The sequence below is a fragment of the Tetrao urogallus genome, assembly GCF_951394365.1.
Source record: "Tetrao urogallus genome assembly, chromosome: 9".
NCBI classification, from domain to species: domain Eukaryota; kingdom Metazoa; phylum Chordata; class Aves; order Galliformes; family Phasianidae; genus Tetrao; species Tetrao urogallus.
This window is the reverse complement of record NC_136822.1, coordinates 8,983,487-9,127,665: the sequence shown is the minus strand read 5'-3', so window position 1 is coordinate 9,127,665 and position 144,179 is coordinate 8,983,487. Positions and strand designations below refer to the sequence as shown.

The following is a 144,179-nucleotide window of genomic DNA, read 5'->3' as shown; positions in this document are numbered from 1 at the left end:
CCATACAGCCGCACAGCCCCTCCCACTGTAACTCACCAGACACACACTAGTTCAAGATAAAAAGTAAACAGCCCAGATTCCTCTTGTGAACAGAAATGTCACTTCAGAAGAAGCATCAGAAGAAATAAAGGGATTGGAGCAGTCCAAACATCCAGCCATGTCTTTCTGAGAGTTACATATACTTCAGAGAGGGGTATGACCTAACAGTTCAGAGGGCCAGTTGGGAGGGCAACAGAAGGCAGCACAAGGTAGGAGAGGACACAGGGCTGGCTTTTCAGCATATGGCCTCAAGTCTTCCATGAGCAACTGAGCCCAGGTACATCTCTGGCAGCCTCTAGAAAAAAATCTGTTCCTACTGACCCTGTCAGAATAAACAAAATAGAACTAAATTAACTAAACCTGTTAAGAGACATTTAAGACATTAATGAAGGATACTTCCTGATGTTGTGTGAGGTTTACACCAGGAGCTACAGCTTCCACCTCACACGCTGCTCTCTCTCCCCTTCCCACAGCCCAGCCCCACACCACTGCTTAAAGCACAGATGCTCTCCCAGCAGCGTGTTGCTCTGCTGCCAGGTCCTCTGCCTTTCTTGCTCTGCCACCAACTGCACCCTTCTGGGGGACCTTCTCCTGCTTCTAATATGATGCATCTCTAGTCAGGGATAAAAGCACTTCAGCAGGTCAGCCTGCATGCATGGGAAAAATTGTGTTTGCTAGAACATGAGCAGAAAAGAGGAGGACTGACTGCACACACTAGCCTCACTCTGGAACCATTGTATTCCAATTTCAAGAAGAAACAGCCATTTGCAAGATTTATTTCACAGGAAACACTAAAAGCATCTTGAAAGCAATTTTGTCTTGTTTCCTTTTCTGGATTTGGCTAGTGAAATGAAATATTTTGAAAATATCTCCCTCGTGACACTCATTTAAGAATATCCTCAGCCATTAAAGAAATGTGAGAAAAGGTTGATACATTCTTGTCTCTATTTTGAGCCTTTCTGCACTCCTCTTTCTTTGTTGGTGGCAATGGGCAGTCAAGGCCAGGCTAGGGTGGTGTTCAGCTTTCAATGTGCTCAGGGTATAGACACTACATTTTGTCTCTGTGCAAAGCAGATGAGTCTTCAAACTGGGTATGACCAGCATTATCGTAATGATTTGGAACGCTCAGAAGCTACATACGAAGCCCTTACTCAGTGTAGAAAATAAATGACTATGTAAAAGGTTTATAATTTTCGGATAATTTTATCTCTTAGAAGGTCTAATGTCTGCTCTTACTGGTAGAGATATTCTCGTTTAACTTAAAGTATTTTGCCCTCTTCCAGAAATAAATGAAAATATTTCAAACACTCAATTCCCGTTAAGTGGGAATTATTTCTCGAGGTGCTCAAGTTACTCTTGAAAATGGGAAACTTGACATATTCCCACCTAAGATGTTAACAGCAATTTAACTTCCAGCTAGAATATTTTTAAAGTACTCCATTTATTGAATGTAAATATAAATGAACCACTGTGTTCACATCAATTCAAACCAAATACTTTGGAATTAGCTCTTTGTATTGCAGTAAGTTATCCTGCATTCCTTATTAGCAAATTTAAGTGAAGCATTATTACTTTCTCTCTGAAGATCCTTTTCCATCTGTATGTTCTATGGCATTCTCTCCTACACGATACATTTGCCTTTCATAAATATTCATACACCTAGAAAAACACTTGAAGACCAAAGTCAAAAGAAAACGAACCCAAGAAAACAAAATTCATTAAAATTCATCTTAGCAAAAGAATGAGAGGATAAACACAACATTATTAGTTTAAGAACGTGGTAATAACACAGTGTTTGTGATTTCTAGCTCTTAAAGAAGTATTTGAAGAAGCTTTTTAATATAATTGCACAGAGAAATGCAGTGCTATGGATGAACATTTATTTATTGCCTGAAAGTCAACCTAAGTGAGCACATAGGGTTGCTGAGAGCTGTTTGCTGCCCAGTCATGAACAAAACAAACATTCACGTATACAAGCAACTATTTCTCTAGCCCTCCCACTATTACCAGATCCATTCATTGGCTCAGTTACTCTTGGCAGCGCTGAAACTCCTCCAATATAACTTTGTGCAAATTACAACTGTTCCTTTCACATTCACTAGTACAGTTGTTTCTCTCTCAATATTTGGACACATTTCTATGCTATGAATATCATCAGTAGTGATAGAGTACCCAGAAATACTTTTGGATGGTTATTTCATCTAAAACTTTGGCTGCAGCCATTCTTGCCACCAGGACTCTTGAAACCTCTCAACTATCTCCCTAGTCTTCTGGAAACACCAACTTTAACAGCAAATTCTGACAGCCCAATACTGACAGTTCCCATTTCAGCCTGGGCAGAAGCAGAGTTCTTGCTCCCAGTCTATGAGTTGGATGCTTCTAGTAAATTGCTGATTTTCTCTTGGCAGTTGAGACAAGATAAGACAATTCACCTCATTTTGAATCCTCAGCTTGTTGTATGCAACACACTGGCACTGCTGTTTTAAGACAGGCAGGACGGCTTTTACAGGTGAGGTTCCATGAATTACATCATTCAGGTAACCTCATCTTTATTGTAACTACTAATAAAGTTAATTAGTCACAAATCTGAACGAGACTGTGTTTTAAAATTGCTTTTCCAAGTCTTTTTACTTCCTTTCTACATGCGTATATGACACTACATTTTAATTATTTCACAATATAAATATCAAGAGGGAGGGAGTCTCTTACATATTTCAGTTAAATGAGATCCATTTCTTCATAGACTTGAATACTATTTAAGACAAATCCATTGACAGCACATTTAATCAAGCAGTTTCCTCATAAGGCTTTAATTTCTCAGTTTCATTCATTTTTGAAAATTTCACTTGCTTTCTCCATATCTGATGTGCACATTTTCTCCAGCTATATTTTGAGTTTTCCTGATGACAGTGCAACAGACACCAGTGGTACTACATGGATTTATTTAAAGCCTAACTCAATGAGAGAAGCAAAGAGTATTCCCTAAAATTAGAGTGCCTGTTTCCATAGTGACAAGAGCATGCAAAAAGAATTGTTGCATTTTGACTTTTTTACAAAGTCAGAAGAAAGGACATTTTTATATATTTTGTTCATCAAAGGACAGACTCCAGCAGTTTTCTATTTATGGGATGTCACCTTTAGGCTCACCTCTAAGCCTTATTTTGTTCAGAACACAAATCGCTGGTTAGGGAGCAGGGGGAAGGTTCACATTTATATGGAATGTGGAGGGTTTGCACTGGTAATGCATAGTTTCCTTTTTCAAATAAAACAAAGCAGAGTTTGTGTATAGAAATATGATTTGAAGATAGCTAGTCTAACGTTCAAGCAGAATTTTATGTTCAGTTTCAGGAAACACACATTGGTCCTGATTTCAAGATTGGTAGCTGCAGAAGATCAACCCCAACCCAGACATTATCCAGTTATATATTATCTTTACTATTGTCTCTAGAAGACAAAAATAAATAAATTTGAGCGTTAGAAAAAAGTTTAAAAAGTTGTAGAATGATTTACTAAACTACATACTTGATTTCCTGAAACCACCTATTAAGATCTATTTTCTAATCCTCTCCCCATTAAGATTTGCTTTGCATTATTGTCCCAGGATTTGATGCAGTGCTCTGTGAACAAAAAGAGCTCTGCTAATTATAAAGGATAACGTCATGTCCCTGCTGGAAGTGCCCTCAGTTTCTACAGCTAATGATCATACTGGTCATTCTCATCACTGCAACCTACTAAGAAGTCTGTCTTTGAGTTATAGCTTCATGTTGTCGTTATATTGTCTGATTGCTGATTTTTGTGCCAAATACAGGTGATTTTTTTCTAACTATTTTGTTGTTAATAGTTGTTTCTAACTATTAACTATTTTGAAAAAGCACTAAATAACAAATGTCACTGACTTTAGGAACCAACAAAGTACTTTCTTGACAATTACCCCATTTAAAATCCCTAGTATCAGGTTTTCTATGAAAATGATGATATCAACAGTTTTGTCTTCATCAGTCAAACTTGTAGCATAATCAGAAAAGATGGATCCTTTCAATTAACTATTTTATGGTCGTTTAGCAATTTTGTTTTTTTATTATTGTGATCTTCTTTAAATACTTTATTATTGAAAACTGCATCAGCTATTCAAACACTGTTCCAGAAATCAATGACCAACTGGTCATTTCTCTCTACCTTCAACCACCAAACAAATGGCATTGCTTTAGCTTTCTTCCCTTCCAGGCATTCTTCCAGTGTTCTGCACAGCTCCTCAGGCAGACTGAAAAACTTTGTGATGTGAGTTTGCTATTGAACTCTAACTCATTCTACCATGTCAATTCTTGTACATTAAGTAGTTATATTGAAGAAATACATTCCTTTCCCCTTCAAATTTATATTCATATAAGGGAAAAAATAGTAATCAATGCACTCCTATTTAGAAGAGGCAGAAAGCAGAGCTAGAAATATTTTTGTCATTCATATACTTATAATTCCCTATTATCCTTTAGTCTTCATCCACATATTTAATCCCAGGACTTTTGACATAACTATTCATTGTCTATCTTTCTGGGACTCTAATCCTAGTTTTGATTGCCTGCCTTCCTCTTTTCATTTATTGTATATTCTTATCTATTTTTGTATCTGCCTTTATTCTTTCTTTCTTTCTTTCTTTCTTTCTTTCTTTCTTTCTTTCTTTCTTTCTTTCTTTCTTTCTTTCTTTCTTTCTTTCTTTCTTTCTTTCTTTCTTTCTTTCTTTCTTTCTCTAAGAGACACTGCACAGTTACAAGCTTATTCAATTAGATGCTGATGGAGCATTTAATAAAATATTCCTATTTCTCAATTATCTTTCATAACTGATTAATTTCTTTTCTAGACAATTCCCCTTTATCGCTATTAAAGTATTATCATTTGTTGTCCTTCTGTGATGTGTATTCATGCACTATATGCACCATAATGCAAGTGAATTGCTGATTTGGATTCCTGTGCATGAAAAGAATAATTTCATAATTATGTCCTTTTCAATGATGAAGTACAAATATAACTTTCCTGCGTTTGAGGCACTCTCTGACATACATTTCAAGGATAATAAAATTTCAGCAGCATAAGAATTATATCATCCATCTCTCATTTGACTTATGCCAAGTGACAGCTTTTTATTCTTCAGTATATGATAGAAAGGCACTTGATAAGCCTGCTATTCAAACTTCACGTGTGATTTGATAGTAACAATTTTGAAGTATACTTTGATCAATCTGGATATCAAGTCACAGGCATTCAAGATTCAATACCTTGGATAACATAGATGTAACGCCCCCCCTACTCATCCCAAGCCTCTTTTAAGGTTATAATCTCTTAACATTTCAGTCACATAATCTTCATCAGGCATCAGAGGTATCAGTAATACTAGAAGTAAAATTATGCTGATAAATAACATTAATTGTTCTTGGAATTGATATAGGAAAAAACTCTTTAAGTTTCTCAAATTTAATTTTGGAAAAAACACTTTGTATTCTTAGAAATGAGATGCAGGTCTTAGAAGTAAAGTTTTGTTAGTTTTAGAAGTCCAACTTATTACAACAGAGTATATCTGGTGAAAAAGTACAGAAATTTCAGCATCAGATTAATTCTTATAGAATCTCAAACGTACTTCAGCTCGATTTGTTTAAGAATAATGGTTTGTCGTGCTTTAAAAAATTTCTACAATGACAAAGCACTTGACTAATGAAGAACAAGAGTTTAGGTTAAAAAAAAAAAAAAAAAAGCAGAAAGAGGGGTAACATACCATAGAGCTGTAACAATCAATAGTACGTTGAGCTTGACATTTTTGAACTTTACCAGTATTAATTTTCACTGCATTCCTACCTGACAGAACACCTTTATTCATGTATTTTATAGAAAGAACTACAAAGCAGAGGAATCGTGATTTTTGAAGATCATACGAAAACAGAGCAAGAGAGCCAGTATTAGGACAGGAATAGACTTTCTACACCAGTTTAATTGCAGTGATTTTCAATTCTCATACATAGAAAGGGATGGAAGAAAAGCAGCTGTTAGCCAGTACATGCTAGGTAACTACAGAGGACAGTGAGGGTGGAAATCAGCACGTCAGCATCTTGAGTATACAGGCACATTAGAAATAAGTTGCTCTGAAATTCCCCTGTCTTCTTTCTTGTCATGGAGCAGTGCAACAAATATGAGACAGTGCTTTCAGTGGACATGAACACTTTCAGTGATTCCCACGTAATTTCAGTCTTCCTCTCACAGAACAGTTCTAAAAGCTACTATATGAATTTTGAGAGAAGACATCTAATTGAAGAGAAACAGAAATATTCAGGAATAGAACACGTTATTGCAATAATTGTTCTGGATATTGAGTTACTAACAAGTTGTCAGTTATGTTATTTTGGATACGCATACATGTCCACGCATGCATGTCAACATTCACAAATGCTACTCCCATCTTTCTCTTATGCAACTTACAAATTCTCCCTCTAGAGAGGTAAGCACATCATCTTTTTGCTGTCGTCCCACTGCATTTCACTGTTCTTGTCTCTTCCATCTCAACTAAAATCTTCTCCTAACAACACATTCCTATGATACATGGAACATGTCTCTTCCAGGGTGCATTTGCAAACAAGATTATTTTATAACAAAAAGTTTATGTTGAAAGATAAAAAGGAATTAAGTTTTGTAAGATCCCCTACATTACATTAACTATGTTTCGTACTTTTCCAACAGTAAATATTTGATGATTCATTACACTAAGAAAGGCCCGATTGATCCAAAGGCCTGATTCTCACAAAAGTATTCTTGAAATATATAATGCTTGAATTCTGTGTGCTGACAGTAAGCACAGCATGGGGAAAAACTATGTCAGAGAAACTGAACGAAGGGTCACCAGTTACATCCGTACTGGTGAACAGATGTAACAATTCAAAATGAAATATTTTAGTCATAGAAAAACTAACTCAAGGTTGCCAGGAGACTAATGGGATTTCTGTATGTATGTGCTTGTGGTGCTTTATATATTTTCCAAATTAATCAGCTTGTTTCTACAGATGTCTGTGTAGTTCATGTAGAAAGGTCAACTGCAGTGAATCCCAGGCTGATAGACTGGCATAAAATTATTGAAATAATCTGAAACACTGCAGCTATTTAAGTTTGTTATAGAGTTGTTTCAATCTGTTAGATTGTTAGATAATGTCAGTTTTAATTACTCTGAAAAGCAGAATTCTTCATCTGCTTTATGATTTGTTTGTTCATAACTGAGGAGATAAATTATAAATTAATCCATAAATACATTGGCAGTTGGTGGTACTGATGTAAGTATTTATACAGTAGCTTCTTCTATAAGGTTCCATCTGCTGTGACATCTCCACTTTAAGTTTGTCACCAAACTTCAGAGCTTTATAAACAACACCTGCACATTTAACTCCTTCAAATATTTCCCAGTGGAGTATTCAAACGTGCCAATAAATTAACATCTTTTGAATGAGCACATTAAGGCACACTTTCTGATTCATTTTTTCTCCTTCGCACCATAACTGGCACAGTACTTCGTGGGTTTTCACTGGCAAAGATTCTGTGACAGGGATCAGGAAAGGAACCAAAACAAAAGAAAAAAAACCTGTGAAATTGAACCTGTGAAAAGGAAGAATTTAACACTGAGCTGCTAACATCAGAATGAGAATACTGAAATGCAAAGCAGATGCCCACTTTTCTTTCACTGCTCTATGTTACATCATAGAATAGCACTGTAGTTGTTTAACTGAGGTGGACTTCAGATAATGCTACAGTTCAGTATGCAGACTGATTTTGTAGCCTTGAGCACAAGGATGTAGCCTTGAGCATAATTGACTCATGTGTATGTTCAGAAAGAATCTAATGTCTTAGTAAAACTGCAGTACTATCCATAATGGGGCTTTATGTCCCTTCCTCTCTTAACTGGTATCTGCAGTTTTTCTTAGCAGTACATAGCATTACCATTCTCCATGCTCTTAGAAGATTAACACTGTTACATTTTTCAGTTTCACATAACTCAAGTAATATGAGAAATATGTCTTCAGATAGTATCTTAATTTAAAAAAAAAAAAAGGCTTCCAAATTCTAATGTTTCTGTAAGGGTTTGCACTTTCAGTACATAAATACAACTAAAAGATTAGGATTACTTTTGTCTGTAACAAATGATTAATAAACTATTAATAAACTCTGAATTTAGGATTTAGGCCATGAAACCTTGCAGTTCCCTAGCTCTTGTCACTGTGTCCTAGGATGTGTGCTGGCACAGGCTGTTCTGTCAAGAAGCGTAGGATAGAGCCCCCAAACATCCCTCCTACTTCAGGGCACCCAGATCATGGGAAGAGGCAGTGCTGGAATTGGAAATGACAGTGGGATGCTCTTTTACAAATGCAGATGCGAATTTGCCATTCTGGTTTCTGTTCTGTAGGGAATCAGGGAAACCAAATGTGACAGAGCACTGCAGAAGAGTAATTCTACTTCACAGCATTTTAAAGGAAGAGAAGTGGGTAATGCTGAGGCTTTACAACTGTGGACACATTTTTCCACAAATAAACTCTGTATGGTAAGTAGTCAAACACACTCAGGCTTCATTTCAGGGTGGGAGAAGCAGAACAAAGCATGTAGTTACAGGAATACAGTCCTACCCGTTGCTATTCAAAAGAAATATCTATGCACATGTCTTAGCTACCATCATTGACCTTGCCATTAACAAACCTATCCAGAGCAGATTTCTCCTGACAGTTCAGGTTCACCACATCTTGCAGAACATCAGCCCTTCCGCCTACACATTCTGACATTTTAAGAATATGAAATGATTGGTGAGTGTCTTATATGAGCAGGAAGGTTGCTCCTGCAGCTGTCCTCATTAGAATTTGCTGCAAAACCAAACCTCCACATGGTAAAGTTTTGATGTTTGTTTCCCATTTGCACCAAAACAAAACACATATCTCAGCATAATAACTTGCTCAAATGATTTCAGCACTCAAGGAGATGGAAAAGACTCTTGAATTCCAAACACCAGGAGAAAATTGTAAATATTACAGCAATATAAAGACTATGCAGGAATAGGGAAGATGGAGGAATGGACAGGAATTCCACAGTAGAATATAAGAGATACTTTTGATTAAAGTTTTGCAAAAAGAGACCCATTGTCACAGAAAGATTTGTTTCTATAACTTTGTGTTTGCTTGGGGAAAATCGTGCTGAAAAGCTTACGGTAATTACAATAGAAATCCAGAAAGACCGGGGCTTGCAGATTCGGTCTTAGTGGCATTGCATAATAGAGGAAAAAGATTTAAAAGTCAAAGCCTAAACTCAGACACCAGTACTTTTGTACTTATTACAGCTTCAGTATCAAAGACAAGAACCTACTGCTCTTTGGGGTTTGATTTAGTTTTGTTATTTTGTTTGCTTAACAAAAGTAATAACGACTGGCAAGCTAATAATTCCTGTGTATTAAAACCAGAGATTTTAAGACAGGTTATTATCAGGAAGTGATACGATCAGACAGAGTTATTATCAGTATAACTTGAAAGAGAAAGTTACAGTGATAAAAGTGAGTAAATTAGAAAACTAACATTTTTCTCTCAAGATTTTTTTCAGCATAAATAGCTGTCACCTGCATTAATTTCAGAGGCAAATTTAGTATAGCCTCATTAGCAACAATATTTCAGTTTGCTGTCTTATGTTTGGGGTTTCCAGGAGGCAAATTATGAGAAAAACAAATTTCAGGAAGGTGGAAAGGAGAAGCTGCTGTATTCCATAACTTAAATACTCACAAATAGCTAGGAATATGCCATCCAGTGTTAGGATAATTATGCTTCAATATTTCTGACCTGCAGAAACACGTAACAGCAGTAAAGAAGCAGCAATGACTAAATCAACCAAGGAAAATGACTCTCTCTACTCTCTGTACATGCTAGAGAACACCTGAATAATTTACCAGCCAGTTGTTCTGCTGTTTACAATTCAAGCATATTGCATACTACAATGCAATATGACAAGCTAATTAATTTTGCTAGCACTATATCCTCATTTCCTGTGTTCATTTGCTGTACTCACTTCCCTTTACACTTCGTGAGATGCATGTCAGCTTTGCCCAAGACAAAGTGAAAAACTGATCAGCAGGAGAAAGCCATCCCATAGCCTTGCTGCAGGCAAAAAAGCAGATCAGTCACCCCAAACCCATTTTCTTCCCTCCACCTCCTTGCTTGCTTTTCTCCCATCTGGAAGCATGAGCCATCATTCCCTGGAAAAGTGTCCAAGTGCCCTCAAATCTGACTAAATTCAGTAACACGAAGCAGCCATAATCTCACTGCCAGGCGCCCTCAGGCCCTCTTCTACCCCAAAACATGTTTTGTGTCTGGGCCAGCTTGCAGCACTGTTGTGACTTGCCATGCATTGCACTTAAATAGGTCTCCAGCGTGACTTGTGACTAAAGGCCTTGACCAAAGTCTGTGCAATTCAATAATCACATCCCCTGGCCCTAAGAGCCAGTGAGCTTGGAAATGCACAAAGAGTAAAGAGCAGCACAGTCCTTCCACTCAGTTTTTAAAGCCACGCTACAGACCTCAGCAAAACCATTCCTGTGGTGGAAGTGAACAGATGTAAATGCTTTCTTCAGCTGGAGCAGTAGCCTCAGTGCTTTACAAACAGCACAAAGGAACAAGCGGATTAGCACAGTCCAAATCCTCTAGAGGTGCAAGCTGCTGAAAGCATTTTGCTTTATCATTCTAAAAGCAAGGACAGAAGCTCTTAAGTGCCAATGTGCTCATCCCAGAGCTTGAATTGCTTTCTTTCCTCTTTTACTGAATTATTTTGGAGCAGCCTGTGATACTGATACGGTGATACACAATCTCACGTCTCTGAGCCTCTGTATCACTGCTAATCAGCAGAACTCAAATACTTCAGAGCATTTATAACAATATCAACATGAGGATCAAGCCAGTGTTCCTCCCTGAATTTGCCAGAACTCAGCCCAGAAGAGGCTGGGGTAACTCGTGGGGCAGGGCCCCCTGACACAGATTTGTCTACATGAGATTTATGCAAACAATATTCATTTCAGAACTTGTTGGAGATACAAGCCAAAATTAAATCCTTAAATTAATGTTATAAATTAACACCAGCCTAGCTGCATCTCTCATTTTGGACAAGACTGATACACATTTTAGTCGATGGCCAACTAGATACTACATCCACAAGACAGCTAAGCAAACTGTGGGAGATGCTGGGGAGAGGAGCACTGCACGTTGGCAGAGGCTCCTTTCTTTCTCCTCCTTTCTGCCATTGTAGACTTGTCTTTAATGCTGGAGGACTCTGTAGAAGAATTACAAAGGCGAAAAGATAAATGATGGAAAAGACCATTTATATTTTGCCAACCATTTATGCAATTTTTTCTTCATACATTTCCATTCCTTATACACTTGCTAACAAATCTGTTTCAGCAGTACAAGAGTCTTCACTCCTGTAGGTGTCATACAGCATCGTGCCTCATGGAGATCCCTGTGGAATTAATTACTGCTTAAAAAAAGTAAGAGGCACTTACGGAGTTCTTTTAGTACATGCATTTATAAATACTTCCAAGTTTCAATCAGTTATTACTATATGGCCCTCAAATGTTAGAAACAGTTCAAATTTGTATCTTTGTAAAGTTAAAACTTTATGAAGTTTTGACCTTTACATTTAAACTATTATAAGAAATGTTTTGTCTAGAAGGCTTTTTATTTTACTACAGTTATTTTATGTAAGGTTAGCTGTCAATTGCCAGTGCTATTTTCATAAGCCAGTTCTTACGCTCTTAACTCTCTATAACAAACATTTTTAACACAGTAATTTGCACTCTAATGCTTTCACATCTACCGCCTTACCAACAGGGTGAAGAAAGCAGCAATTAAGCAATACTCTATGCACACAAAAGCCCTACAGTATTTTATTTCCTGATATATTGCAATCAGCCACAGATAAAGCATAAGGCCAGCTTGTTCACAGCTTTTTCACCAACGTAAAAAACATCTTGCAATTTCAGCTTCCATTGGAAGCCTGAAAAAGAAAAGAGTCAAGAGTGGTTCCAAATGGAACACCACCAGATTACTGGACGGTCAGAACGTTATAATTTCAAGCTTCTAAAAGGATACAGCAGAGAATCAATTTTCTAGAATTCACAGCTTACAAAAGCTTCAATTACTTGTTGAGTCAGCGGCATTTGTTTTAATTTTCCCCCTTCAAGAACATGTTCCCGGTTCTACTGCAGTTAGTAACAGTGCTGCTAATGACCTCAGTGAGTACGGGTTCAGAGACACGCTGCAGTTAGTCACAAAATAGTGATTAATGCAGAAGAATATTAAATGACATTATCAAGTTTATGTTTATTGCCTCTTTTGCCTCTTGATGAATTTCATATCACATTTGTTCTGTTTACAACTCAAGTATTATTCTTACATCTAGCTGCAGGAAAAATAACAGGCAAGAGTTCAAGAACAATGCCACTTCTGAAAATACAATCATCCATATTTTAAAAAGAGATTGCCATCAGCCCTTGCAGATGATCACAGGTGTCAAAGCACCACATTAGTACACTTCCTAACATTTTCAGTGAGAAAAAGCTCACCTGAGCATTTATTTCTCAGGTAAAAGCAATCATTTTAGAAATGTTGCATCTGGCTTATGGTTAAAAAGTAAAATTAAAGTAAAATACAACAGTATTATATTGCTGCTGTGCTCTCTTTTCTCAGTCTTTGCCATTAGTGCTGAGCCCAAATTCTCCAGAATGTTCTTATATCTTGTATATAAGCTGTTTTAGTGATTACTTGAGTTTGTATTTGAAGCATTCATATTTACTTCAATATTCACCTCATATGATTGTTTCTTTGAAAGATTTTTTTCCCTCTTGCCAAAAAATACATACATTTCTGTGAAGTATTATATATATATATATATTGATCAAGTATGCCACACCTTCAGTTTCATGGGCATTGTAGCAAATTTTGGCTTTAAACAAAATTTAAGAGATAAAAGGAAATACAAAATGCAGAGAGAGATATCCAGTTAGCAGGAGAGTATTGACTACGGTCCCATGTTCAAATCTGTTTAATTGGGAGCTCTGAATGACATAAAAGTGTACAGATTTACATAAAATACTATTCTTTTTTCTTCTTTTCAGCCTTAATTTACTAGGTACACACAAATGATGCTCAGAAGTATAATTCTTGATCAGCTACTAGTGTACTGTGTCCAAGTGATAGACTAAGACAACAGAAATCATGACTTTTAATTCTATTATCAGGAAAAAAGAAAATCAACTTTGTTTAATGTACAAATGCATGGTATTTCCCATTTTTAAGATACGCAAGGTTACCAGAAAAATATGTTAGTTCTTGGTATTGACAACCCATAAACCCAACATAAAACATCGTTGTTATTAACAAAAAGAAAAGAAAAATGCAAACTTCAAAAAGGTACCATAGGAGCTTAAATATAAACACCTTTTGCATCGTGTTCTTCAGCATTTCATTTCACAGCACTTCAGTCTGTAGAAAGGAGCATTCCTAATATTTCATCTCTTTCCTCATTTTGCAGTGAAACAACTCCCCGTCTAATGTTCGTGTGTGATAGCCGCAAGCACAGTAAATTAGAATTCACTCAAAGTAACAAGCAAAGTATTATAAGTATTATAAGTAATAAGCAAAGAATCCTATTATGCTCATAAAGACAGCTTACATTTCTGTGTAGGCCTTCCTCTTGCTTGTTCTGGAAAGCCAAGCAGTAAACTTGTCTTTAACATATGAAAGTAATCTACAGAAGGATCCAGGCACAAGCGTGGGGTAAAAATGGTCTCCTTGCACTATGCTCCTGTCTGTTTCACATGGACTGTGGAGTTCTGAGAGGGAGATGGAAGGAATAACATCCTTTTCGTCACAGCTATTCTGGTACAATGTAGGGAGCCAAACTTCAACAGGAGAATAACAAAAGCTTTGTTTTCTTCACCCCACATTCGATCTGTTCTGTCCCTGTTAAGTCCTTACTGAACACAAACCACTGAACCTGGAGCACTGTGCTCAGATGTGGAGTCACAGGACAAACACTGACCTCTTAGAGCATGTCCAGGGAAGCGACCTTTTGGTACCTAAAGGGGAGCCATAAGAAGGAAGGAGACAGACTCTTTAGCAGGGTCTGTGGTGATAGGATAAGATACTAAAAGAGGGAAGGTTTAGACTGAATATAAGGAGAAAGTTTTTGACAATAAGGGTTAGGCACTGGCACAGGTTGCTCACGGAGGTGGTGGAAGCCCCGTTCCTGGTGACATTCGAGGTGAGGCTGCAGCAGCCTTAGCCCATCTACAGGCTGCAAAGTAAAATCAAACCTGCGCATGCCAGACAAAAAAAGATAAAATTTCCCATAACAAATTTTCTGGGGCATAAATTAAACAGGTACATTTTTGACACCATGTTTAGAACTACCTTGCAGATGTTATCTTTTATTTCTTTCAGACTTCTGATGTGAATTAACCTGTTTCATGAACTCCTCTTCATTAGCACAGTTAATTAACAACAGAAAATATTAAGAAAATGTGAGAGATAGAGAAAAAGTGAAGACATTTTTAGTGTTGATGAACATACACATCGGTCTGCTGTGATTTCAGGCATTTTATATCTAGCCATTGTGACAAAAAAAGAAAATGTAACAGTGCATTTTTCTGGTTCCACCAGACAGTCTGAAATGGACTTTCATTCTGAACACTTCAAGGGCCCACAAGCTCTTTATCCGCTTTGTAGCCAAACCCAAACAACCAGACATGATTTCACTAGTGATCAGGTATTTGCAGGCAGTCTCTAGGTAGCACAGATGTGCACACACACACACACACAGAAGCACATCAGAAGTGCTCATGCTGATAATCACATGCTGTTGTTACACAATAAGTTTGACTAATAGGAGTGGGGGGATTTGGTTTTGCTGCTTCTGCTAGCCAAATCTTATCAGCAAAGGGAATCTAAAGACTGCTTGCCTTCCATTTCGGTAACTTGTGGTAATGATGGCATTAGGATCCCTGTTCATGTTATTTCTGAAGCTACATGTACATATTCTTTCATGAGAACAATCAGGCTCCTCTAATAACAATTCTAAGCATCCCTCTCTTCTTTTTCTGCTGAATTATTTATGCAGCCAATATTAAGTCAAATATGCGTTCCTTATAAATATTTCACATCAACTTAATAAGAAGTTCCCAGTTCCCAGTCACTTACTACTGGCCTAGGTAGATTACCCCATTTTTGCCTTCCCAGGATGCTGTTATGAGCAGTCCAACTGCACTGAACATATTTGAAGGAACACTTTATGGAAGTGATGCATGATAAAATAGTCATTTAGAAAGGTCCCTCAATGGCATTTAAGGAAAACAAGATATCATTGGATAACAAAGAATATCCTCTAGCAGATTAATAATTTGTTAAAGGATAAAAGGCAAATGAGAAGAGTAAACAATTCTCTTGTTAATGCTAAATTATTTGAGGTAGTAAAAACAGAAGACAACCTCAGAAGTACCCCAGAAAGATCTGACAGTGCTGAATGAGTGAGTAATTAAAGGGAAGATCAAATTTATCATCAATAAATGAAGATAAATGCTTGCAGGGGAAATATAAGCACAAAATGATATGCTCTAACTTATCTGTTCCCCTCAAAAAGTAACCTAGTATCTCTGATATTGCTCAAAATAATGGTTATTTTGATAAAAATATTGTTTCAATACTCAAAGATAAAAATGTAAATAAGACGCCGGAAATGTTTAGGAAAAGAATAGAGAATAAAACACAAAACATCATTGTGCTTTTATATAAATCCTTTGAGTGCCCATACTTTGAATAATGCATGTAATTTTTTTAACCTCACCTCCTGACATGCACAGCAAAAGAGGACAAAGGCTATTAGAATGACAAAATGATTCTTTGGATAAAACAAAGAGTAGAGTTTCCAAATGCTAAGGGAATTGCTCACTTTATACATGTCCTGCTTTTACGTCTGTAACCACAGTTAACCATGTTAACCACAGTAACCACGTTAACCATAACACCATAGTATAAGACAAAAACTGACTACACGGAGTTTTGTCCCAACATTGTAAAATTGCTCCTGAAACTTTATTTTATTTCCTTGAAGTACTATTACATCTTTGAGAAAGGAAGGGGAAAGAAAGCAAGCTTTTCCTGGGGGCAGATAGGAGGATAATGGTATTGATGTTTTCCTTTTTTGGGGGGGAAGCTTTTTGCTTGAGTTGGAGTCTCACAAGCAGCAGCTTATAAATAGGCAACACTACAATGTTTTAGATCACGTGGTTCATTTTTACAATAAAATTAGCCTGTTGCATACCCCAACACACTGAGGATAATTGGCAAAGTTGTAATGAGGTGGGACTCACAGTCTGGATTATAGAAAGACTAAGCTGATGCTACCCTTTAGTACAGTAACCCACTACTCTGGAGAACAGCTGAGACCTGCAGTGATATCACTATTGCTTCCAAGCATACGGCTGGGACAGAACATTCACATGCTAGGCAGCCTTTCCAGCCAAATGTTTGCCCTGCCGAGCCCTTACCAGAGCTCTTTTCTACCGACTGCTACTTATCAAATAGAAAATAAATGCTGATTCCTAATTGGCATTTCCTCTCTACCTGAATGCACACCAATTTTCAACTAATTTCTCTTTCACAAAAGCCAGTGCAAAATCTTTCTAGCAGAACACTCTCAAAACTCTCTACAGTCCAAAGGACTCATTCATGTTGCCCGGACATGTACCAGGGCAGAGGCAGGCAGCCCACAGCCTCCCCTCTCTCAGGCCTCCACTGGCTCACCCTACAGATGGGCTCACCCTATGTGAATAGGGAACTGGAAACAAACTGAACAATGTGCATTTAGTTCTCCTTCACATAACATCTTTGTGTCTCAGGACATTTTTTCCCCTGATCTCCCTTTCCTGAGATACACAGCAACAGTTCTCCTGAAGTGTAATAGCAAGTTTCTGTTTTCCTTCCTAACTTTTTCATGGGTATTTTGGACTTTATTTGGGAGAAATGCAAGTGCACAGTTTTCAGAAATCCAATCACTTGCTTCAATTGCACTGATACATTTTACTGAATCTAAGGACAGCTCTTAAGATTCTGGCTCAAATCCTTCCTTTTGATATGCATACTGCTTCCAACTTCTGCTCTAGTGGGAGAGCTCTAAGGAAGGATATGGTCCCACATCATCGTCTTACTACATTCATAGCCCTTCAGAGTGCAGTAGAAAAAAAATTATTAAAAAAAAAGTCATACCTAGAAAATGAGTAGCTTGATTTATTCACAGTTCTGTTTTCTCAGAATTTGGGGATTTATGTCATCATCATCTTACATTTCTTCCTACTAATGATGTGCTCTCAAGCTATTTCCCAATACATACTTATTCCCCTTATTGCTTTCAATATTGAACTGTAGTGACTTAATTCCACCTACGCTACACAATACCCCCAAGGTTTCATCTTTGTTATGACAAAACCTACTGGCATACACTCATTCTTAGCTCTAGAAAGTTACTATTTTGTAAACTTAAGAACAAATTAAAGAGTAAAGAAGATTTTAGGACATTGTAAGAGTTCTTTGGAGGAAATAAAAATGCCTTAAGTATACCAATTACCACTGTGGTTTATACCCTTGAAAGGAAAGAAGCAGAAGTTTTGAGTTGCTTCCTTATACAGGAAATGAGCAGCAGTGCGCTCACCACCAGCGTGCTTCTCAACCTACACCAGAGACTCTCTTGTTTGTAAACATCTTAAAAAGTTGCTGCCAGCCAGTGATGACTCTGTCCTCAGTATGATGGGGTAGAGACATGTAGGACACACTGGCTCTGCCCCACCCCAGTCTCCCATGGGTTTCACCACCAGCATGCCAGGACAGCACAAAACATCAGCACCCAGAAGGGTCTCTGCTAACTTTTTCACTCACCTTCAAGAAAACAATCCAAACAGGCAAAGAAGAAGCTGCATGCAGCCAGGTAATTCAGTCTATTCCAATACTGGCCAAACCTTTCCTTTTCCCAACCATATCTTCCAGTTACTCAGAAGGATTTGCAACCCACTTAATATTCTGAGGTATATCTCTGAAGATGCAGAGTTCTTGGACACTTGCCTTTCGAATCAAAACATCTTTAACATCTGGCAAAGTCCTGGGTCTGAATCATGAAGGCACTTTGTAACAGGTATTGCCAGGGTCACAAACACATGATTAAAATGGCACGTCTTTTCCTAGGAATCGTACTGAACAAACCAGTTTTCCGAGGCACAACCATAACCATTCCCACCACGTCAGGCAGAAGGGCTCTGCCCTGCTATGAAGAAAGCTTCCTGGTGGCAGAGCTGTGCAGGACACATGGCTCCTTCTGCCCCACACCCAGCTGAGCAGCAGCAATGCCATAGGTACCCCAGTGAATCAGAGAGCTCAGAGGGGAAGTAAAACAAGGCAGAGATCAAATGAGTTCTCTTCAGGTGGCTTGGACTGCTCATGATCCAAGTACCAAGGGGTGAATCCTCAGCTCTGTGTTATCAGCCTACCTCCTGCACTATCCTATTTCTATTTCCTTGCCCACAACTGTTAGTCAGATTCTTCACGAATTCTTTTAACAGTTGTCTCCATTGACATATTGTGGATGTACTCCAATGTAAATGAGAAGCAAATTTTTCACATTACTCCTGTATTTAATATATATACTGAAAATGTAGGGCACTGTGCAAGTCACCTTATAGCAATTGCAAAAACACATAGAGAGAATAAACATGATATAAAACCTATTACACCTGAAACAGCAACACACTGTTTTAAATGTCATGTGGCTGCTGTACAGAACATAAAATAGAGCTTTAAAAGACCAGAATCTGGGGAATTGACACTGTGTATCTGACATACAGATTGCAGTGGCTGCTCCATTTGAGTGCCTTTTAAAAAGAGGAATGAACCAAGATTGATACCACAGTTATACAGTTTTATAACTAACGTTGGTGAGCCATTTACAAGGAGTGCAGACACATACTGCATTTTAACCACAGAAAAAGACGTGTTTATAAATCCAGAAACATCTCCGTTGGGTCAAGCCACTACAGTTTACAGAAAGTGCAGAACTGCATGAAGTGAATAGCAGAAGTCTTAAGAGCAGTTTTCTTTCTGGATTTCATCCAAACTAATAACTTCATTGTGGCTCTGCTTTTCCCATGCACTTTGGCTCTTATCTAAATGACATGTCTTGTCTGCGTGCCACAGTTAAGTACAGCATAGAGTCAAGGAAATGACAGAAGCATTCTGTGTTCTGCCAGACAAATCTCAGTAGGTAGGACATTATTTTTTCTTTTCGTTATTTGATAGTGCCATCTGTAACTCCTGCCAATTTCCATGTGTTTCTAAGGGCAACTGCTTTCCGTTTGTTGAAAAGAAAACAAGGGTGTGAAAGAGCTAACCATCAGGAAGTTAACAGTTAGGGGCATCCATTTTTATGCAACTCTTAGAACACTCCTACCTGCAACAGGGAGCAGAAAAAAATGCCAAATATAATATATGTGAGGGAGTCAACAGACTGAGAAACAAATGCAAATTCAGAAAAAGATTTGTTCTCAATTTATACTTTTTTTTTTTTTTTTTTTTTTTTACATTCCACATGACCTACTTTGTTCTTAAGGACTAGAATGGGTACCTGCTGGAACATCAGTTCAGGAAAACACAGGTTCATGTGGCTGGAGGCACAGTATGAACTAGAAAAGAAACAGCTTTTTTTGTTACCTATGATTGAAGCCAATTCTTTTTAGAAAAATAGCAGCAAGTTCCTCCATGTTACCTGCTCCATGTTGAGACACTAAGACTACTGCAGTCCAGTGAAGTGGAGAAATTTTTAATGCATAACAAATACATGTGTGCACCTTCATATGGATCACTGCAATGGTTAGAGACTACTTGAGGAGTCAAGGTCCTCAGATTTTTCATGAAAAGGGGAGAGAGAAGAAAGACAATCTTCTACAACAACAGTGTTGCTGTATATAGAAGACAGTCTTTTCTGGTAGTCTTACAAGCAGAAAAAAAGTGGTCTTGCTCTCAGAATTGCTTAACAGGTTAACAAGGTTTATGCTGTACATTCAAGATCGTTGTAGAGGTTTTGAAGCACCAAAATGTTTCAGACGAATGTAGTTACATGCAAATTTCTACCTGACTTTTCCTCCCAGTTAAATCAGAGCAGTCTTTGTTAGCAGGCCTCTCCATTAAGTATGGCTTAGATGCCTGCATGCCAACTTTTCTCCCCCCAACGTTCCTCCTTCCACCCCAGGCACCGCTTGAAAAGGGTATCTGACATCGATATAAGTTTGCAAAATAGATCAGAACACAAGTACTCTTTGATTGTCTCACTGGTGACAGGACACAGCCTGCAGAATCCTGAAGTTTCTCTCTAAGACCAGCTCTATAACAACCTTCTGGCATCACATTTTTTTTCAAACTGGATGCTTAAAATCACTTAGGTACTTATCCAGAGTTAGTATTAGTTACAAATGCTTCGTAATTCTAAGAGAAACAAAGGAATTCTGTACCTAAAAACTGTTCAGTACCAAATTCCAAGAACATCCACAGGAGACAGTATATTTTCTAAAAATAAAATTAGGAACCAGAGGCTAAATTTCAGGTTGTGATCAGGCTTAAGCAAGCACACTGGAACCACTAAGCCTTAATTCTTTCTTTATATGAGAGCTTGTTTTTTTTTTTGTTTTTTTGTTTTTTGGTTTTTTTTTTGGGGGGGGGGGGGGGGGGGGGCTGGGGTTTTTTTTCCCCTCTTTTTTTACTAATCCAATACAAGAAGAAAAAAAAAAAGCATAAATCTTTGTCATGTAAGGTTTGGTAGAAGGTGGTAGAAGGTATCAGTTTGGATTATCTCTTCCTCCACTGCAGAAAGATTCAGAACTTAGATTTACATGGCAAGGTTTTGGTAGGGGGGAGAAGCTGCATGGGTATCACTCTGTTGCAGAAATTCATCACAGAAAGTGGGATACTCTGTGGAATATACACAGGAGATTTGGAGTTTATTAAGATTCTTATGTATTAAAAATTGCATTCAAAGGAAGAGAGATTTTTAAAAATTTCACTCAAAAGACCTAAATATGTTTCTATATAATCCTACAGAGCACCTCAAAGCCTTCCTTGCACTGAAAATAACAGATAAAATACTGCAGAAATCTAACCTGTTGCTTTCTATCCTAACGCCAAATATGTAATCACTCTTTTCAGGAAATGTAATTGAGTTAATACAACAAAATTTAATAATATTAAAATGCCAGAGCAGCAATTTGATATTAAATTCATTCTTCATGAAATTACTTGCTGCACATTGACAAAATCCAGATGTCCTGTGGGCTTATTCCTTTAAAATGATACATACAGTTCTGACACAAAGAAATTTAAAGAAATTACATGCAGACTAATTTTCAGCTAATAGCAGAAACAGAAATCATGCTCAAAAACAAAAAAAACACACAAGTACGATTGTGAGGATTATATTGAACATGCTGATAAATGAAGTGCGAATAGATGAAAAAATAAATATAGGGGTTACAGAAGTCATAGTAAATTCTGCCCAAGAAACTCGCTGGTGCATTATATTTTCATTTAACTCAGCTGGTAGCATCTTGTTTCTTTGAAGCTGTAACTAGAACAGTATAAATTCTCCTGAAGCCTCTAGGCACAGAGAGATACTAAGATGCACCTGTATGTGCAGTTGAACCATAAGCCAACATGTAAATTAAATCAACCAAGTTAGGGGAAAAAAAAAAAAAACAAAACTTTTTAACGTGAAAAAGCAAGTGATTCTTCATGATGACTCAACAGCAGCTATGGACTAAATATATCATTTACTTTCTGATGCATTTCTTAAAAAAACTGGGATAGTATAGCAAGCTGGGAGCAGTTAACAGGTCACATGCCCCTGCACTGCATGCTGACAGTCACAAATTGGAATAGAAATAGAAAGATTGAGAGAAGCAGCAAAAAACATAGGCCATCTGCCTCCCTGAGTCACAAAGCCAGCTTCCACATCAGGACCTGTATCTGCTGCAAGAGAAGAAGCGCTAAGCATTTGCTCTTGGCCACTTCTCACCACACTCACTCTGAAGAAGAGCTGCATTTTGAACTAATTCTCTCTAAGCCTGCTTGACAGATTGTTTAAACCACTGTCTTTGTTAGATGTTAGAGATCTTTTTGCTCTTAGCAGCTTTTCAGACACAGGACCAAATTGACAACATCTGATCAAAGAAGGAAAAATACAGAATGCCTGACTGCCATGAAGAGTTCTCCACTCAGATCCCTTCCTATCCTGCCAGGATGGCCCGTGATCATGACTTCAGCCTTCTGGAAAGAGATCGTTCCCCAGTCCTTCTTTTCTTAGTATTTCACTGTGAATATATGAAAACCTTTTCAGATCACTGATCATGAAAGTTGGGCTATTTTTTTTTTTTTACCTGAATTTCTTCTTGGTGTAGCTAATCCCATTTCCCCAGTGCATTCTGCAGTCTGACTCCCATACGATAAAGCAACAAGATCTGTATTAATCATATCGTGCATTCCACATACCTAGTGAGCATTGTATTGAGTTTATTCCTTCCATTATGTTACAAATCACTCATCCTCATCACTGTCCTTAGCTCCCCAATCAATAGCTGTCCAAACTTTGATAAAAAATGTTGGGTTTGTTTCTGCTAAAACCTAGTATTAGTGAAATATTGGCATATTTTGATGCATTGCTATGGGCTCTGACAAAGCACTGCCTTGCTAAAGAACACAAGTAATCTTCAGTCAATCCGTCCTCCATTTCTTTATTGAAGATCATCCTACACACCTAGCAGAACTGTGATCAGAACTGAATATACAAGTGTGATAAAAACATTGTCATACACTTTCCCAAATTAAGCACCAAATCTGGAAAAAAATATTTTTAGGTTAATTGTGGAATATAATTAGCTTGCTTCATAAAAGCGTGGGCTGCATCAAATTAAAGAAGCAATGTTTTTATCCAGACAGTGTTTAAAGGGCAGATATTCTTAGAGTAGCTGACTGGGAACTTTTCAGCTGGGATGCATGAACACAGGGACAGGTCTATCATTTACAGTAATGAAAAGTCATAAATGTCTTTATTAAGAGTTATCTCCTGCATAAAGAGGAATAGGCTACAGAGAGGTTTCATAGATGAATGCAAAAGTAATAAGTAAGCTGTTTTTTTCATAAAATAACTCCAGACCAAATTGAGTAAGATGTCAGATCTAAATCCATCGCCATTGTTCGTGCTTCCTATCCCTCCCCAATCACTAGTAAAAGGATCTCAGTGGAATAATACAGTACCTAAGAAAAAAAAAATGGCAAATTAATTCTTCACTGTTATTTCAGAATAAGCCCTGTTGTGTTGTTGTTTTTTTTTTCCCCTTCCTTTTTTCCCCTTCATTAATATGAGAACATTGGTCCAGATGCCAGCTTGTGACCATGCTTTAAATGTGCACTATCGCACAGTGTATGGAACACAACGGTTGCAACTACCACAGCAACAGCAACACAATTTAATTAAAAATTTAAAGGCTACCTATTTAGCTGTTCCAAGGCTGTAAAATCATGCAATTTTGTGCCAATATCTCCCATTAAAAAAAAAAAAAAAAAAAAAAAAAAAAAAAAGAAAGAAAAGAATAACTTTGTCTTTAAGACTATCTCCTGTGATAAGTTTCCAAAGCATTTAACAGTGGAATCCTAAAAGAGGGCAGTATTTTATAGGTAAAAGATCACCACTCCAGAGCAGCACTGAGGCCAGTGGCTGATGGGCCTGGGGACATTTTAGAGTATGACACACACCTGATAATTTCTGCCTCTACATGTAAAATTTCCAGCAAACATATTCACTGATGAGGAAGCTTATAAGAAATATAAAAGTCACATAAGCATAAAATCTCCTTTACACTTTACACAAGGGAGAGGAGTGCACCATGTTTTTTTGGCTCATGTTCACTTCTCAGAGATACTATTAAGTCACAAGCCCATATTGCCACCTGCCAGGAGGTATTTCTGGATCTCTCGGATCTTCTGCAGTAGAAAGGAAGAATTTGTAGCTCACAGGAAAACTAGAAATCTGCCTTCCATGCCTTAAAAATTTTCTAAGAGAATTTTTGCACAAGTCTGTGGTGGCTGTTCTTTATTCTGGGCCATAGTTTATGGCTAGAAGTAATTTAGTCACACGTCATGATAGAATCATAGAATCACAGAATCATTTAGGTTGGAAAAAGACACCTAAAATAATCCAGCCCAAATGTGAATCCATCCCCACCACGCACACTAAACCACATACATCCCTCAGTGCTGCATACCCACATTTCTTCAACACCTCCTGGGACGGTGACTCCACCACCACCCCTGGCAGCCTGTGCCAGTGCCCCACCACTCCTCCTGAGACAAAACTTTTCTTAATATCCATTCTGAACCTCTCCAGGAACAACTTAAGGCCATTTCCTCTATTCCTATCACTGTTACTTGAGAGCAGAGGCTGACCCCCACCTTGCCATGATTGCCCTAGGTGATTGTAGAGAGCAATAAGCTCACCCCTCAGCTTCTTCTTCTACAGACTGAACAATCCCAGTACCCTCAGCTGTTCTCCACAAGACTTGTGCTTCAGATCCTTCTCAGCTCCATTGCCCTTCTTTGGGCACATTCCAGGGCCTCAGTGTCTTTCTTGTAGCGAGGGGCCCAAACACAGTACCCAAAGTACAGGGACAATCACCTCCCACTTCACTGGCTGCATGATTTCTGATATAAGCCAAGATGCCACTGGCCTTCATGACCACCTGGGCATGCTTCTGGCTCATGTTCAGCTGGCTCTCAGCTAGCACCCCCAGGTGCTTTTCCTCCACAGATGATGTTATCCAGTCATTGACTCTGCAGTATTACTGACTGCCGAGTGATTTGTCATGACTGCTGCCTTGTCAGTACACAACTGCCCACTATTTGAGTTTTATACAACAAAGGAGAACAGTAACAAATTAGTATTTCCTTAATGTAATGCCTTAATGGCATTTTAAAGCCCCTTCTGTCATTATGTTTAGCTAAGTTCTTTTAAATAATAAGTTGCATTAAGGTTTCACAAATTTTAAGCCTTTTCCAATAATGCTATGTTACATACTTGTACTTTTGGTTGTTTACAAAGGAAACACACATTTTTTGCCTTGCAACTAGAAGAGGGAATAATTTATTTACTTAAATAATTCCTTTCACCACGCTCCAAATGTGATTGCGACTCAGGGAAAACACATCCCCTTCCAAGTTTCCAGTGGAACCAGAAAGGCAGCCTGATGTGTTAGTTTTTAAAAGATTTTTGAAAGAATAATAAAAAGCAAGGACTCACATCTAGGTAAGAGAAATGGTTTCTAATTAAGAGTTTATGAGGCACAAATGGCTCCACCTGCCTTCCAGAAAGCTCTGAAGCACAAGAGGGAGTTATTTCCCACATTGCTGCTATCTCAAGGTGACAGCACAACCAGGCAAATCAGAGGCTCTGCTGATGGGCTCCTGAACTCCACAGCATTCAAATCAACACAGAGGAGGCTGTTGGCACCATGAAGCACTGGCCTGGAGCAAGACAGCCACTCAGCAGACAAGGATGGGCAGGGGTCGGTGCTGAGGGGAGGTGGGACTGGAGTGGACCTGGGCAGTCACTGAGGAAGCCAAAGACAGGCAGGGGCCAGCAGTGCAGTGTAGCCCCTGGGCCACAATGGTCACTGCTATTGCATCTTTCACAGCTATTTGCCCAATAACGTCTCCAAGAGACAGGTCAAGGACACTGAATGGGAAGTAGCAGACACATTTTTGCCCATCACATTTTGTTTATTGGGCAAGTGTGAATTTCAGAATTTGAGAATATGGGACTCCATCTTAGATCCGTGAATCAAAGCTATGGGACAAAGCAGGGAACAGGCAAGTCACAGCCCCATGACGGGCAAGGAGATTGAAGGCTTTGTAAATTAGCAAACTGACACCTGCTAAGGATATATACTCACAAGCACATACTATTACATGTCTGAATCCTTACTAGTAAGAGTAGGACCTTTGGGAAGAAGGTTTGTGGGCATGGAGGGAAAGCATGCAGATATTTTCAAGCTCTGTTTTACAATCTTGCTTTCATGAAAATAAGTAATTAAAATATGTTCAGAAAATACTTAGAAACTGAGATATGTGTAGTTCGCATAAAGTGCTGAACAGGACAGTTTAGATTTCTCCTGTTAGATAGCACATCATATTTTACACTCTTTTATTTTACAACATATTTAGCATCACACAGGTTAGACCTAATACTGACTGTGGGCCATGGGTTTTTTACACTTGTTCTGAACTCTCTCAGTAATTAGTCCATCTTTAGCACTACCGAGTTCCAGCCTGCAGGAGACTCTGAAATAAATCATTTTAATTAAATCTCTTTCTAAAACTCCCCTTGTGATTCATCCATGCCAGCAAAACACTTCACCGTAGGGTGGCCAACGTAATACAAGTAAGGTGAACACACAAAGCGTGTTTCAGACACCTTAATTCTAGGAAGAGAATAAAACGAGAAAAGTATCTTGGTTTGCTGAAAAAAAAAAAAAAGGCTTGATTCCTTCAATAACATTAGCATTGAGCATCTGACACATCCCAATTCCAACACAGATTGAGAAATAATAGGGGGAGTTTAGCACTGGGTTAACAGTTCTAGAGATTTTGGCTCAATAGGTGACATTCCCCCCACACGGCGCTTTGCACAGGTGACTCAGTTGTCCACATGCTCTTGCATCATTCTGAAAAAGACCAGACTACAGTTAAGGGCTGAGCACTGCTGGACTAATTTTAAATTTTTTGTTAATTCAGTTGCCTTGGTCACAGAAAAACCATACAGCACATTTGTACATGCTAGCACTGCCAGAAACAAGCAGCTTCAAATGTTCTCAGCAAACCTATCTGCAACTTGCATCCTACTTCCTTAGTTGCCTCCCAGACTGGATAGTCCAGCTTGCTACAGCCAACATGCTCTCAGGCTTTCACTACCTTAGCTAAAGCAGTCTTATACACACTATACTATCTGTTTTGAAGTGATATGCAGCTTATCTTGGCTCCAGCACATTTCATTCTAATTCATAAAGTTCACTCACCCAAAAGCAAGAATTCAGAACAAGACCACAGAAAAAATATTAATTTCTGACCAGGCACTGAGACCAGACAATGGTTATTGGGGTTCAAGTAACTGAGATGAAATCTGTTTCAAAATTTCCTTTGGAAACGTTCCATAAAGCTGGAGGAGATTGGAGGTATGCCTGACATAATTTGGATCTCTGTAAAATCAACCTAAATAGCAAAATGAACATGGACTCTGAGGGTCATCTGAGGAATTCTTTAAAGGTAAAGCTTTGCATTCTGTGCTTATACAAGCGAGCTTTGGAGAGAACACACACAAAAAAGAGACTTTTATTTGCTGAAGAGTTGTTTCCTTCACATCTTATCTTGTAATCATGAATTCATCATTTAGTGATTTAATACAAGCAAGGTGGTTTTATTTCAATAAAAAGTAAACAACATGTACAGCTGAACTGCTAAGAAATCAAGATCTTAAACATTAAAATTCAGGAGAGTGGAGCTAGGCTGGAGCATGATATTGATGGAGTTGTTTAATAAACACTCCTGTGCAATATTAAGAGAGTGTTGCTTGTTCTCTATTCTGCTTCAAGTTTTGTGCTATTTGGTTTGTTTACGAAAGGCTCAGTTGCTGACAAAAGGCATTAATTGAGAATCCTAGCTTTCATCAGAAGCAAAGAACACAATAATTTTCATCACAAAGTAAATTTCATAGACTAAAAAACTCATCTGAAAATAGGAAGAAAAATACAGTCCCTGTCCCGCATTCATCTCCTCCCAGCCGACCTTCCAAACTTCTGGTTTCTGAAACAGCCTGGTGGATTTGGTGATTTTTTTTGCTTGTTTTTCTAAATCCTTGGAGTAACTAATATTGAAATTTATGCTTGACATTTTATTGCATTGTTTCCAGCAGAACTGGTATGAATAAATTCAATTCATTTCCTAGTGTGGATAGCTGTATCTCAAAAGTTAAGAGATCTCTTCAAGAGTTTTATTATTTTGCACTGCTTTTCATATTGCAAACACAGCAGACTCCAACAGTTACCCAAAGGAAGGTTCATAGTGGTGTTTAACTCGCCAAAAACAACAGCTTGCCACTATAAAGCAAACAAAACAAGGCTCTACATGCAGTCACATATGGGTTATTTTTATCTTTCTGGTCATGAGAATGTTGGCAAACAAACCTTGCTTTCCTTCAGTGAATACTTTGATACAAAGTTGTATTTACAGAGAAATCTCTGTCCTTAAGCCCCCCAAAAAGATGGAATACGACTCTAATCACTTTCTAATGCCAAAATTCTTGATTGTAAGTAAATCAGTAAGTAGCAGTAAGCAGCTTCTAGTAAGAATATATTCAAATATATAAGAATAATAAGAATATATTATCCAGCAAACTGCGAAGTCATAGAGATTCTCATCAATAAGGCAATTTCACCAGGAAATTTCACAACCTCAGACTATGTGAAACCAGGAGTATTCATGCAGCCTACAGGTAACACTGCAATATCTCTGAAGTATCTAACATTGTAATATACAACTGTTATAATGGAAGAATCAGACAATTTTATAACTGTGTTATATTTCAGAAAACTGAGCTGAAGATTTCCCACATTGTGTTTCAAACTCAGCCTTTCAGTGATGCATCCCACACTGGCAATGAAAACAAACAGATTACAACAATAAAAATCATGCTAAATCAGAGGTATTTAAGTCATTTGCGAAGATTAAAATTAATTAATTTCTATTAATTAATAATAAATCTACTTTTTTGCCCCTTTAACAAAAATCACTATGCAAGTATTCAGTAGTTTGCTTTGTATAGGTGTTCTTTGTCATCAGTAACTTATTTTTCACTCTTAGCAGTTTCCTTTCAGTTCATGACCGTGCACTGGCCCTGGGCAGTTCCATCCTAGGCAGCTGAGGCAGTGGGCACAGTTCTGCAAGCAGGAACCTGCTCTGGCTACTGGGTTTCAGTGCTTCTGTTCCTATCATGTATACAATATGGCAAGGAAAGCAAACTGGCAGGTGGGACACAAGCCAGGATTAGGCACTGAAAAAAGCACAGAATGAAACAGGTGGAAGTCTAAAAGCAGAAAACTGTTTTTCTTTGTTTTTATCCTCTTTGCTGAAATTTATTGCCTTAATATCCTCCTATATAGCTTTTGTGTTATGAAGTGGAATGTTTTCCCAGGTTTCTTTCCTTGACCTATATTTACCTATGTATTGCCTAACTTCAAAGGCCAAGACAGTCACATAAATAATCATGCCTTCATCTGACAATGTGAACATATGAAAAATTCCACAAAACTAGGAATCCACTTCTGCAGTGTTCTCAGTAAAGGATCAGGTCCAAGTCCAAAACAGTTTTTCAATACAGCCATTCTATCAAACACATACAAGACATTCCAGTTCAAAAGGAAAACTAGATATCTCTATTAGTGCTTTCTTTTAGTTGTAAACATCTCCTTTGTGGTAGCTGTGATGTGGATAGGTATGGAATAGCTTCCTATTGTTTGGGACAAAAGGTAGGACGTATCAACAGATGAGAAATGAAGAACAAAACAGTACTTCCACACTGAAATCCTTTTTAGACTTTGGCATCACTAACTTGGAAATACACATTGGAGATAGCATTTTTTATAAACGTGACTGACATTCATGATGCTGAAGCAGCAGGTCATTAACCTCCCAGCAGTAAGTAGATTTAGCCTATAATATAAAATCATTTTTCCATAAGACTAGATTTAAAGAGGCCTGCACCAACATGAGTAACTATGAGCACATCATGTAAAATTAGTTTTAGTACAACTTAATTCATTTGTCCTGAGACTAGTGGATGCTGCAGAGGCACTTTTCTGTACCCTTCACTAGCTGTAACTTTGAGTCTCACAGGATCCCAGCACTGGGGCTCAGCTTCATCTTCGTGCCTTTTGAAGAAATACTCAGTACATCAAAACCGGAGAGCCAATGCAATTATATAAGCGACTGAGAGCACTATCTCATTGTCCCAGCTCTGCATGGACACATGCAGTCCAAGCAGAGGTTGGACTGAATTCGGTTAGGTTGGCTTTGACTCAGTTACGTAGCACCAAAATGTGCCCAGTGAGGACCTCTCACTGAAAGCTTTCTTGAATGGGCAATTAAAATTTTTGTAGTCGTGTTATGAAAAAAAAAACCAGTCAGGTGAATACAATAGCTGCTGCATGCTTTGTGTGCAGTTATGTTACAGTTACGTCAGCAACTATGCATCTGTCAAGGAAAAGTCATTTTTTTCACAGATCCTCTGATGGAAAATCTACAGATAAAATCCTTTGGAAGATGCCTGTTCAGTCTAATCACAGGATCAAATGCAATGTGTGAGCAACTGCACTGCTCATTTCATGCCGTCACAGAGAGATGTGAGCAGTCATTTACCTGCCCAAAGCAATGCTGCTGCTGCAAGAGCAGTCTCTGCAGCCTTGGCCCTAACAGTCCTATGGCCACTTCAGGCAGCTGACCACTCTACATCATCTCTCCTGAATGAAACATTACTGTATTTAAAAAGCTGAATAGCTGAACACAAACATCTTTTTGTCAACTCTTCAATATGGCTTCAGAAATCCCATAATAGAATTTACTTTTCTGCAAAAGTTTGCATAGAAGCACTGTAAATTCAGACCAGAGGGCTTTTACTACAGGAAAACAAGCGCGTATATCATTTCACTGCATAACTTTTCAAACACAGCAAAAGGATGAAGAGTATCCAAGTTCAGTACTGATTTTCATGAGCTCATAGAAACATTATTCCTAAAAAAAGCACATGTGTAGCAAATTTATACTGCATTGCAGGAGCATGATGGAAGAGGGAGAGCACAGGAACTCTAACTAGCTTCCCAACCCACTGAACAAGACAGCAGTCAAACAGTTAAATAAAGAAAGCAGGAGGCCTGTATTTGGCAGCTCATCTCTATATACAGCTCCTTTTCAGAACAACAAATAAAAATGCCTCTTGTGCATTTCAGTCCACAATCTTCATTCAGCTACACACACACTTGACAGACTCAGTACATGGCTGAAATTTTCCATTTCTTATTTCAACCATGCTTGGCAATTTTCCTAAGAGAAAATACTTGCAGTAACTATCTAAAACAAACAATCAAAAAACAACACACATGCACACACACCTTTCATTTGTCAATCTTCAGTGCTTCCATGCTCTAGACCAGGAACCTTGGATTTGGGAGAATAATGTGTTTGTGCATATGCTTCAGGCTGTGCCATGTTTGCATAAATATTAAATCTAAGAAGAAATGTCATGTAAATAAACTCTGAAGCCTGCTGGACAAGAGAGAGAGAGAGGAAGAAAATAAACTATTGTGTGTAGTTCTGGTCCCTCTCTCTCACGATTTAGAGCTAGACAAAATTTAGAAGAAAATAAGATTGCTTAAAAGATTGAGAATGCCATTTATAAGTGACTAAGGCACTGAAACTAGGAAAAGCAAACAACAGACATATGAGGTAGGTCTGCAAAAGTATGAATAAGAAAGATAGAGTGAGATGACCTATTCACTTTCTCTTTCAGTGCAAGAAGTATGTGGCTTCAGAATGAAGCTAGAAAGGGCTAGCCTCTAAACAAACAAAAGGTTGGGTTTTTTTCCCATACAAAAGTAGTATAGCTATGGACCTCCTTGCCGTATTTTGATGATATTATGCAAGTTTATAAAGATTAAGTAGAAATTGGATAAAATTATAAGAGAGATACCCATTGGCATTTCCTGATCACACGGACAACACAAGACCTCAAGATGTCTCTGTATTAAACATACTCAAAGTTGGGGAAAAGAGGAGAGGAAGCAGATCACATATGTTTATTTTGTTCTAGATGTTTGCTTTTAAATTCTGTTGGAGGCAGAACCTTGGGCTATAATTTCTTATTATATATTAAAAAAAAAAAAAAAAAAAAAAAAGAGAGAGAGAGACAACTGAGAAAACAACCAACAAAAACCTCTGTATCCAAATATTTCTATAATGCTACCTGAAGGGGTTGTAAGCCACAACGAACAGGCAATGGGTCTATTGCTGGATTTCTTCAGATTGAAAAACGGCCTGAAGTAGACATGTCTCAGAGGACTTTGAATGGAGTGCAAGTTTGTATTATTTTATATTTTTACTATTTTCAAAGGCTGATCTGTCCTGACTTTGCTACTCGCATACATACTCTAGTCCTGAGAACAATAAGGAAAAAAGGAGGAAAGTGATTTGGAGTTTGTCAGTTTACATCCAGAGAAGCCCCAAATACCAAAGGGGAAAGTCAAGCTACCTAGTTTTCAACTATTACATAAAGCAGGCAACTTGTCAAGCATAACAAGGAAAAAGAGGCTTCATTAGGCTGTCACAGACAGTGATTCAGAGCACTGAAGTTCACCACCTACTCAAAAGCCCTTCAGAGGTGCTTCCAGCTCTCCTAGGTGGATTTAGAGATAAATTGGCAAACACAGAAATCCAAGTAAAAGGGTTAAATTTCAGCACATAAATATTCCTTCTTGTGAAGACTGGAAATAAAAACTGAGCCTAAAAAATTCCTATCAAATAAATTGCTCATGATAGCTCTAAGATGGCCCAGGAATGGTGGTATTTTATCATGTCATCAGATCTAATAAACAGAAAATGTAATTGAGTTACTCAGTGGGCAGTTTGACTTGATTTTTCATTTATCTTTGATGCATATAATTCCATCTGATATTAACAGCAGAGAAGGTTGTGCTGTGGCAGTGCAATAGATGATCTCATAGTGTGTATTTTCGCCCACGGTGTAATGAAAGTAGCAAGTCATGATACATGAGCAAGAGCAAAGGATGAGACTTTCACTTGGAGGTTTTTGCAGCATTACTGACATCATTAGGCTTCTGCTCTGTAGAAATCAGTTGGCATTTCTCAGAATAATGGAGCAACCTTCCTTCAGCTAAATGCTGGTGCTAATTCAATCTACCCTGAAGATCTAGACAGTCTATAGGGGTTCATTTACACATGGGTAAAAGGGCTGAAATCTGCAATTTTTTTCCCCAAATCCAAGCCCTCTGTACACGTTCTTTCAGTTTTACCATCATTAAGCAACCTTTGCCATTAGATCTTCTCAACAAATGCAAATAAATTGCATGAATGCATGGATTACATGTTTTCACAGGTGCGTGAGCTACATCAGCTAACAGTAGCTTAGCTTTCAGAAGCACAGGCACACAATCTAGGTAAATGCCTTGCACAGCTCCACTCAATTCCTCTTCCAGAAGACCTTGGACTAACGTATGTTTGTAAACTTTTAATTGTTCACTAATCAGTCTTTTTGTTATGTTGTTGTGTTTTTTTTTCCAATTATTTTACTTTATTTTTTTCCAGGCTCAGTTGAAAAGTTTGCAGCTGAAAAACTCTAAAAGCTGAATACTCTTCTATGACAACAGACAGCTCAAAGCACACTATAAACGTAGCAGAATTTACCTGTTTAGGAACACAGAAGAGAATACTTTGAACTTGATAAATAAATGAAGCTATGCTTATTTTCCCCTTACTGTTTCAATTCCATGAGTACTCTTATGTTTCTGTTTTTGTTTTTTGTGGATATTAGAGCGCTGTAATGATGAAGTATTGCGACCCAATGCTCTAAAGCACAGGAACAGAATACCTGCAGCAGTTATAGAAATGTCTAGCACTGAAAGTTTTTAAGAATATGTTGGAGAAACTGCTTCTGAGAGGTGCTTAAGTATAGCTAACACTACCTTCAGACAAATGGATCATCTGTCATAGTTTTTTCCACAGACCCATTGTGTAGAATTTCATGGCATAGCAACATTTAAGAGACATAATAAATTTATAAAACACCAGTTGTTTGGATACTTCAGGATTCTGTGCAACTATGAGACCTTCTGAAGTCCTTCCAGTCTGAGTTATCCTGCAGTTCTCTATATAGCTGTACGGGTTGCTGCAAATCAAACTGCTCCCATTTGTACTTTGCTGCGATTTTAAACAGCAGAAAACATCAAACATGGAGAACTATAGAGGAAATTGGTAACATGCATGCCTACATACAGACACAGCTCTTCTCACACACCTTCATACCCATAATCTTGCTGTGCACAGACATCCCCCATCTGTTTCTCTCTCCATGTGGTTCTGCTTAAACTACCCCTCTGTTTCTCTCAACCGTTCTCTTTTCCTCTGGAAACAACAACCGAATTTCAATAGCTTCCTCTAAGTGTTAAGAATTTGTACACATCCTCAAAGATTTTCACATCTAACTCAACTATATTTACAAATGAACATTCAGAACAATTTAAAAAAAAATTGAGTTTTAATTTGCAGTAACAGTAGCAACTCTTGGCTGCTACAACAGAACTTCTAATTAACAAGTAGCTTTTTGAGGCAGTAAATATTTTCCCTATTTGTGATAGATTATGATGATGGGATACATTGAATGGGCTTTTAAGATTTCAACCCTGTAAAGAAAGTAAAGTCAAAGAAATTATCCCCTTATAAAAAGTGACACATTCTTGAGTTCAGCTCTCGGAATAACTAGCTTTATAATCTGACTAGTATAAATGAGCTTTTGATAAATGGTGTAATTTACATGTACTTATGGCATTTTATAAACCCACACAATTTTTTCCTTTCTCTAGAATGTACTTCTTAGCAAGGATTTTCTGACAAGAAAAACAAGCTCCATGACTCCACCAAAAACAGAATATTTGCCTGTAGTAATAAGACATCATTTAGCTGTACCCAAAATACCACTAAAACCATAGTCTATTTTTCCCCTAAAACTTAAGGACTACATAGATGTCCCAAAGACAAAAAGTTGTCTTTTCTTAGGAGGTAGGAGAACTGAATTAAGATGAGAACACCATGTAAAACATGTGCTTCATACAAAATAAACTCAGCTGAGCACAGCAAGAGGTTTGTGTGAGCCTGTCCTGACTGATGCAGGACAGGGAGCAGAGCAGAGCTCCGTTTTTGTATTCCACTCACAAGTCAACCACTACTCAATTGTTTAAACCTTAGTACAGACTTTCCTGCTGTTTTCCTTTAAATAAACCAGAAATTAGGAATGAAATCACATCTTGCCTCTGGGTTTGTAAAAATTTACAAGCCAAAGCTCCAGTATTGCATGCAGAGATGAGCCCTCAGGAGAGCCCTCTCCTGATCCCACTGCCACAAATGATGTGAGCACTAAGAGCACTTGGCTGTTCAGGGAAGCAGGCTCTAGGCACCTGAACAGTCGTGCAAAATTACACATAACTAAGTTATTCAGAATTGAAAACAGAGTTATTGAATGAAAGAGTTTTAATGCAAGTGCTCTGCAATTGACATTTTTCTGTATAATTGTGGTTTTTAAGAAATATGCCAAAACAATTATTTTGTGAGTCCACCTACAAGAATGAATAAAAACCAACTGATTAAGACTTAAAATACCATCGCCCTGAGTATCTTGACAATAAATAATAAATTACATATCTCTGATGTGACAAGCTTTAAGTTACTTTAGTAAGGCAGAAATAGCAAAGCTTTTCAGTGTTCATAGCAAGAAATGATTTTTCAGTTTAGGTGCATGGCCACATTTGAAGGGGAAAAAAAATCAACTTTTAGATGAAAGAAGCACAATGAATTAAGAAGCAACTGAATTAGAAGCACAAGCCACAAAACAACTGTTTCTACTACTTCAATAACTGTTGGCATCCACTCCTGGAAAATTCCACACAGTGAAATACTCTAAGCCTTTCTGATACCACATAAGCATACTAGCCAGGCTTGCAGGACACCATTCCCAACTGTTAGTCATTGGGAAAGCCAACCCAGCCCAACAGGACTGATGATTATGATCATATCACATTTGCATGCTGAAGGAACAAAAATTATAGGTGCGTCTAGAGAAACCATCATTAAGTACATAGTGCATCATAAGTAACGTGGTTTAAAAACTATAATTTAATAGGAATATTCCAGATGAAATCCAATTAAAGCCAGACTTATCTCTAGAACAAGAGAATATATGATTTTTTCAGACCATAGCATCACAATTTAAAACTCATACAAATTACACATAATTGCTGTCAGGAGCTACACATGTGACTGACTGTTTGCCAAAAAATACCAAGCAGGTGTCATGGTCACTAAGAGCAAGATGTCCAAAATTAGTATAAATCTTAGTATGCATGTGCACACACTGAAACTCAGAACACAGCAGCCATATGGATGGGTTTAATGTGCACTGAGAAATCAACAGAGAGTCTGCTTGCTCTTCATTCTCTTTTCTGAGGGCATCTCAAGAGTACTTAGTGAAAGAGATGTGGACTTAATGAATTACTTTGGTGACATCTGTCTGTTCCCTGAAAGCCTGGTTCTTTGGGCAAATCCAGAGCAGTGGAGGTGTTACTGGCATGAAAGTGTAGCAGAATATATAGCAAACAAGTTCAGAAGTTGGAAAAAATCACACTTCTCATGTACCATACAGATACAGAGCATGCACACACACAGATGTGGTACATTATTGTGCGGTGCAATAAGTGTGCTCCAGAGAGAGAAGAACAAGAAAATTGATTTTAAAATGTTTACTTTTTCTGCAGGATTATCAATCTGATGTGCCTTTAAAGTGGCTTACATAGAACAAAGCATTGTCCCAATTCCAGATCAGTTGGTAAATCCAATTCCAAAGGTTATAACTGAAGTCCAACTTCAGTCTGCAAAAGCAAGTGGAACTGGCATGCTACTTTTGATGCTTTAGTTAATGAGTGCAGATACAACAGAATGACAAAAAAATCCATGAAGAAAGTGAAAGATGAGACAGTTCAAGATTACTGAGTTATCAATTACTGACTGACAGCTGAACTCCTAAAAGTCCCACTGGTGCACTTCTCCTTGTATGACAGTCACTATGGAGTGCTTGGATAATGTTGGCTGCTTTTGAACATTTGTGCAGTTAAAATCCAATGTAGGACTTTTAGGGAAAGCCATCAATGCACATCTGTAAAAGCTGAAGTTACTTGTGATACTCAGTGCAAAATGTGACTGTGGTAGAATTCTATGGCTTCGTATGGCAACTTCACACAACTTTTCTGAGCTCTAAAATTAAAATACCATTGATGGCTTTTTAAATTGCAATTTTCAAATGAATTATGTAATAACTTGCAAACTTCAGTAAGCATCAAGCTGCAACTTTACACCAGATCTTAACCTCTCTTTCTGACTATAACTGACTTAAAATCAGAAGTGCATCGAAGATATTTTGACAAATTTATATCAACATTTGTAGCCTTGATTTCTATTAATTCTGCAAAATGCTATTCCCTTCCCACTCCAGTGTAACACATGTAACATGTCATACTTGAAAATTAATATGGTTCAGCCTTGGAAAACGGAAATGTTAGCAGCAAGTGCCATAAAATGCAATTCTCAGAAGTTTGCATGATGAAACATACCATTTTGTCAGACGTTTTGCCATGTTGTTATTTTCACCATCTGAATTTCAATATGCAATAATAAACTTTTAATAATAACCTTCTCATTGTGTGTGCTTTTCAAACTGAGCCAGCCTCCATTTTTCCAGGTTGAAAGCTTATTCTTACCTTCCCACACATCTGTATTGTCACCAAATTACTGTGGCCTGTTAATGTTTAATGAAAAGGCCATCCTGGTGACAGGTCTCAAGACCACCTGTAGCTGCCAGACCCAGCTACATTTCAAAGACTGCAGAAGCATTATGAATGCAAGACGAGTAACTGTGTGGTTGGAAACATCACCTGCTCAGCAGGCATGCAGTGTGGCAAGGGTAGTCCAAGCGTGTGGCATTATTCACACACTGCTCGGGAGCCTGATGGCCCCAGACAGCTCTGAAAATACTCACTACCCAATGATAATAGATTAAAAATAATACAGAGCTCCATTTCATCTGTTTGAAACAGCTTCTCACATAGCCGTCGCAAATGGATTTTTTTTTTCACTTTAGTTTTTTCATTATGCCTGAAGTTGGTTTTCTCCAGCTATTGGTGTAGTTTGAGCAAACATAATAAGACCAAACAAGTGACAAATTAGCCTCCCCTAAGCTGTGATAGATCCCCTTCTGCAGCAACTGCAGGATCTGCTAATGGAGATGAAAACCCACTGAGCTTTTTACATTTGTGTCAGAGAGGATAATGCTTTCCTTAGCATTACTGTGGTCTTAAACACTAGACAGAAAATTGGATTCCTGAATATGCATGAAAATTAAAGTCATCAAAACAAATCGCTGATAAACGCAAGATAAGCTTGAGAAATTCAATTTCTATTGGGGGTCTTTGATATAAAAAATATGTTAATTTACAACTTATTTTTTTGTATGTGGTAAGGATGAAAACACATTTTGAACAGTGCCCAAAAAGCATTAGCTCTTGAAAAACTAAGTTCCATACAAAGCATATTTTCTCACAGCTAAACAACAGTCCTTTTGCCAACACTGTAATAGTTTCTTGATGGTTAGGGCTGAAGATAATATTTCTTTAGAACTGCATTGGTCCAACAGTGAGCAGAATCCAATCAAATGTATAAAGACAGATTTAAAGACACTTTCAAGGTACATTTGTAGTTTTGCACAGACAGCTAATAAGCAGCTAATACTAGTCAGTGAATAATTGCTAGCAATATCTTCAGCAATTAGAAAGACTGCCTATAATCCAAATGATATATTCTGATATTTTTCACATTATCTTTTCACTTCAAAAACTAAAACATTAAGATCTGTCAATTGCCACACCTGCAAGGTAGGAAGGCCTTAGAGGAAGTACATGCACAAGCACATGTTTCTCTCTCAGAAAGCTGCCGGGACCAAGAGTGCTTGCATGCGGCTCCCGGGATTCCAACTGGAATTTCGTAGGGCAGGCAGGGTAAATGTAAGGCTTCCAGAGGGAGCCAGCCACACTGCATGTGCCAGGCAGAGTCTGGGCACACACAGCAAGCCTGACATTTTCACACATCAGACATGCTCTGCATGTAGTGATCATCTGGGTAACACATTTTCAATAAGCTTTTTCTACACACCGAGCAATTTCTCAGCATGAGCACTGCAGGAATATCTGGGATTTCCAGCAGACAGTAGCCTGGAGAAAACTCAGCACAGCAGCTCCCCTTGGACTGCCAGGCTTCCAGAAATACCAGACAAACAGTGAATCAGCCCAGACAAAAAACAGCAGCCTGAGGAGAGTACAAGGCAAGATCAAAGTGCATGCATATAGAAATGAGATAGAAAGTGCTGACAGTTCTCCAAAGGAACTGCCCATTAGGCTACTTTTGGGTTCATCTCCTGCCATGATCCATGCATGTACTTTTTATGCTTCTCTTACAGAGGACTTGGAAGCATATGATTACTCAGTTACACGTCCCATGGATGAAGCTCCTCAAAAGACAATGTGACCCTTAAGTATATTATAGCCTACTAATTAGAATTGCAATACAAAAATAAAAGCTGCGGACCTAATTTCTGGAGCATTAGAATGCTCATGGCCATATAAGCAGATCATCAGGGTATGTTCCAATCATCCCAGATATCCTAAGACAGCATAAACCAACTTTTCAGAAACGATGCTATTGTATGGAGAAGATTCTGAGATTCGATGAGGTACAAAAGCACCAGGAGAGCAAGGGAGCAGAATTCACCTGGGAAGGTGGATTCCTTCGCATGCTCCCAAGCTAACTGAGCATTTTATTCAAAGAACACCCTTCTTAACATGTTGTCTCTTTAAGCATATAGTCATGAGCCAGAGGTCAAGTAACGAAGAAATAGATTCCAATTATGAAGATACGGATAACTGAGTGCTGCAAAAACATACACACCAAAACACGTGAAAACCAGAACAACTTGTAAATGCTTTAGAGCTTTGCAGAATAGTTTCCTCTGATGTCATCCAACTTCTAGGTAACATTTTACTATACCAAAAAAGTGAGATGTAGTTTAAAGAACAAAATGTAACACTTATTTCCATCTCTTACTTTTTCACATCAGAATATCATAAATTTAATTCATGATTCCATCTCTTAATATGCTTTTTGAAATAAACTTTTAAAAAATACCCTTTTCCAATTTTCCTTCTTCCCATATAGAAAGTAAATTGTACTGTAACATCAGTGTAACATCAATCCTATTCCTTATGCATGGCCTCCCATCCACTCCCAAGAACATCCCGTAATGGATGATTCAAAGATCCCACAACAATTTACTCCACCGACAGACAATCTTTAGGCTTCCAGTCCTTCATTTAATCAAGTTTCTTAAGAGCCTGGGAATATCCAAATATTGCCACCTGCCAGACAGCAGACATTTAGAACAACTCAGTGCAACCAAGAATAAAGAAAATTCAGTGAGAAACAAAAGAAAACATTCTGGAAATATTTAGATAATCCAAGAATCTTGGTTTTTCTTTTTCTTGCTGTACCTCTAATTCTAATTGCCCTCCACAAATTCATAACTTACACAGGATGTGATCATGACTCTTGTCAGACAATTACTACAGCAATCTAAAAGCACTCTGAATTATTGCAGTTCAAAATTTTACAGAGACATTACAAAGTAGCTTTTCACCATTTCCCTTTATATCCCCATCTTATCCTCCCCACCAACACAGTTGGGGGGAAATAAAGTGTTTCAAAATTGCATATAGAAGTTCATGAAACGAAATAAATTGTTGGGCTTTAAAAAAGTAATAATAAATTCCACTTCTCTCTCTACCATTCATTAGCAGTTCATCTAATTCCAATGAAGTTGCACTGAGCTTCCGCACGAGTCACTATTCCTCAAGCATACAGTTCCCTAGATAGGTCTTCAATTGTTTTTTCTTTAAATGAGGCATCCTTCTGACTTGAGCTAATTCCATATTTAGCAATTAAATACAGAAGTCCATGTGTCTTGCTTTGTTTTTACAGCCCCCGTACAATTCAGGTTGGACACCTCAAAAACGTATCGTGTAACTGGCAGTTCTTCAGGCTTCCTGAGAAGACGCACAAGGCACTGCATTATTTATTTCCTGTAAATTTCATTAGAAAACAGAGCTGGACTGAACTACGTTAGAGGGGCTGAGCAGAGGGGCTTTTATACCAGTGGCTGAGCTGTACTTGTTACAGTGGAAATGCACATTTCAGTTTAACAACTGGTATTTATGATTCTGAAAATACCATCAGCTACTATGGCGATGCAAATTGATTTCATAGCCGTCCTGAAACAAATGTTTAACTCCATAGGATTTTGTACATGACTGTAGGCATTTATTTACAATCTCTGCTCCAACAGCTATTTAAACAACTGTGCATGTTAATTTAGTAGCAAAAAGTAACAAAACCAACAAAGCTCAGTGGTTTTAAGTCCTTCTGGAATGCAATTAAGGTTGCTTGCTTTTTATCTTGAGAATTCAGCCAGAGATGTCCACTATGACACTGAACAACAAGTCAAAGATCTTTTTATTACATCTACATGTGGAGGGGGTTTTTGGCTTTTTTTTTTTTTAATGAAGAGTAGCTCCTCTGGTCTTTCATACACCTGCGTTTTATTGTCAGCATATAAAGGCATTTATTCAAATGGATCACATGAGCAATTTCTTATTCCCATTGCATTTCATGAATAGCTAATGCATGCAGAAAATAAACACACAGCAGTTGGTGTACGCTTACATGAAAGATCTATGAAAAAAGCAAACTATTTCCCATCACATTTTAATTGTATGTTCCTGCAATTTACGCAGTTTTAATGCCTCAATGGCCATTTGTGGGAGCACAGAACAAGATAGCTATTGAGAAATCTTTCAAGCCAGATTTTCTGCATCATTCACACCAGTCCTTGAATTTCCCTTTTCAGCCTCTTTATCTGAGGTCTTTCATTTTTTTGTTTTTGTTTTCTGCTCACCCATCCACATGAGGAAAAGCGGATAGCTCTTGTTTGCACTGCTATAAGGCTTTTTTTAGTATGTCTTTGTCTTAAGTCTTTCCTTCTGAGGAAATACAAAATATAATTCCTATTTAAAAAGTAACTGCTTCCAGCCCTTAAAAATTTTGCTCAAGTTAATAGTACTTTATAATAATAATAACAGCTTTTTATGAAGCCAGAGGGAATCAGTACTTTGGAGAACTGTGGCCAGAAGTAAGATAAAACTTTGAAAAATAGCTTAGTAATGAAAAATTCAGAGACTTCCAAAGAGACTCAGAATTCCAGAGTATTTGCAATACTTATTCAGAAGAACTTAAAAATTCTATGTGTTTTCAAAAAATAATCTGCACCAAATAGTCACAGTCTTTTGCGTAAGCACACTACCTCTGGAGTCAGACGAAAGTGCACTGGGAAGCACACAGCACTCATGTGGTACATCCTCACAGCACGGGCAACAAGGTTTGGAGGCTGAGAGAACAAGGTGAAAGCAAAAATGGTTTTTGAAAACCAAGGACAGCACAAATGAACACAAAAAGTCTTCATGAATCTCTCTCCTGTCTACTCTGTATGCATCACCACCTCCAGTGGCTCAAAAGACTTCTGTTAATGCTGCAGATGATGGTTTATTGTCTACAAGCTGATTACAGTTATCAGATTCCAGCCCAATTTAGTGTATCACTTTTAACCTAAGAGGAACTAAACAGCCAGGTTTGTGTTTATTGCAAACATTGGTTTCTTTCCTTATGGAATAGTATATTACAGATCAGCTGAAATACTCAATACAGGAGCGCTCTGGCTTACTGAAATAAGCCTGACAACCAGACCATTTTCATAGTATCTTCAAACACCTGGGAACAACGTAATGTGCTTGATTTATCTTACAGAATTTAATCTTATCTCTCCTTCTTTTCCAGGAATGCATGTACGCTGAAAATGCCACCTACATTTGCAAGTTTTTGTAAAGAAGAGACAGAGGGATGAATTAGTAGGTTTAACATTTAGATTTGTAGATCAACTCAAAGATTTTGAAGTTAATTTAGGCAAAAAAAAAGTACATCTTTCTATCACAGATATGTATATAGGTGAAAAATAAATACATCTACTACTCATGTGCTATGATAATTATCTGCATTTATTAAATAAGGAGGCACGCCATCCTGTCTGGGGCAAAGTGACCAATCACACTGATGATTTTTTGTTCATTACATCAAACAGCAATTTTTGCTAGCCAGCCTTGCTGCAAAGCTTCTGGCCATTGCAAGTGATAAGCTTGCAAGCTAGATCTAATGCAGATTAAAATCACTCATGATATTTATTTATACCTGTCTTGACAAGGGTGAAAAAATACTTTGATCTAAGAAGATTTTGGAATTTGATCATCAAGATTTAAAAGAATAAAACTATCAGACAAAAAGATCTTCATCCAAAACCTTAACACATACAAGCCAACTATCTAATCTTCAATGCAAACCTTTTAACTAATAGAGGAATAACTACACATCCTCCAACATGTGTGTGCATCCATTGATGTGCATGTTCCAACTGTACAGCAAACATGGGAAAGACTCTAGAGAGGTGCATCAAAAATACTATTTGATCAACACTAGAGCCAAAAGGCCAGTACACACTCTCTACAATTACCCAAAGGGGGTTGTGGTCGATCTCTTCTCCCATGTAAGTAGTGATAAGACCAGAGGGAACAGCCTCCAGCTGCACCAGGGGGGATTCAGGTCAGACATTAGGAAACAACTCTTCTCCGAGAGCGTGGAGTCACCAACCCTGGAGGTGTTCAAGAACTGTTTTGATGTTGTTCGATGGACATGGTTTAGTGGGAAACATCGGTGAAAGATAAGCAACTGGACTGGCTGTTCTTAGGGGTCTTTTCCAACCTTGGTAATTCTGTGATTCTAACATTAAGATTAGGACTTACTGTCTTACTGGATTAATTTCATTTCTTTATTTTCTCTATTATGCAAGAGAGATGGTGCCTGTACTGTGGACTAGATAGCGTTAAATTTATTCAAGAATAATTATGTCTCTGTACAGAAAATGCTAAGATATTGAGAGCTCCTGTTTTTCTAAACAAACATGGCATCCAAAATTTCCCACATCCCTACTTATAATCAGGACAATTCAAGAAAAAGTAGCTCCTAGGATGAGCAAAGTGAAGTGGAAAACAGAACTCTGTTTTCTCTAGTCTCCAACAAAATTGATGTATTCCTGGAAATGTCATCCAGTTACAGCTTCAGTATAGACCTGATACATTTCCTGGGGAAAAAAAGAAAGAAAAAAAAAGAAAAAAAAACCCCGCAAGTTATGCAAAAGCATAGTTTTCAAGGACATTTTTACAGCAAGTGAACAAAACTTCAAAGTCAACTCAGAGTCTCAGTATAAGATTGGCTCCCTCTGCCTTTTCAGCAATGACTGACATATTTTCTCATGTGACAGTCAGCTCTGTTTGGAACTATTGTTTCAGTTTCTGTCAGCTCAAACTGACAACCCCACAGCAGTTTATTCTATCAGAAAAGCCGATTAATTATTTTCAAGTAGCTGCTTGGAAATTTTATAAAAGTCTACACCTGCAGAATCTGAAAGCAAACAACAGGAATAGCCTGTATTCTGCAAAGGCACTCTGTGACCACAACTTTCTGTTACTCCATATGAGAACACTGTCCTACGCTGACATAGAGAAGACAGAGTAAAGTAACTAAACTGCCACATAGACTCTTCCTGATGCCAACTCATATCTAAAAGCTGAGAAAAAAATGCACTCCCAGTGACAGCTCTGAAATAAGTCAATGTGTGACAGTAATCAGTTCTGTTCTACCAAGTCAAGTTCCAGAAAAGGGAAGAGGTTTTTCAGGCTATGTACCCATACCGTCAAGCAGTGAGAACAACGGCACAAAGTCACACACAGCCAGTTGCTCAGAAATCAAGAGTAGGGACATTCACAGGAGAGGAGAGCCGATGACCTAAATGAGGGCATTTCCAGTAATTGTGAGGAAACTCAAAAGATAAGGGCTGGCTATAAAAGGGTGAGAAGAATCAATAAAGCCTATGCCTGTACAAGATAGGTTAGCAGAGTTTTTGCAGGATCGTAGAGTCAGATAATAAATAGCAACTAACACACAAAAAAAAGAGAAAAGGAATCAAATCACAGGATGACAATGAGACTGTTTCAAACTGACTGCTAGTACATGATAAAAATCAAAGCAAGAACCAGCACACGTGTAATCTCAGTGCTATCTGCTGGAGTAAGAGACAAATGAGTGGCAGGGTCTATGATGGGAAAAATGTGTTTCAGAGCCATATCACATCCAGAACAAAGACTAAATGCGCAGAAGAGAGTGAGCAACAAATATCCCTACCACTGATCAGGGAAAAACTTCTCTTTGTGACACAGAGCTTTTCCTCAGACAATTCACAAGAACAGGCAATCAGAAATGAGACTGGAAAAGGCTTTAAGAACTTCTGGATTGCAAATATCACTAACAGAAAATGGGCATTTCCTTTCTCCAGACTATCCTTAGCTGGAAATCTGTGACATCCAGCAGTACTGAAGAAGCTGTTCTGCAACCCAGAAACAGGAATGTGAAAACTGTTGCCTATCAACTCAGAGAAGAATAGTAAAGAATGAAAAAGGTTGGAAGAAATAAGCAAACAAAAAAAAAGGGGAGGGGGAGTAAAAGTAGAAGTGAGAGAACAGGAAAGATACGGAGAGGAAAGAATTGTGTGTTGTGAGGGAACGAATGAATAAAAGAAAGCTAAGAGATGGGAGACAAACAGAGTCAAAAATTACATACCTGTAGGTATGTAATATTTGAGCCTCTTCTCCATAATTCAGGAAGAATTCAGTAAAGTATAAGATCAGTGGCTTAAATGCAGCCTGAAGAGACACCTCAGTAGAGTCGGAGTGGACAGTAACAGAGGTAACAGTAAACATCTGGGACAGAAAAAAATACTTAAACAGAGGCAAATAAAGGATAAGATCATGACAGTGAAGAAGTAGCAGATGAGCTACCAAATGAGGAAGTGTGTGAGATTAGAAGGCAGGTGGCAATAGGATTGAATTTATCAGAACGGCAATGCTGTGACAAGGAAAATAGGACACTTAAAATACAAAAACAGAGATCTGATGCATAGTCATGTACAAGCGATTTAGAGAAGATGGATGAAATTAAAGTAACTGATCAAGTGGAAGCTGATAGAAAATTTTAGGCACTACATGGGTAGGAAAATCACGCCTATTAGAAGAGAACTGAAGGGAGACAAAGTCAACAGCATCAAGAGATGCAACAGACCAGGGAGTTTAAATTACACCAAATCATGGGGCATGTGTGGTGACAGCCAAGGAGGAGAAAAGAAAGGTAGCACAGAGCTGCAAGGGCTGTTTCTGAGGAGCTGATGTTTAAACATTGAGCACAGTGAGCATATTGGTATGCTCACAGGTAACATGTCATCCAGTTTCAAGAGTGAGCAGAACTCATGTTTCAGCAGGTAACACCTCTGATTTGCCTGCTTCTGAATTTCAGGACTTCCAACTCACTCACTTGGAGCCTAGCCTCTGGGCTGCCAGATGGGCTTGCATCAGGCCACCATGCTTCTTTCAAGTACTCCCCTAAGAGGCTCCACTGGCTCAGTTTTCTCAGCTTCTCCACTCTCCACTTACAAGCCAGCACCTATCCAAAGCTTTGATTCCCATTTGCCCTTGGCTACCACAGTGTAGCTATCATTTCTGTTACCTTCATTTGTCACCTAATGAGGTGACAAATCGACTGCTACAACAGCAGGGATAATCCACACCCTCAGCACAGTCTTAAGAAGCGTTTAAAAATTAACAGGAACTTTCTCTTCTGGGTTAAACAAAAGGCAATGACAACAAACTCTTCTAGTAGCCTTTCTGAAGGATGAAAAACAGCTGCTCCAGAGGAGTTAGATGCAAAGTTTGTTAGATTCATGCACTGTAAACGTGAACAGAGAACAAAACCTGATGTAATATATAAAATAATTCCCTCTACGTGCCCCTTCTAGATCTCAATAAGCTTCGTGACTTCCAGCAACTAAAGGGAATAGTGAGGTGTAGACAGGATACGGGAACAAAGCATTTAAAGGACAGAAACACTGAGTCTCCTGAGTACAGGGGAAAAAAATCACTGCCAAAGTATGGCTTTGGCTGCCATCATCTCCTGCCCTGCCTCTTAGTCTCTGAATTTATTCAGCACATCTCTGAGGCCAGTGATTACTGAGGAGCTGGGCTCACTGGACATCAGGTGAGCTTCTGGCAGAGTCTGGATATTTACAAGCCCTGAGTGAAGGTCTCCTGCGAACCCAGCACACGCTGTGTCTGCACCTCACCTCGCTGGGGCTCCGATGCTCTTAATCTTCACCCCTTCAGAATTTTATGACTAGCAGCCAGTTCTAATAGCTGTAAAGGTTCCCAGACGTGGGCGCACAGACACGACAAAGCTGAGGCGCAAAACATTCAGCACCGACTCAGAGGGAAGAAAAAAAACCAGTTTTGACAGCAGAACTAAATGAACCAGCCTGAAAGAGCGCAAAGCCGGGCTGCGACGTAGTGCCCCGAGCAGGCTCCCTCTCTAAATTCTCGAGCGTCACATCTCAGACGCAGACGGGCAGCACCCGCCACGTGAATCACATGGGCACGGGGCCGGGGCAAGCAGGACGCACGGCGGAGCGCAGGGAGCCAGCAGCTGGCGGCCGGTCCCGGCTGCGCGGCACCAGCGGAGCGCGGAACCGCGAGCCCCGCACGACACGGGACAGAGCCAGCGGGACCGGCCGCCCGCAGCCCCGGCCATGTTCCGCCCGGCCGCCCGCCGCCTCCCGGCGCTTCGCAGGTGGGGAAAGCCCCGGCGACGGCGCTCGGCTCCCGAGGCGCAGCCCGGGGGAGCGCAGCCACCGCGCCCCGAGGGAGGTGTGAGGGCGGGAGGGGAGCGGCGGGGCGGGCAGGGGAGGAGTGAGGCGGAGGGCCGGGCTGCCGGGCGCCGCAGAGCGCCGGGGCCGCGCTCCCGCCGCCCCGACTCCGCCGGAGCCGAGGGTCCCGCCGCCGCCGCCGCCGCCGGGGTCTCGCTATGGCCGGCCGCCCACCGCCCAGGTAGGGCTCCGCTCTCCGCCCCTCCCCGCGCACCGCCGCCGCCTGAGGGGAGTAACGGCCCCGCGCGCGCCGCGCCCTGCTGCGTAACGGCTGCGGGCGGCGCGGCGAGGAGCGGAGCGGAGCTGTGCGCCCGCCGATCCCCATCGCCTGCCCGGTGAGTATCGGCCGCGGGTGCCGCCCGCTGAGGCGTTCCCGGAGTCCCTTACCCCGCACGGGAGGTGGCGAAGGAGCGGCAGCGCTGTTCCACCGCCGTACCGGGCGGGGGGCGGAAGAGACGCTCGGTGCCGAGCCGGGCGGCGCCTCTCCCGCGGGCGCGGGCGGCACTGGGCTGCGAGGGGCCGTGGCCGCGCCGGGACCTGCCCGGAGGCGCGCAGCCGCCATGCCTCCCTGCCGCGCGGATAGCAGAAATTAAAGTGAGAAAACGAGGATTTGGTCCTTTCTTTTCCTATAACAGCCGATTTTCCTGCTCTAGCGGTGAGTTGATCTGCGCTTAATAAAATACTTTCGGGATATTGTGCTCCTATGGGCGTACGTCCCCTGGTAAATCTGATGCTCTCGGTGACAGAGGACCCTGCGGCCGCTGTGCTGCCGCTACCCGAGATCCGCCGAACCGCGTCTATAGCACTTAGGTAAAACCCATCCGCGGAAAACTTCCTGCAAGAAAGAAATCGATGCTCAAAGAGGAGCAGCCTGCTGGAGATACACGGTGCAGTTAGGTGTTATCTTCGACATTCACGTCTACATTGCGTTGTGATGATAGCTGGCAGGTAAAAGTAGTATAGAAATCGTATCATCTTATACTATAGGCTGTGCTGGAGATAAAAAGTATATGCTGCAAATGAAGTACTTGGGTTTGTACTTGGGGTTTGTTTGGGTTGTGCGGTGCCCGAAGAGAGAGAGCAAACAATATTAGGAAAAAGTTTGGAGAAAACACCATCTTAAAGAGGAAGGTGGTGAAACAATACAGAGCTGCCTGAATATTCAGCAGGGATTGGTTGCACGCATTTATATGAGTGATAATTGCTTGTATGAGAAATTGCTTTTGCAAGAAGAATAAAAACCTTTAAAGCAACATCTGGAGGAGAGCTAACTTAATTGGTTTTCAGATCAATAGTTATTTACAGACCAAAGCTTAATAATGCTGTTATACTTGAGTCTGAATTGCCTGGCCTAGGAATAGCCCTCACCCTGAACATTTCAGGATGAAGTTAAGAGAACATAAATATTTTTAACTCATGGCTAATAGTTCTTCTGTGCAACTTCCATACACTGAATACCATGATGATTTTACAAACAATAGTGTTTTTTTGAAAGCCGAAATCAGGGAGACTCAGATTGAAGATCTCTTTGTCCTTAAATGCAATCTGATCTGTCATCTTTTATCCAATACAAAAGAAAAATTGCAAAACAAAACATTGACGCTAGTAATCTGGGTAAGAATAAGACATATTGCAAAGAGAAAGATATTGAGTCAGATAGCATGCTGCTTTCTATGCTTGTGGTCTTGCTTTCATTGTTCAACACTTATCTCCTCAGAGCAATACAACCATCTATCTTCTGACCCCATACAACTGTTGCTAAGCTTTTTACCACTGTACAGAGCACCTGGAGAAACCAGACCTACTCTAGATCTCTGCCATCAGCTCTTCACCTTTGCTAGGCCTTTTACCTGGAAAACACACTGTATTTCTGTAGCAAGTCCCAGAGTTAGCTTGCATACCTCTTCCTTACCAAGCCATAATTTTTCCTCCTGCTTCTTAAGTCTGCCTTCTTTACAACTGCAGGCCTCTTCTTCATCCCTTTTATCTCCTGCAGCTGGCACGTTGACAGCTGCTTGTTATTTGTTAATCAAGGTAACCCTCTATTTGCTGAAGTATGTAAGCTTTATACTTTCTGTCTATGAAAGTTGATGATTGGAGCAGTGATCATTCATTCAGTCTAGGAAGACTTTGGTGGGAAAAAAAGCTTGCTGGGAAGCTTTAGGACAGATCATTTCTCTTCATACACCTTTAGCTCATCATATTCCACCTACCTCTTCTGAAATGTTTGAGTTACTTTAATGGAAAACTATAGCAGCTGTCAAGAAGCACAAACAGCAAACATTGGTGTTTGGGAGGTAGCTGTATAGACCTTACCAAAGGAAAAAAGTCTTCACTACCAAACTGTTATGGAATAAGTATTTTTTCACTTCTTCCCTGCAGAATCCCTTTGGACATTGGTTTGTTTCTGTGACTACTCTGCTGCTGATCTTAATCATGTACACTCAGCTTCCTAATGAAGGGCCTAAGCTCTGCCTTTCTTGCTGAATCACACACTGTGTTCAGTCCTTGAGTCCAGTGTAAAGTTGGAGTGTGTATTAATTCCTGCTCTATACCTTCTCTTGCTTTGGCATTCATAGCTGAAGGCAAAAACATACAACTGTATCTGGATGCCTGCAGCTGCTGTGGAGCACAGCAGAGCAAGGTGGATGCCTTTGGGCATTCACAGCTAAATTACTTTCCAGCAGTAGCTCTTGGGGTGAATGCTTACCCTGGGGATCAGATGAACAGCTGCATGGGACTGCACAGAACTGGTAGCTGTCAGTTTTCCTTCAAGCAGCTCAAAGACATTTTTGACATCGCAGTTAAGCACCTGGAACCACAGATTATAACGATTTTTGTTGTTGTTGTTGTGATGAAGCAACAAAACTGCATTAAGCCCTTAAATCTTCCAGCTTGTGCTTTGCTTCTTTAGAACAGCAGGAATTAAAATACTTGGATTATTTACATATAAGCCAGGAACTGCTCTGCTTCCGTGCCCTGTATAAACCACTGACTATCTGGAATGCTGTTGCACAGTGGCCTAAGAAGGTGCTATCACTCCAGTTTGGTAAAACTGCAGTTTCTCTGCTCAAGCTTCTGAAACTAATCCTATAGACATACACAATTTTTGGGCAAGCCTATATATCTGAAAACCGTATTAGCTGACAAAGAAATACGAGTCTTCAGGCACATGTCTTTTGGACTGGCACAGACCTCCAACTCTTTTTTGTTTTTTTTTTTTTGTGGAAACTGGAAAAAGAAGGAAGAATAGGAAGTGTTCTTCATCTGAGAATCAGAAACAACAATGCAGCTTAGGAGCAATACTGGACTGAGCAGTAATTCAAAAGATTTAAAATGAATTCCCACACACCACAGATGAGAAATAGCAGATTTCATACTTTAAACGGTGAAAAGACAAGTCAAAGTATGGCTGCTATTTCTTATACACTCTCCATGTAGTACAGAAAGTTTTGTATCACCAACATAGAACGAAGTATCTTCGGTACTTTGCTAGTAATGCCTGGTGTTGCAGACTTAAGCACATAGAGCGCCGAGAATGGCTAAGAAAAGCCTTTCTGATTTTATTGGTCCCTGTTGGAAGCCAAGCACTTTTCACATTTGATCAGTATGCTAGACCTGATCGCAGGTGCAAAGAGAGAAGTTAAAATATTCAAAGCTAAGATAAGATCCAAGAGCTGCTGTTGTATCAGAGGTTTCTTACAGTCAGTAGGCGTGTGGCCCTCACTCATTTGCTTGGCAACTTGCGCGGTAGCACTGATGTCCCAGACTTCAGCTGACATCTGTTCTGTAGTTCAGCAAAGCAGCCCAGGTTTTGTATAGGAGAGAGAACAGATTTGTCGGCTTTGTACTAAAAGGGGAAAGGATGCATTTAGGAATAACTGTTAAAAAAAAAACTTCGATCTTAAAAGGAGACAAAATTGCAGGCAAAATTATGAAGTTCAACAGCAAAGGAATTAAGCTAGATCTAACAGTTTCTTTGAAAGAATCATTAAGGAGTTTAAAGACAAATAAACAGCAACAAAACCAGAACAGGATATAAACCAACAGGGATCAGTACTGGGAATTAATTTTGAACCACTGTCAGTGATGAGTGAAAAGAAGTAAGGAAGGACCAAGGCACTTGGGGTGGTGGGTGGTGGTTGCTGAGACTGCATAGCTTGCGGAGCCATTCTCCATGTTTCCACCTCTGTGAATAGTGGAAGAAGAAATATATTAAAAATCTTTAAATAAAAGAGGGCAAAAGTAAAAATCCTCTAAACAAGAGTGTAATGACAGAAGTGTTGTTATTATCACAGTAACTGCATGCATTAGAGTGGTAGTTAGTGTCACAAGTTTAATATTTGCTTTTGTATTTATTTTATATTTATTTTATATATGCTTAATATTTGCTTTTCATTTGCAACTTAACATACGAATTTTCCATATGTTTAGATTTGAGTGGCCAGAAGATGTATCTAAAGTGCTTATCTGGGAGATGTGCCACCTTCCTACAGCGTCACCTTGTATTCGCAGTTTCCGATCAGTGGTGCAATTTTTGAAGTGACCTGCTGCATTCTGTTTTCATGTTTTCATTACTTTAATCAGTTCATTAACGTGGCTAACCTACACTGTCAGAGAGACAACAATTCTCAGAGAGACATTTTCTTCAGTGAGACCAAAAAGTTTGGGTAAAAGCAGAAGGAGCTGGAAGTGTCCACATTTTTAAGTCTGTGCATGAGAAATCTGATCTCTTGAGGTGTGGGGCTGTGAGGGAAAGGAGAAAAAAAACGTGCAGAACGTTTATTAGTGTCAGTTTTATAGCTGTCTGTATTTTGTTCTTGTGCTGTTCATTTTGTGTGTGTTTAGGTTGTGAGTCTTTCCTGTAATGATGACGGCTTACCAGGTTAGCGAGCTTTTGCCATCTTTTTCCTCAGCCCCAGGTTAATTACTTTATTCTTTCTGATTAAATGTCATTTATTAAGCTAAGCCCATAGTAGGAGTGAGTCAGAATTAGGCCAGTGGGAACCTTTATCTGCACTGTGGATAATAAACCCCAGCGCTAAAACCCACTTCAAATCACTACCTGATGCAGCTGTCATTCCTCATCTACTTGAGCTTATGAACATCAGAAATTAGAGCACTCACTAAAGAGCTGTATTTTAAACCATTAATGGCACCTAAGCAGGCAGAAGTGAGGACAGTAAGTCACATATTGAGAGAACAGAGTGCCTTGTGAGCCAGAGGTGCTGCAGAGCCAGAGCAGGCTGAGAGGAGAGGCTGAGAGCTCAGTCAGGTGAGGATAGTGGTCTGAGATCACAAGGGTGCTGGCAACGGTCCCTCCAGTTGACAGTATTCTGTGCTAAACATTTATCGAAGCTCGTTCTGGAGTGCTGCAACTGTCTCTCAGAGCCAGTATTTTATTATCTGATAGTGGGGATACAGCTTCAGAATGAAGAATCTGGAACACAAGCAATAAATTTGAACTGAGTGTTCAAACTGCATGTTCTGAACACACACCCAGAGGTGGCAAAGTAGTTTTAGCTTTCGCACAGAAGGGAATTGAGTTAAAATGTTTTATACAGCAGAATAATAGCATTAGTTACCAGCTTACTGAAGTGGCAGCTCCCTTTCTTTCCATGATCAGGACTGGGGCTGCACTCCCCAGGAGCTGGTCCATTCCCCACCTATGTGCCTGCCCAACACCTGCAGGAGCAATGGCATCAAAACTCCCCACACGTGTGGGGACCTTAGTATCAGGAACTTAGGGGTGGAATTTTTTAACCTCGTCTTTATCAGTGCATTAAGTAATCCTTCAAATTACATATACAGTACGCCTGCCCTTCTCCCAGCTTCAGATAGGAAAAATGCAGTGGATGTTGTTTTTCTCTTTACAAATAGTGCAAATTCGGTACACACAGATTAATATTATGATTGCTGGTATTTCTTTGGTGCCGTGTATAAATTTTAAACCATCTTTTTTAGGATTTTGCATAGTCCTGTCAACCTTGGAGTATTTTCATTAATCTCTTTAGTTTCCCTCATTAATTTCTTCACTTCAAGACTTGACTGATTATTAATATCTGGCTGCTGCCAATGCCGATGACACGTAATGAATAGTCAGCACTTTTTATCAAAGCTATGTTTTCTCTTGCTTTCGGCATTGAAATTTATTGTATTCCTAATAAATTCTGATTGACTTCTACCAAAGAAAAATGCCTTTCTAGATCTCAATTAAATTTAATCTATTGCTAACAGAAAATATAAAAAAAAAATAAATCGAACACAGAACCTGATGCTGCAGTGAGTATTTCCCAGCTAGTGAAACTCAGAACTGGTCATCAAGTCCTGTATAACTCTAACCAATTCATCTTAAAGCAGGGTTCTGTGCTCTGTGCTCTGTCTCTGAGCTGTCTGCTTGCACCAGCAATTACCACCTTGCAAGTATTACAGGGGTCATTCATTAGTGCGAGAGGTTCTGGTTTAGTATGTGAATTGCTGACAAACTGGAATTCACTAAAAAAGCATCTTTGTGTTACACTTAAAACCTCTTAAAAATAAAGCTGCACAGAATTTAGGATTCCTAGAATTGGAAAACTGTTTACTGCTTTCCCAAAAACTCCTTAGCCAACCATGTGGTGGATATTGTATAGAATTTGTTGCTTTATAACAACTGAGTAGCCAGTTAAATTTTTAGGTTTTTGTTTTTTCTTCTTTCTTCAGTGAGGTTAATTTTGTTAATGAAGTAGCAGTGCAGTATGTATGGCTTATCCAGAAAGCTTGAGCGTAACAATTCAGTCAAATGACAGAACAGTTGTAGAAGGAAATGCATTCAGCAGCCCAAGGAGGTTGCTCGATATTGCTTTGAGCAGTAATCCTAAGTCACTTGCTCTCATACACAGCTTGCTCCAAAAGTAATGCCTCCTATTTATTTCCATGGAAACTGCAACAGATACAAGGAGCACAATAGCACTATTTGACAGAGCAAATTCTCAGCTACAAAACACTATTTTTGAACATAGTCACCATCATTAACTAAGCATTTTCACCAGCAATGAATGTGAGCCTGCATACTGCACTCATAAAAATCTGCACCAATGGAGGTTACCCACTGCTGCTGCTGTAACCACTGATGAAATGTACCACCTGCCGCCTCACTGCACTCACATCCACTGTTTGGTCTCCAAAAATATTCAGCAGAATGTCAATGGGTGAAACTTTTTCTGCATGGAGGAATTCAGTTCCACACCTTTGCTTCATACTCACTTCCATGTCAGACGCCATTCTGTCAGGCTGCCCCTCTGCTGCCATCTGTCACACAGCAACAAAATACAACAATAATGGCAGGAAGGTTCAACCTCTGCTGCCATCATGGGCCAACATAATAAAACAGCAGGAATTACTTTCGGAGCAGCCCTTGTAGTTTTTCTACAGTGAGCGTACAGGACTTGCACTTGCTTTCAGCGAGGAAAAACTTAAGGGGTCCTCATGTAATCTCTGTGAGATTGCACACTTACAAATGTGCCTCAGCAGTGGAGCTGTGACTTCCCACAGTTTCAAAGGAAAAAATAAATAAGTGCTGTCTTAGTTTATGGAACTGTGTTTAAATGAGATCCGTATCCTGTTTCCCTAGATTCATTTAAAGTTATCTATGCAATTTCAGTTTGAAAAGGGAAGATATCAAATCAGCAGCATAACAGTTGGACAAAACACTGATTGTTATTCTATATTGCAGAGCAATTTCTTCTCTCTCAGAGAAGGACATGTGTTATCACTGCAGACATCCAGTAAAAATGGACAGCTCATTTATTTATAAAAGGAAAATACTTGCATGCTGTGATGTTGAAATGAAAAACCCATTGTCCTCACATTAATTCTGGAATGAGACCCTCCCCTCAACTAGAGGGGAACAAAATAGAAGTAATAGCATGGCTACTGAATGGTTTAGTTAAATGCTCGCATGATCTTGGCTGCACATTGTACCTGCCAATAAATTTAATCCTGTGTCTAATGTATGCCATACATTCAGTGAAATCCAACGGCCACATCATCTGAACTGTCTCAGTGATTTTCAGGATATAATTTAAAAGTTGGTGTAGTTACCAAGTGCAAAGTCTTGATGCTTTTTAAAGTGCAGCCATATTTCTAAGATGGTGGAAATCAATACTTTATGTTACAGAACAGACATCTGAGTATTACAGAGATACGTCTTCGGGGACTGCAATCAGTAGCAGATTTTTATTTCATACAGGTAAAATTAATTCATAAGCAAATGTGTGTTCGCTGAGTGCAACAGATGATTTTCTTAGTCAGAAGGTGTGTCTTTGAGCATGTCATACGTAGAAAAATAACTGAATAACTACTGGAAAAAAAGAAAACAACAAAAAAAACAGAGGCAGAGCATAAGCAAATAATACATTTAGCAATCCAAGTCCAATTTACAGGGAAAAAAAAGAAAAGACCAGGTTTACTTTGGATACATGGCCTGTATATTATACTATATCCTTTTCCAGCTGAACTGATTACAGTGACACCCCCCCCCACACACAAATGAAACAGTAGTTATTTTTAAAAGCTGGATTTATTTGCATACCTCCTTTTTTGTTCCTTTTAATAAAAAGGAAAAAGGGTGCGGTGGTGAAAGCAGTTAAATCTAAACCCACCCAAAGACATCTGTCAAGAGTCCTCATCTGCTCTTGGTGAAGCTCATAGGAAGAGTGTGGCTGGTGCTGGGCTCTGCTGAAATAGCAGCGCACTTCTGCCCAGAAACACCTTCAGTTTAATTTGTATTGTGAGTTGCAATCATCCAGCACTTTGGAGTGCATTACATATTGCAAGAATTTTCCCATTATCATATATATATATATATATATATATATTTATTATTATTATTTTTTTTTTTTTTTTAAGAAGCCTGGACGAAATAACAATCGTGATGCAGACACACTCATCATGTGTGACTCAACTATCTGGTCAGCTTCACTAAAGATCATTCCTTAGACTGTGGTGCAAGTGAACTTGTCTGTATCTAAATTACCATCACTGCAATAGGACAGAAACTGCTCTCCTATCTTCAAGTACTAACATAAAAAAGAGCAAGTAGTATCAAAGAGAAATGTCTTCTCTCAAATTCTCTGCAACCAAATCTCTTGATTTCTTAGCGGATAACTGAAAACTCATGCCTACCCATAATCTGGTCTATATTCATGCCTTACGTGTAAATACAAGAATACTCACTTAGCAGATTCTCACTTAATGACACTGCAGGTAATGATAAGTTTGTCTGAGAGCCCATCCTGATCTCAGTCAGCAGGGTAGATAGCCCTGCCGAGCCCTGGGCATCCCAAGAACAAGCCAAAGGTTTCAGGCCCAGTTATCACAACAATTTCATAGTTATTCTGAAATTCACTGTAAAGTAATGACTAAAGGAGCTTTGAATTTTATACACATTGCACCACAGTGAAAAAGAAATAGATAAATTAAAATTCATATCTCAGTGATCTGATTCATTGTTAGACTCTCAGAGATAATATCCTGTGTTCCCTATATAGTTAGAAAGGCATAGGGCGTAGAAAGAAGGAGGATTTATCTGGTAAGAAAAACCCACAACACTAAACAATCATGGTTTCTTGGACAGAGATGTTACACTTTCTTTATGCTAGTGTAAGCTACAAAAAAATCGAGAACGCTGCCTTTATGTCTGCCATTCAATCCCACTAAACACAGTATTGTCCTTGGGAAAAAAAAAAAAAGCAAAGGCAATGTTTGTAAGATCTTGGTAGAGTTATATAAAAGCATGTTTTGTATTATTAGAAGCCAAGATAATTAGGATGGCAGCTCCATTTTATTTAATACACTGATAATGTTAGTGTGATTAAAAAAGAATCACACTTTTCAAGCATTTATTTTGAGACCTCATTTTCTGTAATTTTTCAGAAATTGCTGGTGGTTGACATATTAACCTGGCATCAAAACTGAGAAGATTTGTGTTCCGTTGGATATTGGTAGGAAATCAGAATTGTTCAGGAATGTTTCAGACATGTAAATTATGTAAAAATATGTTGTTTTGAATAAGCAACAACAGAATGCATTCTTCTGTGTTAAAATAACTTCAGAATGTACCCTGACGTTTTAAGTAGGTAGCTTATGAATACAGCTGCAGGTGGTCATAGAAACAATACCGGATTGAAGAGAATAAGAATTTTCTGAAACCACTTGAGATAAAGGCACTTATTTTTAGACAGCTGTTTTACTGCTTGGGAGCCATTAGTTAAAGTAAAAACATATTGCTTTTATGAACACCATTATAGCCTTAGACAATGTTTTGAAAGATTTAGCTGAAATCAAGCTGCCTTTTTCTGTTGTTTCTGCAATAGCTGTATCTGGATATATTGGGTTCAGTCTTTATGTTTCTGAAATCATCTTCTTGATCAGCACTGCCCACTTCAGTTAGGTGCATACAAACAAAACAGGTTGAAGCATCTTTTCTTTAATGAGATTTCTTATCTCTCCTGCAGTCAAACTCTCAGCTGTGCCTCAGTTTCCCACCTAATGGCACTCCAGTGCTGCGTATGGTTTCCTCGATTCTAGGTTAGAAAAGCAGTCGCTGGTGATATTTCAGCCTTTGTGAATTTAAGGATTTGCTCCCTAATCTTCCCTGTTTCAGACAGTCTTTTTCCTCATCAGATCTTTGTTAATTGTTGATCTCTTCTAAAAGTCCTCCAAATTAGGAACTCTCCAAAAAAGATGGCTACCAAAACTGCATCCTATATATCATTCTAAGTGTTTTTCTTCATTTAACTCATGCACTCTCACAGGAAGAGATCTCACTGTTCCTCTTGTACTTTTTATGAAGCTTCTTCTAACCATGAACCAAGCCTCTCTTCTAGAAAGTTACCCTAGCAAGTAGTCATTCTTCTGCAAGCATAACAAAGGTCCACCAGGAATTGCCCTTTTTTTTTTTCCCCTAAAGTCAGGTGAGGGAGAAAGGCAGGATGCTTACCAGCTTTCTGTAAAGTTCCTATGGATTGGCTCTCTGTCAGAAAACTACTGAAAGAGTAGCGAGACTATCACAAAAATTGAAAATAAAAAAGCACTTACCTGCCATTCAGCTCCTGATTGTCAGCTCTTTAATCTGCACCTTGCTTGAACTTTAGTGTGATGAAGAATGTGAAGTAGTGGATAAAATGTTGCTATTTTTCCTAAATAATTCGATCAGTAAATAAAGAAAGGGAAGAATATTTCTCACTAAATTGTGCAACTTTTTCACGTTTATTTTTCCATAAAACTTTTGTAATATTTTTTAAAACATGTTTTATAAGAAGTCCAGGCATTGCTAATGCTTACAGAGGCTCCAAGATTTGTTTGTTTTTTTATTACTATTAGGAACAGAAAAAAGGGGCAATCAGGGCTGTGTAAACATGGAAGATAAAGACTTTTTTATTGTGTGGTGTACAGTAACATGGGCAGTTTTTTCTCTGTACTTTTCATTAACACATAGCAAAAGACCTCGTTTGTTTTTTTTTTCAGTGATAAAAATGCACTGATAAAAATGGAATGTAAATCAAGAGCACCCAATGGACATGACCAAATGAGCAATCTGAATATAAAGGCTCAATGTTCTACTCTTTTTTTAGTGCACCAGTTTTACTAGCAGCCTGGTTACATATCGGACACTCATGTCTGATACTGAAGTGTCACTTTTTTAAGTTCCCAGTGGAGTCAGTAGCAGCCAGTGGAGACCAAAACAAGTCTATGAATGCATAGCAAGATCAGGCCCTGGTATTGCCAGTGATTATATTCTGCACATGGGTTCCAAATCCATAAAAAAAATCAGAAAGACATTTGTTTGAGGTATTTATAGAGCATCTGTTTGACTAACCATCTGTGCTCTGATTGAAGTATACACATGGTCCAGACTGAATCAAAACCAATTCTGTGGATTAAAATAGTAACTTTGACAGTGCTACATCTAAAGACTTTACTGCTAGTGACTCTTGACCTATTTACATGTAAAGGTAATTTTTAAAACTGTAAAATCTGGAAGGTAGCATAAGGAAGAGCGTGACTAGTGTGCCTACTTCAAAAGGCTTTGGGCTTTGAAGTGAAGAGATGCTGCTTGAATGCTGCAAGCCTTTCCAAAAAGCTATTTGCTTAGGGCCTGGATTAAGCTAGCTGCTTCCCTGTTTTTTAGTTGCTTTTGGGTGTCTTTGTGAATGCAAGATCAAGAATATGCTGAAGAATTTAGCCCAGCTCTCGCTTGTGTCATAGTTTATTGAATTTGCTCCTTAGAAATAATTATTGAGCAGCAGAGTTTTTTTAAGCAGGTTATGCTTGTTCAAGATAGTACAAAATTGAAGTTTCTGATATTATTTCACAAGATTATTTTTCTTCAGTGATAACCTGGGGAATTCTTTAATTTACCTTTTCTTTGTGATGTAGCACCATCTGCCACATCTGCAGAAAAGGTAATTATTTTTAGAAGCATCTGTGGGTTTTTTTTTATTAAGTATTGAGTCATCGAGGTCAGTATTCTTGAATTATTCAATGTAGGAAAATAGAAGCATTTGTTTTGCATTTTGGTCAATAACAAAGGATGATTTTTTATTACTGTTGGTGCCATGAATCTCATAGCAATTTGCTGCGGGCTTCCGATTTCCAAGAAATTTGTTTGCATCCTTAGTGAGAGCATTTAGCTTTGTGGGAAAAAGAATCAATCACAATTCTGATATCGATAAAACAGCGTCTGGTGGCAAATAAGGGACTCTGGAAACTCTTCTATTAATGGAAATATTATACTGAAAATTGCACACTTCTCAACACTGAGCCGTTGGTCCAGGTTCCCAGTTTCAGATTGGAAATTGTAAATTAGGATCTCTGCCACCAAAGGAGAAATCATTCTCTCACAGGATACAGAACATTTTAGTAGATATTACAGGTTGCACCCTCTACTAAACACTGTACTGACTGAAGTCCCTTTGACAGATTCCTTATTAAGTCTGTGGCCTTCCACAATAGCTCTACATCTGATGAGGACATCTAAGTCAGATGAGCATTCTCAGTCAAGTCTAGCAGAGGTGAGAATTAAGACCTGAAGCTTTCAATAGCTTGCTTTATCTTGTAGTGAAAAGGTGCTTACCTGTGCCAGATGCCTTGGAAGACTTGTGCTTCCGAACTCCTGGTGTGCTGAAGTAATGAGTATAGTGTGTGAATGCAGAGTTATCGTTTGATGATGATCTGACAACATCTCTGCAGCAGTTTCTTTCAGCTTTCTGCTGTTGAGAAACTAATGAGAGCAGGCAACTTCTCAAAGAGAGAATAGTTTTCCTCTGGGGAGCTGATGAAAATTAGGTTTATTTTACTTTACTACAGACTGAGTGGTCTGAAGAGAATCTCTTAAGAATTAAATCACGTGCATATTGAAAACTAAAGCTTAGAAAGGAGCCTATTGGATAAGAAAAAGAAACTTTGATCAAATTGATTGACTGTTGAAATAATTAAAAAAGAGATGTTGAAAAGCCAAACCTGAGTTCTGTGTTGAATGAAAGACCCATGACTCAATCCAGTATGCTGGAATTGCTTGGGTTATGCAAGATGTAAGTGTATGACACTGGATGGCCAAACTGAAGGAACTCAGCTATATGCTCTTTTACATCAATTAGTTTGTACTGCTGCATATTTGCTTCACACGATACCTAGAAGGTGTTCATTTAACTTTCAACAGTGGCCGATGAGTGTGTGTAGTCTAAGACTACTCCCAAATATAACTCATAACTTCGCATTGCTCTGTTAAAATTATTTCAGTCTGTGAACCCTGACTGTGTGAACAGCTTTGGAAACAGAGCCTGGAATTCACAGCACCAGCACAACCTTAGATTTGAACTGCAATGCAGCACAAGAATAAAGATTTATCTCTGCAGTTACAGCGCAGGAAAGTTGAACCTTTAGACAAAAAAAAAAAAAAAAAGCATCTATGGAAGTGCTACAGTTACTCCTGACTGTGATGTCCCTTGTCCTGGGATACAGAGTTGCTGGTTCTACCTGCTCACTGATCAGTCGGTTGGGCATGAGGACTAGGATAGCTGACGAGAATTTGGGTTTACCAGATTTCAGTAATTTCAAAGGCTGTCACTCTTTCCTGTCAGATCTTAAGTTTGAGATGAAGCCTCATCTAGAACAGGTAATGGCATTCTACATTTATTTTACTCATCACATACCTTTAATAAACATTGTCATATTTGCAAATGAAAAGTGGTATTTTGGAAAGGACACAGATTTTAAGATGCTAGAGATATGTTTGCTTTCCACATGATTGGGAAGCCTGCTTTACTGCTGTATGGAAGATGTAATGCATTAGAGCATGATCCGGAGACAGCACAATTTGTCAGTACTCCAGAACATGACTCCTTAACTATTTTCCAGCTGTGCTTTAATGCACTATTCTATCTGTACTATTTAACTGAGGTCCAAAAGGGCTCTCAGTTAGTGGCTACACTGCCATCTTTTTTGCTTTTAGACTCAGTGACACTTTTGGCACTGTGAGTTCAGATACCTGTACACAGCATGGTAGAAAGCCAGCACTCATTGTCAGCATGCCAAGTCCCTGCAGGGCAAAGTAGTAGCAGAACCACTCAGTCTTTCTCTCATTGAAGAGCATGAGAAAACAATGAGCCTTGTTCTCCAACCTGCAGGTCAGACTTGATTTGTAATTTACTATTAGATTGCATGGGGGATGCATCTTATAAAAAGAGGCAGTGACAGCTTCTGCTGGGAGTACTGGGCAGAGTACAAAGACTGCAGCTAGTCTGACTGCGGAGTTGTGAAGGAGGGTACTTCACGTATGCAGTATTTGACCCTTGAATATCAAGTTCTTAGTTTTGATTAAGATATAAAACCATAATGACTTTGTATGTTTAATGTCCCTCATTCTTCTAATGGACAGAAAGGCTTATGAAATGCTAGTTTGGTTTTTCAAATGCTAGATAAATTATCTACATAATCTGAGCAATGGAGAAATATCTTGTAAACAGCCAGGACTCCCACTTCTAGATGTTAGGACACTGGTGTCTCAGAGTGTGTTATGGGATAATGCACTTTTCAAATAAAGTCAGTTAACATTCTGATCTCATTTATACACGTGTATTCCATCCTTCCATGCAATTCATGAATCTTCCTATTAGCAATTTGTAAGTACTAATTTGTGTATTTTTCATTCACAGTCCTAATTCCAGAACACTTTTTATTTTTGCTTGTCGATGTTTTTAATAACCTGGAATAACTATGGAATAGCGCTTCATATATTGCCCATATATATATATATTCCCTTGTTGACAAGGGAAATTACTTAGGGAGTACGAAGATCCATATCTGGTCCTATGTTTGTGAATCTTTGAGAGAAAGGTAGCCTTGTTGATGTTTGCCTGCGGACTTGGGTAAAAAGCTGCATGTAGCCTCCTAACTCACTGCCTTAAGCTTCAGCAAAGATGACTTAGGAAAATTTGTTTTAGATTTTATTTGAGCAAACTAGGTAATTGCACATGGTCTGTTATCCTGTCAGTACTGATGAGAGATTATTAGGTAAGCCTTGGTAACCTGGTTGCCTGTTAGGGTCTGTCTGCAAGTGTTCTGTATCCTCTCATAGATAGTCAGCAGTAAATTGAAAGCACTCTAGAGGCTCTGTTTGGAAAGCAGAACTTGATGGTGTTGAATACCCTTTCCTAGTAAATTCTGGGAGGAAGAGACTTTTAGCACTGTGAGATCTTCAATGGCTATCACGTTACGTCTGGAGAGAGAAATTCTACTGAGGTTGTGGCAATTCCGTTATTGTATAGAGGGAGATCTTGCAAGATTGGCCAGATCTATTCCAAAAGTAAAGTGTGAGGGGTGGTACCAGTTGTGAATGCAAATAATTTGGCTGCGAGAGCTTATTGTTATGGTTATGTCTATCACATCAAGACAATCCCAAGGTAAACAGGGGTGTGCTGTGTACGGCTGACTCACAAAACATGACAAGTCAATACAAGTCAAGTATATGCATGACTTACCTTTGCTCTGTACCTACCATATAGCAAACGATTCACCCTGGATTACATAATTCAACAACTTCCATTGTGTTTTCTTACATTTTAATCCCTACCCGTTACTTCTTCGATCCAGACAGGTAAAACTGAGGATAAACTGCAGCCAATGCTTCTTTTTATGATGTCTACCAAGTTGAATGAATGTAGCCAGTGTTCTATATGCTCTTTCAAGCTGCTTGTTTATGAAAATAAGTTAGTGCCGTGTTTCACAGTACCATTCAAGACAGACAAATGTAATTAAAGGCAGCTATGTGTTGTCCTCTAGTCTTCAAAAGGCATTGGTCATATTCATATAATGTACTTCCAAAAGTAAAAATTAAGGTCATAAATGGAATTTTAATGTCACTAATGAGGCTATAGAAAACTTCTTGTAAACTAGATACTTCTCTTTAATTAATTGTATTTTTTGTATAATTTGAGTTATATATGTAACTGAGTCACTGAAAAGATTTTTGGAGGTTTCTTTTGTATGTTTTTTGTTCTTCAGCAACTTTGAATCTCCACTGATGCAAGAAGTCCCAGAGCACCAAGGCAACAGCACAGATAGTTCAGGAAGCAGTTTGGGAAGCACTGTCACAGCATGTAAAAAGGTAACTTCCAAGTTTATTTTATTTTCAAAAGCATATATATCCTGGGTTACAGCTTTGCTTTCTAGCATTTACTTTTATTGAGGAACACAACATTTAACTGATGCCTAAAGAGGAAGAGGATTGATACAGAAAAATGAATTCTGGACACTGTAATGGTATATTGCAGTTTTGTGTGCATGGTCTATACTTGTCTGGCTACAAAATATATGTGTGTGAGAGGTACATTTCCCTTAAGTATTTCTCATTTTTCTCGTTTTCTGGCAAAGTATAAAAATCATAAAGAGCACAAATAAATTCAGGACTGCTCTGTGATAGCTTGCAAGTTTCAGGGACCCAGCCTGAGGGTCCAGAGCTTAGCTTCCCTGAGGTCAGTATGATACAGGGTCCTTCACGTAATAGAGCTTTTCTGCCTTCCCTAATATCTTAGTAGAGGATTTCAGCAACCAAGGAAGTAGTACAGATTTGACTGCTGCTGCTTTTATTGCCTCAAAATGGTTTTATATGAGTTATTTGCTTTAGAACATGGGGGAGGAAAGGAAGCAGTGCCTGTATGTATTTAGGATTAGTCAGGTATGACTGACAGTAGTTTATTAACGTAGGTAGTACAACTGACAATACGCGAGGGAAGTCTCTGGATGCCTTCATCCACTCTCAGGGTCAGATTGTGGCAGAGCAGTCCAAGGGAAGGCCATTACCTGATTGCAGAGAACAGGCCATCTTTCATCTCTCAGTTAGCAGTAACCATCTGAGCTCACTATTTCCCATAGGCATTATTCTAGAGCTGGTAAGAAAGCATCTGTTTACCTCAAAATATTATAAAACTTCTCAGTTCATTTAGTTTTCCCATAATTCTATTTTTTTTCTTCCTTCACTACTAACTGTAATGCTTTTGTGTTTTTTGTTTTCCAAAATAAATAGATAAACCTGATGAAGATAAAGATTTATTTTCCTTATCCTTTCCTTTCCTTCTGAAAACCACACTGTGACTCTGGGGGTTGAGTGTTGGCTGTCTACTGAAATTTCAATAAATGTAAAATCATTGAAATAAAAAAACCTCAATAGACTAATTCGTATGCTGGAATTGTGCATCTCTTACTCATGCCAGCAAGGCAAAAGACAAAACAGTAGTACTTCATTTGTTCAAAGAGTTTGCTTATTTTCAAAAAAATACATGATTTTTTACAAATGCTGCTGACTGTAATTGGAATCTGTAGAAATGGGCGTAAAATTCATAATGTTGCTGAACATCCTTCATTTCTTCAATCTGAGTTGGCTATTTTATGTAAGACTGAAGGACAGTGGCACAGCACTAAAAAGTGTCACCACTATGTCTATGAATGTTCCCAGCATGGTCACCTTCAGAAGCATTGCTTCTACAGACCTACCTTTAGCTTTTGATTTAGAGCTGCTTCATCTGTCTGATCCCTTACATTTGAACTTTTCACTGCAATACGAGTCAATTTTATGATGTTAGACACACTAGAAGAAGTGATTCACCTCTGCCAGCCCTTCTGGCAAACAGCAGGGTAGTTTGGGCTTCTTTGCAGCTTTGTCACAGTTTGTGTTGCTGTTCTTTTTGTGTGTGCGTGTGTGTGAGAGAGAGAGGAAAAGGATGCAGAATAATTGAAGTAAGCCATTATCTTTTCTTTTATCCTACATTAGTTACAGTAGTTTTTAAAGTCAGTTAGTAATTGGTGTTGGAGTGAAACTGTGAGTTCCTGCTGCAAGGGAACAGTTTAAATGGTTCACTTGCAGGTTTGAGTATTTTCACTTGGTATGAATGAGAATAGCTTCTGTCAGGAACCAAGATGTGGTCTTTTACCACAAAGACCCATCTGAACAAATGCAGAAGATGTGCCTTGTGATAGTTCATCTTATTCTGTATGTCCCACTTCCACATCTTTTTTGATGAGTAGTAATTAACCAAAGCAATTAAGATGATCAGCCATGAAGACGCAGATGTTTCATTTGTGGAGCAGAGCCTATTTAATGTTATCACAGTTAGAGATATTTAGTGTATTTTAATGTCTTATGATCTAAATTAGGGAGCAGGAAGCTGTTACGCTAAACTTGTATCCAGTATTTTCCTCTGGGAAAGAGTGACTTTTCTAATCTACACACTGCTAGAGGCTGATTTTAGTTCATTGATTCACAACACAGTGAGTAATGCTGACGGCTTAGTCTCTAGATGAGAGTGGAGAACTTTTTTTTAGAACCATGAATTACTGCTGATTCCACATTTCGTGCATGATGCAAATTCATCCTGAATTATTTTCTGAGTACAGTGATCCTGCTCTGAACCAGACATACAGCAGCGTAGTGCGTGCAGCTGTTAAGCACAAGTGTGGTCAGTGAATAAAGTTCTGCTTTCACTTGTACCACTGGAAATCAGAAGCAACCTCACTGAATTCAGCAAATCCCATGTATGCCAGTTTGAATTAGCCTGGAACTTGTCTCAGCGAGGTGACAGTGAGGAAAACTGCAGGATGCGAGGAGAAAATTTTCTTCAGTGATGCTGTTTGTATTAGAAGTGCAGGCTGTATAAAAGAAAGATGGTGAACGACCGCTGGAGTAGTACAAGTTCAGGTTTCTTATCTTTGTTACAGAGCTGCTCAGTATAGTTTGAAAAGGATCTAATTGCCAAAATGGCCATCAGAAAGTATGGGAACAGTTATATCTCTGAGGGATAACTGCTCACACTGAATTTCATTAGTTACCCAATAGATTAGGCAAGCTCACTCAAGCTTATACACAGTTGACCATTGCACTCATACATTATTGTAGTATGAGGACTTCAGTGTATTTCTTAAAAGTGTGAATATTCATGCAAGTTTGAGCACATCTGCATACTCCCATTTTACATAAACAGTTAATAAGTAGAATTATCATGCAGTAGTCAGATTTTAGAAATATTAAATTCATTTTGCCTATACTTGTTTGTCTTTGACCATGATAATATTGCTGTCTACTGCCAAAGAAGCATGCCCAGAAGTTCACAAGGATTCAGTTTATGGACTTATTGCATTACAGGAATGCATAAACTTACAGTGATCTGCATTGTGGAATGGCCCAAATTATCCTTCCTCAAAAGAAATGTTAGTGGGAAAGTTCTGAGAAATAACATATCTGTAATGATCGTAGTGCAGAAACTTGTATTTCATAAGATAGAACTTAAACTCATCCAAAATCTCATCCCAGCACTGCTTAGTCAAATGTCACCTTCTGTCCTCAGAACACCATTCAGATATGTGTAAAATCGGAGCAAGAAGCCCCCATCCATATGCTTCTGCATGCCTCCCTTTCTCACAGTGCTGTCTTTTCTGAGAAACTTCCAGAGGCATTCCAGATGACTTTGGGCCTACTTGTATTTGTTAGATTGCTGACCTCCTCCACATCCTGTTGCATGGTCTGGAGTTTATCCTATTTTGCTTTTCTCACCTATCTCCTTCAAATTCTAATTGCTGAAAATGGTCTTCTCAGACCTCCAGTAGTAAAAATGCCATTGTGGCCTTCTTCACATTTCTGACTGCATTTTCAAGTCGGTGTCCAGCACTGCTTGTGCACACATGAAAGCAGAATATAGGCTAGGGAGAACACCATTCTGCTAATGCTGCTCATCATTCAAGGTTACTAAAAATCACATAATGCCATAGCTTCCGTGTAATAATCTCTACCCTTGCCTTAAAGTATATTATGAAAAGTTGCATACAAAAATTGAATGCATTGAAAAGCCTTGAAATTAATAAATAACCCTGCAGTGACCCTCAAGCTTGACAGCAGTGACCTGACCTGAAACATTTGTTCCTGAGAGTTATTGCTTCTGATAGTGCATTACCAGTATTTGCTTCCTGAATGGAAGATAGATGTGCCAATGGTGATTTAACATCCACAGGAAGAAAAGCAGGTGAAATTTGGAATGCCCATCTCATTTCATGAATTAATCACCTACAGTATGCATCTGCTATAATCTAGCAGTTCTGAAGAGAAATATTGGTTGAGCACACCAAGTACTTTGAGAAAAAGGAGTAGCAAGTTTTTCGGAAGCTTGTTTCTGTGTGATAATTTCTGCCTATTGCAATTTCTCAGAAACTGTTTGAGATTTGGGAAAGAAAGATCAGAAGCTGTTAAGACAAACGACAAATTCACTAAGATTTTTTAAGGAAATAAGACAAAATTTGTTACTGAGAAAGCTATTTCAGTTAAAGAGGACTATTTCTTATGTACTCAAGTCATGTCTAAGAGGATATTCGAACTTCAGTCCTTGAGCTTGAGAAGATCTACGATCAGATGAAATCTGAGATCAGATATATATGTGTATGTAGGTACATGTATATGAAGATCAGATATATATGTGTATGTAGGTACATGTATATGATGGAATTCTTTTTCTTCATAAGGTTTCTGAAGATGGCACTTTTTGGAAAAAATACTTGATGCAATATTTTACCAACCAGTTTGTAATGTTTCAGTAGCGTTTCTTTATTAAAAAAAAAAAAGCTTACAGTTTATAAAGCTAGAAGGAAATTGTTTCTCTGCTATATGATATATGCTGTTTTTCCCATCTAGACTCAGAATTAGTTATGGTGGCATGAATCTATTCATACTAAGACAGTATGCTATAAAATGTATTGAGTTCAGAGTCACTGAACTATTAAACAAGATCAGCCAGCAGTCCCCAGGAAGAAACTGGTGTAGATGGGAAGCAGTCACAAGTGTTTCTCAGAACAAAGTCTGTGGACACAGTAGTTTTTCCATATTTTGTCAACCCTACATTTGTTTTCAGAAGAAATCCTATAGCAGGGCTAGATTTTGCATCCTACCCTTTTGCAAAAAAAAAAAAAAAAAAAAAAAAAAAAAAAAAAAAAAAAAAAAAGGTGCAAAATCTTTGTAGAGGGCACTGAAGGAAGGTGCTGAAGCAAGGCCAGGTGTATGGGCTCCAGTGTTCCCTGTCATCCATCCCACAGGGAGTGCAGTATTAACTATATGACTTTCTGACAAGAAGTTAAAAATTAGAGTGGGTGTTGGTCTCTGTGTGGTAATAAGCTTACTTCTGGATTGCTCCTGAGTATTAGAAAATTGTATTAGCTGGCCAGATCAGCTTTCCACACTCATTCATCTTCCCTGAGAAATGAAGAGGCCTGACAAGTTCTTCTCACTTCATAAGGAATTGATCTAGGCTTAGAAAGTAAGTGTTCCTGAAGTAGGACAGAAATGTCAATGCAAATTATGCAGTAAGATAGTGAAAAATACTGTAGATAGATTTTTTTTTTCCAGGTAGGACAACAAAGGTATATTTTGAAATATTATTAAAGCCTAAACGCTATAGTACAGCCTTTTTCCACAGTTGCCAGAAGTACGAAGAAAGTATACATCCATTTCACAGACATGCTTCTTAACATTTTTGCCAGGTATTACAAGCCATATAAATTGTTCTATGAGTATCATTGCTGTTGCTGCTATTATTTCCTGATAATAAGAATTTCAAAATAATATGAGTTCCTCTTTTTCATGGAAGAATTGTGAAGGATGAGAAAAAACATACCAAATAGTCAGCCTGTGGATTAATTTATCCAGACAGACCCATTCTCCTTTGCTTCAGAACATCCCATTACTTGAAATATATGCCTAAACTGAATTTAGAAAAGAGATGCATCAGCTGGGCTGATAGGCTTTTTGTACAGTCAGAAAGCACAGCCCCTCCAGGAGGTCAGCATACATTTCTGTTGGCTAAGAAGATTTCTCAAGTTGTCCATGTGAATAACTCCCCTTCCCACGCTTCACCATCCTCAACTATTTGTCCTCTGTACTCTATTAAACAAAACTGAATGCATGGAAAGAAACAACTTTTCAGTTTTAACACAGTCTTGTCAGCCTAGAAATTCAACCCCTGACCATCTGTGCCTCTCAGTCCCACTTTCATCCCTGATGGAAATTAGGATAAACTGGTCTAGCCTTCACTCTCTCAAAGAAAGGGCAAACAGGAACAAGTGATTCTCGGTGTTGTCATCGGTCTCTTTTGCTTGTCATGGATCTTTCTATAGTGACTCTATAAATGTAATAAAGTACAAGCCTGACTGTTTAATGATATGTCTCTTTAGTCCCAACAGATTGTACAGTCAGACTCTGGCTGTGTTGTTGCTGCACAGTTCCTGGATAGTCTGGGCACAACCAGCCCCGATCCATGAGTCACTTCCAGACTTACTGGTATTTCAAAGAAATGTGATGCCGTGCTCAAAATGACAGTCCTTTCTGAGCACAACTTTCTGCAGATATATTTCAGTAACATTAGAGGTCTGTTTATTAACAAGGCAATTTGACCCACCTGGAAACTGTGCATAGTTAATACAGAGGCAGCAAGGAATTTACTTTGATCTGAATTATCAGCCTTGCAAAACTGACTTAGCCTCTTTATGATCTGCAGATATCTAGACTTTATTTTTCTTCAAGGAAAGCTTGTGGCATGTGCTGTAAGGCTAAGTCAATACAGAGAGACTGAGCTCTCTCTATGAAAAAGCCTTGATCTAAGGGTACTGACCTAGCTCAGTATTCTTCACAGAAAGTTTCAAGTGCTTTAGCTTCTCATAGAGCAGAAAAATATTAAGAAAAAAGAGATGGTAGCCTAGGCAGTCTCAGAAATGAGGCTGCTAGCAGAATGAATTGTACAGATCTATTTTAGACAAATAGACACAGTAAATCATAAAGGCTGCAAGTTTGTATACCGTAATATAGATAAATGATCAGTTTTCCCAAAGTCTATGTTTATCACTTTAACATAGAACAAAACTCCTAGCACTGTTTTCCAATAACAGTGTTTTATTTGTTGGGGTTATCTAAGGCACCTCCTTCAAGGACTTTTAGTTCTTAGAGAAAACTGTCCAATACTTTAGGGGATATATGTCACTCGAATCCCAGGTACATTAACTGTATAAGTCTAAAGCGAATGGGAATCCCAAGTCTTGCCTCCCAAAAATATGTTTAGGCAAGATTTTTGTTGAGAGCCAACAACAGAGTTCAGGCACGGTAGGACTGAGTAAATTTTAAATTATTTTAACAATTTTTAACTATTTTAACAGATCCTCTGCAGTAATAGCCTGCTAGAATCAACAGACTACTGGCTACAGAATCAGAGGACACCATGCCAAATTGGCTTTCTGGAAGACAAGTCAGAAAGCAACTGTGCCTCAGTAAGTACACAGTGTAATCTCCTGTGGAGAAATGTCCATTGAGAGCTCTTTGAGCAGGCTGTGGGGGCGTCTAGCGTACGTGTGAAAAGAAGTCAGTGACAAACCGACTCCAAAATTATGTCAGTGCATTGATAGTTTCTGTGATTTCCAGATTTCTGCTAAAAGCAAATATCCAAAGCAAAAAATGCATACAGATTTCTATGCAGAATACATCAATAAAGATTGCTTCAGAGGTTTCCCCATATTTTCATTATGCATTGTGGTCAGCAACTAAATACAGAGAAAAATAAGCTAAAGAGTAAATCATTGCAAACTGTAACTTGTTAATGGAAAGGTTGGGAAGAACAGATGCTTAAAAGGCTGCTGAGTGTTCTTGAAGACATAGAGATACAATTAAGGAGAAAAGTCTTTCCATATTTGATGAGGAGAAGCTGCTAAAGAACTCAAATAATTTGCATTTGAAATGAAATTTAAATCTCCATGTATTGTGGTTTATAATGCAATTAAATTAAGAGCAGCTTTTGGTTAAGCTTGTATTTGGAAGAATAAGAGTTGCATTTCTTTACACACCATCTTTATGAAGATGAATGACATTACACTGCTGTGACTTTGTGTTTTATTCAAGAAAGGACTCAGGAGAGCAGAACGTTACCAGAAAGAATTACTTAGAACATGTGTTTTTAGAGATCTCAGGAATAGTATTAAAGGCGAGAGGGCTAAATGTCATGCTGTTCATTTTGGGAACTACGAGTTCCCAAAAGATACAGGGATCAAAATGTACAACTTAAGTAGTGTGTGATGGTAAGCAGCCACATAACATACAAGGTGAGAAACTGAGCAAATTCTGTGTCTCTGCTTTGGATGATGATGGGTGAAACAAGGAGGGAGATATTTGTCTTAGTTTCAGCTGAGGTGGAATTGTTTTCTTCGGAGTGTCTGATGTGATGTTATGTTTTGGTTCTAGGAGAAAAATGAAGTTGATACCACACCGATGTTTATAGTTGCCTGCTAAGCCAATGCCATTTGTAGTGAAGGGCCCAAGGAGATGGAAAGGAATGGAATTAGGACAGCTGACTTAAGCTGGCCAAAGTGATATTCCATACTGTATGACATCAAGTGGAAGGAGCTTTGAAGGAGAGAGAGTTCATCTCTCACTCTCTTCAGGTGCTCAGGGAGCTAGCTGGGCATTGGTCAGGGGATGGTGAGCAACTACTTGTGCATCATTTGTTGCAAATGTTTATATACATATATAAAGCTATAACTATTTTTATTTTCCTTTTCTCTGTCTCAGTAAACAGTTTTATCTCAACCCATAAGTTCTATTTTGCTTTTTTTAATTCTCTCCCTCGCTACACTGGGAAGGAGTGGAGTGATCTAACACCGGTGTGGTGCTGAGCCACCCTTGGGTTAAAACACTACAGTATTAATGAGCAATGTTTAGTGGTACTGATTTCTAAAACTCCCAGAATCAGACAGAGTGCAGTTTTCTGTTCTTCTGCATGTAATCTCCCAAAGAGAGATGTCACAATATTAGGAAGTATACAACATGGTTCAGTCACAGCTGGAAAGCTATGATTTGAGCAGTACCCTGAATATATTCATGACCAGAACAAGATAATCAGGCAGGTAATCAGGATTGCTTTTAATGCAAAAGGAATTTACCACAGTCGCTAGGTTTTACTATTCTGTATTTCATTCTGACAGACCCTTTTCTTATTTGAGAGGATATGCTATGAGACAAGATCTGCCATGTTACCTTCTTCTATTGCCTGCTCACTCCTTGTACAGTGTACTCAGAAAACAGCCAGATTTCCCTGTGCAGCTTTGTGAACACAGTGGCTCCACATGCGCGTTCACACACACAGTGTTCTGTAATTTTCAGAGCAAGATTTTAGTACCTAGTTCATTCTGTAATTATTGCTAATATTACTACAGTAGAAAAAAAGATTGTGCTGAAATAGAGATTGTGCTGAACTATATGACTTTTGTATTCACAAGGCAGAAGTGGAATTTACAGTTTTAAAATCAAACTGAAACATCATGCATAGAGAGCATTCATTTAGAAGCTAAGTAGTTAAATGTGATTTTGGAGCATCCCTGTTCACACCAAAAGAGGTGTTACTGTTAAATAGTTACTCTAAGTGTTATCAGCAGAACTGAAGTTTTGTTCATATTCCTGTTTGATTTACTCTAAGTGGCAATAAGGGCAGAATTTTAATTTAAGTCCTAAAATGTTACACACCTAGTGCAGTACACTAGGAAACTTTCACATGTATCATCAAACTTAATATGTAGACTGGTGCATAAGCACACTGTTTTTGTTTTTCTCCAGAATTGCTCTTTCCATCTCAGGTATGCCAGTGGTGTAGTTGGGTGGGCACAGTGCTCGAGCAAACTAGGGAGCAGGGGACACTTCACCACTGCGTGAGGATTAAGCATTAGTTCAGCATTCTGAAGTTAAGCATTAGAATGAAATGCTTTCTGAAGTAAGTCCTTTCCTGTATCTGTTATTAAATGAGTGGAGACTGCAGAAACAAAGAAGGACATGAACATGGAGCAGTTTCCCTAGTTTCTCCAATAGCCAGCAAACCAGATTGCCATTAACAGAAAATACATTCTTCTCTTTCATGGAGATTTTATAAATTGCCATTGCCAGCAGTGCCAGAGATGTTTTAAAGTTGCCATTAGTTTTGCACAATGAAAAAAGAAATCTACTACATCACTTTTCTTAAAGATAACTAGTAATACATTTAGCTATAATGTTCAGCTGTCCTTTGGAAGAGTTTATGTGTAGTTATGTCTAATCTCACTATAACTACAAATGCAACAGGAGTATATGAACACTGATTTCATAAATGTTGTGTTCATCGTCTCCTATTACAGATTAGCACATTTAGTACAAGTAAAAACAGACTCGTGCCTGTCTTACACATGCTCACCAATTGTACTAATGTTGATTCATTAAAACATTAAACACTTAGCTTTAACAGACTGCTTTTCCATAGAGAGATTTTTAAAGAAGGATGGGCATTTGAGTACATGTAATAGTCCATTAAGTTCCAAGCTATATATTATGATATGAAGATAATAAATTGTGTGAGAGGAAAAGTATTTCATATTTGTTGGACATCTTTTTCCTGGGCTCTGAAAGTAGAAAAGTATATGTGGTTCATTTTTTCATTACATCAAACTCTGGTAGTTTGTCATACTAGAAGAAATACTATCGCATCCATATTTAATCCAGTGGTTGTGGATGTCTGCAAAGATGAACAATAGAAGTCATAGGAAGAAATAACAACTAAATGTGATGTCTGTTCTCTGTCTTTATGCCAGCTCTGTGGTATGTTACCTATTAAAAGTGTTATGTGTATTTTGAGTATGACATGATCAGAGTTTGAAAGACTATCTTGCCCTAATTTTCTTTTTCTACTTTCAGTAGATGTGCAGGAACAAACTTTTGTCCAAATGTGTATTTGTGTTTACACTTAGGAAATCGAATGAGGTGCACTGGAATTTAGTGCAAGTGGACAGGGCTAATTGTGTTAGTCATTAGGACTTTGTAGGAAGAACTCTCACAGAGGCTAATCAGGAAGGGTCAGCTGAAAGAGGGATCTGTGAGCTTGAAATGGAGGCCTGGTGAGAGAGAATGAAGGTGAATGCTAGACTGTAGTGCGATGTTCTGATAAAAGGTCATAACAGATTATTTTAAATGTCCTGGAGTTGAAGTGTGCTATCCCCCATACTTCAGGTGATCCTATTAGATTTTGCTATGCTGCCTACTTGAAAAGTTTAGACTCCTTTGAAGAATTTCTACACTGGTGCTATGACGGTATGTAGTAGAACATGAGTAATTAGCAAACAATGAATTAAATTATGATTAACAATGATACTGCTTTGCAACAATTTACTGCTGCAAATTAAGTACATAGTTTTGCACTATTTTCATAATTAGATAAGTTTTCAATGTAGTTTAATTACATAAGTCTTGTTGCATTTGCTTAAACTGAGAACTTAGTCAAAATCTGTCAAATAGAATAAAGCTCATGGATTTATAAGACACAGTCAGTCATTCATAAGCTGACAAATGTGATTAAAATATTTGCAATGAGACTTTTTTGTTATCTCACAGAGAGACCCTATCAAATAAACTTTCATGCCTTTGCCCATTAGTTCCAAACTATCCTTCTCACTGGACCTATATCAAATATTCTCTGCTTTGGACCTGCTGGTAAGTAAACCTTATATAAAAAGAAAAACCTGATAGGTAGTTTGTCCCTAATTTCCTTCCACTGAGCTAAAATATGTATTTACCAATACTCAAAGTGTTTGGTTGGTTTAGGCTAGTACATGTTAGCAAACTGAAATTTCTCCTTAGATGATTTATTGTTTCGTCTTCCAGCATCATAGAATCACTGAGGTTGGAAAAGGCCTCCAAGATCATCTAGTCCAACCATCCACTTACCACCAATATTTCCCCACTAAACATTTCCTGAACACCTCCTTGGACAGTCCATTATAGCACCTAACCTCTTCAGGAGAAGAAATTTTTCCTAATATCCAATATCAGACACTACTAAAGCACAAAGTCTTAGTATTGCTCACAGAAAATTCATTTATCATTCTTCTTCAGAGATTTTAAGCTTTGTCATTTCTCTTTTTAATGCCTTTGCAGTAAGTAGGCCTTTCTGCTCCCTGGCAACCTACAAGAAACTACACTTGAGAACTGCTGCTCCAAGAAAATACAGCAACTTTTCCTTTTACAAGCAGTCCTACTCTGTTGCACTAGATGTTCACACCAGAATACTCCATTCAAGTATGTATATAACGTATATACATACACACAGAGAGTTGTATATTGGTTAGATCCACCCCAAGGTAGCATCAGGAACACATGGCCAGACTAGCAGGAGAGCAGAGGACAACCGAATGAATTTAGGTCAAATTCAGTGCTGCCAAAAGACACTCTTATTTAGTTATTGGGTCTTCTGCCACATGCACTGGTTATACAAGCCATCTCACAATTGCTGGTGGTAGACAACAGAGAGGGGAGGATGACGTGAGTAGGAAAGCAGTGATGGTGGGGACAGTAATAGGCAACTGATGCTGCCTAGAAGAACCTTAATCCATCAGTAGGTGGAGGAAGAACTGCAGCACGAAGTTGTTAGTGGGTTAGTTGAGTACGGGAGAACACACTTGGTCTAAAAGACAGGCACTAGCATCTCAAGGAAAGGAAGCAATGACTATTTTAGTCAAGAGTGGCAAGACTGTTGCCTTGGTGAGAAAGGAAGCAGACTGTTAAGAAAATAAAGATGCAGTGTAATTATGGATCATATTTTCTGTGATCTCTCTGTTTAATGAGATAATGAAGCATGTCACCTTAAAAGCTGGGTTTGCAGAACTGACTGCTCACCTTGATACTGCATAGCTTGGCCATCCTAAGCAGATGCTTAGCATCGTCAATTTTACAGCAGCTCACTATCAAGCTTTTAAACAGATTCAGGGGGAGGTTAAAGTTGTCATTATACACTAATTTGAGCTGGCTAAATCAAGGGTTTTATGGTCTCACCTCTTTTCCCAACCCCTTCATCTTTTTTACTGCCTTCACATTTGTGTAAATATGCAGCAAGTCAAGTGATATAGAAAAGGAATTGCAAAATTAAGAAATTAGATTTTCTAGCCAGTTATTCCTTGAATCATCTCACTGTGTTGTCAGGCAAATGCCAGTACTCACTGAAGTGATAGAACAAAAACATCCAGGAAACAGCTCTTATAAATGAATCCGGACTAAATGGTAGCTTATGCAGAACAGGAAAATCCTTGGCAAGGTGTACTTTAAGAAAAAAAGAGTGCATTTTTCAGTGATTAGTATTTTCTATCCTTTTATTTCACACAAGTCTTTTTGAAGATTTGACATTACGCATCTTCAGAAGTTTAGGTAGAAATATATCTATTTATATTTTACATCTGCTTTTTTGATACTGGAATAACTTCAAGGTAACTTCTTTGCAAGAATGCTGTTACTAGGCCAGAGCGTGAAAATCTGCACGCTTGCGGCACAGATCTCTTTTAGTCATGGCCTCTATCTCCAGATACTTTCCAGAGTTTCCAGAGGAGAGTTAAACGCCTTACTGAAGGATGGCGATCTAGGCTTACAGGTGATCTATGCTTTCAGAGAAAAGATTGTCTCTTCCCATGTTTGGTATTCATCAGCAAGCCAAGTATGGAAATGCATTTTTGAAACCCAAAGGAGACTTTTTGTTTGTTTTAAATCAAAACCATATGTATGCTTTCAGGCATAATTCAGGAAAATCTTTGAATATGATTTTGTGAATACTGACCACACATAGTTGAAAACATTTTCGTTTTTAATCTTGTTTGAATGAAAAAGAACATTTCCTACTAAAATTAGCAAAGACCTACTTCTCTACATAGACAAATCTACATACCAAGATGCTTACTTTCACTTGCATATACACCCTCAGCAATTTGTCTTATGGACAGGGAATTACAACAGCATTTATTATACCTTTCACTTGGTAGTTACTCAACCGTCTTCTGTAACAACATTGTCTCTTTCGGAAATCAAAATCCAGCCATTGCGTTTCAGATCTAAGCTATAATTACTAGAGATATTTTTAGTTTTAAGTTCCATCTTCCTATTCAGCCTGACAATACCTTAATTATATCCTGACAAGGAATAGGAATCAACAGCTGCAGGCTAAATTGTGTTGTTGAGTCTTGGCCCTTTCTTAGACACATGTGGGTGTTCATGCCTCTGTGGTAAGGACTAGCGCCTTCCAGAGAGCCCCTTTCTAACTCACAGAGAAACAAGGACGCCTCTTTACAATTATTCTCCACCTTACAGAACCCTGGCAGGCAGAGTGACCTCTCCGTGGAAGGGGCCAGTTGTATGCTCTGCAAAATATGTTTCTCCTTTTGGTCTTATGCCTATTAGTCTTAGAAGTGCTTATCTTTACGTATGAGCTAATATTCAGGCAGAAATGAAATATGCCTATAAAGAGTTGCACTTCCACATTTTCAACATCACATATACACATTTCTATGGAAGCTTTTGGTTTCTGTATAAGAATTTGAATGGGGGAAGATTCACAATAGCCTTTCTTCTCTTTTCTCTGTAGCTTTAGACTTTGGTGCTCCTTTATCACATTCCTGAATCTCCCGTCCTCTCTCCTGTCCCTCTGCGACACTCTCATACAGCAGTAGTGACCTATCTGTATTTAAGAGAATCAGATACTTAGCCTCACTCTGAGATGCCTACCCTAACTCTGACAAAGCTATAAGTAGGGTTGCCAAATACTGGAAGAATCATATGCAGTATTGCTGCTATATCCCCTTCAGCATTTCATACTATCATTTCATCTCTGCCTCCATGATCTGATTTCTCAAGAGCTAGGATTGTTGTGCTGCCTTCAGAGTGAACATCTATTACTGCTTGCTGCTGTTGTAAACATAGGCTCCCTGTAACATGAACTGCAGCGTGAGGCATATAGAAATTTGCTAAACATTGAGCATACAGAGCACAAGAGAAAGCAGATGGGGCATGAGGCATAAATATTTACTGGCATATTTTCTTTAAGTCATAAGTGACAATTAATTACATCCAACCCAAAGGAATAAGTCTTAATGGGAAGAAAATATTCACAGCTGGTTTTGAAGCAATAAATTATGATGAGATGATTCCAGATGATTCATTGCTTGCAGTCCAGCCATTAAAATAGAGATAGTCTCTAAAATACCAAGACCCATAAATCTACAGAGTCATTCGAGATACGCACTTTCTGAAGAGTAATTGGGACTAAGTTTAATGTATATCTCTTGCTGAGAATGCTTGAGAGGTTATAAAACATCTTTCTGACAGCATACAGTGCTTACCTTAAAGAACTGTGGCTGGGCTGGGGAAACACAAGCAGGTCACATTAGAACCTAATTTGAATGAAATTTGAAACTTGAGTGACTCACCAAGAGCAGTATAGTCTGGGAATGCTTTTGGAAATAATCCATTAGGGCTTGCAGGAGGAGCAGTTGGAAATCCCAGCTGCACATTATATAGCAATTGTACAGTTTATGGGACAAACTTTAACATAAGCAAGCCTCCTGAACCATATGCACAAGATAGTGTAGCACGTGGGGGATTAAAGCAAAGCAAACAGAGATGTGCTCAGGCACTTTAATTTGCAGTGCTTGTTCACAATAACTTTTCCTTCTCTTACAGCAAAGGCAGAGGAAGATTTTTAAAAGGCTTTCTTTTTTTTTTTTTTTTTTTTTTTTTTTTTTTACATTGTTGCCATGTTCCCAAATCCTTCTGCTACTTTCTCCCAGCCCCTTTGAGCTGTGCTAGGCACAATGCATGGTTAGCTCCATTTAGCTGCTACTGAACTGCTTAAGCCTTTCGAGTCAGCACAGCCTTATTTACAAGGCAAGTTTGCTCTGCACATACAGCCCGTTTCAGGTGTGGGTGGTCTGTCCACTAAACTCCACAGAAGTGCCTCTGGAGAGATGCCATCACTGGGGATGCTTGAGGGTGTTTAATTTTCCAAAGGAGAAATGAATGTTTACAAGTATGCTGCCTCTCTCTTGTAGGGAGGTACAAGAGCACGGTACAAAGCTGAGATAGGCACAGGATGAAAGAGTCCCACGAGCTCTCATTTCAGCTTCACTAACACAATGTGTCCTCAACAAAAGTACTTACGCTACATCCTGCATCTGTGTGAGAGCTACACAACCTCTGAGAGAAGGGCAAAATAAACTAAATGGTTAATACTGTTTGACAGTAAAACCTGTAGAGTTCTATCTATTGTCTATTTAGATGCTTGGATTCTAGAATATGAAGAGAGTAATACGATTTTTTTGGCCATCTGAGTGAAAATACAAAAGAAGAAGGGGGAAGATAAATAGACTTTTTCCACTTACATCTAGAGTGGAAAATAGTCATCTATTTATCCAAAGGACTGTACAGTAAAAGAAACTGCTGGGCAAACAAACTACAAGCAGGGAGTGCCACGGTCCTGTTTTGGTGAGAATGGACTGTTTGCTGGTTTGCAGTAGTCTGGTCTCGCTTTAGTGAGATCAGGAAGGCACCACTGTATAAAGTGGGGCATCCCTATCACAGAGACTTTTGTGTTATTTAGTTTACAGTGCAGAAAGTGTGCACAAGCTTCTTTGTACTCTGGAGTTACCACCTCTGTATCTGTACGTCCTTATGCCAGCATCTGCATTGCACGTCTAGTACTTCCAAACAGATATTTTTTAATTCCTACATTTTATAGCTGGTTCCTCTGACAGAATCATTTTGGCAAGCGTGGAAATTATCATTAGACAAGCATTACATCCAAATGCTAATGGATAATTAGCTCTGTCTTCTACAGAATGCTTTTTTTTTTTTTTTTCCTGAATTGCTATCAGGCTATTCCAAACATCTCCTATAAGACACTGATCTAAAAATCCTCTTTAACTATTTAACGGACTGAATTATACTGCGTACAAAGAAGAGCTACATTCTTTATGCCATTCCTAATCTTGTATTAATCAAACAAAAAGTTGAGCATACTAGTTATAACTGTTAGCACCTCTAAAAAGAAATAATAAAAGCCAGTGGCAATATTTAGTGAGAGAGGAGGAAAAAAAAGAAATGAAAGGAAAAGTAAATTGAAATAATTGAAATGAAAAGCAACAACTGGTGATTTTTTGTTTCCTTATTTCTTGCAAAATACATCAGAGCTCTACAAAAATTAGATGCCAATCTTTACAACACATCATTTTTCAGATGGCATTTATCTCTGTGCTCAGGAAAGGAAAACACTTGGAAATTATCTAATTGCTTTCTTCCTTCCCATGACAGCACACCAATTCAGTAGCAAGGTAGGCAATAAAACCGAGCCTGCATTCCAGTGCCACTCAGAGGTGGGTCAAAAGGAGGCTAGATAACAGTGACAACAAAAAAAGGAAATTTTAAAGTGGAGGAATGCTACAGAATATTAGCTGACATTCAGCAAATTTCAGTTGGCAGTTGTGATCAGTTGGGATCTCTCTCTCCCAGAAATTATAGGACAGTAATTTTTCCTTTATGTGCTTTATAATGTAGGAGTCACAAATCCTACTGTTCTGCTTGAAGAGGTTTGAAAGGAGCGCAAGATAGAAGCTAAAGGAGGATCAAACATTAGGCAATATGAAATTGCATGCACAAGAAAGCTACACACCCTCTTACTTAAAAGAATTCTCATTTCCTTCTCACTAGGATGTGTGTGACTGCACAGTTACATCTTTAAACAGCTGAGAAATTTGTGAGCAAGCCTGGGTGAGTGCAAAGCCCATCTGCCCTCAGACAGCTATTCTGAATGCCTCCTTGCTGCTCAGTTGGCTGCTGGCTGCAGAAGAAAAGCTCCTTTAAAGTACCTAAAATGAGCAGTTCATAACACAGATAAACACACATATCCAATGACAGAGTGAGAACACAAGGAACATACTAGGGTTGAAGTTTCTTCTATCTTCATGCCTCTTTTTCTATCAGTCCCCAGCTCAGCATCCCTAAGCTTAACTTTTGCTGGAAAAAACACCTAAATTACACATGGGTGCTTTGCCATGTGTTTTATTCTTTGAAATTCAGGAGCTTATATATACAAAATACACGTGCCCTGTGAAACAAGTGATCCACTAGAGCTGTTCACACACTGTCCATTTTATCATCACGTTATTAGTGTAGGACTTTTTTTTTTCCCTAGCATAATAAAGAAAAGCTCACCACCATCTGCGAGAAGCAGGGACAGGGGCTTCTGTGTTGCTGTGAGGTTTACTTTCTCAAAGTATCAGTGTAAGTCGGAGAATAATCAGGAACTACATGACATAGTATTTCTAAAATTACGTTAAGTGTTGCAGGAAACTGGCTCAGGCTGAGGTTTCCAGCTCCTTTTTCAGAAAGATCCAGTCAAATCCTCAACTAAATGCCAAGGTTTCTCATCTCTTTGTTCCTTTATAAATAACTGGGAGCTACAAAAGCCGTGACTTCAGTCATCACTGTAGGATCTTGTGAACTTCCTTCTGTCCACAGTAATAAGAGCCCAAATTAGGGGATGACCCTTTTAGCCACAGGGAGCACAGCAGGGAGCCTCACATCTTGTTCATAGAGTTATTCTGTAACTGCAGGCTTAAGAAACCCTTAAGGAGAGCAGATATCTTCCAAATAGAGGCTTGTCTAGGACTAGAAGACAGGTTAGACCAGAAGCATTTTCAGCTTTGTCATTTCTGACATGATAAATTTGAAGCTAGGAAATTCTTGGTTTGTTTTAGAACAAACTCCTTAGACAACCAAAGGGCATTTTTTTCTCCAGCCACACATACAAGTTGCATTTATATAGCTATGCAGAAAAAACTCAGAGCCTAGAATATAGATAATGATAAAGCTGAGGATCCAAATGACTCATGGGCAGAAAGATCTTTATTTCTGTCTGCTACTGTTTAACTAAGCAGAACAACAATTCTGCAGATGTGTGGACTGGACTGTGAGCTTGTGCAGGTGGGTGAGTGCAGAAGTACAGCTACTTTGCCTGACGTGCGTGGACGTCAGTGACATTATTGACAGTTCTGATGCTATGGTCTTCTCCAGATACCAACAGAAGATGTTTAACTGAGACCTTTCATGTTCTCTTCAGCTGATGCTGTGCAAATGTGGGTAATCTAATTTTCTAAGACTTTAGGAAGAATCAGTGTCAAATTTGGCAAAAATGACATTTCCCACTTAAAATCAAGTAAAGTAGTAAAGCATAAAGTATCTGCATTAGACAGTTTAGAAGATTTCCTGTCCTGTTTACTAAACAGTGTATCTGGGGAAGATAAATCCTAAATGGTTCTTTTTTTTTTTTTTTTTTTTTTTTCTTCATTTTAACTCCCCTAAAAGTTGTTTAAAGGATCTCTGTGAGAAAAGACACTTTATCTTTGCTATTTCATATTGGATTATGGAAGTCAGTCAGACTTCAACTAGGGCAAAAGATACATGTAATTAGGCAAAACATGGTCTCAAAGTAGAGGAAATGTGTGCATAAAGATAGCTTGACAAAGTAGTTAATTTTGTTTAATTATTATTTTTTTTTTTTAAATAAAGAGAATACCCAGTATTACAGCCACAGTAAAGAAACATAATTGCAGTTTCTGCTTGCCTGTTTACCAACAGTAATAATTTCAGGCATAAATGAGAGCAGTGAAAGAGTAAATTCCAAGTTGAGGGAGGAGCAAATAAAGGAGAAAGGGAAAGAAGGAAATTTCAAAGTTCAGTCAAGCCTTTCTTTCTAATTATGCATTGGCATTTTAGGTTTTGAGAGCATATATTTAAGATGTCAAATCAACTGACTTGATGAATCTTTTTAATGTGAGTGAACAACATATTCTCTGAGAATGGTAGGCATGGTGATTCATGATTTCATTTTCAAAGAAATTTGAGGGATCTGAGATGGTGGTATCTTAGACATTTATTTTATGGATGCTTACACAAAATAATCCTCTAAAAATAGTCAGAGAGCAAGAGAGGGCATCACCAAAGTAAACCCTTACTTATGCCAAAGCAGACAGAACTGCAGGCCCACTCCTCTCAGGAACATATTTGGCAACAAAACCTCCTCTGATGGCTCTAATAGGTTTAAATAGAGACAGAAGAGTCCAGTGTCTTCATGCAGCCTTCTCAGCCTTCCACGGCAAGACTCCATCAGCAGAAAATAAGCATTGGGCTTCAGCTTTTCACAAGCTGAGTGCCAAGCCTTGATGGTACGTGGGATGCAGGTGAGAAGATGATAGAAGGATGAAGGGTGGGCTGCCTTGATCAGGAGACAGACTGTGTGACCACCAGTGCTGAGAGGGAAAAGGAGGAACTATTGCTTCTACCCCACCAGCATTCCTGCTACTCCCGTGCAGCACACAGAGTAGTATCTGATGCACTCGACACGCCACGCAAAGCTACCATTCTGCATGCTAGAGATTAGGCTGTAATTTCCAATCATAGCACAGCTTGCAAGGAAACACAGACAGTGTGAGCCCATTTGATAATTTCTGGATGGCATCTAATTTTATAATAGTTCAGGTGTCCAAAGATAAAAGTACCTACATGTCTCATGAATATAGGTGGTACTGGGAGACTGTAAGTGCACTGTATAGATGTGATTTCAAACTCGCCTGCACAACAGAGAAACGAGACATTGCCACAGCTACACCAACATTTTACTGAAGGAAAAACATCCATCAGAGCCTCTCAAGATGCTAAAAAACTAAATTTGAAATATTAGCACAAGCAAGCAGGCTTTTTTACTTTTTTAAATCCCAGTGCTCACGTAGCCAATCAGAAATTCAGCTGTTTACACACCACTTCATAAGCACGAGAATGCATAATGCTTCTTGTTTTAATCATCTTGTTGCTTCAGAACTCTACCTATTTATAACCTGTGTAACAGCTGGGGCCGAGCTGTCCTGGAATTCATAAAAGTGTGTCTGAGCAGACAGATGCTATGCAAGTCTCCTTCAGCAGAAACAGAGGTCAGTCCTTACAGATTTAGTTTGACATGACTGAAGATGTTGGCAAACCATGTGTTATCTTGATTATAAAACTTCAGACAGAAATTAAGAAAACAGATTCATGAACCACAATGGGAACAAAGCCCGCAGCAAAAGATTGAGCAAGGGAAGCTGGAGAATTGTCCCTTGGTTTGAAACATGTTTGCTGATTCTGGACTAATTTTTGGCAACTGAAAGTTTCAGTGATTTCTATGAAATCCTTTCTCTAGAAGCTTCTAAAATTTGGAAGTGCTCTTCTATGAAGTTTTATTTTTGGCTTCCTAGAAGCAGCCCTGTAACTGGCTGATTGTTCTGGTCTGTACTGAGATTTCAGTAAGAAGCACTAGCCTGCCTGGCTGAGCAGGAGGTCAAAGGAAGCAGTCAAAGAAGGAGCAGGACTGGCTTCTGTGCCACCCACAAACTGGTCTCACATCCATACTTACTATTTTGCTCAGGAACAGATCCTCATGGAAAATAATATCCCCTGCAATGGTCTGATTGAACCATAATTTTTCCATGCCAACATCTTTATGCACAGGAAATTGAAAAAGACAAAGTTAATTTAAATATAACTAAATTATTGCATCGATTATGGCTTATTGTTTTAGATTTATCACTACTTTATTCAGACTGGCCTTAAAATGAGATTTCTCAGCTTTGTTAGCTGCCACATTCGTATTATCTAGTCCTCTGAGATTATGCTTGACATTTAAATGGGCAGAGAAGCAAAGGCAGTAAGCAAGCATAAGGCCTAGCAAGAACTTAATTTAAGAGGAATAATGTTCACATAAGTCTTTATGGGAATGTACAGAACACAAGCAGCCTCTTTTCAAGAAAGATCTACCAAGCCTAAATATTAAAAAAAACTTCCTAGGATCCCCAAAATTATGAAAAGATTTAATTAATCATTATTGAAAGGGTAACCTCATAACCCTTCAGAACACTTATTAAGAAATCATCTTTTCTTTTTCGTATTTTCTTTGACTTCCTAAAAAAAAAAATTAATCATAGTTGAAATTCCATAGAAATTACAGGATTCAAGAAGTGCCATTTTTAAGGAACAGTCAGCTTAATACTTAAGGGGCCCATGCAGCAAGCTACAGAACAAAGCGCTCCAAGTGCTTTCATTTAGCTTTACATTGGAATAATTCATTCAAGCAAAAACGAACGCAAGGAGGCCTTGCAGATCAGTGCTTTGATAAGTATCAAAACAAATGATCTTCAAAGAAAACCTAAAAATTGATGTCTGCATTGCTAGAATTGCTAGCAAAAGGCTTTTTGTTGTTGTTTTTGCCATTGCAGTAATTGTAAAAAAAAAAAAAGTAAATGTCATCAGTCATTTTCAAAGAGGAAAAAATTACTGAAAATTTCTTGTCAAAATACATTGCCACTCCTTCTCTGTTTCCTGTGAGTTACAGTTTGCTTCAACTCAGATAGATGAAGTAAAGCAATATTTTTATCTTGAGCTTTTGTTGACTTCAGCTCCAAAGGGAGCCCAACGTGCAGCTGTACTTCCTACAGAACAGATACTTTCCATTCCGGTGAGCAATGACTTGGATGAAGTGTATTTGGTTGCTGTGCTGTGCGGAAATTATGGGGATTTAAACTATCTTTCTGAAGTCAGACTAACCTAGCTCTAATAAATGTTCAGAGCAACTGTATTGTTTTGTTTTTGTTTCTTTGTGGGGGGTTTTTGTTTGATTTTTTTTTCACTTTTACATAGAAGAAATTAAGATGAGAAGAGCTAGCATTCCAAAACTGCCCTCACATCACAGTCATTGCTAAGAGCAGAAATGGGATCAGAAACTCCATTAAATTCTTTAAAAAAAAAAAAACTGTCAAAGCAGTCATAGTTACTGTAAAATTTCACAACCCTCCGCACAAACTGTACCCTTCCATTTGTACTCCAAAAAAAGTGATGAAGTGCTCAGTAAGATACTAGCATATCAGAAACAATAAACATCTTGAGAACAGAGGTATGAGATACAAGGTGGAAATAAACTCCAAGCCTTTAATTTCTCCTTTTCTGGACAGGCCACTGTCTGTAATAGATGCTTACTTTTAAAGTGAATGAAATCACTACTGAGTGTCACCAGGGCATGCATAAGGTGCAGAGTATAGCACAGTTTGAACCTGCCTTCTGTGCTACAGAAATACAGTCACTGTTTCAGTTTTTTGCCCTTGAGGACTGCATTCTCATCAGTTCTCAGAATGAGTTTGTATACAAAACTGCTACCAGCCTTCGGCTCACATTTGTTCAGCTTTCCTATGACACATTTGTGTCCCACATATCCTCAAGGCTTTGGCATTTAAACCATGTTTTTCCTCTGCACCCAGAGACTGCCTGCTCAGAATTTTTTCTTCTGTGGTCTCCCCTGAGGCTAATTATTTTTTTTCCCCCCATTTCTGTTAGTAGGAAACTAAACATGAGGTTTGTGGGCACATTACAGTGCAGTCTCAAAGTATTTCCTCTAACTCCTGCTGGGCTGTCTGAATTGGCACCCTGCCTATCCAACTAGGCTTTTACTATGAAAGAAGACAGGAGAGAGGACAAAGGAAGAAGAGCAGCACAAACCAGGGATGTAAAGCCCCGTCAGCTTAGTTTCTGAACAGTATTTACATGGTTATACCAAGCAGCACAGCACAGAGCATAGCAAGTTCTGCACAGTTCCCTGCAAAACCACATGCATGCACAGAAGGCCTGTGCATAAGCATATGGCACCAAATCCAGGCTGCTTGTGACCCTGGGGCAGCTAGACCAGAGCTGCTGCTGACCAGCTGTACGTACATGGGAGCAGGCATTGTTTGGGCCACCTGAATTTTCTCTTCACAACATTACACGTTTTTGTACTTTGTGCAGTTGTACTCCACTGATTGAAAATTTCAAGGCAGGTTAGAAATTAAGAAATTGTGCTGAAGTGCCCTTTAAATTGCAAAGTCACCAGCTCGGATATTAGAAAACAGTAGATGTGAAGTTCTCTGCCTTTGTAGTTGTGGGCCTTTTTGAAGTCTTCCTGCTCAATGATTCAGGTGTAGATCCTGTGCTGTGCAAAGGTGGGCATATAAGGAGATAGAAGTAAGGTTGCATAAAGCCATCTGTATACAGTCCTAATTTTCAAATCTCATTTCTTCAGTTTAAATTCATTTATTTTTAAAATAGATATTGACATTTTATTAAGATATACATATATGGATTTTATGAAAAGAAAAAACACCTCCTGCAGCACTTTAAGCAAGTTTTGCTCACATCCCTTTATGGTGAAGGACAGAGTACAAGACTGTGGCTCTGACTTCTGTGTACCAGTGAGGAACTTGGGACAGAACTTATCCCAGTGAGAGGAGCAAAGTAGTGGGTTTTCAGTTCAACAAGAAGCTAGAAGAACTTCATAGGAGAAAAGGGACCACGTATTTCAAAGTTGCTTGTCTTCAAAAGCTACCAGCAGCTTTTAGCCATTACAACACTGTGCCACCAGCTATTGCTGTTATGGTAGGATAAGCCCCAAGTTAGTATTTCGGCATAGAGGTGGATTGAAGACGACTAGACTTTCATCTTAAAAATACTAGGTTAGTAATAACATTAAAACAAAAAGAAACTCTAGAGCTTGTTTAAATCTCACCTAAAGCTATAAAACATCTCACAGGAAAGAGTGTTTCCTTTACTACCAAGTGTTGAGATAGACAATCAAAGGAGGCACTAACACTTCTTAAAACAAACAGCAAAAAGTAGTTCAGCAGTTTCCTAGCTAGTGAAAATAGCACAAAACTGAAATAGATATCACCCTAAGGTTTATAGTTAGAAAAAATAGTTTTAAAAAAGAATAGATACTGTTCTTAGTAAATTCTTCAGAGTTTCTTCATTAGAATTATTGAGATTTTTCATGTAGGAACTTATTAATAAAACAATAATGCCAACCCTGACGAATACTGCCTGAAACAAAGTAAATAAAAGCAAAATGGACTACGTGCTTCCTTCCTTGTCTTCAAGCTCTTTGCATCAGTACTCAGAAACAACTTGAAATTACTCGACTCTTCCAGAGCGCGAGAACAGTGTTTCACTTCCAGCAATTCCTTGAGGCCACATGCCATCTGTCAACGAGTAAAATGCATTATATATTCTCTATATTGAATACTTAAGTACTTGTATATAAGTTATTTCTTACTATTCTTAATACTCTTAAAATGCAGACAGTGGGTGCTGAGGTTTCTGCATAGTTTCCACACTTACACAGGAGTAGATTTCAGCACCTGACATTGTTGGTCGGGAGAATTCACCCTTAAGAGTCACAGAAATCCTCACCCAAAATAGGAAAAAGGAGAAAAAGCCTTCCACGTATCTAAGTTCAATATGGTCCTGGAAGAGAAGAGCTTCTTGAAAACCAAGGCTCAGTATGTTGGTGTTGATAAGCTGCCTGGCCCTGACCTAGCTGAAATGCCTGGAGAGTTCCATAAGGGGGTGCTGGGCTATCCACCCCCAGTCCATCTCATTTATGTACAAAAGTCTGCAGAGCAAAAGGAATAATGTGATAGTGTATTAAATGGCTTCCAGATCCATAGCATGCCACTTTCAGTCAGTATTTGGGTGCAATAGGACAGCTTATCAAAAACAAAGTATTGCTCTCACGTGAGCAACTAGGATTTCCACCCTGAAAACATGACTGGACTGAAAGTATATTATATATAACTATTAGGTAAGCAGAAAGTGGAGTTATTTTTCAAGCTAGCCTAATCTTCAAGCACTTCTAGTAACTAATCAAGCATCTCCAATAACAGATATCCTTACAGTGAATTTCCCAGACGGCAGCAGTGCTGCAGAACCTCCTAGGATGGAGCTGTACAGATAATATATGATGAAATGATCATCTATCCCCCCCCCCCCCCCCCCCCACTTGCTCAAAGTGGGGCTACTCTCCAAACAAACAGTAAAAAAAAACAAACGCACACACACATAGAAAGTAAATCAGTCCTTCAGCCCTTCACTGGTGTGAAACTACTTCTGTGTAGAAATTGCCCACAATTAAACCTGTAAAATCCATACAACAGGAAAATGCTAAGAGATGACACTGACAAGACTGTGACAAATCAATGTCAACAGAAGTTGACAAGTGTATTTAGAAACTGGATTCAGTACTGATGTGCATTACATAATCATTTCATTGGATTCTGAAAAATTAAAATGATGACACAAACAGAATATGACTGAGTAATGAATACTCCTGCACATATTGTTGTTTCTTCCTGAGGCATTAGTGAGTTACTTGCCATCCATACCACGTGAAACAGATCATTTTTGGCTGCGTGGAACAAACACATGTTTAGTGTAACAGTCTGCACCAGTGCTAGAAGTATTTGTGTATAACACAGGATTGTGTAAGGTGGCTAGATAGCAAATGACGATGCTCAGCTTACAAGAGTCTTTGGCAAGGATGTACATTCACAACTGCTCCAGAGATTTTACACAAAGCCTTTGCATCTAATCCAGTGCAAAATTAGACCTCTCTGGGCCTTTGAAGCAAAGCTCCTAAGCAAGAGCCTTGCCTTCAGCACAGCTGTGAGTGTTCTGGAGGTCTAGAAACCAGACATGCACCTCCCAGTACTCTCCCTCAGCTGCCAAACAAAGGGTGCCCTGAGCACAAGCCCTGCCATGCACCTGCAGGCATACAACCACGTATCACTGGAGCTGTTGTGTGTACCAAAGCAGGTGTGCACCACCTAGCTGCATGCAAAATGACCACGTGCAAAATCCCAGTGGAAAGAAAATTTTTTTCTGTATAAGAAACTGTAGTATGTTCAGAGCATTATGCAGCTACCACACTGTATTGCTAACGGGTTTTTTAATACGCTCTGGTTTTGACATTTTTGTAACTATTTCTTAAAACTTAGCCAGTCATAAAACACAGACAAAAGTGGTACATCATGACTGCTGACAATGTCAGACAGATAAATACATTTTCTCTAAATTGAAGAGGTGTTGAAAAAATATGTTTTTGAGTTCACATGAAGATGCATTAAGTCATTAAACCATTCTAAAGGGCAGAAAGCTTGCTTTCTGAGTTTTGGGTTCTTTTGGTTCACAAGAGGAGGTCTGGCTGGATCTTTCCATCTGCTGTGCTAGCTGTTAGTGCAGATGGTCATAATCTGTACATATGGTGTGTGCATATATAAACCGAAATCAGCGTTGTCTCAGGTTATAAGCAGGCACACAGAATGAGCTCGGATGCCTGACACAAGAATATTGGTAAAGGATATAATTCAGAGCATTTTACTTTTCTAGGGGAATTTCACGTGGAGCTTGGGAAATAAATATTTGCTGGAGGGTGGGGGAGAGGAAACAACTCTCAGCTCAGAAAACACAAAACCTGGATCACGAATTTGTTTGGAATCAGGTTTTGGCTTTAGCTCAGCCCTGAATCTGTGCCAGACTTTGGTTTAAACTGAAACGACCCTAAAATTTCCCAAACTCCTGATGAGTAGCTACAACACCCAGAAGCAATACAGTTATCCTGACTTTGAAGTTCATGCTTTTAACTCAGAAAGAAAGCTGGAGGAGAGGATTCTATTTCTGAAAGAGAAAATGGCTTTCTAGTCACGTAAAGAAAAAAAAAACATCTTCAGAAATTAAGTGACCTTCAGATCTGAAGTTGCTATTTAAGCCAATCTTTCTACCATTAAATGGTTGTTGAAACTGATGGTGGTTTGAGAAGGAATGTAGTTAAAAACCGTACATTCCAATGAATCATGGGTAAATCTAACAGATAGGAAGCTGTTCTGCCACCTATTGTAGTACCTGGTTAGCGCCACTGAAAACTTCTACTCATGAAGCATGGTTAAAAAAAAAAAAAAAAAAAGAGCTTCCAGAAAGCCCCACACTTCTCCCTTATTTGAGGAAAACTATAGGAGACATTCACAACTTACACGTATACCAGTGTTTGCACTTATTAAACATTTAGCAGCACATTGCTGAAAAAAAAAAATCACAGGAAAAGCAAGACATGAAGAATTCATCTGATATGACCAAATACATTTTTAACATTTCCTTTATCTCTGTGTAGCTTCTGTAATACAGCTTATTGGAAATATTTGCCCATTCATCAGAAAAGCTAACTGTCGGAACAGAAAATCAAGGCTCTTCCTTCTAACTCTTTTTTCTTTCTTAGTGTCTGCTCTGCTATTCTCCTTGCTAGACTCTCTTCTGCTATGAAAAAGTCTCACATACTCAGCTGCAAGACTAGAAAAGAAATGTGTATTGACTTTGAAAGTATTACTGCCATTCTTGCATGACTAAGCTTCTACTTTTCTTATTACAGGTTTGTTTTGTGAATTTAGATGCAAACAGAGATGATTGCAGTAATGAACAAGTGAAACAGGTAACAGTTAAGGTTCTAATAGCATGTACAGTGGGTATATATATGCCAGGACTTTCCAAAACAAGCCCAGAGCAACGTTCTAAGGGCAAATCAAATCCAAACTTTAACTTTTACAGAAAGCAATGTATCAAGAATCTTGTATCGTTTTAACACCTACCTTATTCCCATTCTAGAAACAGCTACTATATTATCACAGCCTATGAATTGACAGCATTTATCCTTTCAGTGGACTTCTTGCTCAGCTTCAGTTTTGTCAGAGAAACGAATAAGGGTGTATCATACATACAGTTATTTAATTTTATACAATACGAAGTCAAAATCATTTCTGAAGTCACTCCTTGCTACTGCCAAAATTCTGACACTTCAGTCAACTGACCTATTTCACTCAAACTGCAGGTGGTTTGAAGGAAGGACTAGATAAAACAAAACAAAGTGTGTTTGACCTGTTTAACTGAAAGTTTGGAGGGATAGAAAAAGGAATTACACAGGCTGCTCTAAAAGTAGTGCCTCCTATCTGTTTTCTTGAAAACTACAGCAGATGCAAAGGGCAACATAACACTATTTGATAGAACAAATACTCAGCTACAGAACACTGTTTTTCAGCAGTCATTGCCATTAGCTATGCATTTTTGCCAGCGATGAACAAGAGCCTATATGCTGCACTCAGAAATCTGCACCATTTACAGTGACCATTTCACAGCCGCTATAATGGAATCATTACTAGGAAAACGTCCACACAATCCATCTTCATGCAAGCCAGAAGGCACCATAAATAGTGGATGTGGTATCAGCCAAGAGTGGCAGCATTCTTCATGATCTTAAATTGGAACGGGGCCTGGCATTATCACGATGCAAGAGAGATTTTCTTCTTCTCTAGCCTGATACCAGAAGTTTGAGCCTTCAGCTTTATCAGCGTCAAGGTTCCAGGAAATCAAGAAGGATCACCCCTTTCCTACACAGAAAGATAGTGCACTTCACTTTACCTGCTGAGGGCTGCATCTTGAACTTTTTCTTCGATAGAGAATTCATGTGTCACCATTTTACAGACTGTCACTTTGATTCCAGATCATAATTGTGACACTGCATCCCATCACTGGTAATGATGCAATCCAGGAAACTGTCATCTTCAGCCTTGTATTGGTTCAGTAGGTCCTGGCAAACTTACATAGTGTTCTTTCTGTTCCTGTGTGAGCACTTGTGGGACACACGTGGTGCAAACTTCATGATATTCCAAGTGTTTCCACCACCATTTCCAATGTAGATATTCAGCTCTACGCACAGCTTCTGGGCTGCAATCCACCGATTCACAAGGATGAACTGATGGAGATGGTCTTCATTTTGCGGTGCAACAGCTGTACATTACCATCCAGACTATGCTTTGTCTTTTTTGTTGCTCTCACCACTGCTGAAAAGTACCACCCACCCCTCTCCATAAATGCCTGGCAAGTGTAAATGAATGTCAGTGAGTGCCATTTTTTCTGCATGAAGGAATTCAGTAACACATCTTTGCTTCGTAGGCACTTCTATGTCAGACACCATTTTGTTTGACTGCCCCTCTGCTGCCATCTGTCACACTGCAACAAGACGTAACAGAATATTGGCAGGAGGTTCAACCTCTACTGCCATACCACCAACATCTGCCTCTAAGATTGTAGGCCAACATAATAAAAGAGGAGGCATTACTTTCAGAGCAGCCCTTGTACATAATTATTATGATATATCAACATAATATATGCATAAGGAAAAAAGTTTAGTTAATTTACAGGTCCTAAGATGAAACACATCATGATACACTGCTTAAATGCATATACTTATTAAAAAAAAAAAAAAGTCCTGAAATCAGAGGAGTCGTATTTTAAATAATCAGTTTTGAACTTCAGCCTCCTTTATCAGTTCATTTTATCATTCTGGCTTGGTGCCTGAAATCAACTAGCTTATAGCAGCAGTCTGTGGTAAGTGACCAAAGGGTGGGTTTCCTGACTGTCCAGGGAGACCCTCAATAAAGTATTCAGGTTCATCTGTGGAACCATTTTAGAACGTAGAAGGACAACCAACACAGGGACCTAGCTACATCCTGCAAGTCATAAATTAGCAGGAACTGTTTTTCTATACTATTTTCTACATCCTGAGTCTGTGTGAATTCAGACGTCAAAATAAATACAGCTTCTTGCAGCAGGAAGATTTTTCTGTTGCATCAGTGAGTAACTGCAGAACAGACATAGGTTTAATTTTACTGAATCTACAGGAATAACTGCTTTTTAATGAGCAATGCTTTCACTGCAACTTAAAGTGTTTGAGGAACAAAAGCTATAGGAAATGAGAAGAACTAAGAAAATATCAAAACATCTCATACTCAATCTTAAAAGCTAGATAACCATGTAAAGGCAAGTTGAGCTAGCTGTATGCAGCTACTCTTTCTTTTTTTCCTTCTCATAACCAAAATGCAAGGTGCTGAAGTAAAAGATATTCAGAAGTGTGATGATTTAATACCTAAAAAAATCTGATAAAGTGCAGAAATTTAGGCAGAAGCCAGATACGTAAAAAAATGTATGCAATAACTGAAAGGTTATAATTTAAAAACATAAAAGATGTAAACTTTTCTGTGCTATAGTGAAAAGTCAAACTGAATTGAAACGCTGAATTTAGTTATGATAAATATGAATATTTTGCCTCATCTGAAGATCAGTGTACTTAGTGAATTGCTCCCCAAAGTTGAATTAGAATTGCTAAGCCAGGAATTCATATCTGGTTTAATTCACTCTGAGAAAAAATAATAGTACTGCAAGCTAATCATTTTGAAGATGAAAATGAAGAAATCAGGTATCACTGAATTGCACAGTAACTAAAGCGTGGGACTGGATACCTGGGGACTGTGTTCCCTTAATGGCTTCGCCATTTAATAAGTTGTGTTCATGTAAAGAACAAAAAAAGAGCCTGTATTTAGCCCCTCTGTTAGAGGGTTATCCTTGATTTATTGTTTATAAAGCACACTGAGATCCACGGCCAAAAAGACCTGCTTTAAAAATACTTGCAGTTATTATCCTCCTGAGCTGGGCTCTGTACGCTAACGAACACAGATCTCCCAGCATGGCAGTGGGAACTTCTGGCAGAATGGAGGTGCAGATCTCCTGTGTTACAAAGCATCGCTGATGTTATCATTACTGCCATCTTTGGCCGTAATAGCAAATAAATAACAGGACAGAAAGTGATGGCATTATTTTAAATGAAAGGTCGTGCCCTCTGAAGCAGCAAAGAAGTGCACAGTCCATCTATGTTTTCAATGCTTTTGTTACTCCACATTTAGTATTGCTCTAGTTTGGTTAGCGATTTTCAACTAAAATTTCCCTCTGGTTTCTTGCTTTTATGCCTAGAGGAAAATAAAGCTTTACTCTATTCTCCTTACCACAGTTACTGTCAAAACTGGAAAAGATTCAGTAAGACTGTTCTCAGTCTCTCGAAAACTTTCTAGCAACACAAGGCAAAGAGTTTAGATGTGCAAAGACAAGCTGTTCAATACATGACATCATTTAGAAATGGCAGATTGTGCCACTGGACTGTTGGGCACAATTTATGCTAACCCAGTGGTCATGGCCTGATGGCTCAAAAGAAGGAATGTGCATTTTAACACTACCAGTTCTACTTATGATGAACTCAAAGTAGCAAGTTTAAGCTTTCTGAAGGAATGCTGAAGTGCTATTTCACTTCTATATTTGTAGATATAATTATGCAACTCAGACTTCATTACCTGAGAGCAGAATTTCTTTTCATTCTACAGAAATTGATCAGCATCTCTCCAAACCTCCCTAAACTCATCAGTTCTATGAATGTGCAACCACCAAAGGAAAACGAAATAGTCCTGCTGAGCGGATTAACATCAGGAAATCTTCAGGCTGATTATGAAGTTCCCCAGGTAGGAATCAAATCATCCTTTAGTAGAATATCACAGCCGTGAAGGAAGGAATTTGGAAACTGGGAAAAAAGAGAGTCCTTTCCGAGCGGACTGTATAGACGTTTAAAAACTGAGTGGGAGCTGGCAAACAAAAAAATAGATGTGACTACAAGAAATTAAGCATCTAAAGGGAGAGGACAAAGATAAGAGATCCCTCTAGATCCTGTGGATGTCTGGTTTGCAGCTGATAATGCTACAAGACATTAACAGCTGATAGGGAAAGGAGAAAGATGCAATACTGTTTCCGTACACATAGCTGCATCAGGGCACAGCTCCTACAGCCTCCTATTCAAGTGAAGTCTTGCTGCCTCCTGCTTTTTTGCCCAATCCATCTTGTCCCACACAGCCAAATCAAAAAAGAGCTGACAGTAGGACTTGAAGATCCTGGAGACTTCCCTAAGCCTCACTGTTACAGTGGAAAATATCAGGATACATTAACTATATCAGAGCTCATTTAGCTTCTGTCAATGTAAAAAATAATAATAATAAATGCATTAATTAAAACCTAACATTTAAAGGAGCTGAAAGAAAAGTTCTCATTCTAGCTCTTGCTATTGCCAGTGAAATTCTCCATATCTGAAATTGCAGGCCAGAAATTCCTCCTACAGGCACCATGAAGAAATGATAACATTTCTTTAAAAGCATTTCAACACATGATTTCCAGAGGCTTAACTCATTATAAGTCTTCCACTCTTTTCCATTTTTAACATGCCTTTTTTTTTTTTTTTTTTTTTTCTTTTTTAAATGTTCATGCCTACATGAAGAAAAAGAATGAACAGTTCTTTGATAGTTTAGGTTGGGTTCCATGCACCAGTACAGGTTGGGGGATGAGCTGCTGGAGGGGAGCTCTGCGGAAAGGGACCTGGGTGTCCTGGTGGATGACAGGTTGGCCATGAGCCAGCAGTGTGCCCTTGTGGCCAAGAGGGCCAATGGCTTACTGGGGTGCATTAAAAAGAGCGTGGCCAGCAGGTCGAGGGAGGTGATCCTCCCCCTCTACTCTGCCCTGGTGAGGCCTCATCTGGAGCACTGCGTCCAGTTCTGGGCTCCCCAGTACAAAACAGACAAGGATCTCTTGGAAAGAGTCCAGCGGAGGGCCACAAAGATGGTGAAGGGCCTGGAGCATCTCTGCTATGAGGAAAGGCTGAGTGAACTGGGTCTGTTCAGCCTTGGGAAGAGAAGACTGAGAGGGGACCTGATCCAGGTCTATAAATATCTAAGGTGTGGGGGGCAGAATGGCGAGGCCAGACTGTTTTCAGTGGTGAGTGGAGACAGGACAAGGGGAAACGGCTGGAAACTGCAGCATAGGAAGTTCCGCACAAACATGCGCGAGAACTTCTTTACAGTGAGGTGACGGAGCACTGGAACAGGCTGCCCAGGGAGGTGGGGGAGTCTCCTTCTCTGGAGATGTTCAAGACCTGCCTGGATGCCGACCCGTGCGACCTGGTGTAGGGAACCTGCTTTGGCAGGGGGGTTGGACTCGATGATCTCAGGAGGTCCCTTCCAACCCCTACAATTCTGTGATTCTGATTTCATTAGTCTAAGTATGAATTGGGAAGAATTTCATTAAAATCCAGAGATGTCCTGGAGTATAAAATTGTCTCAGCAAACTTTAAAGCAGTAGGTAAATGCAGTTTTGTCTGCAGAAAAAAAAGAAAAACAAAATTTTGGACTAACCTAGTTTTTTGTTGTTTTTTTTTTTTGTTTGTTTGTTTGTTTGTTTTTGTTTTTTTTTTTTTTTTTTTTTAAATGAGTAGAGGTTTTGTATTGAGGTGGGGTGAGATTTATTGGCTAGACAAGCAAATGCTGTGTTGATCCTTGTTATTTGCTGAGCTCTCCAGAGAATTTCATTTTGTAAAGAGAGCTGCATCATTTCCAGGGGGTTTCTTGAGTTAAGGCATGAAATTACAACCTGCAAAAAATTGGTTTTGCTTGACAGTGCATCCCACAGCACAAACATAGTGTCATGCAAAGATATTAACAACTTAGCTTTGTGGTCATATAAACATCCAGCACTTCCGATATCCATAAAACAAGGATAACAAATTATTTTCCCTCAATTTCTTTCCCCACCTTCCTCCTTAATTGTACACCTTCACTGACAAAGATATTTTTTATGTAAAGGTTCAACATGGTGCTTTCAATTGGAGGTTATACTGGTCTGAAGTAATAGGGTTTGGGGCAAATAAAGAACAAGAGGGAGAGGAAAATAAATTGCTATTTTTAAATAGTTCCTAAGGATACCTGAAGGTGACCTGCTCCTTATCTCGCCAGTCAGTATGAACGAGGCTGCCTTGAGAACAAGCAAAGCAGCAGAAATTATCCTGAAAAGCAATTCATGTCTACAAACAATTCCCTCCAGACAGAGGTAATAGTAGGTGGTGTGAGGGCTGTAGTAATGGTGTGTCCGGCGGCCAACTCCAACATAGCTAAAAGCAAGACTGTCATTAAAATAAGAGGCTGATTGAAAAAAAAAACTTGGTGATATCAACAAAATAAGGGCACTCCTGTGATACAGCTGGGTTCTGTACTAAAATGCTTGTGTAACAGAAGATGCCATTCCAAACGGTCTTATTTTGGCATATATGTAACTGCACACTGTGTTAGAATCTAAATGACAAATTGTATTGCATCTTTGCAACAGAACATTGCTGAGATTTTTCTAGAGGAAAGCATAAAGTAAGTTCTATTTTTTAATTAAATAACTCTTTGAGATTCTTTTCCCCTCTAGTGTCCTTGGCAAGCAGATGTCTGCTTGGTTCAGTGTGCAAGGGGAGACAGGAAGAACAGTGCAAGCTGCATCATCTTCGAAATAAACAAGTTTCTGATTGGGCTTGAGCTTGTTCAGGAGAGACAGCTGCAGATAGAAGCTCATGTCTCAAAGCCTGAGGACGACACAAACTGCTCAGTGTCCTCAATAGAAGAAGATTTCCTCACAGCATCTGAGCATCTCGAGGAGGAAAACGAGGCTGATGATTATAAAACTGGTAAAAGCAATGAGGCTGAGTGTAATTCTGCTATTGTTCATTGGCAGAACAGCCATGGCAGTTGTTACAGAAATTGCACTTCATGTTAATTTATGCATGTATTTTTATGTAATTTAGAAAAAGGATAGCCATTCATACTTTTAAATTGTAGTTCAGACAGAAGGATAATTGTTTGTATAGCAATTTTACAGAGCAGTAATGTATTAGTTACGCAGCTATTTTTGTTGTAAAGACACAGGGTACTCTGCAAAGATTAACATCTTACTTTTCTTTCAGCAGCCCATGAAAAAATAAGTGTTTCAGAAGCATCTTCTGATGTCAGAAAAAATAAAGGAAAAGGATTTGAAAGTCTCCACTATAGAAAAGCCAGGTTGCCATTAATTCTTGAAGGGAATTGCATTAATGAAGATAATACAGCTAGTAAAGTCTCTGAAGCCGTACATATTGTGGCAGAAGATGGCACCTCACAACCTGAAGATAAGCCAGAGCAGAACATCCTGTGTCAAAAGGAATTAGTGGGACGAGCTACATCACCTCTCAGTACTGAAGATTCCTGCTCAGTGAATGTATTAGATGCATCTTTAACCAAAATGGCTAAAGAAGAGCTGGGGCCTCTTTATGACTCTACAGCAAAACCCAACAGTAAGGCAGAGGTAGAGGATTGTGCAGGTGTTAGGAAAAGCGACCTTCCCTTGCAAAACAAGCAAGCAGCTACAGGTCAGTATGCTACAAATTTAGCAGAATCTGTTCTGCAAGATGCATTCATTAGACTATCACAGTCTCAACCCACTTTCAGTGAGGAGGCTGCAGTCAGCATCTCCGTAGGAAGCTCCTGCAAGTCAAAAGATGCATCTGCTTCTCGATCATGGAATGAACTTCCAAAGATTGTCATAGTGCAGAGTCCAGACAGCAGTGAGAATGTGCCAGAGTGGCCAGGGTCTGCCTTCCCAAACCTGTGCCACTGGACTGAAACAGAAAGCTCTGAAGTTTCAGATTACTTTGAAGATGACCATTCAAACAGACACAGCCAGAGTGCACTGGAGATGGCTCTGGCTTGTGCAGCAACTGTCATTGGAACCATTTCAAGTCCCCAGGCAGCAGAAAAATTCAGAAGGGATCAAGAAGCTGCAGACTCTAAAAGCGAAACAGGTGATAATGAAGATCTACACACAGATTCTTCACAGCTACTTGAAGACTGTACTAGCACAGAATATTCATTTCCATCTGCACTGTGTGGCATGACTCAAGTAGCAAGTGCTGTAGCAGTCTGTGGTCTGGGAGAAACAAAGGAAGAGAAGTACCCTGCAACTTCGAGCGGGCTGTTGTCTGCAGCTCAGACTTCTGCAGCCATTACTCTTCATTGTAGCATAGCTGTAGGAAGCAGCATGGAAAAGCTGAATGATAGCATTGCAGAGGCCCTTCTCAAAGAGGCATCAATAATTTTGACAAAACCCAATACATACAAAAATGTAGGGCATTTTATGGAATCCATAAATGGAAGAATTATTGAAACAGCAGCAAGGCCACGGATTCCACACTCCGATGAAGTAATCAGAGATGAACTGGCACAAAATTTATCCAATATTATTCTACGACATTCTATTGAAGAGGTCAGAAAGAAAAGAGAGCTACAGTCCCGTTCAGAAAACAGCTCAAGTACACAAGACATTTTCATGGAGACTGCCAATGAGTTGCTTTTTAACGTGATATATTTCACTTGCAAGAAGATAAACGACATAAGACAAGTTGAAGAGTGTTCTCCTCTCTTTTCTGAAGGCCTGAAAGGCAAGAAGGTAACCAGAGTAGAAGAATGGCCAACACAGGCAACTGCATGTGAAACATCACGCAGACCCCTTGATCATTCTGCTATTAAGTCATTTGGTACATCCTACAATGCTAGCAAAGACACTGAAAATGGTATCAACGTGAAGAAAATTAGCATGAGAGATGCAAATAGCAATGAAAGTGCCACCCTGAATTCAGAGCTAACAAGTAAAGCTATTGGGCATAATGCACTTGTTGCAAAAACATCTCCCAAGAAAAGATACCTGAAAAGAACCACACGAGACTATTACAAGTCCCCAAATCAGGGTAACATTCAGAAGAAGAGAGACTACAGATCATTTTCAGACAGAGAAAGTACCTTTGCAAACAGTGAATGCAGGCATGGTGTTCAGGAGCAACTGTCTTCCAGTGTCGCCTTGAATGCAGAAAACCAGGCCAAACATAAGTGCGATGCTGTGCTAAGTGATGAAGTCCAAGTTAGCTTGTCTTTGTTAGGAAACCATGTCTTACTTCCTTCTCAACCTGCACTACAAGTGAAAAATTCAAGAGACAAATACTGTATAACAGATTTTGCAGAAGAATTGGCAGAAACAGTGGTCTCTATGGCAACAGAAATAGCTGCCATTTGTCTTGAAAATTCAAATGGAAAGCAGCCCTGGTTCTGTGCATGGAAGAGAGGCAATGAATATCTGGTGACCCAGAGTATATCATGCAGAACTATGAAAAGGAAAAAGGAAACCCATGCTAATGGCTCAGTTGTTCGGAAGCATAGGGCACCTCGACTTAGTGAGATCAAAAGAAAGACAGATGAGCATCCCGAGCTGAAGGAAAGGTTGATGAATCGAGTAGTAGATGAATCTATAAACCTGGAGGACACACCAGATTCTGTCAATATCTTTGCAAATGAAGTGGCTGCAAAGATCATGAACCTCACTGAACTCTCAGTGGTTGACAGCATCTGGCAAGGTCCAAACCATCCCAGGAACAGGCTGCACTGTGAAAGATGGAGCCGAGCCAAGGCGTCAAGCTGTGAAAGCATACCAGAGGAGGATACGGATTCCAAAGCCTCTGTCAATACTCTAGGCCTAATGAATGCCTTTGGTCAGCCTGTGAGCCAGACAAGTTCTGTCTCAAAGCAATCTAGTTGTGAAAGCATTACAGATGAGTTTTCAAGATTTATGGTGAACCAAATGGAAAATGAAGGAAGAGGCTTTGATTTATTACTAGATTATTATGCAGGAAAAAATGCAAACAACATCTTGACTTCTGCTTTGCAACAGGTTGCTAAGAAAAACGGTCATCTTAACGTACGACCAAGTTGCCCATCTAAGCAGTCCAGCACAGAAAGCATAACAGAAGAGTTTTACAGGTACATGCTGAAAGAAATAGAAAAGGAAAATAAAGATAATGCATCTTCCCCTCGGAATTCAAAGGACTGGTGTGGCAGTTTGCTACCACCCTCCCTGCGATCACCTTTTTGCTTTAGACAGTCCTCAGTGCCTGATGGCAGATCATCAGGTTCTAGACTGACAGTTAACATCCCAGTCAAAGCAAATTCATTAGATGGATTTGCCCAGCATCACCAGGATTCCTTAAGTGTACAGCCAGTCAGTACAGTGGCTTCTTCAGGTCTTTGCAAGTCTGACTCATGCCTGTACCAAAGATGCAAGACTGACCAGATAACAGATATGTTGATTCATGAGACATGGGCAAGCTCTATTGAATCTCTAATGCGCAAAAACAAAATCATAACAGATGAGGCAGAGGTTGCAGAGGCAGATCATTTTCACAGCGATTCCCCACCACATGTGCAACAGTATGCGAACAGACTGGCTGCAAATATTGTTGAAAGTGGTAAAAATTTAATTGTTGTCCAGCAGGATGCCTTTGATTCTGCAAGCCAAGAACACATGCTGGAAAGCAAACATCCCCAGAGTGCAACTCTGATTCAAGTAGAACCCAAAAGGGATGAAATAAATTTGGATGAGCAGAAGGAGCACGTGAAGAACCCTGAATGCCTCCCTGCAGGTCAGCACAGGGAAGTGCCTTTAATTCAAATAGAAACTGATCAACGAGATGAGTCAGATAAAGACTCTGAGTCCTTAACTCTACATGAACTTTCTGAAAGGGAGCACCAAGGCAAGGAAAAGCCTCCAGAAGCTTATACTGGGAAGCACATGGTTTCCAGTACCCTACTGAATAGGTAGGTGACCAAACAACAAATCAGCACGTTGCTTTGGTGTTTAATTTCCCAGTGAAAATTAGCTTGGTGATGGCAGAAAGTAAGGGAAGAATCACTGTGGAAGAAATAACCAGAGTAGAATATCTCTACATATCCTCAAATTACATAAAAGCACCAAGTGACACATCAGTACTAATTTGTGTAGCAAACATATGCTGAATATAACTGTGTTATGGCTCTGAGGTTCAAAACTAATACTGTATTAATGAGCAAGTTTTCCCTAACAGATACCTAGGTCTTCCTTAAATCAAGACAGGACAGATTTAAAAAGTTGAACTTTCATTTAGCATTTGTTGATATCTCAATTTAAGAAAAAAGTTAAAAATTAGGGCAAACATGGAACAGAAGATAACTGAATAAGAGGTGAAGATCTCTACTGTGCTTATGTTACTGATGTCTTGTGTTCCTGGAAACACAACCAGACTTCAGAGAGCTTGAAGTTCAGCTTTGTGCTTGCAGTTTGGAAGAAAAATTAAAATTCTTTAACACAGGCAGGAAAAAATAAATAAATAAATAAAATTAAAAGCACCCTTCAACTACCAGCCTTCAACTTCCTGGCCAGTACTCAAATAAAGGGTAAAATTTCATTTCAGGGAGTCCATACCATGGCCTACCACCCTCTTGTTACAGCTCTACTCCTGTTGAAGAATTTGCATCTTTGGTTAAGGCAGAGAGAGCACAGTGGAAATGCAGAAGATTGCTATGGATGTTGTGAGGTTAAGAACAAGACAGTCTCTCAAGACATTACCTATTTTTAACTGTACCTCTTAATCATATTTATTACTTAAACGGTAACTAAGCTGCCTATCACTTGGAGATTTTCAGCACCCCATTATCTCAGAGTGCTAGAAAGATGCTTGTGTTCTAAACCATTCTGACAAAACTCTACTTGAAGTGAGAAAGCACATACTTCTCTGTGGCAGCAATTAGGTGGATAATTACAACAGTCTAAATTCTTTCATACTGGCTCCCTCCCACTCACCTTCCTCTTCCTTCAAGTGTAACCTGCTTTTAAAATACATTTAAAAATCTGTCTATTTGAATCTGTTTGAAAATGGAGTTATTTCCTGCACAGTTTATGAGCCATTTACTAACGTGCTCCTACAAGGTCGTTAGTCCCACAGAAATCTCACATGTGGGACCAAGCAGATCGAGTATTGTCTGCTTCCTGCCCTGTGTTAAATAGCCTCTAGGTAACACTGTCACCTTGCTGCTTGGCTGCTCGTGATCATGAGTTTTGTGTCCAAGAGATCAGGGATGACAGGTTAGGTTGTCCAAAAGATGATAGCAACTTGGTAGATCATAGACCCTCAGGCAGATACGCCCCCTTTCTCTATCCAGGAGGCTGCTTCTCTTTCACTAACACCCAGCATTAATGCATCAACTTCTCAGTTGTCCCCACAGCAAGAGCACAGCAAAAGCACATATTGACAGTGATCACATCTCACTATATTCTTAGTCAAGTTAATCACTTGCAATACAATGTTTGGGTTAATCTCTTCTTTTAACTGAAGTCAGGATGTTTGTCAACATCTACAGATAAAAGCCTAGAGAAATTGTCAGTTTAAGAGAGATACTCTAGAGCTACATAAAATTTTCTTTTAATTACAGAATTGCAAATGCAAACCCTTAAATATAACAGAACTACAGTTTTGCTTTAGCTATTACTCTGGTGCAGCAGTGATTCATTATTTATATTCCAAGAAAAGAGATGCTTCTTTTAATCATTAAATATTTTTCTGCCTGCATAACAAAAGACCCCTGGTAAATCTTACAATATCCAGTTTGCCTCTGAAAAGTTACCTTAACTATATTTTTATTTATGTATAGATATATAATTTTACATTTGTGTCATATAAATATGCACATGTGTGTGACAAACACATCAAGCGTGTAGAATTAGAAGGCATTTTTTCCTATGTTCTCCAAATTCAGTACTGGAAAATACTTTTCCACAGTGAAAATATTTTTCACTTTGTTTTACTTTTTAGCTTCCTATAAACAGTCTGAATGTTGTCTTTCCTGTATTGCTTTAAAACAGCTGACTTTGAAATGCGTTGAGTAAAAAAAAAAAAAAAAAATCTGCGTGTTTCTGCTGTATTTAAATAAATCAAAATGCATTTCAAGCAATTCAGAAAAACATACACAAAATAGAAATGAGAGACTTTTAGAAGGCAGCATTATCAGTGAAGATGCTGCACAAAATATTCTTCATGTAAGCTTGAGTGAGGGTTAAAACAAAAGTATCACAGTAGAATGATCCAATCAGAGATCCTGCAGAGCTCAGAAAAGATGAAGTTGGATCCATCTAGCTGCTATTATTTTACTTCTAAACTGGATAATATTTTTGTCTTCTGTTCTATTATATTCTATACTTTTATAATTATAACAATTCTGAATTTCTTGTGCATATATTTCTACTTTTGTCACACACCAGTAACTGGAGGATAAAGTCTGAACATACTATACAGAACTCAGTGCAGAACCTCAAGTGCTAATAACTAAAACTGGCATTAGAAAAGCAGGCAAGGATACCACATTTCTGACTTTATCCTCAGTTATACCTGCCCAGCTGAAAAATATTCATGAGTGTACATATAACTAATTTTAATTAGTGGTCCAATAGAAATAAAAGATCCCATTAAACAAGCAAAAAACCTTGGCAACATATGCTGTCATTATGCTCTAGTGCTTAACCCCCATATTTCGAACCCTGATTGGCTGAAGGACATTAAGATCTAAACTGTAAGCAGTTCTTTCTGTACAGATTAAACCTTTCCTATTCATATTGCAGTACAGGGCTTACTTAGTTTTGTGTTAGTTTATAGCACTCGTAGGAAGACCATTTTTAAAGAGCATTCCCAGCCATGCGTTCAACTAGAATTCATGTAAGAATTGTCTAGACAATTGAATTTGTCTAGCCTCTTGCATCTGTACAGTTTATGCACCTTGGTTAAACTGAATGAGGAGCATTACCTGAAGATTGGCAGTACCAGTTTTCCTGCATTACCATTATTCCTTGCCACCCTACCAGCAAAAGCACTCAGAGCAAACCAGATGCTGAAATCACAGGAGAGACAAAAGCAGCTGAAGAATTTCCAGTACACCTCAGCAGCAGTGAAGAAAGCACTGGCAGCTGGTCCCAGCTAGCCAATGATGAAGACAATCCTGACGACACGAGTAGCTACTTACAACTCAGCGAACGATCTCTGAGGTACGAATACTGTCTATTCTTAGTATGCATTATACTTTAATCAGTCAAGCCTATGACTTGATTAGCATGTGTCAGGAATGAGGAGTAATAGCTCAAGATTTACTGAGAATACTATAAAGGAAGATCAGATGATGAAAAAAGCAGCCACATCCTGATTTTAAACCAGGTCTTCGTATCGGTAAGCAATTAGATTGAGTCAATGAAAGCACGTTCTTGCTCAACCCTGTGCAAGTGCCTCAGTCCTACAGTGAAGGGCCACCAAATAAACTAATTGTTGTGGCCTTTCCTTTGCTTTATTTGCTACTATTTCCACAGTGCTTATTATGGCAACTGCTTAGCTGAGACTGCTGTTCCCAGCAAGTATCTGTGCAGTTAAAGAACAAGTAGCACCCTGATCTGCATAGACCAGCATGGGGAACAGCTTGAAAGAGAAGGGCTGAACTTGCCCTGAGTAGGCATGAATTCCAGTGCCCCTATTGCACTGTACTGCGTTCCTCCTTAAGTCAGGATGTGTTTAAAGATGTTACATGTACTCCAGGGACTAGATAAAGCAATGTTAGTTTGACTTCACAAACTTCCACAACTTCAAACTGAGCAAGGTCTTTTCTTCACACGATCTTAAATTACATTTTTAAATACTCTCAAGTAATTATATCTTTCCTGTGGATATTAAGACAGAAAGAAGAGAAGAGAGTATGGTAATGAAGCAAGAAAAAGGAAGTCTGTTAGAAATCACTGTTGGCTAGCAGGAAAAATACTGAACAAAGCATGTCTGTCAGTATGAGTGAACATTTATCTCATTATTCTAGTATTAATCCTTTGACAATACCAGGTTATAGAGAGGTAATACATCGTGCCTTTTAGCTCATTGAAACAAAGTGTTACAACAAACCTGAACACGTGGCGTTCTGATACTGACTCAAAAACCTGATAGAGAAAAGAACTGTCTGGTCAATCCCTCAGATGTAAGGAAAAACACTTAGTTTCTTTTCTAAAATAAATTAAGTGGCAAGGCTTACTTAACACACAGAACAAACTGGTGCTATTTGATAGCAAATTCACAACCTGTTTTTCAGACTACATATTATGACTACATAAACATTCACTGTCAAGTTCATAGCAATGTTATAAAGCAAACATACTGTTTTTCCCCCAGATACTCTCAGTTGTTTTACTTCAACTTTGTGAAGTAGTTAAAGAATGCTTCAAGGTAGTAATGGTCCCAGGTAGCACTGGCTTTAAAATTGAAAGTCTTTCAGAGAAGCCAGAACCCTAAGGGATTATCACTGTACCTGTGGGTTCCATCAGATCCCGAATAGTATTTGGGATAGGATGTAATATACTGAAACAGACGCAGCACAGGATCACCCAACAGGTAAGTAGTATGATAAGCAGCCTTGGCGTGCGCACACATACACACACACGTGCCCTCCCACTCCTTGACATAACCCTCAACTTTCAGAGGTATCTGAATCTCTGAAGGTTTTTCCAGGACACCTCTGTACTTGGTAATCTTTCTTTTCATTTCAGTGGCACATGCAAACTGTTTTCCTGTTTGATTCCAAATGCTCATTGCATAAGCCATTCACGAGAAGATAGCCTACTATTATTTATTTTCAGTTCACAACATTACTTTGCTACATGATCTGCCTAGAGCTATTTTAATAAAACCTCATTACTTTAAACATATTAGCATGCTTCATTCTGAGAACCACTTGATGAGCACAGTTGTGTTTGTAGAACGTGGGACAGACTCCTCACTTTACTTTCTGCAGAAAAATAATGCATGGAGATATGTTCAGTGAAGCTTGGCACTAATATTTAAACTTTTGCTTTGTCAGCAATGGCAACAGCAGTACAACTAGCAGTCTTGGCATTATGGACCTGGAAATTTATCAGGAAAACATGCCACCTTCTCCTATGATTAAGTAAGTAGTCACTGAAGTGAGATTTGATGTTTAGACTAATTTTAACTGCAAATCATTTACACCATCTAAGATGTGCCAAGCCCTGCTTTGCACCTGCTGCTTAGCCTACCATTAGTTTCAGAAAGATACACATGCAGGTGTCTGTGGAGTGTGACAGCATTAGGCAGTGAAAGATTACAGGAAAAGCCACCCAGGTGGACGGATCTCTCAAGAGAACACAAATCCATCAGCTGTTCTACCTAGAGGAGAGTTTTCTGTCTTCTGGGTATCTATTTTACATTGTGTGAACTTTCTTCTCTGAGTAACTTAAAGTATTGTCAAAGCTTTAATAGAACAGCTATTAAGATCAAGTAAATAAGGATCAATTAAATTGAAAAAGAAAAGAAAGATACTCTTGGAAAAATGCTAGTATTATGTCTTAAGTATTTTTCTGAGCATATTTCTATGAGCATGCAATAAAATTGTCAAGAGATGTGCAAGTATCTGCCTAAAGAATCTAAGACCCTGGAACAAGGTGTGACCAGCCAGCTGGTAAATGTCATGATGCAGACAGGGCACAGCCACTGTAGAAACACATGGACTGTATATCACACATTGAATACAGGAACTTTGACATCAGATCTTCACAATTACCAGAATATCCTACAACAAGCTACCTTGCTTTTGAGAGGCTCTTTTCTGTAAGAAATCTGGATGTTTGTATTTTCACTGCATACATTCTCTTTGAGCTACCAATTAGGACTCTAACCATATCAAAACTTTCACATCTTAACATTAGGCAGAGGCACTTCCTATATGAATACCTAATGTTGACCCAATTGGTCTCCTTTCTAAAGACTACAGGGATAGATAACCGATTCCCCATTAGCTTGCAGTGGCTACTTTCAAGCATTAGCCAACAGGGTAGAGATCCTGGCAGAACAGATGTTGTGGAGAACAGCACCACCGCTTGGAGCAATTTGTCCTCACCCAAATCAAAGTCATGGTACAGAACTCAAATGCTACTCAAACAGAAAGCTGAAAAAAAAAAAAAATCTGATGGGAAAGATGCTGTTAGGCAGCTACAATTCTACAAATCATGACAAAATATACATTGCATGCTGCCATTTTATTCTTTCACATCTGCAGTAACTTATATCTGATCTTGATCCTTTGAAGCCTTAGGGAAGATTCCGACAGCTTTGTGGAAGAGGGTGGTAAGGGTAGTGTCTCCCGTGTGGGAGACAAAGCCTTACACTTGTGTTGTTCTTGGTTGAGGACAGGATGGGATAGTCTAGAAATGCGTAAGCTATCCCTCCAGAAGCAAGGGAACAACTACCACAATTATAGCTTCAAACCTGAACTTACAGGTTCCTACTAGATGCGTATGAGCATGGGCATTATATTCAGAAATGAAAACTGAAGCAGTGAAAGCATACCTGAATTTTGTTTCCTATAGTTTAACAAGAACAGTGGAACATGAGAAGCAATAGTCTTTTGAGTTTTTTTTGCAACACGAAACAGAATTTGATTATCCAAACAGATAATATATTTTAAAAGAGCAGTAGCTGAAGTCATCAGTAGTTTGTGTTTAATTTTGAAAAACGCAACTAGAAAGCAAGACTTTTTTGAGTTTCACCCAAGGAGTATAGCACTGAAAAATGCAGACATGGCAAATTCAGTATTTTCCCACAGCTTATTAGAAAGGTTATGAGATCTGCTGTGTCTTACCATGATGTCATCTTGAAATAACATCAAAGGAAATACACAGACTCCGATAAAACACAGTACATACTGCAACCAGTATAAGTATTTCACCACATTACAGGAAAAGCACTGCAAGTTCCTTGTTTTTTCTTGACTTACAAATTAAACTACTGTAACATTAGGCATTTTATCACATAATATACATCATCCTGCATAACTTTTTTCTTGCAGTTTTCTAGGTCTTACATTGGGGGAGAACTTTAACTATTGTGAAGGAATGTTATAGACTGTTCCTAACTATCACTAACAAGCCCTGTTGTTTTTTGTTCCTAAGTGACTTAGCAGAAGAAAAGGTTTTCCTTAAAGAACAGACAGATAATACAGAGGGTAAGTTGAACCATTTCAATTACAACATACAATTTGAAGTTAAAAAAAAAAAAAAAAAATTGAATAATAACTGTTGAGATTGTTTTTCCAGAAAGTACTTCTGGGCTCTCAGTGGGAACAGCCAATTATCAGAAAGAACTCCTGGTGATTAATTTTGACCTGGAACCAGAATGCCCCAACGCAGAGCTGCGAGCCACCCTACAGTGGATAGCTGCTTCTGAACTTGGAATCCCAACCATCTATTTTAAAAAATCTCAGGAAAACAGAATTGAAAAGGTAGTTTTTACAGAATTGGACATATTGCTATTTCATTTTGGTCACAGTAGCAACACTCTGCTCACAAAGAACAAAATTGCCCCTAACAGGTTCTTGGTGATAGCAAATAAAGTATTCATGAGTAGGCCAACAGTCACATACAGAAGGAAAAGTCAAACTCACCCAACAGGCAAAGGGATCTGTGACACTACTCCTCAGGAAGCAGCATAGGTCCAAGGGATACTTTCCCCTCAGTGGCTGACCCTTACATGATCCCAAGCTGACTCCACCCTGGCTCTACCCCTGCTGATGTGTAGGGAACACAGGTGCAAACACTTGCTTGTGCTCCCTGCGCCAGTCACATCCCTTCTCCAGGTGCTCAATCAGCAGTTCGAGCCATGATCCAACAGTTCCCCTGCCAGCAATTGACTTAGTGAAGTTGCTGAGCTTAGAAGCAGATGTGAAGTCTTCATCACAGCAAGATGGGAATACTACTGCTTGTTATAGAAAGAGAGGATTAAATACATCGAGATATAAGGTTCATAGAATTGTAGAATCATAGAATAGCTTGAGTTGGAAGGGACCTTAGAGCACATACAGTTTCAACTCCCCCCTCTTGTGTGCTGGCTGCCCCCCAGCAGCTCAGGCTGCCCAGGGGCCTATCCAACGTGGCCTTGAGAACCATCAGGGATGGGGCACCCACAGCTCTCTGGGCAGCAGTGCGAGGGCTCACCACACTCTCAGGAAGAGATTTCTTCCTAATGTCTAATCAGTAGCTGCCTTCTTTTAATTTAAAACCATCCTTGTCCTACACTCCCTGATAGACTCCCTTCCCATCTCTCCCATTCCTCTCCATCTTTCCATGGTTGCATCTGAAGGATTCCAGACAGTTTATACGGAGTTTAAACACGTATCTGCAACAAAAAAATACAAAACAAAACAAAACAAAAAAACAACCCACAACCATTTGATTGCAGACATCATATACACAAAGTTCTGCAATTCAGAGCCTGCCAGCAACAAGAAACAATTATGACTTAATACATGAGTTGTACTTAAGATTTAAAGCTTTGAAATTCCCCAGTCCTTCTACAGGCTCTGCCTCACCTACTGCTCTGATCATGGCAATCTCAGGCAAGTAGGAACTTGTTTCTGGCTATCTGACAGGTTTATGTTTGAGGTACAGCAGGGCCTGACACTTCAATTTGCAATTAGGTGAGAACTGCTGTGGCCAAATGCACTGCCTTTACCATTGCTTTGTGCTGGTAGAAAGGAATTGCAGTTCAGTGAGAAAAGTGTATTGCTCAAATGTTCAGAAGAGACTAAATGCAAGATAAAGATAATCTGTGCTAGATTGGGCTCAGTATCTCACATAACGAGATCTCATGGCATCTGCATCAGAGCTAGTTGAAGAGAACGGGAAGGATGGACCATCTGTATAGGTTGTATTGTTACATTATTCCCAACTAGAGAGAGAGTTTAGCAAGGGTGGTGACCAACTAGCATTTTTGGCAGACGAATATTTGTGATCATACATCTCTTTCTTGGAAAATCAGACTGTTTCAGATCATTGTATAAAAATTGTGAAGCATCTTCCCTGTCTCACCTACAACAAAAGAAAAAAGTTATGTATATCAGTACACTTTAGCTCCTATACAGATGTAGCTTAGTCTCCACTGATCTTCATTCTGAATACAAAAGTTTGTTTTCAGGCAGAGACAGACCAGAACTGAGAAACACCGAGTTATTAGTCCAAGGTAGGACACGGAGAGATAAAAACCAAAGTGGCCACAAGAAATGAAGACTGTTTCTGAATAATTAATGCTCACTGGAGACATCATGAAACACCACCTTCAGCATTTCAGGAATGACAAAAATTGCCTCCTTTCCAAGTTCAGCAAGATAGCTCAAGCCATAAGGCTTACAAAAAGTGTCGCAGTATACAAAACAATTAATGAAAAGAGTATTATAAATCAGTATTTTCATCTTTTAAAATAATGTCTATGTGAAGATCATTTTGAGTAGCAGAGATATTGTTTGATTTTCTTGAGTACTTGCAGTTGGCTATCATAAACATAATTTAAAATGCATTCAGCAGCCACCATCCAAATTGCATCTAATTAAAGAAACAGCTGTCAGCTTTACCCATGTGCTTTGGCAAACAGTTAATTCAATTGCAGGAATACACTAGAGAATAATGAAGCACATTCTGCCTACAACAGCGCTCTTGGAAATAACTATGCCTATTAAATATTGTTGAAATACATATTAAAAGTTTAGGCTTCGGTATGTAAATAGCAAACAGCTACACTAACTGGAGACACCATATTTTCTTGGGTTGTTTAAATGTAGAAGTTGTGAGCCAATTAGATATTGATTGTGAAATTCAAGGAAATGAAAAGCTTTGATTTTCATTTATATGCTAGAGGAAAAATCAGACCAGATGTATGACACTATAAAGCCTGTTATTAAGAACAAAGTGGACAAAATTCAGAATTCCTTACAGCTGCTTAAGAATATATATTTAACTTGGTTTAGAGGCAAAGAAAAAAAAATGCAAATGCATATCCTTATGGTGATTCAGCCACAATTGTAACAAAAGATTTAATGTGACAGAAGCTTACCCAGAAATCCCTCTCACCGGTAATATGTGAATATTAAGATGTGGGATGGATATGTGAAAATGCAGAAACTTAAATATAACTCAGAATATAACTAATGTAATGAAGGATTGTTTTTCTTTATAAATGGATAGCCACAGTTTCATTTTGACTGTGAGATGTTGATAACAAGGAAACTTGTGATTCTTTAGCAAGCTTACTTTCACAGTTCTCCATCTAATTGCAAAAAAATAGGAAATAATTGATGAGAAGAACTGGTTGAGAAAACGTCATGAAATCTGATCAGTCTCTGAGGAACAGTGGAATTTCAGAAATGAAGTTCTCAGTGTGCTATAAGTAGAAAGAGCCCTTATGTTACCCTTATGTTACCCTTATGTTACCATGCATCCACTGTGATACAGCAGTGCACTTACAAAGCATTGCTTCACAGCAGTTTGTATGTGTTTGTTTAACACCTCAGCAAAATATTAGCCAAATGCTAAGTGGTGGTGTTACTTTTTTTGTTTGGTTTCTCCTTCAATTTAGTTTTTAGATGTTGTGCAGCTAGTTCAACGGAAGTCCTGGAAAGTGGGAGACATCTTTCATGCTGTGGTGCAGTACTGCAAGCTCAGTGAGGAGAGCAAAGAGAAGACACCAAGCCTGTTCGATTGGCTCCTTGAACTGGGTTAGGAACAATTGCCTCTTCCACTTCTTTGTTTTAATCCAGCTTAAGTAAGCAGTGGTTCGTGTAACACTGATTTCCAAACATCACCAAATAAAATGAGCAAAGATATATAAACTACAGAAACAGCACCTGTCTGTTCCACAACTGCACTGAGCAGAGTTGAAACCAAGGTGTATTTTATCCTTCTGTATCCTGAGGGATGCTTGACATATTGTGCTGTAGGATGTACTGTGCTAGAAAAAGATGGATTTATTAGCTTTCTGAATTAATGGACTTAATTTACTTAACAAATTAAGTAAAACTTAATTGAATTTCTAATACATTCCATTTTCATCAATTTGATTAAATCAATCAGCTGAAACAGGATGGTATACTAACATTCATTTTTAAAACAATACTAATGTTTGTACAGTTTTAACTTTTAGAACCTGAGTGTGTTCCAGGATGCACAGAGAAAACCATGCCCTTCAATAAATAAAACATTTTAAAAGAAGTCTCCACAGTCCTCTGAGAGGTAAAAACTTGTGAACTCATCAGATCTTTGAAGTCAAAAAACAGAACAAGAAGCTGCTGAAAACACATTTCACTTTCTTTCCATGTGATCATTTCAGCCCTATAGCTGGTTCCCATTCCTCAAGGGAGTACAAATCTCAATTAGTACCCTTAAAAAGCCTCCTTTCTTTACACTCGCAGGCAGTGCAGTTCAGCACAGCTGTGCTTGGTATGTCCCCAAGTACAGCTCTGCGAGTCAGGGTAGTGGGTTCCTAAAGCCCTGTCCCCACCAGGTGACCTCGGGCGAGTCACATCACCTCTGTGCCTCAGTGTCCCTGTCCAGTAAGAGGGAGCGATGATACGGAATGTGTTATGTGAAGTGTTTCTGTTTAAAGCACTAAGTAACGTGCTGTGTGTCGGTTAGAATACTGAAAAGAAATACTAAGTTTAATCAAGTAAATTGTTAATAAGGTGAAGAAAGACATATCTAAAAAGAGTGCTGTCTTGAAATAAAAATCTTCATTTTTGTAATTTTCAAAAAGTCAAAACAATTGCTACAATTTCAGCACATGCCTGTTCATTTTGGATATGTGTTGGACTGTGTATGATAGTCCACATTATGATGACATTTATATAACTGTTTGATAAGATATCCTATGGTATCTTCTCACTGAGATGATGTTAGGTATCACGCACTTACTGATACTCTCTTCACTCTGCCAAAGAGATTGGCTTTGAATTTAAAGGTAAACATAACTTATCACATCAAAGCTCTTCTGTGATTTGTTTCTTTGAAAATCTTTATATTTTGCTTCTCCCTTCTTAAATAGCATAATAGAAAGCCTGCCTGCCTTTCCAAATCAAATATTTAAGAGATATTTTATTTTCCATATAATAGTATATGCTCCTATAATATTTTTGGGAGGTGGGGTGAAAAGAAGAAAACTATCCTTTTGCACTAAATATTTTTGAAGATTTTGAAGTAGTTTTAAGTAATTTATGAAAAAAGAGCCATATTATTCTCAATTTTATCTTTAAAACCATTGCTAAATTTGCATGATTTCATCACTCATTTGTTAAGAAATACAGACTGTCGGTGAAACCTATTACAGAACATTAAATAACATCTACATCTCTGCAATATATGAAGTCAGTGGAGGTCTCTTTACTGTCAAGATAAAGGTCAGTTTGTTGCATCTACTCAACCTAACTGCACTACTGGGGCCCATTCCTAGAAACTGCTGAACATCCGCAGCTCATGCTAACACGAGTGGTAACAGTGAATGCTCAGCATTTCCAAGGCTGAAAGTTAGTAAAAAGCACTGGGCACTGTAAAGTGCTTTGATAGAGCCAATAAATGGGAAAGTGTATTTATTTTTAAGCAGATACAGTTAGTTGTCAGTATATAAATTTTTGCTGTAGTAGAATAAATGTTTACTTATCCTACAAAGCACAAATATCATGACTGAGTTGTGTGATGCAGTTTTCTCTGTACAGTAGTTCTCAATGTTGCAATTTGTTTGGAAATAAATTTATGTTCTAACATGTGCTGTCTTTACCTTTCTAAAAATATTTGACCAATTCAATTATTGTCACGTCATCCCCGTAGCTTGTCACAGCAATGCTTCTGAATGAAAAATCTGATCCCTGGCCATAACTGAGCAAGTCAGAGCTCTGACTTTCCCCACATTCCACTGTTCAGGTGGTACAACATTTATTACTATCACTATTACACATTCAGTGCAGAGAATTAACTCCAGAGTAAGTGATATTCTCAATCCCTATTATTGCTTATCTGGCCTGCTTTCAATAACTGCTAAAGTAGGCAGGGAAATGGGGGAAGCAGACATTAAGGACTTTCTTCTGTTCATTGATTTGCACAAATACTTAGACCCCTGATGTCTATTGGGAAGGTATTCCTGATGCTAAACAGAAAAGGAAACCAACAGCTGACTTAGCAGAGTAAATCAGAACCCGAGTTGTTCATGATTAAAAAATGCTGAAACCCTATTATGCTTAGGAGATACCTGGCCTCCAACCTCGCAGGGAGCAGAATCTGGCCTGTAAATACATGAATTCAAACACAGGAAGATTAACTACTGGAAAAAAAAAAAAAAAAAAAAAAACAACTTTGGGTTTCAGTTTGGTTTTAAGTAGGGTGCTTTCAATGTTGGGATAATTAGAAGCTGAAATTTCCTCCATTTTGTCATAACACTGAAGTTACCTTAAAGTCATCTGTAAATTAATTATTTTATTGTGGTCTGTGATAAAAACTGTCACCTGTTAACATCTGTCCTATTAAATTCAGCAGACCACTATTCTGGAGAGGCTGAATTAACTGCTTTTCTAGTCCAGTTTCACAAAGAGCTGCATAACATGAGAATAAGAATTTCACAATAAGTCCTACACTCTGACTTTTAAAATGTCATTATAAAACAACAACAGAACCCCACTCCATTGAAGTCAAGAGCCCACATAAGTTACTTAATAAGTTTGGGGAAAAAAATCCAACTGAGAAGGAAAGCACCCAGACAGTGGCCAAATAAATAATTTTAATTCAAGCCAGTGTTGTTCCTAAGCCTTCAGTACGTGTAAAGAAACTTTAATTTTTCAGTACTCTGAAGGCACTGCCATCACTAGGAAAGTAGCTCGCAGCCATCAAGCATTTAGCAGGACAGACAATTATATTAGACAGGTGGACTGTCAAACTAATTATATAGCATTTGTGATGAAGACAAGTCTGACAAGTCTGGCTGAGGGGTACTGTGCCCTCCTCCTCCTCCTCCCAGCTTCAGCTGAAAATCAGACAGAACGGTGCAACAAACTGGAAAAACATAACCAGGCAAGATACATTTCATACCCTTTCACTAACCACCCAGGAAATGCAAGCAATCCTACAGGAGGAGCTGAAAAGGAAGTTCTCACAAATTATCACTTCCAAAGCCTGAGTGGGTATGACTGCAATTATTGTCATTTATTCAGAAAAGGCTTTGAATCCCAAGAGATAAAAAAGCATACACCAAGAGCCACTACACCTCATATGCTTACATTGAAAATCCTTGTCCTAGTCTTGCAAAATATATGTTCTGCCCTGGAAAACTATCTGATAAAATAAATTTATATTTCCACAACAGTAACTGCTGGAATGATTCAGAGATTGAAAGGACAGAAACAATAAAGCAAATCTGATTTCTACTGTGACAGCACACCTTGCGAGCTTCCTGCAGTAATGCTGTTCAGTAACATTGCAGGGGGTGAAATTGCTGCGTTACAGGAAAATAGAGAAAATCTCACTCTGCTCCAGCAGCCCTGTGATTACAGTGGTGCCTTGGAAAGCACAACGTATGCAGAAGCGAAATGTTGTGATAAGATTAAAAAGGTATAAAGATAATAAAGTTAAAGGTATGAAGATAATAGTAAAGTAAAGGTATAAAGATAATAAAGTTAGAGCACACACATGAAATTTTGGTTGTGGAAATGGAAGTAAAATTAGGGGAGCAGATGAACCCGATTTCACTGGCAAAGAATGGTTTCAGGATGATGAATCTATAGAATGCACTGCTAATGTTCATAATTTATTAAATCTACCTTAAGGTGCAGAAACCATTCATATGATGGTGTACTGGAAAGTACTGTTTAAGGTTTTATGAGTCAGCACACTTTTCAGCCGTGCTGTGAATCATACGAGATGTGAAAGCATTTCACATTTGAGCAAGAAGCCCAGATAACTTAGACTGAAAAGCACTCCTATTCACTCAGCAAGTCTAGAGAGAAACAGAAATAAAGACCAGGGAGCATCCCAGTTCAGTGCTCAGTTTGTAGAACCACAGCCCCATCACAATTTTGTGGTTAAAAAATATGGCAAGACCTGGAAGTCAAACACTACCACAGATGTTTGATTCATTGAGAATCTAGCATAGCATAAGAGAAAAATTAGAATAGAAAGCAGAAAAGAACACAACCTGAAAGATTAAGCAAAAATGTACTTCCAAAGAGAGTTTATGCTCAGAATCCACTTCACAGCTCATGTAGTGATCCTTAGCTCCAAATCTTTGATGCACAGTTTTTCTTTACACTGTCTGTATTCAGAGTCACCACTTAAACTATCTTTTGTTTTACTGCACAGAAGAATGGAAGAATGGAGGATGAGCAAAGACAAATGAAAAGACGTGGGCAAGCGGTGTAAATAGCAGGCAAGCAGTAGTTTAATAGTAATGCAGCTCACAAATGGTAGCTAATGTTTGTTCCTGGAAATATCAAGCAGGACATTATATTACAAGTAAAAAAAAACAAAAACAAAAACAAACAAAAACAAAACAAAACAAAAAAAAAAACAAAACAAAAAAACCCTAGCATTTTAACTCAATATTTTAATACAATTTTTTTTAAAAAGTACTCAAAACGGGTATCTAACAACACATCTTTCACTCTTGAGAGTACAGTAGTGCTGTTTGGTTTTTTGTTTATTTAAAAGGTTACAAGGAAACAATGACACAGAAGAAACAAAGAAAAGGAGCATCCTACTGGATTCATTGATACATTAGCTTCTCTCAGATAACTGACAATGGAGCCAGTGGTATTGTGTGAAAAGGCAACAGGCAGGAAACAGGAACAAAGAAAGCATTCCATTTAAACAGGAATGAAATAGAGATCTTTTTTTTTTTTACTGTGAGGTTGATAAACAGTGGAGCACGTTGCCCAGAGAAATTGTTGAATCTCCATTCTTGGAGATATCCAAAAGTCACTGTTGTGTTCCTGGGCAGCATGCTGAGCTCACACTGCTTTGAGCAGGATTACTGGACTAGCCAATTTCTAGAGGGCTCTTTGAAATTTAACTATTCTGTGAATCTTTAGCTACCAGGAATCAGCAATTCAAACCTACAAAAATTGAAGTAACTTGGCTACTTGAGCAGAGCAGAAACACAACAAATGACTAAAAGTAAAGCATATCTGAAACTGAGTTTATTGACTACGGAACTCAGGATGTAGGCACATACCACACTGGATCTTTCCTTGTCTTCAGTCAGTGCCATACTCTACAGGTGTTATCCTTGCTCCCTAGTAATAAACATATTTTGAGGGAATTATTTAGCTGTATTGCACAACACACTCAACTTTGTTAACAACTCAATTGACCAGCTACCTGGAAAACAGAGAAACCAGAAGGACAATATTTTTCTGTCCATGACTAGCAGAAGACAGCAGGCCCTGCAGCAGTGTTTTTCACTGAGATCATCTTGCACGTGGATATTTAGGGGGTTCAGTGCAAAGGTCCAAGCGGTCACAAAACCTGCTCACATTTTCCCACACAGGGAATTTTTGTCTGAAGTAACTGAAACCTGAACAGGCTGCGTTGTTCTGTAACCAGAAGGTACGCTCTCATTAGAAAAAGCGTTGCATCTTCCTCATCCAGAGCTCCCTCACAGTAGCGCAGTACAAGAGCATGACTTAGACACTGCTCTGTGGCTACTACTTGCCAACAGGTGCTTTGGTACAATTTTTTTCACAGCCATATTCATTTAAGCTTCAGTTCCAAAGTAAGTTATAGCTTTTCTTGACTGTAAGCAATTGTTGGCAACCTACATTTGGGAGTGGCCCCACAACACTTTGCAGACTCTATTTTTTTTAGCACAATAAAATTGAAAACGTGTTTCAAAACAAAGGAAAGAAAAAAGATAATTTGGGATACATTAGTTACCTGTAATGATTATATTGCCTTTGTAATTGAAAGCACAGGAGAATATCTCGTCAGTGTGGCCCTCTAATATCTGAAGGCAGTGTCCAGTAGCAGCATCCCAGAGTCGAGCTGTCTTATCACAGCTGGCTGTTAGAATACGATTGCCCTTAGGGTTGAAACATATCTTTAAAAAATACAGAAAATAATTATATTACTTACCATGTTAACATGCCTGGAAAAGGAAGCGTATCTAGAGATTAGAAAATGAAAGCAGAAGACAATAAATAATGCAGTCAGTTTTTCTGCTAAAATTAGCATCGCCACTGGCAGAATTATGTGGCTGGAAATTTTGTACAAAGGTCCATATATAATGACCACACAAAAGGATCAAGATTTCAGATCATTATCCCCCAAGATCAGAATTGCTGTTGTTGTAACAACTTCATTTAAACATTATCACTATTTCAATGTAAAATATATGCATATTTTGTGGACATCTTTTTTAAAAAACATATATATCTGTAATATCCAAACTCCCACTGAAGGCAACTTATTCTTCAGTATGTCTTCATATTTTGTTAAAGGTTCACTCCCTAAATTGCATTCATTTCCTGATAATCAGATTTATACATATTTTTTAAGAACTAACCAGACAATATCAGGTTTATTATATAATGCATTATTGCTTAATTATTAAGGGCAAAATGCCTGTTCCCCTGAATAACCATCCCACGTGATCACAGCTACACAGAACATCTGCACAAACAGATTACCTTTTCAGCATGCTCCCAGATAAGTGGATTCTCACTTGCAGCAAAGAAATCATACCAGCCCTGAGGATCCTGATGGATACCCTCCCTAGCACTCACACTCTTACAGCACATACAGTGCATATTTACATGAAAGCTATCCATTTGAAAGAATAAGGAAAACTCACAAGCATTAAATAACATTTTTAAAAATAATATTCAAACTTCTGGAAGCAGCTAAATTCATTTGGAGCCGAACTTCAGCATCTACAGCTGAGCTCTACAAGTATTTCAGTGAACTTCATGAGTGAACTCAAGACCAAGTGGATCTTGAAATGGGCTCTGAGCTTCCAAGTGTCTTAGGCACCATGTATTTTCCCACAGAAATATGCTCTTTTGTTTCCATTCCATAAATCAGGTGTGCAGAGAAACAAAAGCAGTAAAGAGCAGGAGGTCTGGTGGAAGTGAGCGATAAGGGTGATGCTAAAAATCTCAGAAGGCAGTAGCCTTCTTTACCAAGATACTCAAATGCTTGTGCTCGTTCTTTAACAGTATTTCTGTGTCATGGAATTAGTGGTGGCTTGGATGTTACACATAATTAAATTAGAAAAGATAAAATCACATACAACTTACCTTTGAAATCTCACCTCCATGCCCTTCTAGTTTTGCAATGCACTGTTTTGTTTCTGCATTGTAGACTCTTCCTGATCCTGTTGTAGTAGATTAGGAGCTATTTGTTATTGTTAAGTATGTATTTAAATAAGAACAGAGTAGTAAGACCAGAAGGACCATATCCTCAGGTTTGATTTCAAAGGAAATACATGACAATCCTAACACGCTTTCTTTCAAAGATTATTTCAGATATACATTCTATTTAGTAAGCTATTAATTATATTTAATGAGCTACTGATTGCATTTCAGAAAACTTTTTATGTTGTCTTAAGCATTAATTTTGTAACTACAGCAGATGAGATCCTAATAGTGCTCCCCATCATCTGGTAACCTGTTCCTGAAAGTGCAAAATCAAAATAATGTGTAAAGAGAACATGGTATTATCATTATGTGCAGATGAATACAGAAAATTATTTATTGTGATTCCTAAAAAAAAAAAAAAAAGTAGGCATGCTAAATAGTGAAAATTTTCATTGGGGAGAAATTCCAAAGTTTAAGCAAAACTTTGCATAATGCAACAAACAGAATCTGACCTATAGTTCCGACTCATAATACTCTGCTTTGATCAAGCAAAACAAAGGAAAGGACAAAGATATTTTCATAGTAGTTCCAGTCACTTCACTTACCATCAGCAGAGGCAGTTGCAATACGCTGGCCAGCATAATCAAAGCAGACATCCATTATTTCATCACTGTGACCTGTTAAAGTTGCTATATGTGCACCAGTCATAGCGTTCCACAGCTGCATACGCAAATAAAGGCTATTTTTTTTTGCTTATTTTGACTAATGTACTTAATAGATAGCTAGTTGATCAACTAAGTGACATGTATAAGTACTTTCTGAGGCCTGAATGAATGTATTAACATGAAACCTGGATATAAATCAATAAAGAGTCATGGTTTTATCAGCTTAATGAAGCACTGCATATTTTGTATTTCAGTGTATTGATTTCAATGAACCTTAAAAATACATAATTATTCAATCAGACTTCACTGAAATGAAAAACTCATGAAGAAACTCATAGGTTTTGCATTCAGTTACAAATTCTTTAAGGAATCGTATGTATTAGTTTAAAATAATGTTCTTCCATTTAGAAAAGACAGAGTTTTATGTATCAGTAAGACAATGAGAAAGCTTCCATAAAAAACTAAACAGAAAAGAATTCAAAAAAATACAGCAAAGAGATACAAGAGCCCAAATTGAGGAAAAGAATAATTGTCTGTCTAAAGCGCTACAATATGCTTGTGCTACCTAAAGAAAGTGAAGAGCAGGTGGCTTTTTTTTTTTGCTTTTTTTTATTTTCCAAAATATGGGCATTTTGAATTTTTGTGGTTGGGAAGGTGACTGCACCACACTTAAAAACATCTCTTTGTATGATACTCCAATAATTTCTCCTGAGGAATGTCTTTCACAGTGTCCAGCTATTACACATGGTATAGTGGGCTCAGAAGAAAGTCAGACATTTGATTCCTACATACTCTGAGTCTCTTCTGATTCTGAAGAGGTAGATTTTGGAAAAGTTACAGCTTTGTCTGTTTTACAGCAAGTAAAACAAAGATGTCATAGATGTGGGTGCTTGTTTTTAAATGTTGGCACAGTACATTTGTCAAACTGCTGAGCACCTCCTCGTCAATATTATTTCAATTGTATTCAGATGAGAAATGGACAATCTCTCACCACTGAAACATAATCCTTCTGCAGTTTAACACTAACAATCACAGGCATTCATTAGAAACAATCCAAATGAAGAACTAGCTCCTAGTGACCTGCAAAAAGTCACACGTGATGTTTGTGACACAAGTATCATGGGAAAAAAAATAAAAAGAGTAAGACTCAAGGACATGAACTGCAAAGTAGTCCTTTTTTGCACTAAAAATATAAATAAGTTGTAATGGTCAAAGATCACCCTTTAGTTTAGCTTCACTGGGTGAAATTATTAACTTCACTGTTATTAACTTACATTAAAGTGTTTTAAATAGTCTAACGTGGTTTTCTGAACAAAAACAGGGACTCACCAAATTCTATACAAAAACAGACAAATTATTCAATGCGTTATAATGCATAGTAAAAAAGCTTATGTACTTGGGTGTTCAGTGCATCCTCAACTTTCTTACCATGCATGTTTTGTCCATTGATCCAGTGACAATAAGAGAACAGTCCCAGTTGAACTGTGCACTGCTAATTTCTCCTCGATGGCCTATTAAAATATGCAACATTCTGCAAAAAAGAGAATTCATATATTTTGTGTATATTTTGATATATCAATATAAGTTATAATCAAGCTTACAAAATGTCATAGGTAAGGTGTCAAATCTTCCCCATGGTAGCCATTAAAGCAATCAAATGGAGTGGTGCAGCTCATTTAGCACCCCAGTACTGCATTAGTTCCATTTTTACTCCTTGAGACAAAGAGGCAGTAAATAATCAAATGAAAGAGTCCTCCCTTTCTTCTGTTCCAAAACTACTTTTAAGACTGTATTGCCAGTGAAATGACTTTTCAGTGCCAGAGATGGATTTATTCTGTTCATCTAGATACAAAGCACGTATACCAAGTTTTTCCACATTACTCTCCCAATATTCTGCTTGAATTAACTATAAACAGTGTCTTTTCAAAACTCCATATCACTAACTATTCAATCTAAATCTTTTATAAAATCCAATGAAGGTCCAATGGAACTTAATCAGGTACTTAACATGAGCTTGTACCCAAGTAACAGGCAAATGACAGCCAAACTGAAATATGATGTCTAATCTTCATTAATCCTAAACTTTTTGCTGCTCAAAGACTGACAATACTAGTTCCATGAAATTGTTCAAACAGCTTTAGCTGAGTAGAGTGGTACAATTAGCCACTATTGCTTACTATGAATTAATGAACCCTATAAAGCATTGAACAGTGAAAATGATTAATTGGTGTGTTTATTAAAGGATTAGTTTTTATCATAATGTTAATAATATTGTATCGTTAATAGAAAATAGCTTCAACTAAAGGATAAACTAATGGCTAGAAAAACAACCAAATGAGTTTAAGTATCTGAAATCTTCACATGCGATGTGTAAGGGTAACTAAATTAATATATATGCTAAATGAACAGTTCATAAAGCAAATCTCTAGAGCAACTGAATCCTCTACTTGTTTGACAACAAAAGCTCAATTATATTCATGTTGTTTTATAGACTCTTCTCTTTTTAAAAATGTGAAGCTTGTATTCTACAGATCTTTCTACAGTAATACCAAATAAACAAACAGAGAGCAGCGAAATTCAGAATTTTGTGAACATATTATTTGGCCAGCAGGATTGCTGTTACTGTAATAGCTAATACCCAAAATATTTAATCTTGAAAAGGTTTGAAAAAACTTTAATTTCCAAATCTTGAAAAGGACAATCCACGGCCTAAGTGTAAATCTCCACTGAATAAGCAGAATAAATAGCACAGAACCATTATCTATCGGATTTAGAATTAGGAAGAACCCAGAAAACATACAGGTGAAATGCAATGTAAAACGTTCCATTTAAATGGAAACACATTGGGTTTTTCTCCAAGACATCACTATACACACACTTTTCTTTTATTTATTAATTTCAGAGATATTTCACTTGTTTTCACAAAGAAAAGAAAAAAACAAAGCAGTTATACCTCTAAAAAAACAATAGAATATTTATCTTCATAAATTACCTTGTCAATAATCAGAACAATTATTTTGTTATTCTGCTTACAATGAGTTTCCAGTTGAAAAAACACAAGGATTTATCAGGGTAATACAACAAGCTCATATTTAGTTATTTAATTATTATTTGTTGGCATTATAATCTAGACATTTTGTTCTCTACAGTGAGTGGGATCAAATTTTCTCCTCTTCATAAATATATACTGAGATACAGGAGTGTGAGGAGGAAAGTGGACCATCTGTTACTTAAAGTCAATGTGACTACACAAATTTTCCATGAAATATGATAGTTTTTTTAAAATTATTATTATTTTAACTTAAATAGTTGGTTCCATCTAGAAATTCTAGACACCGACAAAACCACAAGTTTCCATGCTGATGAAATATTTTCCTGTTTGGAGCATCCACTATGGTCTACCCATTGTGTCTGCCTCCTCAGTGCTCACGCATCTAAACCTGTTGCATACAAAAACAGTTGGTGAGAGCACTTCTTTCTAGAAGAACAAAGGGAACTGAATAAAAAAAATGAAAAGATGAAGTAATACATACTCTAAAAAAGGCAAAAATACACCGTCTGTAATGTGTTTCATTTGTTCAACATTTTCTCTCTCATTTTTCATTAAATATGCAGTGTAAAATGATATTTATTAGTATTTTAGTACCTGCCAGTGACAACATCCCACACTCCTACTGTGCAGTCAAAGGAGCCGGTGATAATCCTGTCTCCAGTGGTGTTAAAAGACAATGCAACAATTTCTGCTGAGTGACCCTAAGAGAATTTCAAAAAAGGAGTTTGAGAATGCAAATACCACTTTTCTATTAACTTCTTAACTTTTCAGCAGCACAGTTCTTCACCACTTCAGAATATTATTTACTGTCTTGCCCAGTATATCACAATTTTAACAGAAAGCTCTATTGGACAGTGAGTCAATATCCCAACACCTGAAAAAAATCAGGCACACTGCTTAAGCAGTGAGCAATTGCTGGTGATAGGTGAATAACCAGTGAAGTGACTGATATTTTCCATATTTCATTTGAGGAGAATCACATTTGTTCACCAATGCATACTGAAATCAGCTGATTCATTTACAGTAAATTACGGTATGGCCTGTCTCTGGTCTCAGTGGAGAGGCTTGGAAAAATGAGCATAAGCATCTTTTTGCATTCATGTAAAATGTGTACATATTTGTACATTCACACATTCCACTGCTCTTTTCTCTCCTAAGGGCTCTGAGAGAAAGCCAAAGGGAAGAAAATGCCTTCCCCACTCTATAGGCCACCTACACCAAGGAAGAAGCTGGTACTCTATGTACTACTTAGGATTTAATCACGAAAAATTGGAAACAATGCCAGCCAATCATAACAAGTAAAATCCTAGCAAATCATGTACAGCAAAAAGAAATCATAATCTACTGGTAACTGAATAGTATTCTTCTGCTTGTAGAGCAAAGATAAATCACAACCTACGGGTAATTGGATGGCTTTCTCATGCTGATGTTTACAGGAAGATAATCTCTGCAGATGCAACCTCTGACACTGATTTTTCTTAGAGTTATTTTATGTTACTTCAGAGGAGGTGATAAATTGTTGTATAGCAACATTTTAATTAGCAGTGGAAGGCATTCCATCCTATAAAAGTAATGTCGCTGAAATGAGAAGACCTGTCTTTTGATAAATAGGACTCCTTAAAAAACACCATGTTCTTATCATTCTCTTCAAGTTTTCCTGATGTTTTCTAACTGTGGTCACTATGGGACTACCTGGTAACAGAAATTCTCAGAACATTTTGAAACAGTAGCAATATTTTGTGAGACAGAAAATTTTCTTAAAAGCAAGAACAACTTTAAAAACATAAAGAATGAAACATACTCTTAAAGTAAATACTACTTCTCCTTTCTCTATATCCCATAATTTGGCAGTGGTATCCATGCTTCCAGTTGCCACCAACGTGCTTTGAAGATTAAACGATAAACATACCTATAGCAAGAAACATTGAAGAGAAGAAAGTGGGAAAAGGGAAAGCAGATAATTTATATACATTTTCTCAAAAGAAAGTCACAATATTTCTAAACAAGAGAACAGTCTGAACTAATTTAATAGTTCATGACTTACAGAAAAATTACAAGGCTCTTCTGACTGTTCATTTGGAATGCAAAAGACCCTTACTCCAAAGCTCCTGCTTAAATCCACTGGACTCACAGAGACATGGAACCCAAAGACATGCATGGTGTCATAAAGGAATAAGAAATATCCTTTCACACTCACTATTTCTGCAGTATGTCCTCTGAAAGTATGATAACATTTTCCTGTTTCAGTACTCCACAATTTGCAGGTTTTATCAAAAGATCCAGTGGCAATCTTGTCACTAAATGGAAAAGCACTGCTTTTATTTAGAAGGAAAAAAATCTAACTTCAAAGACTCACAGTAGAACTCACAGCAACAATATCTAGTCTTCAAAGCATGAAAGTATATTTCTTCAAACTCTTGCTTTTAGTTTAGCAATAGTTTATATTCATTAAATAGCAACGGTTCCTGTGTAGATTTGCAAAGCAGAGAATGGCAGCTGGGACCTTCTCTGCCTCTGCTTGTGTGAACATAATGAAGGGCAACTGCCACCACTCCAGCCAGCAGCCAGTCCCTCTGTGCAGCTCAACATGAGACAGAGGTGAATGAATCTGGAGTTCCTTGCAGGAAATTGCATGAAAGGCTTTATGCTCTCACATGCATTCTGCTGTACTACAAGATCCTAGAGCAGGATTTCACAAACAGAAGTTGCACTAAGGAGAAAAAATAACAGCTAAACTATGAGTAACATTAGTCATGAAGTTTTCTGCTGTACCTCCAGAAGTATTTAAAAGCTGCCTTATTTCAAGTAGTAGGGTTGGTTTGTTTGTACACTGTTAGAATCTGCTTTTTATAAGTAGAAAAGAGGGTGAGCTCTGCTCCCACTTAAGTTAGTGCAAGAGTTGTGAGTAATTGCAGCTAAAATAGAACTGAAGTGAGGTGCCAAAAAAATGTAGCAAAAGAGATGGTATTGGAGCCTAAAGATTAGTAGCAGAAAGTTGTTTTTTAATTTAAATTTTAATTTAAATGTAGCTCAAGGATCCCCCTCAGGATGCATCACTTCTACACTTCTATGTTGTAGTCTAGCCACTGATCTTTGCACAGATTTTTGTCATACATCAGTTCATGTAAACTATATAAAACAAACAGGAAATAATTTCTATCTCATTTTGAAAAGAGGCAAAATGATTTACTTATACAAAAGCTCCCTAATGCAGAAAATTACAAGAAAACTTCAGTATGCAAAGAAATTCCCTTCATCTAACAGGTGACAATTTTGACCTAAGGCAAACAGTAACTGCATAAAACAGAAGATGCACGTATGCATATTTGATATCCATACAGTGGCACCCTGTGGATTTTATAGAAACTACTCATCTCTGACACATTTGTATTATGTCTTAAATCACAGTGAATGCTTAATATGCATGCAATACAAAAAATGGAAAAACCCACTTTTGTTATGATTTTATTTTTCCTTAACTGAAGTAACAAAAGCTTTGAATTTCTAAATATACTTTAAGCAGAAAATGTTCCTAAATGTATAAATGTATATACAAATAACATACAGTGTCATCCTATGGTGATCAGCTGCAGTTGAACTTTTCCAACTTAGAATCTGAACTGAGACGGTCCATCTTATTTTAAATTATCAATTATGATTTATCTTAGAGAAAATGTATTTACCCATAGGGATTATTAAAAGCTATTGCATAAACAACGTTTTTGTGTCCCTCTAGTGTATGCAACTCTTCTCCTGACGCAGTATCCCATACTTTGCAGGTTCTGTCATAGCTTCCTGTGATAAAGCTAAAACAAAGAGAAATTTATTTACTGTGAATACCATGCTGTTCCTGTACTTACTCTAATAAGTGACTTCCACAGACTTCAGTTATCTTTATCTCAGACTCCGAATCTTTTCATTATTTCTAAAGTACTGACTAATGACCACAGAGGTGGTTCTTCTTTTTCCTTTGTAATATTAGCGATAAAAAAACCCTTGTTTCAAATCTTTAGTATACTTAATTAAAACACAAGCTGCTGTTTTCAGATTTTCAAGACACAAATCAAAAAACAATTAGGCATAGGCTCTTAGTGAAATCAGTCACGACAGAAATCCACAACAGTGAAAGCCCCAAAGAGTTTATGCCAATGACTTTCTGAGCTTTTAGTGATACTTGCTCTGTTGCCACCAAGGTCCTTTTTTATGAAATATGGTAATCATCGATAACTGTCATCTTGGAAGAAGAAAAAGACATCAGCTGAATCTCACCCACTATATTTTGGCATCTCCCATTGGTTCTTCTATAGAAGATGAAAATCTAATCCCCAATCACACCTGAAGTTGTTCATAAACAGCAAAAAGATGCAAGCACTGAATTTCACTTACAATTTAATTTACAAGTACAAGACTTCAATTAGGTATTACATATCTAAAGTTTGAAGAGAACTTACCGGGAACCAGATTTGTTGAATGCTACATTTGTCAGTGGCAATATATGTGCCCTTAGTACCTGAAATAGAAGGGGAAGGGCACAAGAGAGGGAAGTATTTATATATATAAGAAAGTATATTTTAAAAACAAGTAAAAAATCAAATTCCTCAAAATATTCAATAGGTCAGTATTTTCTCCTCCTCCTTTCAGATTAGCAGTTATGTCTGTAATACATCAACCCCTCACCGAAACAAAGGCAAAACAAAAACCACCCATGCCTCAGCAGATTATTGCTGCAGATATTACATGGTATTGATTTCAGATTCTTATTTCACCTGAATGAAGTGCCTTTTCCCAATGTTTACTTCTCCTCTGCTCTCTCTGAGACCAGTGAAACAGCCCTAGGCCATGTCTGAAAGGCCAAAAACAAATGCCTGGTGACATCATTGATGAAAAAATATGACAATTAAGCCTTAGATAGTAAAACAACAGATCTGACGGAACTGAGTATTTTGAAATATGTACGTCATACATAGGATGCTTTTGGCTATTATATGATTTTGTTTCCAAAAACAGAAAGAACAAAAACAGATTGCAGCTCTATCTTATGAGATCATGACAGAAAAGCATAGAGAACCATAACAAAGTTACTTATCCAAACAAAATTCAAAGAAGGGACTTAAAATGGATTTCTGCCTTTTTTGTTTAGGTTGCAGAGTCTACTGCTTTTCTAACATTGTTTCAAAGACCCTTTAATCAGACAACTATATGTGCTTCAAATACATTACCCTGTACCTACAGTAGCAGACTGAAGTCTACAAGCATATACAAAAATAGTTTCAGCTAAAAGTCAGTGTGTCACAATACTTTGAAAATGACAACGAAGGAATGTTTGACTGACTAACATGTAGCATTTGTTTACATTTGAACAACTTAAGCCTATTACAAGCGTAAGTCTGAAGAGTAATATTATAATAACATGGGAAATCACAGCATCTGCTGACAGTGAAGGAGTGTTAAAAGTACAGCAGTGGTCCACTAGGTCTTCTCTGCAACACCATGAATGAAGAAGACATTTATGAGCAATGCTATTTAATCACTGACACATTACTACAATCTCTAGCTTTCTTAGTTGCCTGTCTCAGAGAGGAAAACAAAGGAAGGTCAGAGATGTTCAAGTCAGAAAAGTAGAAACTGATGGAAGGGAAATGACAATGATCAGGCAAAGGAGAGAGAGAGATACAGAAAAGGTAGGCTAATGTTAAATTTCAGATCACAGAATTAACACTATTCTTTCAGCTTCCAGTGCTGTAGTAGCTTCAGTCACAGAACTCCAAGCCTGCAAGAACAGCTTGTGCAAATGATGTAATAATCAAATCCTAGGTTGATATTACAAACATACCTCAGTTCTGCAAGTTACAGCAGTCCCTAAGATGTATGCCAATCAGTATGGCATGCCATTGCTACCCAGCATTTTCAAATCTGAGAGCTTGTTACCGTGGCTTGCTTCTCTGTGGTGTGACCAACAATACACTATTGCCACAATTACTGGAAATAACAAAAGGATGGGTTTACATCAGTGCCTATCTGCCCTCTTAAGATTATGCTCTTGTGCAACGGGAAAAAATATTTATTTCCAAACAATGCAAACACTGAACATCGTTTTGGGAAAGAAAAAAAAAATCTTGCTCATACTGATCTCCTGTATTAGTATTTCAGAGAAGTCTGAAACTTGTGTTTCATTTACATGCACAGAAAAGTATGTACTTCTAGCTACTTGAGAGAAAGAATTAAGCCAGAACTGACTGGATTTCCCTGCTTGGAGTATTTCCAAATTAATCAAACATAGTTCTACACACAACAAACAACAAGCACATTATTTATTCTGAAATTTGGACATGCAATTGAGTATTTGTCAGTCTCTGTGATGAGCAAAAAAAAATGTAAAAGGTTGTGAAAATGAAGTCATTAGCACAGCTGAGGGCATACCTTAAAGCACAAGAAAGGCTTAAAATTTAAGAAGCCTTGTTATACACACAGTGCTCTGTTTTCAAGGTTGAATGCACAGATCTTTTGTATTATTTACTCAGATGTGCAATTCTGGTCAGAAGAATTGAAATTATAATACGTTATATGTATATGGCAACATTTCAAGCTCTCCCTTCTCCCTCTTATGTTTAGGGTAACAAGCAGTACTGACCAGCAATTTTAACAGCTAGACATTGCCATCTGCTGACACAATAAAGGCAGAACATTTAGTTATTTCTGATTGCAACATGCAATCTCTAGAAGTAATTTTATTTTATTTTGCACAGTTAAATACAGTTAAGTTTACTGTCTTCTGACAGACTAAATCCTGGATTTGGAGACCCAAAAGGTCGCTCTAGTCATTGTTCTTAAAAAGCTTCCTATTTATAAAATAAACTTACAAACTGCAATTTGTAAGCTGAGATCAAACCATCAGTATTCAAACATTTACAGCTTAAAAGGAAATCAGTTTAGCACAAAACAGCATGAACACAGTGACTATGATTCCCTTACTCAAAGAAAAGAAATGTGAATGAAGAGTAATGTAGAAGACAAAAATTCCTTAAGCAGTGTTATTATGGGCCTTGGGCCCAACGCTGAGATGATGTTTGGAAGGGTTGGCATATAATTCCCTTAAAATTATCTCCTCGTCTGGTCTGCTGAATAAATTATTATTTTTCAGATCAACAATATTGAGTACATGACTAACATCACCTTTTTCATCAGCTTTCCAAGTACAAAAGATCAAGTAACTCTTATTATTTCATGTATTATTCCAGTCCTATGGACAGGATTCACTAAATAAGGCTTTTATGAACCCTAACCTTCTAATCTGCTATTTTAGCCAGTTTGTTGGCTCATCTTTTGGCTGGCAGAAAGTAATGACAACTGGTATGACTGTATGCATCTGAATACCTAAAACAAATATAAGTTCCACAGAATGAAGAACAAGAACACAATTCTATAAAAAATATTCAGGGCCTTTCCCAGCAGCTAATTATTTGGATTCTACTTGCATTCTTTAAACATAACTATGGGTGTTGCTTGTTCACAGAGTCACTTGTAAAGGAAGGTAATTATTTGTCTCACACCCTCATACATAAGCCTGTGTAAATAGTGAGTTGGAACAATTATACCTCTGGCCTTCTGGGGAAATTCCTGACAGGCACAACCAGGCCAGGTTCAGTCTCTCTAAACAGTAGAGAGATGATCAAAAACACCCAAGAAATTAGTCATAAAATCCAAATTTTTGCTGTCAGGTACAACGCACAGCTGTAAAAACATAATCACAACATTTCAACTGAAACCCTCAAAATCTCCAATGTCATTTTAAAGATGTTTCTGACCTTAAAAAGATAGAATTTGTGGTCCTCTTGTTCCCCTAGTTTCTCTTGCAATCTTTGTACTAAACATATGACATGTTCCTTGCAAGAAGCTGTGATGAGAGGTTCTTCTTTTTGAATTTCTTCTACTAAGGCGATAACATCTGTGCTAGTTAAGAAGAAAAAGAAAAGCCTATTTCATCTTCTGGTAATTATAAATACAAGCATCGTATTTCTTGCAGAGAAACTAAAGCAAGGAATTAAACAATATGCATGTATCTCATGGTGTAATGGCTTACAGAAATATGAATAAATCTTTCCTGGTTTCTTTACCTCTGTCCATCTTTAGTAAAGCATTCCAGTAAGATTTAACTTTTAAAAATTTTAGCTTGGTAAGAACTTTACTTTCTTGAAGGGTTTCCACAGAGGGTCAGACATGGGATCTGTGCATCCAGAACTGACAGTTTGGGAATGCATATTTGAAGTAAAGTGGAGCTTCATAAATTCCCAGTGAATTACCCATGAAGTAGCAACAACATAAATAAGATGTGGAGAGTGTTAAAATGATCTCTCTTTGTGGTTTCACAAGTGTATGTCTGTTCCTGTAACTTTCATTTATTATAACAACTTCCAAATCATGGTCCACAGTTCACTAGTGCTCATGGAGCACCCAAGAAGTAGTTCATCTTCTCATATCATCAAACTGCTGACTCCGGGCCATCCATGATTAAACAGAGGATTGACAATACCCAGCTGTCAAAACACAAACACACACTTACAACTACTGAGGAAGCCCAGATTTTCTGCCAGCACATAAGTAGAAAATTGACTTTCAGACTTCAATGATTTAAGGCCTCTGAACAGGAGACACTAACATCCCCACTAGTCAGTGTCTTTATTAGTGTTTATACTCTTGCTAATACAAGACAACTTGTCTTTCACAATATGACTCATTTTATCCAGAGTACTGTGCTGAACAGTAGACAAAAGACAAAGTAGACATGCAGACAAAAATACATAATTTTTAAACGTGGATATGTTAGCTTGCATATGCAGGCTACATTGACTACTAATTTTGCCCTCTTGCAAGAACTCTTTCCTTTGAGTGTTTGTACTAAGAAAGACAACCATATAACATCATGCCTTTCTGCCTCGCAAACTCAATGGATTTTGCCACCGTTAAATAAAGTTGCCATTTTTTGTTGTTGTTGTTTTGAAATTCTTCCTATGAGAGCTTGCTGAGTAGAGCATAGGTAGACTGTTATGACCAAAACTGTGACTAAGGCTCTTAGCTTTTTTTCTTCTTCATTTTGGTTTCCTAGAGGAAGGACTCACGTGGAAAAAAAAAACAGAAGAAACAGTTTGAAATCTGCATAAAACCTGATAAACTTTCCACGGTGTTGGAAGCCAGCAAAAGAGTTCTATGAAAAACTTCACTAGATATGACATGGAAGTTCATGAGTTGTCCCATAACTTTTAGGTGTACAAATATTTGATGTGAGTGAATGGAAGAGCCAGACTTCTTGCAGTAGTGTCAACTGAGAGGATGATGGTCATAAACAAAACAAAAACAACAAAGCAGGAAATACAGTGTCCATTCAACTCCCTCTCCCCCAGAGACAAAGAAAACACAACAACTTTTTTGGACATGATGGTGGTCAAACAACAGGACAAGTTTCCCAAAGAAGTTGAGGAGTCTCCAGCTATTGGGATGTTCAAAATCGAACTACAGAGTCATGTTCAACCTGTCCTAGTTGCCTGTACTTTTTATGTTCTCAGGAGGTCCTGATCAACCTAAACAATCCTCTGATCCTGTGACATACTACATTCTGTAACTGACTGCACAGCATTGTCAGTAATGCTGGTGCATGAGTTAGATATAGCTGTATTAAAGCAATGTCAGCACAGTAACTTCTTAAGTCGATATTATCAGTGCAACAAACATCTTATTCTTCACGGGGAAGACAGAAGAGTTTCCAGTTGCTGCCTTCCAACTGCCCACAAGCCAGAGCTAGAGGTTTTTGAAGACTGCTCCCTTCCTCATTTCCTTCCTCATTAAGCTATCTCTGTCTTTTATGTTACTTAAGGATATTCTGTTAAACTTCAATCTGTACTTTAACACACTCTGCATTTTTAATTCTTCAGTGTGGCCTATCCTTCACCTTTACATACATCACGATCCTGAAACTTCTTTCAATACCTGCAGATGATTAGATCGCTGGATTATGTTCTCTTGTTCTTTCAAAGAACCCAACAGCAATTAGGCTCCTAACAAAAGGAAATTTTCTGTTTCATTTCCACACACGATTCTTACTTTCTCCACACAAACACAAGAGAGGAAATTATCTGTCTTACACTAACTTTCTTGTGGTTGTTATGAGGATTAACGAATCAAGAGGAGAGCTCTGAACTGACATCCAGTTAGTTCCAGTGATTTCAGCAGAGGTCATGTAAAGCAGCGTATGGGGATCTGAGTCAGACCAACTATTTGAAAACACTCTGAAGTAGCATTACAAGACCTAACTGTTGCTCACTGCAGCGTTACAAAGTCAGACACGGAAAAAATCACTGTCTCTGATGGCTTAGTATAGGCATCTTGGTAACTAGCATTCTGTGAGAAATACAAGAGGCTCTAACTTTGAACAGTAGCACAAAGCAGGATGGAATACAAAATTTTCTATTTCAAGTGCTAGGAGAATGATTTGACTGTGCATTTTCTTATCTGTGTGTGTGTTTTAGTGAAAAAAAACATCACTGACCTCAATTATGTTTAAAACTGTCAAATACAGTTGTATGTGAATGCTATAAAACAGCAAACAGCTCTGCTTTCTGAAATAAATACTTACTCAGGACTTAGATCAAGTAGATCTATAGATCTGGTCTTCAGCTCACCACCTTCTACATATTCCAGAATAATTCCTTATTGAAAAAAAATTAAATAAAAAAGTTATAAACATGTCTTAATTAGATGGTGTGGATTCCATAACGTACACAGTTCCCGTGGCTAGCAGGAGGCCGGGCGCTCATGCAGTGCTGAGCAATCCTGAAGAGATAACGGATATTAAACATCCCTACTTAAAATATTTACTCTCCATTTTCATTTCTAGAAATTAAGGAGGCTCATGAGTTTGGCTGGGTATTTTTTGCGTTATTTTACTAGCGCTCTTTTCAAGCAAGCCGTACCGAAGGCACTCGCTGCAGTTCACTCTCCCCGCGCTGTGGGAAAGCAGCTCGCGCTGCCGGCTGCCCGCAGAGCACCGCGGGCGCCCCGAGCTCCAGCGGGAGGCGCAACGCGCCACTTCCCGCTGTGAAACAGCCGCTCGCAGAACTCTGCCGCCCCTCCGCTTCCCGGAGAAAGGAATAACTTGGAAGAACTTTCGCACCGTTCTCGTGCGGCCAAGGCTGCGAGGCGCCGGGGCAGCCGCAGCACCCACCCCGCGGTGTCACCGCCACACGTGCACGACCCGCTCCGGCCCGGAGAGTCGGCGCTCACAGAGCACCCGGCGGGAAACCGCCTCTCCCCGCGCGCACACACCCGCTCCGCGCTCACAGGACCAACCCCCGCCCCGCGGCAGCGCCCCGCGAGCCCCAGCCCCGCACCCGGCGGGAAGTAGCGCAGCAGCAGCCGCTTCAGCCCCATCTCCGCCGCCTAGGGCTCGTTACCACGGCAACGGCCAAACAGAGCCTGCGCGCATGCGCCGCCGGCTGCCGTCACCTGGTCGGTGCCGGTGGTACCGCTGTGTCTGGCCAGGCACCTCAGAGTCAGTACTGCAGCGTTTTCTGCCGTCTCCACGCTCAGCTAGTCCTGATCGCTCTGAACACCCCAACAGAAGGCCTGCGCAGGTCCAGGCAGGTTAACTGCAACAAGTTTAACAGCAAACAAGTTTTCATTTCGTGGGTCTCACAGCACACAGCAACGATGGGGCCACCTGGAGGGGGTTCGGATCAGTGTTCAAGCATACGTGACTTCTGCAAAGCAGATGTGGGGCTCCCTGCAGGTTGACTTTGAAGGCAGCCCTTTGGTCTTGGGAAGCCAGGAAGTTAAACACAATGGCAATTCCAGGTTTACTGTGCGACACGACTGGAGTTTTGGTTTGATCTTTTGTCTTATTTGTACGTGGAAGGTCAGTTATCTCAAGTCAGATGGGAAATATTTTTATTGAAAGCAATTAATCTAAACAACCTTCCAACAGAACTGACATAGAACAGTCCTGTTCAAATGTGACTTGGTGGACTCACAGCCTTTTGAATTTGTGTACCACGATACTTATCTGTCCTGATTAAAATTTCTCAATATAAATATTTTTCTTCTAACAAAAGTGGTGCTAACAGTGAACCTGGACATGCTTCCTACATTAACTCCTTCCTCTCCATTCTTTGTAAACACAGTCATGCAGCCTATTTGGTACCTTCAGTATTAGTTAACACCAACTAGAATTTAAAATCATAGACTATCACAAGTTACAAGAAACCTGTAATGATCATTGAGTCCAACTCCCAGCTCCACCGGGACTACCCAAAGGACTACCCAAAAAATCAGAGCCATAGGTCTGGGAGCACTGTCCAGAAGCTTCTTGAACTCTGCAGGCTGTGCCCACTTCCCTGGGTGTTCCAGTGCCTGACCACCCTCTCGGTAAAGAACCTTTTCCTGGTATTCAACCTGATCCTCTCCTGTCGCAGCTCCACACAATTCCTTCAAGTTCTATTGCTGATCACTAGACAGAGATCAGAGCCTGCCCCTCTGCTTCCCCTCGACTAGAAGCTTTACATTTACATTTTTAGTCTAATTTAAAGGTTTTGTACTACCATACAGCAAAAATGAGGAGTACTTGCTACTTTAATTTAATACTATTATATGCATCTTTTCAGTTCTGCACTTCAGAGTGATATTTACATCAATTACTATGACATTCTCCAGAAATATTTTTTTCAAGATTTTGTTTATCATTTACCATAAGGTTTTCTTTTTTTTTTTTTCTTTTTCCATTTTTCATAAGACTCAGGAAGGACAAATACAGCCCAGTCTGCACAGGGGCGAGGAAAGTGGAACGATCGCAGAGCCCCATGACATCAGCACCTGGTGGCTCAGCACGTTCTCACTTTGCCTTCTTCCTGTGAATCTCCATCCAAGCAATGCCTCATAGCTTGTCTTCACCCTGGAGTGACAAGCAGTCACGACGCAATCATGAGCAGTTATCATCAGGCAAATCAGGCCTTGACACTCATCCCCCTTCCCTGGTGACATAAAGGCACCGACATGATGGCACTGTATACTCTGCTCCAGTAGAATAACTAGAGAATATTGCTGTCCTCCTGAGCACTAAATAGCTATTCTATGCTGAGATGAGGTTTTTCCCAGAGTGCCCTAGGACAGACCTGTGTGCAAAACAGTTGGTAACTAACAGTAAGTTTTTCTGACAAAACAGAACTACAGCTGAGCAGAGGTAGGATTACCCACGGAGACCAGGCAGCATAGATTACAGCTATGGTGAGGGGAAGCACTTCAACACAATTAATTGCCTGAGGGCAGAGCAAGCAAGAACTCTGATGATGCACCCAGGTAGGCAACCTGATCCGAGTCCAAGTTCTTAGACTACTAAAGTAAAATTATTGCCTGAGATTTTGTAGCATCCAAAAGGTGCACATGGCCACTAAACCAGGAAAGGTCATCTTCAAAGACCATACACACGCCATTAAGAATTCAAAAATATCTACACTGGGAAAAGGGGAAAAAAAAAAAAAAGGGAGACATTCTTCCAGGATCTTGGAGATCCTGTACTGATGTTGGAAAGAACATACATCAGTTGCTCCCATACGCATTTTTGCTTTTGTAAGCAGTTTGCAGGAATGGCAGAAAGCAGCTATGTACTGTAGACCTCACTGAATATCAGACAATATTCAAATGCCTTTGAAAGGCTGCAAAATACACTGATCTGGAGTGCTGCAGGGAGCTGGATAGCATGATGCAAAGTTAATACAATTACAAAGAGTTTCCTGTTGAGAAATTTGGGTTCTTTCTGCCAACACAGATTGGCAGAAACAGATCTCTATTTTCCTGAGCCAAAGTACCATCCTAAGAAGAATAGTATGAAGAAAGTGTTTTTTGACTCAAACACACTCTTGCTTGCAGAGAAGAGTGGGTTTTAGGCTTCCTGATTTAAACTTGCATCATGACCCACTTGTTCTGAAGTAGGTCAGTCTGCGGTATGCTGAACTAAATCAGAAAGGCCAGCACAGGAGTAGTCTGAGTTAAGGGAAAAATGTAGAAAGCCACTTCCTATTTTTGTTATGTCAGTAATAGGCGCAGTGAATTTTTACTAAGGGGAGTTTTGCTTGCTGTCCTTTCTCATAATTGCAAGGTCTGTCAGATGCAGTAAGTCTGTGCTCTGATATTTCCTTGTTTCTGCTTGGTGAATTATATGGGTTTAGGTAATTTTTTTCAAGGTTGTTCTATTCTAGAACGGGGTTCCTGCTTCCTGCTACTCAAACACATATCCCTTTGTGCTTCCCTCTGCATCATTAGTACACCTCACTTCTGCTCTGTTATTTCCAATACCAATTATGGTACCAGAGCCATGAAAATGTCAAAACTCTACGTAGCGTGGAGATGATTTTCTAGTTTTCTGTTTGTGAGTTAAGAGCTACTCTGGGACAAAGAGCTGGCAGCAAGTTACATGTGTGTAAATAAATACACACGGAGAGAAAGAGTTACTATTCACCTAAGAAGTACATCACAGGTTTCTGTTCTCAGATACACGTGTTGTTCATCTATGGTGAGGTAGTACAGGAAAAGAACAGTTGATCTGTTCGCTGCTCTTTACATCCATCTACCAGTTCTTACAGTTTCTCTCAGTTGAACTAATTTTATATATTCTTACTTCTTTTTTGTCAAATTTTCACTTAGCTAAAAAGAAGATTTCCTTTCCACTTTTTAAGAGTGAGCTTTCTTTCTTATCTTCATCTAACCACACTAATGGGTAGACTTGGCACCAGAAAATCTCAAATTAAAAAAAAAAAAACAAATTATTTCCCTCTTCCCCCCCCCCCCCCCCCCACACACACACACACAAAATATATATATATTCATCTTACCCTCTCTGAGAAGAATTCAGAAATGCCTTTCTTCTTTCTTTCTATGATCCAGACTGTGTGGAGGACCCTTCAGTTGAGGATAGTTCTTTATCAGCTCGACAAGATGGCAAAGCTGATGGCATCAGGTAATTATGCAACTATTCTGAGGTCAGACTGAAAACCAGTGAGTTATCCAGATGCACCTAGAGAGGAAAATGGAGGAACACTTCTCCTGAAGTTACCTCACACACAGTTGAATCAAACCAGTTTCAGTAAGGATGGAAGCAAGAACTCCAGATAAATAACAGTATTTCTACTAAGTGTATAATAAAATTGATGAAGATAAGTAAGAAAAGACCCGTTATGTTAGAATACAGTTTCATAAATGCCAAATGTGTTTCTTTCACCACTACACTTGTAATTAAAAAAAAAAGTCAATATCTCATTTGGTCTTTTATATCTCATTTTTATAATGCCAAAATGAATTAAGAATTTCATAAAAACCATAATGTTTTCCACATTTTTGTATATGTTTCACTAAGTATGAGAGTCCTATTATGTTGTCTCTGTGTATCTTGTATTCTAATTTTTCTAACCATCATTTTTATGTAATTCATATAGTATCCTATATGTATATCATACGTATATCATTCATTCAATATAATTAGCATTAGTACAGCACCACTACCCACTTTAAAATTAACACAATATTTTTGCCTGCTCTTGTAATAATTTGTAGCAATTTTATAGATTGAGCATCTCTGAGATTTGCATGATCTGAAACAGCTTATATATATATACATATAAGTTGTTAATATATATGTATTAATACATATATATATTTCCCTCTGAAAGATGTTTTGACCATTTATTCCTAGTCAAAACAAACTCAAGTTTTCAAGTGCCCACTGGAACACATAATCATATTTTTCAGCCAGTTTTAGTAAATGTAATTTTTTTTTTCCAGGTCTGCATGGCATTTTACATTCAGGTTATTTGTATTCCTTACATACAGCTCTGTAACAGAGTCACATTTGAGTGAATAATTGAAGTCACCATACTGACCACAGCTTTGATTTTATCTGTCACAAAAAATTTATCATTCTCAAATTCCCATTTCCCTACTTTGTAAGTTTATATTGATCTCACTAGCTTTGTACCTGACCAATGATGCTGCAAGGATATTAAACACCTAGTTTAATCTTGACACTGTAATTGACAATTTCAGTGTGAATTGGGCCACTTACTTGAACCCACCTCTACTGACACAAGTCTAATTAGACTAACTATTAAATCCATGGCACCTTCATATTTCTCTGAGGAGTGAATCCAGAGCATTTTACAGATTTGTGTTGTTCCTCTGTCCTTGACTCTTAACGATGATTTCCACTGTCATTTCAACATTTGTTATATGAGTTCTTAGTATGTAGTTTATTTCCTTACAAGCCACGTTCCTTCAATAACCATCTGTGTTTTGATTTTTATCTTTCAGGAAATACCAGAAGATATAAAATTTAAAATTAAATTGTACCAGACTGTCCTACACATAAAATTATTTCACCTTGGCTCATGGCCACACAGTCACAGGAGTCAGTCTGCATCACAAACGTACCTAAAGGTTGAATCTGAAATGAGAAATACTGTGTGTTCTGATTCGTGCATTTTGGTACACGCCTTCACTAAAGGTACAACCCCCCTACTCTCTGTCTAAATGAATCTTTTTTCCTAAGTTACTTTATGTCGTAACCATCTTTTAACCAGGTCTTATCATTCAGGCTTTCTCACCAGGGAAGTCCAAGCACCACGCTCTTCCCATTGTCATGAACTGATTTGTCTGCTTCCCCTCCTTTCTTTCCACAAGCGTGTCTGACCAAGGTTAGGTCTTCTTCACAACCTTCAAACTGCCAACTAAATAAAAGCGTATGTGATATCTTATTATAACCATGGGTATCTTCTCATTCACCATGGCACAAGAAACAGTTCGTGTTAGCACCTGAACAAGGAAAATCTCTGGAGTTTATGGGCCATTATATCCATCACAGGCAGTAAAGATGTAAAGGAGAAAACAAACAGACAAGTGAACATAAATGAGACAGAAAAGAATGTACACATCTTCAACTTGAATTAGGACTGCAATTTTTTGACTGAAAAAGTGGCTCAAGATCATGATTTCTGGTAACTGAAAGTAGTACTCATTGCAAGAAATATGGCAATAACACTGCGCCTCTAAATTTCAGCAACCACAGCTACTACTCAAAAAGCATGTATAGGATATCGAGTTGAGTTGTTCTTCATCTTTTGTTTTCCAAGGCTTTCTCTGTAATTCTGAGTGCTAAGAAAAAATATCACTTTTCAGAAAGGTGAAGCCTGAGAATTTCAAGTAAATCAAGATACTTCAGGAGATGAGCTAATGTGAAAACCCAGTACACTGGAACAGTCTGTGTCAGGAATATGGAAATGTAAATATGGATACTTACAAATGAAATTGTTACTTTATTTTGGAAGTATAAACTGAATTAATGTAAAGAAAACTAGAGAAATGGTGCTGTAAGTTTGTTAATGCCATTTAATTTTAGTATTTAACACTGCTTTTCCTGCGATATATTTGCTTTTTGATAATCGTGTTCTACATTCTGATTCCATTACATTAATTATGTATTTAAGACTGCACAATCTTTGAATAAAGCTGTGAAAATAAACTATTTTGACAGAAGACTCTTAAGAGCTGTATTTTATGGTAGCTACATGAGAAATGCATCATGACAACTCTTAGGAAGTTATTTGCACTCCTTGCACAACGTACAAGGAACAAATTCATCAATTTTAAAACCTTAGAGAGGATTGTCACACTGGACAGCAAAAACTGACATCTCCCAGAACCACAAAAATAATAAAGATGTAGAACACACTTTTGCATGTGTGTAAATGTATATGACTACATTTGATTAGTAAACTTGCCATAGGTAGTGACTGCTTTTGATCTGAAAACTGCTTTTATGATTCATATTTTGATAAGGGATGTCGCTTGTTGCTTGGTATTTGAGATAAGTCTTCCAGGGTGTTACACAGCTGAGATCAGCACACGGAACACTTTTTACAATTAATCACCTGTACTGTTTTGGTGTTTATCCAGCTGGGAGTATGCCACTACAATCAAGTGACAGTTTCATAAGCCTAAAGCCTTTCTAGATTCATATGTTCCCTAATCCACTTCTCAATAAAATTACAGCTGAAGAATGCATTCCTGTTCAGAAGTTCAATTACATGAGGGCATGTTGGTGCTGGTAATTGAAAATAACTGACCAATTGTCAACACCCTTGCAAAAGAGCTAGAAGTGTATTTGTCACGAAGCACACCTAATAATGATTGATTTTCAGTGAGATAATGTACCTGAAATCATGCTAACCTCAGGCTAAGAAAAACATATTTACTATTTAATTTGAACTCACGCATGCGTTATGACCCCCACTTTGTGCAGACAG

At 38.5% G+C, this 144,179-nt stretch overlaps 2 protein-coding genes across 2 annotated transcripts; one reads left to right on the top strand and one right to left on the bottom strand.

Annotated features, from left to right (window-relative positions):
• Positions 1-64,603: 64,603 nt before the first annotated feature.
• SPHKAP (SPHK1 interactor, AKAP domain containing) lies at positions 64,604-114,521 on the top strand (the record flags this gene model as incomplete). The annotated part of the gene is made up of 11 exons (XM_079539990.1): positions 64,604-64,702; positions 71,776-71,886; positions 92,742-92,801; positions 96,577-96,711; positions 99,479-99,734; positions 100,014-103,722; positions 106,796-106,975; positions 108,817-108,903; positions 110,924-110,976; positions 111,068-111,252; positions 114,378-114,521. Exons 1-11 carry the CDS (start codon positions 64,619-64,621, stop codon positions 114,519-114,521), a joined length of 5,004 nt encoding a protein of 1,667 aa, XP_079396116.1. The 5' UTR covers positions 64,604-64,618.
• A 5,510-nt stretch (positions 114,522-120,031) lies between these two features.
• On the bottom strand, positions 120,032-137,320 carry DAW1 (dynein assembly factor with WD repeats 1; the record flags this gene model as incomplete). Its single annotated transcript, XM_079539867.1, is given in 18 exon segments — positions 120,032-120,066; positions 120,707-120,869; positions 122,068-122,144; positions 122,733-122,847; positions 124,221-124,323; positions 126,439-126,545; positions 127,646-127,753; positions 128,042-128,141; positions 129,528-129,650; positions 130,296-130,354; positions 133,650-133,794; positions 136,472-136,544; positions 136,884-136,919; positions 136,922-137,014; positions 137,017-137,064; positions 137,067-137,148; positions 137,150-137,284; positions 137,288-137,320. Coding segments are annotated over 18 exon segments (1,635 nt in total).
• Positions 137,321-144,179: the final 6,859 nt, after the last annotated feature.